Source organism: Muscardinus avellanarius (genome assembly GCF_963383645.1).
Source record: "Muscardinus avellanarius genome assembly, chromosome: 2".
Taxonomy (NCBI): Eukaryota; Metazoa; Chordata; class Mammalia; order Rodentia; family Gliridae; genus Muscardinus; species Muscardinus avellanarius.
The window spans coordinates 40579949-40724127 of record NC_137787.1 but is presented as its reverse complement, the minus strand read 5'-3'; the positions used below and the strand labels follow the sequence as shown (position 1 = coordinate 40724127).

Genomic DNA, 144179 nt, shown 5'->3' with positions numbered 1-144179 from the left:
CCTATTTTTATATTTTTATTTGGAAACAGGGTCTCAAACCAGCGCGGCTGACTTTGAACCTGCGCGATCCTCCTGTCTCAGCCTCCCAAGTGCGGGGATTACAAGCGTGTGCCACCACGCCTGGCTATTTTTTATTTTGAGACAGGGTCTCACTAAGTTGCAGAGAGCCTCACTAAGTAGCTGAGGTTGTCTGCGAACTGCAATCCTCCAGTCTCAGCCTCCTGAATGCTGGGATTACAAGCGTGTGCCACCACGCCCGGCTTTTCTTTCTTATTTCTTTTTATTTTCTTATTTTCTTTCTTATTTCTTATTTCTTTTTTATTTCTTTGGATGGAACCCAGGGGCATTCGACCTCTGAGCTACACCTCCATCCTTATTTTTTATTCTTTACTTTGAAACAGGGTCTCACTGAGTTGCAAAGGGACTAAGTAGGTGAGGCTGTCCATGAACCGCCATCCTCCTGTCTCAGCCTCCCAAATGTTGGGATTACAAACTTGTGCCACCACGCCCGGCTAACTTATTTTTCAGCTTGGAGAAGGCCAAGGTATAACTTTCTTTTGTTATCTTGAATCCGGTTCATCTGACACCAGTTCACAGCTCAACCATGACACCACAGTTCAACCCCAACAAGATCAAAGTCATGTACTTGAGGCACATCAGTGTTAAAGTCAGTGCCTTGTCTGTCCTGGCCCTCAGTTTGGCCACCTAGGTCTGTCTCCACAAAATGTTAGTGACATTGCCAAGGCAACCAATGACTGAGAGGGTGTGAGGACTACAGTGAAACTGACCATTGGGGACAGAGAGCTGGCACCTTTTGCCTCTTCCCTGATCATCAACACTCTCCAGGAATGCCGTAACGACACAAAAACACTAAACACAGTGAAACATCACTTTTGGTGAGATTGTAAGCATTGTACCGAACGTTGCCAAAGAACTCTGTGGAGCCATTAAAAAGATACTGAGGACTCTGTGGGATGCAACATGGATGGCTGCCACCCTCATGACATCATAGATGATATCAACAGTGGTACAGAGAATGACCACCTTAAGAAGGTCAAAGGAAAGTATTTAAATAAAGGATCATTTGCCACTCCCCCCAAAAAAAGATTTTAAAAAGCATGGTGACATGTTTTATTGGTTTAAAAGGTTTATGCCTTCTTACTAAAAAATGATGTAAAAATAAATAATTTTTATTCTTTCCCAACAGTTTTGCTTGATTATTTAGCAAAGTAGGTGAAAGATGAAAGCAAAATTAGTAAACATTTAAGAAAGTTTAAAGCTTACTTAAAAATATCTTTTTGAACGCCGGGCATGGTGGTGCACGCTTGTAATCCCAGCATTCGGGAGGCTGAGACTGGAGGATTGGGGTTTCGTGGACAGCCTCAGCTACTTAGTGAGGCCCTCTGCAACTTAGTGAGACCCTGTTTTAAAATAAAGAATAAAAAATAGGGCAGGGGGTGTAGCTCAGAGGTCAAATGCCTCTGGGTTCCATCCCCAGACCCTCCAAAAAAAAAAAAAAAAAAAAAGTCGCTGGGCGTGGAAGCGCACACTTGTAATCCCCGCACTTGGGAGGCTGAGACAGGAGGATTGCGCAGGTTCGAAGCCAGCTGCACTGGATTAAGAGACCCTGTTTCCAAATAAAAAAATAAAATAGGTCTGGAAGTGTAGCCCAGAGGTAAAAGGGCTTCCAGGAACCCCAGTACCACCAAAAAAAGAAAAAGTCTATTTGACAGAAGTGAAACATAACAGTACATAGATCGTGGTTGATAAATCAAGACAAAATGAGTGGAGGCGCGCATTTCATTTCTGTGTGGTTATCATTGCATGCATATAGTTGATTATTTTTCCGTCTGGCCTAACTGGATGACTCAGACTGCACGAGAGGTTTTAGGCAGTCACAGGGGTCACTTGAGTAAAGAATATGAATCTTGGGTGTTGCCTAAAAACTTTCTACTGGTAACCTCTGGCAATATCAAGAAAATACCAGTCTCAAACACACACACACACACACACACACACACACACACACACCCTAGAATGAGGGAAAATATGGCTTAAATACACAGTTTAAAATTTAGGGAAGACGGTGAAACCCTAGGGGCCTTAGTTGACCATACACGAATTATAAGCTAACGGTTAATCTAAATTGACTACTGGCCATCTCATAGAAAGCTGCTCCCCACAGGAAGGAGGCTCACTGACCTCTGTGTTAGGCACTCCATCATTGGGATATCCCTGCTTTACTATTCATCACTATCTGAATAATAATGTTAGGATATACTAGTATATTCACTTAATTACCTTGTTCAATGTTGGCCTCTCCCACCAGAATAAAAGTGCCATAAAGGCAGGGCTGTTCGTGTTTTGTTCCTTTCCTGTCTCTACCCAGAACATTGCCCAGCACACAGATGTTTGGTTAGTGTCTGTTGAAGAAGTGAAATGTGTTGAATTTAGGCACCAAATTAGAGACAGACAGGAACAGGCTAAAATATGCTCCTAAGAAAGTGCTCAGGAGGGTGAGGGGTCTGAAGGCCCTGGCAGATGGCCTCCATCTCTGTGCCAAATATGAAGTGAGGAACTGCCCACTCTCTGGGCATACTGGAAGAGCTGTCATGCAGAAGAGTCTGGCAGGTGGGACGACCCAGCAATGGCAGAGGAACATTCACCCAGAGGAACATTCACCCAGAATAGGACGCTCATTAAGCAAATACCTGTATGGTAGGAAAAAAAAAAAGGAGGTAGAAGAGATTTTTCTCCCCCTTAACGGGACAGCAGACTCCCAGTCACCTAAAAAACCTAATAATCAAAATAGCCCTTCATCCAACAACAAAAACAACAACAAGACTTTTGGGAAAGCCTACCCACCCACTCTTCCCATAAGAAAGGCAGAGACCCAGCCCCGCATGGTGGCTCACACATGCGATCCCAGTACTTGGGAGGCTAGGACAGAGGATTGTGGGTTCACAGCTAGCCCCAGCAACTTAGCGAGACCCTGTTTCAAAATAAAAAATGAAATGGCTGAGAGTGTAGCTTGAAGGCAGAACACCCCTGGGTTCAATTTCCAGTACCACAAAATTTTAAAAAAGGGTATGTGCCACCTCCCCTGGCAGCCCTTTCAACCACGCACGTGCGGGAGTGAGTAGCTCTCCAAGCTTCAGTCACTTGGAGTACACCTTCACAGTTTTGGCCATATCTGAATGCTGCTGGGACTTCCATATGCTTATTTTCCTTTTAAGCAAAATAAAGTTACTACAAGAAGAATTTATATCACTCATAGAGCCATAAACCAGAGCTGTTTGCCATAAATAGAAAGTTGTCATAGTTATTTGACACACTCTGAGTCACAGGTCAATTCTCTCTTAGTTGAGAAAGAAATTTAGCCATTAGAGAGGTGTTAAAGACACATTTAGCACAAACTGACTGGAAGGCTTAAAAGGAATTGAAAGGGTACACCCCTTCTATGAGACCCACCATTGTTTAACTCTGTGTCTGTGCACGTAGGCCAAGAGCTTCTCACATCCAATGCCAAGGTACTTGGTAGAGGCTTGGAGGCCCACTATGTTAGAAGTAGAAAGGACACAATAACAACAGTTAAGAGGGACAGATGGCATCAGAAGGAATAGGATAAATTAGAAAAATACATAGGGGAACTATAAAACTTTAAGTATGAGGCCACTTAAAGGACTTTATAAACACCATTAGCTGAGCTGGGCATGGTGGCGCACGCTTGTAATCCCTGTGCTTGGGAGGCTGAGACAGGAGGATCGAGCAGGTTCGAAGTCAAACTCAGCTACTTAGTGAGGCTCTCAGCAACTTAGTCTGGGAGTATAGCCCAGAAGTAGAAAAACCCCTGGGATCCACTCCCAGTAACACACACACACACACACACACACACACACACACACACACACACACAATCATTAGCCAAAATTACTGAACCTCCCTCCTATTCCAGAAGTTTTAGAGGCAGAGTTATGTAATACATTAAAACCAATTACCAAGATGATATCTTCAACAGAATAAAATTGATGCTTAAAGAGGTTCCTGTTCAGGTAGAGAATGTATTTCTGAGGAACACCTTGTCTCTGGGGATGACAGAGGAATTCTTTGTCAATGGAAGAAATCCAGCATTTCTCGTTTATTTAATCCCTACCCTCTTGCACTCTCAATAATGTAAAGGTAGCTGAGCGTGGTGGCACACACCTGTAATCCTAGTACTTGGGAGGTTGAGACAGGAGGAGCACAGGTTCAAGGTCAGCCTCAGCAATTTAGAGAGCTAGACTCTCAGTAACTTAGAGAGACCCTGTTTCAAAATAAAAAGGGCTGGTGGGGGGTAGCTTGGAGGCAGAATGCCCCTGGGTTCAATCCCTACTACTACTACTACTACTACTACTACTACTACTACTACTGCTACTACTACTAAAATGTAAGGGCAGTGTCTTGAGTTTCAATGCAAAAGAAATGTTAATTCAAGAAACACATAGACACATACTCACACATATATACATATGTACATACAAGGAAATTTCAGGATGAATTACACACTGAGAAATCCAGAAAAGATTTAAAGGAAGAAAAAAGTCTACGTCAAAACTAATAGCCAGGCGTGGTGGCGCATGCTTGTAATCCCAGCATTCGGGAGGCTGAGACCGGAGGATCGCGGTTCGCGGACAGCCTCAGCTACTTAGTGAGGCCCTCTGCAACTCAGTGAGACCCTGTTTCAAAATAAAGAACAAAATAGGGTTGGGGATGCAGCTTGGTGAACTCCTGAGTTCAATCCCAGTACCGTGACAAAAACCCTAAAAAACATATTTTTAACATAAGCTTATATAAAGATCATATTCCTTTTGGGTCCATTGCTTTTCATTAATAATTCAATAGTTTCAAAGGTACAAGTCCTTCTCTCTGGAGGTCTATGTCTTTTGATAAATATTTAACACCCAGTGGAGGGATGACATTACGGTAAATACTTTACAAATACTAATTAAGGCACCAACTGAATGGAAAGTCAAATGTAATATTAGCATATTCAATTAACAGAGGTCCAGGGTGCCGATGGAGAGGTGGTTGAGGGAATAGATTCTGTGACCAAACTGCTTGGATCCACACCCCAACTCTGCTTGACAAGCTACTTAATTCCTATGCTCCTCAGTTTCCTCATCTGCAAAATGAGAATAATAATAAAGTATACATATATAGCTGATAGGATGATCAAATAACTTAATATTTGTTCCTGGAAAGTATCTGACATGTAGTAAGTGATACACAACAATTGGTTGCTTTGTTCAGTAGGGCCCTCCTCCCCTGTGAAAAGAGATCCTCTCCTTCTCCTCCTCCCCTCCTCGTCCTCTCCTCCTCCTATTTCTCCTCCTTCTCCTCCTTCTTCTTCATGGTACTGAAGAAGAAGTATTGAAGGATTGAACCCAGGGCATCTACCTCTGAGCTACACCCCCATCCCCATTTTATTTTTATTTTGAAACGGGGTCTCTCAAACAGGTTAATGACAATCTCACTTACTTGCTGAGACTGTCCTTGAATCTGTGATCCTGTCATGTCAGCCTCTCATCCAGCTTCCCAAATTTTGGTTTTTTGGTACTGGGGATTGAACCCAAGGGCATTTTACCTTCAAGCTACACCCCCAGCCCTATTTTTTATTCTTTATTTTGAAACAGGGCCTCACTGAGTTGCAAACAGCTTCCCTAAGTAGCTGAGGCTGTCCGCGAACAGCGATTCTCCCATCTTAGCCTCTCAAATGCTGGGATTACAAGTGTGTGCGACCACACCCAGGTTTCCCAAATTTTTAAAGTGACAGTTTATTAAAATATTTTGAACACTGTCCACTCTAAGTAAGTCTTAATTGACTTTTGAATATAGCCCAGGCCTTGTTGGTTTGTGACTTGGGCTATGGGTCACCCCAGGGACTCACTGTCAGAGCCTGCTTGGGCCCAGGCCAGACACAGAAACTATCTTTGATGGTGGTAACCCTCCTGGCACACAGCGTGACCCAATTCCTCCTCATTAGTAGGGACAGGAGAACGATGGGGGTGGGGAGGCTGAGGCTCATGCTGTTCACAAGTTGCCCTCCTTACAGGGACAGTGTTACAAACAAAAGACTTTGGGACTCGCTGTAAACATGTCATCACCATTCAAGAAAGATAAACCCAGCAACAAATGTGGGAATTTTGTTGAGAACTTCCTTTCGTGTAATTTCCCCAGAATTTTAATGGTGCTTTACACTGAAATGAGACTGGGAGGCTGTTAGGAACTTGTGAGGTATTCCAGCCTGAGTCTGCTGGGAGACGTGAGGGAGGGAGAGCTGAGCACAGAGAGTGAGGAATGTTCAACAGAGTCACCAGCAGGAATGATGATGTCGCCATGATAGGCTCAGCCTTTGGGGCCAAGTCTCTGATTGAATGTCCTCATACTGGGGCAGTAAAATCAGCAGGCCTATTACATTTTAAACACAGGAAATTAAAGGGGAGCTGGTGGTTGTTTTGGCTTGCGTTTGAGCAGCACAGGCAGTCCTCGGTGCGGCAGCTGCAAGCCTTCTTGCTCTTCTTAGCTCCCTGCACCAGCAGTTCTTTCTCAATTGTTGGGGAGAAGGAACAAATGGTGTTTACAGCTGTAGTGGCTGTGGCTGGTTACTGTTAAGTGACTGCTGCGTAATTTGCAAGGCTTTATTATATCATACAGGGCTCTTGCAACTTGTTCAGCAATTGCTTTGAAAACCATACAAAGGCAAAGTGGATTTTTACTTTTAAAATATCCTGCTGGGCATGGTGGCGCACGCTTGTAATCCCTGCGCTTGGGAGGCTGAGACAGGAGGATCGCACGGGTTTGAAGCCAGCCTCAGCTACTTAGTGAGGCTCTCAGCAACTTAGTGAGACCCTGTTTCCAAATAAAACTTAAAATAGGTCTGGGAGTATAGCCTGGAGGTAGAAAGCCTCTGGGTTCCACCTCCAGTACCACCAAAAAAAAAAAAAAAAAAAAAAAAAATCCTGAAAGTTAAGCAATTGTCATTTATTTATTTACTTAGGCCTGGGGATTGAACGCAGAGGCACCTCCAGGCTACACCCTCAGCCCTATCTCTCTTTCGTTTTTTCTTTCTTCTATTTTTTTGTGTGGTACTGGAATAGAACCCAGGGGCATTGTACCTCCAAGCTATACCCCCAGTCCTATTTTTCAGTCTTTTTTCTTTTTTGTGGTACTGGGGGTGAAACTCTGGGACTTTTCTACCTCTGGTCTATACTTCCAGACCCATTTTATACTTTATTTGGAAACTGGGTCTCACTAAATTGCTAGGAGCCTCACTCAGTAGCTGAGGCTGCCTTAGAACCTGTGCGATCCTCTTGTCTCACCCTCCCAAGTAATGGGATTACAAGCATGCACCACCTGGCTCAGTCTTTTTTATTTCTTATTATTTTTATTTATTATTAAAATTTATTTATTTATTTATTTTTACTTTTTTTGGTGGTACTGGGGTTCCTGGAAGCCCTTCTACCTCCGGGCTACACTCCTAGACCTATTTTTTTTATATTGTTATTTGGAAACAGGTTCTCTTAAGCCAACGCGGCTGGCTTCGAACCTGCTTGATCCTCCTGTCTCCGCCTCCCAAGCGCAGGGATTACAAGTGTGCGCCACCACTCCTGGCTTATCCATTATTTTGAAACCGGGTCTCACTGAGTTGCAGAGGGCCTCACTAAGTAGCTGAGGCTGTCCGTGAACCGCGATCCTCAGGAGGTCTCAGCCTCCTGAATGCTGGGATTACAAGCCTGCGCCACCACGCCGGGCTCTCACTGTGCTTTAAATATATATTGTCTTGATTACTAATGAGGTCAAACAGTTTCATATGTCTATGGCATCTGAATTTCCTGTTTTGCCTGATGAAATTCTTTGTCCATTTTTATAGTGGGTTGTCTTTACCTTATTGACTTGTAGTTGTATTTTATATATCCTGAATATAAGTCTTTGAGTCCTACTCATTTATTCTTTTGTGTGTGTGTGTGTGTGTGTGTGTGTGTGTGTGTGTGTGTGTACTGGGGATTGAATCTACCCTTGAGCCACACCTTTAGCCCTTTGTATTTTTAATTAATTAATTAATTTTGCAGTACTAGGGATAGAACCCAGAGGCATTCTACCTCTGAGGTACACCCCAGCCCCATTTTTTATTCTTTTTTTTTTGCAGTGTACTAAAATTGTGTTCAAAGTTTATTTCAAGTCACAGAAAATACATAAACTAAGAAAGAAGAACCTGGCACGTCTTCCACCTGGCACCAATTTGAGTTATTTAAGAGTCAGGATGCAGAAGTCATCTTTTTTCAACATTTACATATTTTTTATTCTTATTTTGAAACAGGGTCTCACTGAGTTGCAAAGGACCTCCCTAAGTAGCCGAGGCTGTCCACGAACCTGGACCCTCCTGTCTCAGACTCCCGAATGCTGGGATTACCAGCATGCACCATCATGCTCAGCTTTTATTTTATTTTGAAACAGGGTCTTTCTAAGTTACTGAGGGTCTCACTTGGTTGCTGAGGCAGGCCTGGAAGCTGCGGTCCTGTGTGTGTGCGATGACCCGTGTGTGACACCTCACCCTGGTGAGGCGGCACTTCCTCCGGGATCCAGAGCTCCTTCAGCTTCATAACCCCCACACTGCCTTGGCCTGCCTCCCCGGGCGTGGTGTGCATGCTACCGCTGCCTGTGCACTGGCCCATCTCCCTCACGAGCATGCTCACTAAGGTGCCCTCCTGGAGGGCAGGGACCTCACATATCCTAGCTCTTAGCACATGAGGTGCTCAATGTTTACCCAAGAAATGAGTAAATGACCTCCCGGATATGGGGAGCACGGATAGGAAGAAAACAACCAGCTGTAATGTAGGGAGCTGAAAGAAATGTGTGCGTATTGTCTCCCAACATCAATATTTTTAAAAGCGGGTCAACTGCATGCTATTATTAGCTGTTCCTTCCTTTCCCAGGTCAGAATGGAATCTTTCTTTCCCACAATAGTCCGGACTGGTGAGGTTTGTTATTTTTCTCACACAAAATAGTTTACAATTTCAAACATAATGAAACTCCTTCTATATGGCTTTTTCACCTGGTAGAAAGGTGGATCAGGCACCATCACAGGGATTATATTGATGATTAAGTAGATTCAGTCTTTTTTTGTGTGTGGTAATGGGGATTGAGACCAGGGATGTTCTGCCTCTGACTACTCCACAGCCCTATATTTATCTATTTAAAATTTTTGTGTGTGTGTGGCAATGGGGATTTAAACATTTTACCTCTGAGCTAAACCCCCAGCCCGATTTTATTTCTTATTTGGAAATAGAGTCTCATTAGTTGCGGAGGGCCTAGCTAAGTTGTCAAGGCGGGCTTCGAACTTGTGATCCTCCTGTCTCAGCCTCCCAAATACTGGGATTACTAGCATGTGCCGCCATGCTCAGCTTATCTTTTATTTTGAAAAGATAAAATCTTTTATTGTACTCTGGTCTCAAATATATGATCCTCCTATTTCAGTCTCCTACGTACTGAGATTGCAGGAATGTGCCATGCCTGGCTACTAATTTTTTTTTAATATAGTACTTTACGCTTGATAATCCTTGACTCCTTGCTGGGTGTGGTGGTGCACGCTTGTCATCCCAGCATTTGGGAGGCTGAGACCAGAGGCTCACAGTTTGTGGACAGCCTCAGCTACTTGGTGAGGCCCTCTGCAACTCAGTGAGACCCTATTTTAAAATTAAAAACACTAAGAATAGGGCTGGGGTATAGCTCCGAGGTATAATAGCCCTGGGTTCCATCCCCAGTACCACAAAAAAAAAAAAAAAAAAAAAAAAATCCTTGACTCCTTGAGAGTTAAGATTGATACATAGAAAATTTAGCTGGGCTCTTATTTCTTCTTTTTAACCTTCATTTCTGAGCTTTTATTTAATTCCCTTGATGATTTTCTTTTTCTTCCTTCTTCCCTTCCTCCCTTTTTTCCTCCCTCCTGTTCTCTCTTTTTCTTTCTGTTTTTCTTGTGGTACTGGAAATTAAACCTAGAAACATTCTGCCTCTGATCTATATCCCTTTTTATTTATTTACTTATTTTTGTTTTGAAACAGTATCTCACTATGTTGGTGAGAGTGTCCCGGTGTTGTTGAGGCTGTCCTTGGAGCTGTGATCCTCCTGTCTCAGCCTCCCAAGTACTGGGATTACAGGTGTGCACAGGCATAACCATGCCTGGCTGACTCTTGCTGATTTTTTTTTTTTTTTTGGTGGTACTGGGGTTCCTGGAAGCCCTTCTACCTCTGGGCTACACTCCCAGACCTATTTTTATATTTTTATTTAGAAACAGGGTCTCCTAAACCAGCGCGCGCGGCTGGCTTCGAACCTGCGCGATCCTCCTGTCTCCGCCTCCCAAGCGCGGGGATTACAAGCGTGCGCCACCACGCCTGGCGTTCTTGCTGATTTTTAATGCATTCTCTACCATGCTTCATCTTCAGTCTTCTTGAAAATTCTCCAGCATTTAAAATATTGACTACTTCTTGCATTTCAAACCCCTCTCCTTCCTTAGGTTCTCTGGCACTATGCAGTCCTGCTTGTTTTCACTCTCTGTCTGTCATGTTTCCTGATCTCTTTATGCCTATGCCCAAGCACTCAGCTCAAGATACTTGTCCTCTGTCCACATTTCCTTTCTTAAAGACTTTATTTTGACTTCCCCTTGGAATTCCCAGCTCCAGCTGGGCATCTATAACACCTCTATCAGGATGCTCTACCCCCTCAGCGGTAGCATGCCTGCAAGAGACTTGCTCTCTGATTGGATGCTGTTTCCCTTTGGGAGGCCTTCCCCTTGCATTCCATCCTCAATACAGCCCCTCACCCCAATTGGGTCCTGTCATCATTAGCCTCGGCCACCACAAGTGTTCTGTTAACTTTTCTCCTTGTCTTCATGTCTCCCCACTGCAATTCCACATTAATCTTCAAAAGCACATTTCTGTACCTACCAATACTTGCTCAAAAATCCTTTACAGCTATGTGTTCTTCATAGAATTACATCTTAGCTTCTTAGCCAAGTCCGAACCTTCCACATTCCATTTATTTCCAACCTTATTTTCTGCTTCTTCCTACAAAGCCTTCTTTAGCTCACTGCTCTGTTCACGAGCACTTGAGTCTCAGTCTCTTATTCTTTTTCTGCTTATCTAAGCTTTACTTTTTCTTCAAGGGCCAGTTAAAGTTTTAACTCGAGTGCTAGAGAATCCCATTCAAATTCAATTTCTAATTTTCCTGACACTTCTAGAAGCATTAATTTCCATTGAATGTGTACTTTGTATTGTAATATTCATTCATTCATTCATTCATTCAACAAAATGTATCTCCAGACACTGTGCTAGACACAGGAAATATAAAGATGGGCAAGGTAAAGTTCTTGCCCTTGAGGAGTTCATGATCTTGTTTGGTTTGACCAAATAGATCATAAAATATTTGAGGGCAGAAATATATTCCTTTTTGTATTTCCAGTGCTAATCAGTATCTTCTATGGTATAATAATATGTATTAATTGCTGCTAATGATGATGATGACAGATAAAATATTCTTCTAAAAATAATACAACTAGAAAGTTTTTACTCAATGTACTTTATGCAATTTTACTAGGGATTCAAATAAGTAAGTTGCTACCTGTCGTTTCAGTGGGTATTAGCACTGTAGAAACGTTTTACTCATAAAAGCCACAAATGCTCTAAAAACCCTTATGGTTATTATTATTTGGATTGTTTTCTTGGATTGTACACAGAGTTAAATGAACCTTTTTGGATCATTTGCAAAGTTATATTAACTTTTCACTGAGAAATTATCTAATACATACTCATATTATACACTCTATCAACACATATCTATAGGTATATTGTAAGAAAGTTTTTGACAACTTCAAAGTTTTCACTGACAAGCAGGAGTCAAAAGATGTTCATCAATTGTTACATTATCATAATGTGATGAAAGAAACCATTACAATAATTTAGAAAGCATAACAAAAATGGTACTTAAATCTTACTAATGGAGTCAGGATACTTGGTATTAAGCTCCATAAAAATTCAGTTTACACAAACAGGACTTTAAGTTTCTTGAAAAGAGTTGTTTTCAGTCTCTTTTATAGTCTCTAAAATACCAAGCTTAGCAGTGTACACAGGAAATACAAACATTTGTCAAGTTATAGTGTTACAAAAGAATAATTTGTACAACTAATAATTTAGGATAAGAAAAAGGTAGTTGAGCCCTTGAAGTGGACATGCAAGTAACTAATAATTAATTATCATATATCAGTGGAGAAATGCAGGAGTTATTTTAATGATCTCAACAGGTTGGTCAAAAAGTTTCCCGCAGAGGATTTCAAGTCCCAGGCCACTCTCAGTAACAGTGTGACTCTGTTTCAAAATAAAAAATAGCCGAGCGTGGTGGCGCACGCTTGTAATCCCAGCATTCAGGAGGCTGAGACAGGAGGATCACAGGCTCACAGCCAGCCTCAGCTACTTACAGTTGAAGCCCTCTGCAACTCAGTGAGACCCTTTTCAAGATAAAGAATAAAAAAATAGGGCTGGTAGATGTAGAATGCCCCTGAGTTCCACCCCCAGTACCACAATAAATAAATAAATAAATAAATAAATAAATAAATAAATGGTTGGGAGATCTAGCACAGTGTCCATGAGTTCAATTCTCAGTGTTGAAGAAAAAAGAAGTTCCCTGCAGGATATGAGTTTAAAGGAGAAAAGACACTGAGTTTGCCCCCAACTTCAGAGACTTTTATCAAGTGCTTACTAATCCCCTTTCAATTTAGATCACCTTTTTTTTCTTTGATTCTTAAAACAACTCAATGATTTAAACACCATTGGAACCTACATTTTATTGATGAGGAAACTGATAGACAAAGCTTACAAACTTACAGTAAGTGAAAAAGCCTAGATTCAAGACCCAGTAACTACATGACTTGAGAGCCTCATATATGTAACCATTATGCTATTATTTTTCCTGTGGAGATGTAAATAATGATGGGAAGGAAAAAAAGAACAAATAAAAAGAAAGATTGAGGAAGGATGGAAGAAGGGATAGAGAGAAAGAGAGAGGGAGGGAGGGGAGGAGGAAGAGAGCGCAAGAGACAGACAGACACACACACACACACACACACACACACACACACACACACACCAAGAGGTGGAAAGAACAAGCAACACGAGAAGAGACTGACAGCAGAAGCTGTTTTGTTTCCTGGGTGGAGCTTTGAAGGTGAAGGTAGAGAGGAGAAAATGAGCTCATAGGTAATAAAGAAGAAAACTTTGAAGCATTCTACATTAAAATGAAAATTACATTTTTTTTCTCCTAGAGTATGTATACCACCATGAAAACTTTGTGTAACAGAATTTGCACCAGGCGTGGTGGCGCATGCTTGTAATCCCCGCTCTTGGGAAGCTGAGACAGTAGGATTGAGCAGGTTCGAAACCAGCCTCAGCTACTTAGTGAGGCTCTCAGCAACTTAGAGAGACCCTGTTTCCAAATAAAATATAAAATAGGTCTGGGAGTATAGCCTGGAGGTAGAAGGCCTCTGGGTTCCATCCCCAGTACCACCAAAAAAAAAAAAAAAGAAAAAAGAATTTGAAATGTTCTTATAAAATTGATTGGAGTGAGCTGGGCATGGTGGCGCACGCTTGTAATCCCCGCGCTTGGAAGGCGGAGACAGGAGGATCGCGCAGGTTCGTAGTCAGCCTTGCTGGCTTAAGAGACCCTGTTTCCAAATAAATAAAAAATATAAAATAGGTCTGGGAGTGTAGCCCGTAGTTGAAGGGCTTCTAGGAACCCCAGTACCACCAAAAAAAAAAAAAAAAAAAAAAAAAAGATTGGGGTGGAGGGAGGCAAAAGATGGAATTAAATGGAAAATAAATCAGTCATTTAAGATAATTATATTCTTCATAACACAGAGCACTGGAGATTTTAAAAGGGGTTCCTCCTGCCTCAATTGGCATTTTATTCTTGTTCCATGCCTCTGTTTGGAGGAAAGGAATGTAGAAACGGGCTCGCCATGAGCACACACAGCTGTCACCAGGCCATTTTGTTTCCTCAAAGGTTGCTCACTGCATGGTGGCCTCTGACAGGCAAGAGGTGCCACTATTCACTACTGGGACAGAACTGCCAGTGCCAAACACAACACTGGCATGTTTTAGCCCACCCCAGTTCACTACAGAATACCCTGGAGTGGCAGGCGGCACTCGGAGACTAGAAAAGAGAGGCAGAGAAACGGGTCTGGAAGGGGTTTGTGGAGCTGAGGGCCCTGGCTCCTGAAGCAAAGGCAGAGACCAACACGAACGAACAAACAAACAAACCCCACATATAAGCATACAGAAGGACCGGAGAGAAATGGGGTAGCAGGAGGCTGGGCGCCTACACAAATAGGAACCAGATGCCACTGTAAAGTCTATGTCTGCTATGTGCGTTGCCTCTCACACACCGTGCTCATACCTACACTTCACTGTGGAACACCTCATTACTCTCTCCACACACTCAGGGTGGAAGGGGAAATAACACTCCTTTCACAAATAAAAGGCTTCTGAGAATGGTGACATTCAAATGACTTCTGAATTAGCTATAGATCTTTTTGGCTCAAGGATGAATGCATTTATACAAATTTGAGATGTTGACATTGTTGGAAAGAAATGAATCAGAAAAACTTCAAGTTACTTAAAGCCCTGTGACCTGGGGTGGACTGTACAGCATGTTTTAAAGTACAAATCAAAATGGCTCTGGCCTAAATCTTATGAATAGACAAAGTTTCATAGTTAAGGAGAGAATGTGTTTTTGGCTTATGGGTTTATGGAAACTAGTCTGAATTGACAGGAAAAACCAATGGAGTGGACATAACACCGTACTGCAAATATATTCTCAAGTGAGGATTTTTGAAAAGGCACACAAAAATTTATACAATTTTTTGGTTACTTTCCTGATTATTACCATTATCTTAATTATTTTTAACTTTCATAATTAAAAAGAAAATTAAAAACTAACATTTTTTTTCTCTTGGTAGCCTTGGCTTTAGATAAAAAATAGTCATGTGGACCTGCTAAAAGTACATGTACAGATTTGTGTAAGTTCCGGAACAGGAGTTTGTTTGTTGGCCAGCTCAATTTTTGACAAAGAAAAATGGGTTGTTTTTGCTTCTTGCACAAAGATGCACTGTTTCCAGGCAGATAAAAAGAAAGAAAGAAAGAAAGAAAGAAAGAAAGAAAGAAAGAAAGAAGAAAGAAAGAAAAAGAAAAAGGAAAGGAAAAGGAAACAAACAGAATTTGTATAAATAAAAAATAAAATTAAGTCACTATTCAACACAATAGTTAGTACTTTCTGTTAACTGATAGAATATATGTCTTGTAAGAATTAAAAATATAACTTTATAATAAGAACTTAAAATCTATTATCTGTAAATCTTAGCAACTTGCTCTGAATTTCATTTTTAGTACCCCATAATTACATATGCAATTCTTTTTTAAAAGCTGTTTTGTCCATGCAGTGGTACAGTACTCAAAGTTTCCAAAAGAAGGCAGGCAAAGTATTTGTGAAGTGGAGCTGCTTAGGTCCCTTCCACGAAGCTGCCATCTGGGCTTGTTTATTTGTGTTTCCAACTTTCTGGAACAGAGAGTTTCTCTGTTAGGGGCAGAGCACTGAGCAAAGGAAGTGTCTTACAGAAGGCTCCCCTTTTTCTTATTTTTCACTGTATTTTTGAATTTTAGTTTGGTCAAAAATGTCAAATGAGTAGCACAGTTACAAAACTCAACATGGTTGGCAACCTCAGAATTATCTCAGCAAATAGTCTTTTACAATTTGATACAAGTAATAGTGCCTACCCGTTGTCTGGAGCCTTTCAAACCTTTTTCAAAACATAAGCTGTCATTAAGGCTGTAGCAACTTGGCCTGGAAATCAAACATTTTTTTTTCCATGAAAGATTCCACAAATAAATATTTGATTTAAAAAGAAAAGAAGTATTTCCAAGCAGTTTTCTTAAGTTTGTAAAGTACATATGAACTATGTTCCAAAAAAGAGAAGCAAAAAAAAAAAAAACCTCACAAAAATCGTTTCAAATATAATGAAGAAACAAAGCATCATTGTTAGATGGATTATACAATCTGATTATGAAAACAGTCTAAGAATTCACCAGTCAACATTTCAATTAAGTAGTAGTCTCTTATTTTTGAAACATTTAACAAATAAAATAGAAGCAAAAGTACCTTGTAAAGTAAAATCCAGCAAGACATATTCGTAGGCAAATTCCGTCTTTGTTTCCACTTGAGGTCTCTTCAGAGTAGAAAATATTTTTCCAGGGCTGCTATCATCAGGGTCTTCTAGCTTTCTAAGCCCGCACCCCATGGCAAAGTCTGCAAGGAATTAAATTGCAGGAAAGGGGAGGGAGAACAGCAAATTCTGTTGCTTAAGCTGCAAAAAGAGAGTTACAGACCTAACTGTTTTGATTTGAATTTCATCAAAATCATCGACACCCAAAATGAAAACGCTGGGGTCCAAATAAAAGAGCTGAAGACCTTTTCTATCCATTTTTCTGTAAAGTCACTGAGCCCATGATTAAGCTACAGCTCCGGGAGGCTGGGCTTGATCTACATGCAAGCTGCTACAACTTAGCAGAGAATTTCCATGCCACGTCAATTTACAGCCAGCCAGCCCCCTACCAGGGCTCTGTCGCTCAGGGCACCGACAATGCTTTGTCTATCCCAGTTGGCTGGATGATAAAAGAGGTGTCCAAAACGGAAATAAAAAGGCAAAAGTGCAACTTGGATGTAATTATCTACAAGTTAAAGGCATATTCAGGCAGTGACATACAATTCTTTTTCTGTTTTCTTTCTCCGCTATCTTGCACCCACCCTCCTTTCTCTCTGCTACTACCCAGAAAATGAGAGAGAGGGAGAGCGAGAGAGAGAGAGAGAGAGAGAGAGAGAGAGAGAGAGAGAGAGAGAGAGAGAGATTGATTCTTAACATGGTTGGAAAGAAAAATCATTTCCAGAAAGGAAGTGAGCTTTATGAAAAAACTGTTTCTGGAGACCAAAAGGAAAAAAGTAAAGAGAGAAAGAGAGCACTTCAGGGAGGACTTCTGAAGATTTCTTTCTCCACGGAGTTTCTTTTTGCTGGAAAAAAATCATATGCTGATTAAAACCACCAATCATAAAAGTTCACATTAAAATATTTTCATAAAAAGACTTTATTTAATTGCAAAGAGAAACAGTTATATGAGGAATTGGTTTTCCCAAGATTCTTAAGTAATTTTAAACACTGCTATTATAGTACTTATGATAATAATTATAATACAACACTTCTACAAGTTTCAAAGTATCCTTAATTAAAAAATGAAACTCTAACAACTTGCTTTATTCAGTTTTATAAATTCCATTTATTTGAGGTCAGGAAAAATGTATAATGGACAAGTTGTAATGAGACCCTATTCATTGCATTTAACCATGTACAGACCAGTTAGTATGGTACGCTCATCAAAACTATGAATACTGGAATCATATTGTCTGGGTTCAAATCCTGATTAAGACTACATATAGGATCTTGGGTAAGTTACTTGACCTCTTCAAGTTTCAATCTCCTTCCCTCTAAAATGGGGTTAATAACAGTATTTACTTCACAGGCTTGTTATGAAGGCTGAAGGAGATACTTTTTTTGGGGGGGGGATTCCTGGGAGCCCTTCTACCTCCGGGCTACACTCCCAGACCTATTTTTATTTATTTATTTGGAAACAGGGTCTCTTAAGCCAGCGAGGCTGGCTTCGAGCCTGCACAATCCTCCTTAACACCATGGCTAGAGAAGAGAACAAAGTACATTTATTAATGTGTGTACATTGGAAAACAGGTGGTAGTACTGGGAAGGAAGTGATTCTGCCATCACTCCCATTATTTACAAACTAAACCCTGATCATATTTGAGATTCCAGAGAATACCAGCGTTAAAAGATTTTTCAATTACTTTGAAGTGTGCTTAAAAACCCTCAAAAGGGGGGTAGGCGATTTACTTTGTAGACACTATCACCTTTTGCCTTTTCCTTCTGTCTTTATTTTTATTTTTTTTCTTTGTGGTACTGGGGATTGAACCCAGGAATGCTACTACTGAGCTACATCTTCAGCCTTTTTTATACTTTATTTTGAAATAGGTCTCACTATGTTGCTGAGGATTTCACTAAATTGCTAAGGTTGGCCTGGAATCTGCACTCCTTCTGTCTCAGCCTTCAGAGTCAGGGGTGTCACAGGCATGTACAATTATGCCTGGCAATATAAGTAATTATTAAACTTCTTGTTTTGGAGACATTAAAGACATCCAATCATTTGCCATAAAATTGTTATTTTAGGGTAAATGATTTAGCACACAATTTTTGTTATAGGATATGAATTTTTTTGGAGAGTACTGGGGATTGAACCCAGGGGCGTTCAACCTCCGAGCTATACCCCCAGCCCTATTTTTTATTCTTTATTTTGAAACAGGGTTCCACTAAGTTGCAGAGGGCCTCACTAAGTAGCTGAAGCTGGCGGCGAACCTGTGATTCTCCTGTTCAGCCTCCCAAGTACTAGAATTACAAGCATAACATGCGCCACCATGCCTGGATAATATGATATGAATTCTAACAAGAATTTGTACTGGGAAGTAAATGGAAGATTATTAAGTACCCATTATGTTTATAAAGTGTCTGCCACATTCTGAGCTAGTTACATAAAATGATGATAGTCTTCTTCTCTAAAGAAACTTACAGTTAAATGGGGGAAGACAGATTTAGGAACAGACAATTACAATAGTTTTGTAGCTGTTGAGATAGAAGTATACATAAGATGTCACTATGCCCAGGAAGAGGCCTTTACTCAGCTTAGAGGATGGTATCTGAACTGTTTTTAGGATGAGTCTATGTAAGAAAAATACAAAATGCAGAGCATGTGCCTGAGGGGGGGAAAACATGGACCAAGTCACAGAATCATAGAAATAGCATGGTGTGTCTAAGGACCATGAAGCAGCAGAGAAGTACTGGAACATAAAGTGTGAAAAAAGACCAAGCTGAAAGGAGGAGAGGGCTAAGCTGAAGTGGGCTTTTTGTGCCATATAAAGGGAATTTGGACTTTATTTTGTATGCAATAAAAGGGAGTCAAATTAAAAAAAAAATCAAATGAGTAGTTTGAAGAAGACAAGTAACATCAGTTTGCATTTTAGATATCTCCCTGGGGCTTCCTTGAGGAAGATGCTTTTAAATGGAGCTGAAATGAAGACAGACGTGTTAGGATGGTAATGCGGTTGTCCAGTGAATAGCGAATGACTCACCGAATGAATGGACATGGCACATTGTTAAAGAAATTTTTTTGTCATTAGTCAAAGAAACTATGGCTTCTTAAGTTCAGAACTGAGCAACTGCTTAGGCAGTTGTTTCTCCAAAATTCCAACAAAACAAAATTAAAAAAATGTTCATTTATCAGTAAAGCAGGCATCCTGTTATTTTAACAACTATAGTTGGTTCTCTGTATCTGCAGGTTCCACATCTGTAATCAACTAACTTTGGATAGAAAATATATAAATATATACAATCTGTACTGAACATAAACAGATTTTCTTCTTGTCATTATTCCCCTTGAAGTGCAATATAACAGCTATATACATAAAATTTACATATAACACCTAATATTAGGAATTACACATAATCTAGAGATGATTTAAAATATATACAGGATGAGCAGGGCATGGTGGTGCACGCTTGTAATCCCAGCATTCGGGAGGCTGAGACCGGAGGATTGTGGTTCGCGGACAGCCTCAGCTACTTAGTGAGAGGCCCTCTGCAACTCAGTGAGACCCGGTTTCAAAATAAAGAATAAAAAATAGGGCAGGGGCTGTAGTTCGGAGGTTGAATGCTCCTGGGTTCCATCCCCAGACCCGCAAAAAAAAAAATTATATATATATATATATAATTATATATATATATACACAGGATGAAGTACATAGGTTATGTGCATATATTATGCTATTTCATATAATGGGCATGCACATCCTTAGAGTTTGAAATTTGCCAAGGATCTTGAAAGCAATCCTCTGTGGATCCAAGGGGTGACTGTATAAGAGATTTCACTGCATTAATATAATTATTCACAAGTAACATTCTGGTTATTTTTAAGTTTTTTTGGTGAGGATTTTTGTAAAGATTATTACCCCCAGCCCAACACAGTTTCTGTTAGGGTTTTACTTTTATTTATTTTTGTGGTTGTTGAACCCAGAGGCATTCTATGTACGAGCTATACCCCCAGACAAATTTTATTTCTTATTTGGAAATAGGGTCTCGCTAGGTTGAGGAGAATCTCACTACTGCTTGAGGCTGTCTTTGAACTTGCGATCCTCCTGTTTCAGCCTCTCAAATACTGGGATTACAGGCCTGTGCCACCACTCCCAGCTTCAGTTAGGATTTTCCCTGCTGTGATCCAAAATACCTGATAACCACAACTTACTGGAAGGAAGACATATCTGATTGCAATTCTGGAGGTTTCAGTCCATGTTAGTCCTGATCATGTCTGCAGAGCTTCAGGTATGGTGGTGAGAAGCAGAGAGAGAGAGCAAGGGGAAGGGATGGGGGTTTGTATATTACTCAAGGCCACACCCCAGTGACCCACCTCCCTGGCCACATATTACCTGCCTATAATTGCACCCAATTACGCCCTATTATTCAATTATTTCATCTTTGAACTTTTTTTTTTTTGCATTTGCATTGCCAATACATGAACTTTTCTAGAGAACAAGAATATTCAAACCACAACACCCACTTTGGATTATTTCCTAAATACGTAGATTCTCCTTTGTAAACGGTCAAATAGCTTACATACAAGAATATCAGTTAGAAAGTAATAAGCAGAGCTAGGCATGGTGGCTCTGTCCTGTGCACACCCGTAATCCCAGTACTTAGGAGGCAGAGACAGAAAGATCTCAGGTTCAAAACCAACCTCAGCAATTTAGAGGGGCTCTGTTTCACAATAAAAAAATAAAAAGGGGTAGGTGTGTACTTCAGAGGTAGAATGCCCCTGGGATTCAATACCAGTTACAAAAAAGAAAAGAACAGGAAAAAATAGGAAAAACCAGAGAGTAAGCCAATAAGCAGAGAAAATGCATTCTAATGTCTAAAATTCACTTATATTACTTGAATAAACTTATGATTGGTCATAAAGCGATTTAGGGTATTAACATATATCTTAAGCTTTGGTTGGTGTTTACATGTCTTGCCCTATACTTCCTTAATACATACAACAATATATATATTGTGCTACTGGGCATGGAACCCAGGGGTTTTTCTACCTCTGGGCTATACTCCCAGTCCTGTCTCAGCCTCCCAAGCCCTGGGATTACAAGCGTGTGCCACCACACCCGGCCTATAGACATATATTTTTTTGGTACTGAGGATTGAACCTAAGGGTGCTCTATCACTGAGCTACACCCCCAGCCCTTTTTATTTTTAAACAGGGCTAAATTTTCCAGGCTGTCCTTAAATTTGAGATCCTCCTGTCTCAGCGCCTCCCCCCCCCCCAAGTACTGGGATTACAGGTATGTACCACCACACCAGATTTACTTGTATATTTTTCATCCAAAGATACTTTCATCCAAATATTTTTCTATCTCCATTTTGTCCTTAGTAATTTACATTTCCTCAACACTGTGTTCTTCCTTTTGGAATAAATACTCTGTTTTCTGGGTTTTAAGTTATTACTATTTATTTATTTTTGTGGTACTGGGGATTGACTCCAAGGCTTCATCTATGCTAGGCAAGCACTGTCACACCCAGCTACATTCCAACTTATACTTTAATTTTGTGTGTGTGGTACTGGGGCCCAGGGGCATTCTACCTCAGAGCTACACTCTCAGCCCTAATTTTTTTTTTTTTTTTGAAACAGTGTCTCACTGAGTTGCAAAGGGCGTTGCTAAGTAGCTGAGGTTGTCCGTGAACCTCGACCCTCTGATCTCAACCTCCCAAATGCTGTGATTACAAGCATGCGCCACCATGCCCGGCCTATACTTTAATTTTATTAAGAGAAATAGTCTTAGCTGAGTATGGTGGTATATTCCTGTAATCCCAGTACTTGAAAGGCTGAGACAGGAGGATCTCAGGTTTGAAAATGACCTTGCCAAGTTAGTGAGACCCTATTTCAAAAATAAAAAAAAAAAAAAAAGAAAAAAACCCCACTAGGTCTGGGGGTATAGCTCAGAGGTAGAACACTTCTGGTTTTCATCCCCCCACCATCAAAAACAAAAAACAACAACAAAAACCAAACCAAACAACAACAAAACAACAAAAGAGAGAGAGTGAGAAAGAGACAAGGTCTTACTTTTTCCCTGGCTGGCCTTAAACGCCTGTGCTCAAACCATCTCCTGCCTCAGTGTCTCAAGCAGCTGGACTTTGTTCCGAAGTAGCTGCTGGTTTTTTTTGTATGTTTCCCTTAGTTTTTAAAAATTAATAAAAATTAATGAACGTTACTTTAAAAAAAGTGTTTATATTTGTACCAAAACTGAGCAGAAAGTATAGTATACTTTCTTATAAAAGTAAGTATAAAAGAAAGTAATTCTCTTATAGCCCCTTTTTCCACATATCCACAGCTTCTCTCAATATCCACATCAGTACCACAGTGGTAAGTGTTTCAACTGATGAGCCAATGTTGACACATTGCTATCAACAATGTTCATAGTTGACATTAGGGTTCACTCTTGATTGTTCATTCTGTAGGTTTTGACATATGTATAATTACATATACCTACCATTACAGTATACACAAGTTTCACTGTCTAAAAATCCTCCTGGTCCACCTCTCTGTCCCATTCTTCTTGTTTAACTCTGATTCATCTGGCAGTTGCAGCACAAAGGGTAAAATATAAATCTAAGTCAATTCTCTTCCACTCTGAAATGCAACTGTCACAAATATAATTGTTTCCATAGAGAATCATTTTACCAGTCAAGTTTCCCTGGCTTGTAATTAGGTAGTTAGGTTAAACTTTTAGAATAAATATCCTCCAACACTGGTCACTTTTTCTGTATTGGATTATATTTGTATGCGGCCAGTGATAGATTTCAGAAGTAGTTTTCAGTTCCGTATTGTAAATGGAATTTCACCAAGTGCAGGCTAAATATGATGGATTATTAAATCTTATCTCTCTAGCTAGAAACAATAGAGTAGTCTTATCATTCTTGTCTATGTTCTAGTATGGTATCACTTAGTCCTTGATTAATAAATGAGGCTTATGAAAATGTTCTCCATAATTGGTAGCATAGTGTTGTGAGAGTTACTAGGCAAGGTTTTTGTTGTTGTTTTTCAGTACTGGGGATGGAACCAGGGGCATCCAACCTCTGAGCTATACCCTCAGCCCTATTTTTTTTTTTTGGTGGTACTTGGGATGGTACCCTTCTACCTCTGGGCTATACTCTCCCAGACCTATTTTATATTTTTATTTGGAAACAGGGTCTCTTAAGCCAGTGAGGGGCTTCGAACCTGCGCTATCCTCCTGTCTCAGCTGAGGCTGTCCGCTTATGGCTTTGTAATTTTTCAGTTCAACAATAACAACATTTTTCTTTTCATTTTCTTATTTGTTGCTGAGAAACCCAGAGCCTTGTACATGCTAAGCAGGTATTCTAACACCAAGCTTCATCCTCAGCCCAATAACTTTACCTTTTTTTTTTTTTTTTTTTTTTGGTGGTACTGAGGTTCCTGGAAGCCCTTCTACCTCCGGGCTACACTCCCAGACCTATTTTATATTTTTATTTAGAAACAGTGTTTCCTAAGCCAGCGCCCGCGGCTGGCTTTTAACCTGCGCGATCCTCCTGTCTCCGCCTCCCAAGCGCGGGGATTGCAAGCGTGCGCCACCACGCCTGGCTATAACTTTACCTTTTTAGAACAAAATTATTGATTGTTCTTAACTGTTTATTCTATTTTTTTTTTTTTTTTTGTGTGTGTGTGTATGTAATACTGGGGATGGAACCCAAGGGCATTCTACCTCTGAGCCATACCCTCAGCCCTATGTTATCTTTTATTTTGAGGCAGGGTCTCACTAAGTTGCAGAGGACCTCACTAAATAGCTGAGGCTGGCCATAGACCTGCGATCCTCCTGTCTCAGCCTCCCAAATGCTGGGATTACAAGTGTGCACCACCACACCCGGCTTTTATTCTTGTAGATCATTAGTTTCAAACTGGGTATGGCAGCACTCTCTGGTTCTAAAGCAGTGAGAGTGTTGGTGAAGAGGGGGCTTTGAGCAGGCAGGGCTCTGGGTTTCTCTCTACCCTTTCTCCAAACAGAACAACTTATTTTTTTTTTTATCAGTTTCAAACATTGGTAATGATGAAAAAAATTCTCAAAAAATGGCACCATTTACATTATAAGTAAGTTACATGTTTTCTAGGAATAAATCTATTGAAATATTAAGCCAGACTAGTATTTCCAAAATTATAAAACTTTACTAAACAGCAGTAAAGGAGCTTAGATGGAAAGATATTAATGGTTATTTTTGGAACATTTAATATTGTAAATATGTCAGTCTTTCCCAGCCATTGGGTCTGTCATTGAGCTATAGATTTAATGAAGTGCCTACCTAAATTCCATCAAGTCTTTTGTATGAAATTTGTCAAGTTGATTTTAATATTCTATGTAGAAGATAAAAGGGCCAAGAGTGAAATTTTTCCTGAAGGAAATTAAGGAAGAGAAATTATTTCTTTGTATATGAAGATTTAGCAAAAAGCTATAGTAATTAAAACTGTTTTTTAATAAGGCACAAATTAGCTAATGCAGCAGAACAGAGAACCTAGAAACAAACTTGTGTATGGAAATTTACCATATAACAAAGATGGCTTGGCAGATCCATGAAGAAAGAAATGGACCGGGGACAACTAGTTAGTCATATAGGAAAAATATTGGATCCCCTTCTATTTCTTTCTCCCTCCTCCTCCTCCTCCTCCTCCTCCTCCTCCTCCTCCTCCTCCTCCTCCTCTTCCTCCTCCTCCTTCTCTCTCTCCCTCCCTCCTTCCCTCCCTCCCTCCCCTTTTGGTGGTACTGGGGATGGAAACCTTCTACCTCTGGGCTACACTCCCAGACCTATTTTACATTTTATTTGGAAACAGGGTCTCTTAAACCAGCAAGGCTGGCTTCGAACCTGTGTGATCCTCCTGTCTCTGCCTTCCAAGCGTGAGGATTTCAAGCATGTGCCACCATGTCCAGCTCTTTTTTTTTTTTTTTTTTTTTTTGCTGGTCTGGAGATGGAACCCAGGGGCATTCAATCTCTGAGCTACACCTCCTGCCCTATTTTTTAAATTTATTTTGAAAGAGGGTCTCACTGAGTTGCAGAGGGCCTCACCAAGTAGCTGAGACTGTCCACGAACTGTGATCCTCTAGTCTCAGTCTCCTGAATACTGGGATTACAAGAGTGTGCTACCATGCTCAGCTCCTTTCTCTTATTATATACAAAAATGTCAATTCTAGGTCTGGGGGAGTAGCTCAGTGGTAGAGTGGTTATCTAGCATGGGCAAGGCTCTAGGTCAATTCCCAGGAAAAAAAGGACAATTCTACATAAAAATTTTAAATTGCAAAACAAAACACTTTATACTTTTAAATGAAAATATGTATATCTATTCTAAACTCAGAATACAAGTGTTTTTAAGAAAAAATGATAAGCATAAGTAGTAATAAATTCTATTATAGCCAGGTGTGGTGGCACATGCTTGTAATCCCAGTCGGGAGGCTGAGATAGGAGGATTGTGTTTCGAGGACAGCCTCAGCTACTTAGAGAGGCCGTTTGCAACTCAGTGTACCTTATTTCAAAATAAAGAATAAAATAAAATAGGCTGGGAGTGTAGCTTGGATGTATTATGCCCTTGGGTTTCATCCTTAGTACCGCAAAACAAAAAAAAAACAAAAAAAACCATTCTATTATATTAAAACTAAGAACTATTTATGAAGATTCTTTTTTTAAAAATTTTTTTGGTGGTACTGGGGTTCCTGGAAACCCTTCTGCCTCTGGGCTACACTCCCAGACCTATTTTTATACTTTTTAAAATTTGGAAACAGGGTCTCTTAAGCCAGCACGGTTGGCTTCGAGCCTGCACCATCTTCCTGTCTCCGCCTCCCAAGCGCGGGGATTACAAGAGTGCGCCGCCACGCCCGGCTTTATGAAGACTCTTTTTTTTTTTTTTTTTGGTGGTACAGGGGTTCCTGGAAGCCCTTCTACCTCCGGGCTACACTCCCAGACCTATTTTTACATTTTTATTTGGAAACAGGGTCTCCTAAGCCAGCGTGCGCGGCTGGCTTTGAACCTGCGCGATCCTCCTGTCTCTGCCCCCCAAGCGCGGGGATTACAAACGTGCGCCACCACGCCCGGCTATGAAGACTCTTTAAAGTAGAAAGATGAAGCTGGGTTTGGTGGTGCATGCTTGTAATTCTAGTAGTTGGGAGGCTGAGACAGGAGGATTGCAGGTTTGAGGACACCCTCAGCAAGTAGCAAGACTCTCATCAGCCTATGAGACCCTGGGCTCAGTTCCTGGTAGCATATAAATGAGTAAGTAAATAAAGTGGAAAGATGAGATATAAATTGGAAGTTGATATTTGCAAAATATCAGCCAATAAAGAAACTGTATTAAAAATATAAGAAGATGAATCAAGCATGGTGGTGCATGCTTGTAATTCTAGTACTTGGGAGGCTGAGACAGGAGGATTGCAGGTTCTTGGCTAGCCTCGGCTACTTAGTGAGCCCCTCTTCAACTTAGTGAGACTGTGTTTTAAAATAAAGAACAAAAGCTGGGTGTGGTGGCACACACTTGTAATCCCAGTGCTTGAAAGGCTGAAATAGGAGGATCACACAGGTTCGAAGCCAGCCTCACCTACTGAGTGAGGCTCTCAGCAACTTAGTGAGACCCTGTTTCCAAATAAAGTATAAAATAGGTCTGGGAGTATAGCCCGGAGGTAGAAAGCCCCTGGGTTCCACCCCCAGTTCCACCAAAAAATTAAAAAAAAAAAAAGGAAGAATAAAAAATAGGGCTGGGGGTGTAGCTCAGAGGTAGAATGCTCCTGGGTTCCACCCGAGCACTGGAAAAAAAAAAAAAAAACCCCAAACCAAGAAGAGCTGGGTGTGGTGGCACATGCCTATAACCCCAATACCTGGGAGGCTGAAACAGGAGAACTGCAGGGGGAAATAGAGCCAGTTCTGGGCACATGTATGTTTGTATCACTTTGAACCTCACTATGATGTATAATAAAAGAACTCTTGGAGACAGACAAGTCAATAGAAAAACAGACATAGTATATATAACTTTTTCTAGAACTTCTAGGCCATTTAAAAATAATATATTTGTACGAAATATAAGTAGGCATGTCAGAGCAAAGAAACATATATGGATTATTAATAGATAAGGAGATGCTCAACCTCCTATTTATTTATTTATTTATTTATGTATTTATTTATTTATTTTTCTTTTGGCGGTACTGGAAGTGGAACCCAGAGGCTTTCTACCTCCGGGCTATACTCCAAGACCTTTTTTTAATACTTTATTTGGAAACAGGGTCTCACTAAGTTGCTGAGAGCCTCACTAAGTAGCTGAGGCTGGCTTCGAACCTGTGCGATCCTCCTGTCTCAGCCTCCCAAGCGCTGGGATTACAAGCATGTGCCACCACACCTGGCTAACCTCCCTTATATTTAAAGAAGTTTAAATCAAGACCACAGTGAGACAACATTTTAAGACATGGTAGTAAAGCATACAAAAATATAAAATTTACCATTTTAGGCATTTTAGGGTTTACAATTCAGTGGCATTTAGAACATGCATAATGTTGTATAATGACACCACTATCTAGTTGTAGATAAAAGAAGAAACTCCAAGAAGAAACCCCATATCCACTGAGCATTCAGTCTCTCCATTCCGATTTTCTTCCACTCTATTGCAACCACTTCCCTTCGTCATTCAGTCTCTACACATTTGCCTCTTCTGGATATTTCATGTAACAGTCATATAATACAAGGACTTTTGTGTCTATTTATCTTATTTAACATATTTTTATTATTTTATGAATCCTTTATTGGTATGCTGTAATTTTTTTTTTTTTTTTTTTTTTTTTTGGTGGTACTGGGGGGTGGAACCCAGAGGCTTTCTACTTCCGGGCTATTCTCCCAGACCTTTTTTATATTTTATTTGGAAACAGGGTCTCGCTAAGTTGCTGAAAGCCTCACTAAGTAGCTGAGGCTGGCTTTGAACCCATGCGATCCTCCTGTCTCAGCCTCCCAAGCACGGGGATTACAAGCGTGCGCCACCACGCCCGGCTCGGTATGCTGTAATTGTACTTAACATATTTTTAAAAAGATTTGGCTAGGCATGGTGGTGCATACTTGTGATCCCAGTACTTGGGAGACTGAAACAGGAGGATCGAAGGTTGGTGGTCAGCCTCAGCTACTTACTGAGGCCCTCCGTAACTGAGTGAGATGCTTTCTAAGTAAAAAGAAAAAAATAGTGTTGGGGGTATGCTCAGAGATAGAATGGCCTTGGGTTTCATTACCAGTACCTCAAAAATAAAAAAAATAAAAAGATTTATACGTATGTTTACATGTATCAGTACTTAATTATGGTTGAATAATATTCCACTGTATGGATAACCATCTTTGTTAGCCCACTTATCAGATGATGAACATCTAAGCTGCTTCCACTTTTTGGCTATTGTGAACACTGGGGAAATAACATGTTATACACATTTGACTGGCGGGAGTGAGGAAGACTGGAAATATCAAGTATTGGAGAGATCTTTTCCAGGAAATGTTGCTGATGGGTATGAACATTTATTTTACCATGTTGGAAGACAACCTGTAAAATTGGATATTCACATCCTCTGTGAGACCATAATTTCAATCCCAGGCATGTATTTAAGAGAAACTTTAGCACATAGGTACCAGGAAACATAAACAAGAAAGCTAATAGCATACTCTTTTTCTTCTTTTCTTTTCTTTTTTTTACATGCAGTACTGGGGATTGAACTCAGGGACAGTCTACCATTGAGCTACACCCCAGACTTATTTTATTTTTTATTTTGAAACAAGGGTCTAAGTTGTGGAAGGCCTCCCTAAATTGCTGAGGCTGGCTATAAACCTGCAATCCTCCTGTCTCTGTCTACCACATACAGGTATTAAAAGCATGTGCCAACAAGTGGGTTTAGCAGTAATGTTTCTAAGAGCAAGAAACTTGAATCATTTGTATGTATCAATAGCCACTTCTTTTAAGGAATTCTGTTCTACATGGAAGGAAAGAAATGGAGCCATTGTGGGGGCTGAGAATTTATTTTTTAAGATGAGAGAAAAATATCAGTCATGCTTATAAGCTGAAGCATTGACTCAATGTTTCAATGGAAACACAATTTGAAAGAATTGCTGGAGAAGTTGACTTGTCAGTCAGGTTTGTCTTCTAGTTCTGGAGGGTGCTGTATATACAGTCTGGTTTTAAGGTTTACCATCCTTTTCCTGTGCCCTTCTAAAAGTGTTGGATCAAATAAAGCAGAGTAACTGAATACTCAATAGATACTGTTTTACCTTTTGTACCTCCTACAGAGAGTTCAACAATCTGCATTCCATATCCCCAGAAATCAGATACAAGTTACCATATGTCTCCATTCACACATTATACGCCAAATTGAATGAACCCTGGTTACATCCAACATGGATAAATTTTAGTAACAACATGTTGAGTAAAAAAGTGAAAGACTACATGTAGTTTTATCTTTTTTAGAATGTTTAAATATAAGCAAAATCAAATGATATGTTACTGAAATGTACTGTATGTGTGATAACTTGAATGCACAAATACAAAATTCAGGACAGTACTTTGAGAAAGATAAGAGCACAAGAAAACCAGCATATATATCCAAATCATACTAATTTTTTAGTTCAGTGGTTCTCAAATTTTAATGAGCATCAAATCACCTGGAAAGCTTCATTAAAACCTAGATAAAGCCAGGTGTGGTGGTGCACGCTTGTAATCCCCATGCTTGGGAGGCTGAGACAGGAGGATAGCACAGGTTTGAAGCCAGCCTCAGCTACTTAGTGAGGCTCTCAGCAACTTAGAGAGACCCTGTTTCCAAATAAAATATAAAATAGGTCTGGGAGTGTAGCCTGGAGGTAGAAAGCCTCTAGGTTCCACCCCCAGCACCCCCCCCCCACAAAACCAAACAAAAAACCTAGATAAGTGGGGCTTGGTGGTGCATGTCTGTAATCCCAGTACTTGGGAGGCTGAGACAGGAGGATCACAGGTTGGAGGACAGCCTCAGCCAGTGGTGAGATTCCCAGCAACCCAAGGAGACCCTGTTTCAAAAAAAAAAAATAAATAAAATAAAAATAAAATCAGGCTGAGGGTGTAGCTCAGAGGTAGAATGCCCCTGGGTTCAATCTCCAGCACTGCAAAAACAAAATAAAACAAACAAAAAACTCCTAGATAATAGGGCCTAAAAATATAACGTTCCAGGTGTTGCTGGGATGGCTATTTCGGAGAAATACTATTGAGAACCACTTCTAGTACTTAGGTTGGGTTTTGGTTTCACAGGTGTTCCATTCCATTTTAGCATTAAACATACACACACGTATATGTACACATATATTATTTAAACATATGTTATTTATTTATTTGTGGTGCAGAGGATGGAACCCAGGGGGTTTCTACCTCCGGGCTACACTACCAGACCTATTTTATATTTTATTTGGAAATAGGGTATCACTTATTTGCTGAGAGCCTCACTAAACAGAGGAGGCTGGCTTCGAACCTGCACAATCCTCCCGTCTCAGCCTCCCAAGCGCAGGAATTACAAGTCTCCCAAGCGCTGGGATTGCAAGCGTGCGCCACCACGCCCGGCAAATATATATTATTTAATCCTATTTAAACGGGGGGGGGGGGCTACTTACAGACCGAAGAAAAAGGTGGATTAGGAACTAGAATTTAACAATAATCCAATTCTGTGCTCTTCCCAAAAGCTAGAGATTTGTAAGCAAAAGCCAAATTGGTAAACACTTATAGAAGAACTTCTAGACCATTTTAAAGGAAAATTATTTACTACTTTTGAGAAATGTTTAAAAATTAATTCCTCCTTATGTGCACAGCACTAACACTGCATTCACCTCACTGGATCTCAGTAGCCTTTGGAAAGGACTTGGCAGATCGTAAATATACCTCTTGCTGATTCAGCAAATGCTGTGTTTAGACAAAAAAAATTTCTTACTTTTTCAGTTCTTTAGTGCCCCCTTCCAGATTCAGATTAAATTTATATGACATTTCAGCTATCAACTAGGGTATATGTAGAGGCCATACTCCGTGTCTAACAATGTTAGCCTAGAAAGAAAACCAGATCCATAAATGTAAAATCACTGAAAGCGAGACAATCAAGACGTTACAGCGGTAGACTGGCCTTGCACCACCTCCCCTAACCCGGCAGCGAACCGCGCCCTCCGCGGCTGCCCCGGAGCCCAGCGAGCGCGGTCTGCGAGCCGGCGGGAGGGAGGGAGGGACGTAGGGGGGTGGGCGGGGGGCGGGCGCCCGCGCACTCTATTGGCTCTCCGGCCGGAAGAGGCGGTGCGGCCCGTCTGCGCATGCGCCAACCACACGTGCTTCCGGGACGCCGCCTCCAGGGCTTCGGGCCGGCGCGCGCTATGCTGCGAGTAACTGTCGGGAGGCTGGTAGGACGCACCGGGGCTGGCAGGGTCTGGGTCTGTCTCCTGCAGGGCGCTGGCCACCGCCACTGCAGTTCCGGCTCTCTGAATCCCCGCAACGATGCTCGCGCCTGTTTCACCACACCCATTTTCTATGTGAACGCGGCACCGCACATCGGGCACCTGTACTCGGTGCTCCTAGCGGACGCCCTGTGCCGCTACCGTCGACTCCGAGTTCCGGGCACCGCCACCACGCGATTCTCCACCGGTACCGATGAGCATGGCCTGAAGATTCAGCAGGCTGCGGCCACTGCAGGCCTGGCCCCAATCGAGCTGTGCGATCGAGTCTCTGCTCAGTTCCAGCAGCTTTTCCAGGAGGCTGCTATCTCCTACACTGACTTCATCCGCACCACGGAGGCCCGGCACCGGCTGGCTGTGCAGCACTTCTGGGGGGTGCTGAACGCCCGGGGTCTGCTCTACAAAGGGCATTATGAAGGTTGGTATTGCGCCTCCGATGAGTGCTTCCTGCCTGAAGCCAAGGTCAGCCGGCAGCCGGGCCCTTCCGGAGAGTTGTGCCCTATATCTCTTGAGAGCGGGCATCCTGTCTCTTGGACCAAGGAAGAAAACTACATCTTCAGGCTTTCCCAGTTTCGGGAGCCACTCCAGCGATGGCTGCGAAGCAACCCTCAGGCTATCATCCCAGAGCCATTCTATCAAGTAGTCCTGCAGTGGCTGGAGGAGGAGCTGCCGGATCTATCCGTTTCTCGCAAGAGTAACCACTTGCATTGGGGCATTCCGGTTCCCGGGGACGATTCTCAGACCATTTATGTATGGCTGGACGCCTTGGTCAACTACCTCACCATAATTGGCTACCCAAATGATGAGTTCAAATCTTGGTGGCCGGCCACATCTCATGTCATAGGTAAGGACATTCTCAAATTTCATGCAATCTACTGGCCTGCTCTTCTTTTAGGGGCTGGATTGAGCCCACCAAGTCGCATCTATGTCCACTCCCACTGGACCGTGTGTGGCCAAAAGATGTCAAAGAGCCTGGGCAACGTGGTGGATCCCAGAACCTGCCTTGATCGATATACTGTGGATGGCTTTCGGTATTTTCTTCTTCGGCAGGGTGTTCCCAGCTGGGATTGTGACTACTACGATGAAAAGGTGGTCAAGTTGCTGGACTCTGAGTTGGCAGATGCCTTGGGGGGTCTTCTGAACCGATGCACTGCTAAGAGAATAAATCCTTCTGGCATCTACCCAGCCTTCTGCACTACCTGCTTCCCCAGGGAGCCAGGATTGGTGGGGCCCTTAGTTCGTGCTCAGGCAGAAGATTATGCTCTTGTGAGTGCCGTGACTACTTTGCCCAAGCAGGTATCAGGCTACTACGATAACTTTCAGATATATAAAGCCCTGGAGGCAGTGTCCAGCTGTGTCCGGCAAACTAATGGTTTTGTCCAAAGGCATGCACCATGGAAATTGAACTGGGAGAGCCCGGTTGATGGTCCCTGGTTGGGTACTGTGCTTCATGTGGCCCTGGAATGTTTGCGAGTCTTTGCAACTTTGCTTCAGCCGGTTACCCCGAACCTAGCTGACAAGCTGCTGTCCAGGCTGGGGGTCTCTGCCACAGAGAGGGGCCTAGAAGAGCTCTGCTTTTTGCCTCGATTCTATGGACATACATGTCCTTTTGAAGGGAGGAGGCTGGGACCTGAAACTGGACTTTTATTTCCAAGACTGGACCGGTCCAGGGTGAGGCTGGTTAAAGCTCACAGGACATAGATAAACTCAATTCTTAATGGCTTGTGGTAAAACAGCAAATGTGTTATTTTATTTTTTTAATTTTCAGGAACGTTATACTGTGTTTTCTAAAGTTGTATCAGATGAACACATAATCTATGTGCCTCTGAAAAGAGGTTGGAGCTTTTTGGGTGACTCTTGACTCTCGTTTTCTCTTACCCATTAACCACTGTATTTTGTGTACCAGTGTGTTTAAGATGACTCCAGGAGAAAGATGATATTATTCTTTCCCATTATACCTCTTCCCAAACCACAGTTATTTTATTTCCCAAACTACCTGGCTTCTGCTTCTCAGGCTAATTAGCATAGTGAATCCTTTTATTGAGAGTAGAGGTTGGAGGTCTCCAACCTCAGCTTTTATAGGTTAGCTCTTTCTTATACATATTGGATCTCCTGTCAAAAAGTAGATTCGTTTATTAAACCTTTAAAAACTAGTGTGCTAGATAGGATTTTTGCCCATGTTCATTCCCATTCTTTACATTCTTATAACTAGAAGCCCCTATATTTTTGTTAATAAAACTCCAATAGTTGTGTTTTGTAATATATTTCAACCAGTAGATGGCTCTGAGCTCAAACATTTGATTACATACGATTGAGGTTTCAGAATTTTTATGTTAGTTTTATGATTTCTAATTTTGCGTATCTTTAAATTTTATTGCTTTCCTTGATATTTTTAAAGCTTTTTTTTTGGGGGGGGGTTGTTGTTGTTGTTGGTACTGGGGAGAGTAAACCCAGACCTCTTGCATGGTAGGGAAGCACTCTACCATTGAGCCACATCCCCAGCCCTTGCTTTTCCTAAGGGACAACTATTTGCAACCACTGTTGTTTTAACAAAAAACAAAAATATCAGAATTCTAATAGTTAAGACTACTGAAAAATGACACTTATTAATTGGCTAATAAATATGACAGGTTGTTTATATGATAAACTATAAAGCTCTTGTACTTGGTATGTTAATTTTAAACTTAACAAATTACAGGTGTCTAAGCAGTCTGTAAATACTTCAAAAGGGTAATATTCTTTTTGTTTCTTACAGTCTTAATTTGCTATCATATACCTCATGATTTCTTTTGGTCAATCAGGATAATATAATGTAGAAATCATGTAATGTTATAAATGTTAACACATTTACTCTCAAGTAATTTTTGTTGATTGTTTTATTCTTATTAAAATTTATAAGTACCTTATTCAGATTTGTTTTGTTGAATTTGTTGAAGGTGATGGTGAAGGGAGGAAATGATCAATGCTCCAAGAATCTCAAACTGGATTTAGGGAATCTCTACAAGGCTCCATAAGAAAACATCATAGAGAAGATGTTAAGGTCTCAATTTATAAAGTAACTACAACATAGAGTAAGCCAGTGTCACATCTCATAGGTGACTGGACAGCTAGGCCAAAGTTTATAGAGAAAACTTGCCTTGGAATGTCCATTTTAGGTATGGTAGCAAGCAGAAAGAGTTTACTAAAAAAATACTCTGTATAAGTACCGCGTGCTAACCGATCGCGCCACTGGAGCACTTAAAAAATACTCTGCCAGTAGTCTTCCCAGATTTAGTCTAGGTGCCACCATTCAGCTCCAGTGTCTATTAATCATCAAGGAGAGGGACTCCTGGTTGCTTGGAAACATTGCTATGAAAAGAATGCTTGAAGACATTCTAAAGCTGGACCATTTCCAGAAATGTTTCTTTGGACTCCCTGTGTATTATTATTGTGGCCTTTTCATCTGATGCATTTCAATTACCTGTTGGAATTACTAACGCAGACTTCTGGGGGACAGAATGAAATGAAGTATCTCCTAGGGCTGGGAGATGGCATGTGTTTACATGAAGAAGGAAAACACTTGGAAAACCAGTGAGATGATAACCTCTGCCTTTGAAGTGCCCTCACCTGTTACTCCTGCCATGCACTGAGACACTATCTTCCATTTGAATGATCTTTCTTATGGACTAATACTGGTCAATACACTGAAGCTTGGCTTGCTGGAAGGTGTTTATGGAGTTCTGTTTGTGCAGACTGTCATTTCTACAGGCACTTAACTAGCTAGTAGGATATTTGTGATCACTATAGGCACAAGAAAATAGAACCAGAAAAGAGAGGGCATAATTATTAAAGAATCACTTTTTTTGTGTGTGGTACTGGGGATGGAACCCAGGGGCAGTCTATCTCCAAGCTATACCCCCAGCCTATTTTTCTTTATTTTGAAACAGGGTCTCACTGGTTGCAAAGGGCCTTCCTAAGTAGCTGAGGCTGTCCACAGACTGTGATCCTCCTGCCTCCTAATGCTGGGATTGCAAGCATGTGCCACCATGCCTGGCTTGGAATGTGTTAACTTTGATCTCACTTGTGATGATATGGAAGGGTAACCATTCAGATTCTCTGTAGGAGACTTATTAGGTAAAGGAAATATTCTTGGGTACTCAGTTGTATTTGATTTGATTCAGCAGTTTAAGAATTGCAAGTGGAAAGATGACATTTGAAACTGGAGGGCATGCCCTTCAAAAGGAGCTATTCCAACCACTTCTGGGAGAAGAACCCTCCATTACAGAATCATTAGTACCTTATTTGGCAATTTGTGGATCCCTTTACCATATGGCATTTTTTCCCAACTGTTACTCGTGTGGTTTTTGTTCATTTTGGTGTATTCCTGGAGGCAGAGTTACAGGAGGTGATAGAGCACTGACTAGATCATGTGTTCATGGACTGTCACATTAGGACAGTAGTAAGATATCTGCTCAGAGCCTGGGTGTGGTGGCATAATTGTGAAATCCCAGTACAGGCGGTGCAGGTTTAAGGACAGTTTCAGTAATTTAGCCAGACCCTGTTTCAATATAAAAAATAGAAGGGCTGGGGGTATAGCTCAGAGGTAGAATACACCTGTGCTCCATTCCCAGTACCACCAAGAAAAAGATATCGGCTCAATAGCCTATAATCTTTTCTATGTAAGAAATAGTGCTCAAAGCCAGGCATGGTGGCGCATGCTTGTAATCCCAGCATTTTGGAGGCTAAGACAAGAGGATCAAGGTTCTTGGACAGCCTCAGCTACTTAGGTCATAAAATAAAGAATAGAAAATAGGGCTAGGGGGTGTAGCTTGGAGGTAGAATGCCCCTGGGTTCCATCCCTAGTACTGAAAAAAAAAAAAAAAGTAGTGGTCAGTGTATATATTAAGTGGCACTACTGTATATGGGAGGTCTATTCCATAAGCAAGCTTATAGATTGTGTATGTTATGAGTTAAAAAAAATTGGCTGTAGGAGAAGCAATAAGTAGATTAAATGATATAATGCTTAAGCTATAAAGAAAAACACTATTATGTCATTTACAGGAAAATGGATGGAACTGGAGAACATTATGCTAAGTGAGATTAGTCACAAAAAATATGAAATCAGATGCTCTCCCTAATATGCAAAAGCTAGGGAGAATATGGATCATAGGAGGAACTCTAGACAAAGAGGTACTATAGATGAGCAAATAAGGTGACCTGAGGGGATGGGAGGGGGAAGATGGAAATTCTCTAATGTTCATGATGTACATTAACAAACATATCACTAAGCCAAACATGAGAAGGAGGGAGGGGGAGGGAATGGGACAGGAATTGGATCTGAGAAGTTCTGAAACTGCAGTGAAGCCAGTAGTTGCAGGTTGTAGTCCTCCAACAAGGATGAGTAATAATCATGAAGTAGCAGCAGTTGACAGTACCAAGGTTCCTCCTTAGGCATTATGTTAGGGCTGGTTTCCTGGTTCTCTGACTGTTCTACCAAGTATATTGGCAGTCTAGTCTTGCACTGGTATAACCTTGAGTTAAGGGAGAGGCTAGGCCTCCTGGCTAAGACTTGGTTCACAAAGTTGCTATATGATAATCTGTAATAGGCAATTTCTCATTATATGTAGTTCCATCAGATACAGAAAAATTGATTGATGAAGTCTGGGGTGCTGTAAACCTTTGTGGTTTCTTGTTTTTTGCTAGAGTGAATACCAGTAGACCTAGAAGAGTGTGAACCCATATGTCTATTTTGTGTGTGTGTGTGTGTGTGTGTGTGTGTGTGTGTGTGTATGTGTGTGTGTGCGCGCGCGCGCGCGTGCTACTGGATAATGAATCCAGGGGTATCCTACTTCAGAGCTATACCTCCAGCCCTATTTTATTTTATTTTATTTTATTTTTTTGTGGTACCGGAAATGGAACCCAGAGACATTGTACCTCCAAGCTACACACCCAGCCCTATGTTTTAGTCTTTTTAATATTTGAAACAGGGTCTCACTGAGTTATGAAGGGCCTTGCTAAGTAGCTGAGGTTGTCTGCGAACCGCAATCCTCTAGTCTTAGCCTCCTGAATGCTGGGATTACAAGCAAGCGGCACCATGCCCGGCCCTATTTTATTTTATTTTATTTTATTTTATTTTATTTTATTTTATTTCACTTAATTGCTAAAGCTGATCTAGAACCTGCAATCCTCCTGTCTCAGCCTCCCAAGCACTGGAATTACAAGCGTGTGCCACCACGTCTGGCTCCTATTTTATTTTTTAAACAGGGTCTTAGTAAGTTGCAGAGGACTTCAGTAAATTGCTGAGGCTAGCTTTGAACCTGTGATCCTCCTGTCAGCCTCCCAAGTACTGTGATTACAAGCATGCACCACTATGCCCAGCTCCCCCCCACCCCTTCTACTGAGGATTGAACCCAAGTACACTCTGCCACTGAGCTACATCCCCAGCCATTCTTACTTTTTGAGACAGGGTCTCGCAAAATTTCCCAGGTTGGCCCCAAACCTGTGATCCTCCTGTCTTAGCCTCCTGAATTGCTGTGAGTGGCACAGTGCCTGGCTTCATGTCTGTTTTGAAGCAAAGGTTAACTACAAAAGGTGAAAGAGTTTGGGGAGATTTAGGGTGTACCAAGAGCACATATTGTAGAAGAAAGCTTCTGAATCCCTTGCAAAATTCCTGTGTATTCATACGGCATAGCACAACTGGCCTGTCCCATTTTGTAGGAGCTTTGCATAGGTCTGGTTAAATCTTAATAAAAAGCCTCAGCTACTTAGTGAGGCCCTCTGTAACTTAGTGAGACCCTGTTTCAAAATATAAAGAATAAAAATAGGGAAGGGGCCATAGCTTGGAGGTTGAATGCCCCTGGGTTCCATCCCCAAACCTGCCCCCCCCAAAAAAAATCTTACTAAAAGATTTAAAATCTTACTAAAAGATTTAAAAGCTTACTCTGGGCATGGTGGCACACGCCTGTAATCCCAGCACTTGGGAGGCTGAGACATGAGGATCACACAGGTTTGAAGCTAGCTTCAGCTACTTAGGCTCTCAGCAACTTAGTGAGACTGTTTCCAAATAAAGTATAAAATAGGTCTGGGAGTATAGCCCAGAGGTAGAAAAGCCCCTGGGCTCCATCCGCAGTAACACACACACACACACACACACACACACACACACACACACACACACACAGATTTAAAATGTTATTAAAAGATTTAACCCATTTACACTGTTTAAAATTTGATTTACATATCAAATTTGGTTAGTATTACTAGATGGGCCAGAACACTAACAACCAAGTTAAAGTTAACTAGTGGTGATTTTAATCTTTCTTAAAGTGTGTTTTATTTCTAGAGATAGATGATAGAAGCCCAGTGCAAGCTGCCTTCCTGTATCAATAAGTAAGCAGAAAAGAACTAACCAATTTGGAGGTGAAACTGGCTTCTTTTAGTTTTTAGGCAGTTTTGGGTTACCAAGAATAGATCATCTGAATTTAGGAAACCCTCTAAAAGGGAATAGTTGAACATATTTAAATACTGCTTATGATTATATCTAATTAATCAGTTTCTACTTATATTTTCATGAGGGAAAAGAACTGGGAGGAACCAGACACCAAGAGATATTCTGATCCTGGCAGAAATAATATGCTTTCTACTATACTGCTTCTCGTGAGTATTAGGAGGTACAGCCGTACCTGGATTGTCTTCAGAGTAAGATGATAGTATAAAGTTTTATCCTTGGCTACAGATTGAATTGTTTGGGGCACAGTTACTCACCATGGATTTTAAAATCCACAGCTCCTCACTAACAAACATGATGGTATGAGATGTCAGGAGTAAGCCACATGCAAGAAGAAAATTATAGCTCCAAGGAGAGATGACCCCTCCCAATTCATTTTTGGATAAAACATCTGCAGGACTGAAAGAGTCACTGGGTAAGCTAGGGGGAAAGTTCTAGGAATAATGTGGAAATGGAAAATGCTGCCTTTCTTAGTATATTTATGGTATCAGGAAAATGGTACTAACTGCACTATGCTACTACTCTTAAGGCATGCCTTGTGCATATACCCCTTATTAGTTGAGAATCATTGGTTTATAGGATTTAATATGAAGATGAATCTTCAAAAACTAAAGTATAATTATTATAGGTTGGAATATTGTATTCTCAACACATTTAATAAAATGCCTGATTATACTTTTTTCCTGCCTAAAGTTGTTTCCCCCCCCCCCCCAGTACTTGGGATAGAACCCAAGGGCATTCTACCTCCAAGCTATACCCCAGCCCTATTTTTTTTTTATTATTTATTTTGAGACAGGGTCTCACTAAGTTGCCAAGGGCCTAAGTAGCTGAGGCTACCTGGGAATCTGCAATCCTCCTGTCTCAGCCTCCCCAGTACTGGGATTACAAACATACGCCACCGTGCCCGGCTTGCCTAAAGTATATACTTTTGAACACAACAGATAAAACAATTTGAGTAGTTTGGGTTCCTTTGAACTATTCTGGAAGCTTCTATTGGTTAAAATGCTATAGATTAATACAAAGTTAGTAATCATATTATACATTTTAGGTTAATTACTGGAACATTAAGATAGCATGTCTGGAGCTGGGCGTGATGGCACATGCATGTAATACCAGCGATTGGGATGCTGAGACCGGAGGATCGTGCTTCATAGACAGCCTCAGCTACTTAGTGAGGCTCTCTGCAACTTAGTGAGACCCTGTTTCAAAATGAATAAAAATAGGGCAGGGGTGTAGCTTGGAGGTTGAGTGGCCTGGGTTCCATTCCCAGACCTGCAAAAAAAAAAAAAAAGTCTTTTAAGCTAAATGAAAAGTTTAAAGAAAATTCAAAATAACAAAAGACTAGGAAGGGGGAAAAGGAAAGGAAAAGGAAAAAATATAAATATATGGTAAATTGCCCACAATAAAATAGCAGAAATAAATATAAATATAATTATAAAAACAAAACTTTATATGATAACCTCCTGTTAAAAGACATGTGTTAGGCCGCCTGCCCTGCCCAGGCTGGTGAGCAGAGGGGGCTGTGAGGGGCTGCGTGCGCCCCGCCGCGCAGAGCATCAGGGACCCGGGGCCAGCCCGGGGTGCTGGACTGTGGGCTCCAGAAAAGGCCAACGAGCCCAAGAAGGCCCGCATAAGTTTCCCTACATGGCGACCAGAGTCCTCAAAGGTCTTTCTCTGCCTTGGACGCACACCTGAAAGACATTCAAGTCTGGCAGAGTGAGCAAAAATGTGTAGTGAAGTTAACAAGCCCTCACGCAGCCTGCAGAATCTGGCTGGACAAAGTAGAACCTTGAGATGGTGAATAATTCAGGGAACCAATCCCCAACCTAAAAGATCCCGAAAAAAAGTAACCCAAACTTCCTTCAGATGATTCTGTATATTCCAAATAAAATAGAAAGGGGGGGGATAAAAAAAAAAGACGTGTTAGCCAGGTATGATGGTTCACACCTGTAATCCTAGTACTGGGGAGGTTGAGACAGGAGGACTGCACGTATGAAGCCAGACTCAGCAACTTAGGCCCTCTACAACTTAGTGAGATCCTGTTTCAAAGTAAAAAATGGAATAGGAGTGTTAGGTTGAAGCTCAGAGGTAGAATGCCTCTGGATTCAATCCCCAATACCACACATATATTCACACACACACACACACACACACACACACACACACACACACAATTGCTCAAGATTAAACTAATCAAGACTACTGGTATAGCAATATTATTAGGCAATATGTACTGAAGTGGAAGTCATTACTAAAGGGGACTTATAAAAGTAATAATACATCAAGTCATAACAGTTGTAAACGTGTATGATCTAACAACATAGTCCCCAAATGTCAAAAGCTAATATTCAAAATTGCATGAAAATTGAAACTGGCACTTATGGGTCCAGAGAAATCATGCAACGAGAAAGTAAAAAATAGTAACATAGTAGAAAAAAATATGGTAAAGTCACTTTTTTTTTTTTTGGTGGTACTAGGGGTGGAACCTAGAGGCTACCTACCTCTAGGCTATACTCCCAGACCTTTTTTATATCTTATTTGGATACAGGGTCTCACTAAATTACTGAGAACCTCACTAAGTAGCTGAGGCTGGCTTCGAACCTGTGCGATTCTCCTGTCTCAGCCTCCCAAGTGCAGGGATTACAAGCGTGTGCCACCACGCCCGGTGTAAAGTCACCTTTAACACTAACAAGTGTTATCAACGCTGCTAAGTGTAGAAAAAGAATTTTATAATAGGGAAGGTTTTGTGACTCTTAAATTTTGTTTTTTTCCATGTTTGCTTCTGTGAAAAATAATTTGAATTGTCAGCCAAATATATCTTGAACCCAGGGGCATTCTATCTCTGTATTATAACCCCGGGCCTTTTTATTTTTAAGTTTGAAACAGGGTCTCACTAGGTTGTTGAGTCTCACTGTTCCTGAGGCTGACTATGAACCTGCTATCCTGTCTCAGCTTCCCAAGCACTAGGATCATAAGCATACACTATAACACTCAACTGAGGAATTAGTTTCTTCATAGAGGGATTATAAAACAGATGAATACTAATAGAAACTTAGAAAAAACAACTTTTTTCTAAAATATGGTATATTTCATTTTTGCTTTCAATAGCTTATAATACTAAACCTGCATATGAGTACTGATACAAATTGTTAATTTTGTGTGTGTGTGTGTGTGGTACTGGAGGTTGAACCCAGGGGCATTCTACCTCTGAGATACACCCCTAGCCCCATTTTTAATTCTTTATTTTGAAACAGGGTCTCACTAAGTTGCAAAAGCCTCACTAAATAGCTGAGGCTGTCTTCAAACTTGCGATCCACCTGTTTCAGCCTCCCAAGTACTGGGATTACAAGCGTGCACCACCATGCCTGGCAAATTTGTTAAAATTTCAATAACTGAATATCATTTTTCCTTCTCCCTATGATTATTCTTTTAATTATTTTCAAAATAGTGCTTCAAATTCTAGAATCCAATATTTTTCTTCTAAGAAAAAGTATCTTGTCAAAAAAGCAATGAATTTTAATTTATTTTGAAACGACATTTTACTGATTAATACTTTATATATTTAACTCAAAATAGGAAAACAATATTCAAAAATTTAAACTATTATAGTAACAAAGCTAGAGAATTTTATTAGATTCCACAAACATTGGAAACTTTGTTTTATACAGATGGTTTTTAATTTTTAATACAAATGAACTTATTAATAAGACTTATGTATTTACTAACAATTTAAGTTTCATTATGAGAACATTACCATATTCTTATGACATCTAATAAGCCTGCCAAAACCAGATTGAATGCCCTTTAACTACAGTTACTACTAAGCAAATACTCCCTTATGCCATATATTGGATAATCCTTTGTAAATTATACCTATCACAGGTGGGACATGTCTTTACCTTCTAAAACTAGACTTTATTATGAATTGCATAAAGAATGAATAGTGCTCAATATTACATGTTTCATGAAATTTACTTATTGGAAATAAGTTACGCCTTGAGGAAGTGTGATGAAACCTATTTATATATAGATCCCTTAGCTATCATCAAGAATTTATTTATTTATTTGGTGGTACTGGTGTTCCTGAAAACCCTTCAGCCTTCGGGCTACACTCCCAGACCTATTTTTTAATATTTTTATTTGGAAACAGGGTCTCTTAAGCCAGAGAGGCTGACTTTGAACCTGCACAATCCTCCTATCTCCGACTCCCAAGTGTGGGGTGCGGGGATTACAAACGTGCACCACTACGCCCAGCTAAGAATTTATTTTAAAAAATATTAAAAGCCAGGTTATATTAAAAGCCAGGTTTTACATATAAAGTAAAGCCGGGCGTGGTGGTGCAAGCTTGTAATCCCTGCGCTTGGGAGACAGAGACAGGAGGATCGCAGGTTGGAAGCCAGGCGCGCTGGCTTGAGAGACCCTGTTTCCAAATAAAATTATAAAAATAGGTCTGGGAGTGTAGCCTGGAGGTAGAAGGGTTTCCAGGAACCCCAATGCCACAAAAAAAAAAAAAAGGCATTAAAATCCTTGCTAAGTAGAAGGCCAAGAAAACCTTGGAAATAAGGGAAATATTTTAAATATTCTTTATGACATTGTTTGACCTATTAAAAATATTTACTTAATCCTCAAAGTAGGAAGATTTTTTCTTAAGTGCTGTCCATAATCAGCTTGTAGAAGGTAATTAATTCAAACTAAATTTTAAATAAAATATTTTTAGGTGTAATGATGCCATAAAATTAGTTTCTTGGTCCAAGGAGAATATATAGCACTTCTTCCTTTTTCCACAATCTATGGAGGCTATGTAGAAGTGGAGCTATCAGCTCTGTGACATAAAAACCAATATAAATGGATAGCTAAGTGTAAAAGTGAGAAAATCAATGTGATCTCTGATAGAAAATCAGAAAAAATAGTGAAAACTTATTGCTAAACACAAAGTAATGATAAGGGGAGTAGGTAAGTTAAACCAAGTTACCAAAACCTATCATTGTTAAGTTTGTTGAGGTAGATGTCCAAATATTCAATATGTGAAGGTATGTAAATCTAAGCTCAAGAGTTTTATTATTTATTTATTTATTTATTTTTGCGGGTTTAGGGATGGAACCCAGGGGCATTTGACCTCCGAGCTACACTCTCTGCCCTATGTTTTTTATTCTTTATTTTGAGACAGGGTCTCACTAAGTTGCAGAGGGCCTCACTAAGTAACTGAGGCTGTCCACGAACCGCAATCCTCTGGTCTCAGCCTCCCAAATGCTGGGCTTACAAGCGTGTGCCACCACGCCCGGTGAGCTCGAGAGTTTTAAACAAGTTCCCTAAAGATTATACACATAGCTAGGGTGCAGGCATAAAAATCTCTTTGAAAGCAGCGAGTGTAAAATAATATTAAAGTTAGCTTTACTAGACAGTTACTTGGGTATTTACATAGAAAATTTTACATGTATTAGTTTGGGGAATCATTTTGCATAATAGTAGAGATAATAAGAATTAAAAAAATTATTTTAAATGTTGCTGAAAACATAAGTGGATATCATGTGGCTTTCTTTGCTTCGGTACATGTTAAAAATAAAGATTCTAGCCGGCTGTGGTGGTGCACGCTTGTAATCCCCGCGTTTAGGAGGCTGAGACAGGAGGATTGCACAGGTTTGAAGCCAGCCTCAGCTACTTAGTGAGGCTCTCAGCAACTTAGTGAGACCCTGTTTCCAAATAAAAGTAGAAAATAGGTCTGGGAGTATAGCCCAGAGTTAGAAGGTCTCTCTGGGTTCCACCCCCAGGAACACACACACACACACACACACACACACACACACACACACACACCACACACACGATCCTAGCTGGGCGTGGTGGCGCATGCTTGTAATCCCAGCATTTGATTTGGGAGGCTGAGACCCAGGATCACGGTTTGCAGACTACCTCAGCTACTTAGTGAGGCCCTCCGCAACTTAGGGAGACCCTGTTTCAAAATAAAGAATAAAAGCTGGGCGTGGTGGCGCACGCTTGTAATCCCCGCACTTGGGAAGCTGAGACAGGAGGATTGCGCAGGTTCGAAGCCAGCCTCAGCTACTTAGTGAGGCTCTCAGCAATTTAGTGAGACCCTGTTTCCAAATAAAATATAAAATGGGTCTGGAGTATAGTCCGAAAGTAGAAAGTCTCTGGGTTCCACCCCAAGTACCACCAAAAAAAAAAAAAAAAAAAAGAATAAAAAATAGGGCAGGGGGTGTAGCTCAGAGGTCGAATGCCCGAAAAAAAAAAAAAAATCCTAATATGATTAGCAAGAAACACATTGTGAGTATTAAATCATCTCAAATTACTAATAATTTAAAATTATTAGTTTTAGATTTCTCCAAAACACCAAAGGAAAAAACATATTTTGTCAATATTTTTATATCCAACATTTCCTTTATATACTATCATTGGTTGTTCCAAACTATGTAAGACTGAGGATGAGGTTTTAGTTTCCATTTCTTTGTTCATTTTTATATCATGACTGATAATTAAAAGCCAAAATAGTTATTAAAGTTGTGTTTTTGTTATCATGCATATTTTACATTATCTGTAAATTAAGAACAAACAATATATTTTCATGCCACCTCTGTTCTGTACTTCATAATTTAGAGAGAGAAATAAAGTAATAGGTAATCTTTATAGAATTAATGAAATAATGTGGAAGTAATAGTACATTTTGGTAAAGAGCACAATTGCCTAAAACACTTCAGTGTCAATTTTTGAAACAAAATATATTTGCTTTCAGACTCTTGGAGGTTACAAAGTTTTAGAACAAAAATGATATACATTGAATCAGCTTGAATAATAATAAGGAATTAAAATGTATGCAAAGTCCACTAGATAAGCTGAGTATTAGATTGTTTCATGATACTTTGAGTAGGGTTTTAGTAATAGAATACTGACTTTCAAAATAACTGTAGCAAAATAAAATATTTTTTAAATAGATGGAGTGTTCTTAGAGTGTTCCTGAATATTTTTTAATATAATTATACTATTATATTTCATTTCTTGACCCAGAAACATTAGGATGATATAAACACAAAACAAAACTATACATATTCATTATCCTTTTTGAGGCAGGATAAAATAATTACTTCAAGTTCATAACATTTTAAGAAAGTTTTTATATATAATTTTTATTCTTGTCCAACAGAAGTGCAAGCCAGTATTAGTTTTTGGAGTGGACATGAAATTAAAATAGTGAAATTCTAGTACTTTGCAATCAAATTTCATTAAACTTTACAATAAATTCTTATGTAGTCAATTTAAATATTGCTTATTTATATAACTTGTTTTTATTATTTTATTATTAATCCAATCTAATATAAAAGAAACAATGTTTTTATAGGAGCAAGTTGAGATATATAGCAAACAGGAAGCATTTAGAGAAAAGTTAGTAAGGCTATTTTTTAATTTATAAAAGTTCTATTTAGTGTGGGCTTCTTTTGATTTTTGAAATATTCTCTAATTCTGTAATAACTGGCAATCGTATCTTTTTTGTGTATGTGGTACATGGAACCAAAGGGCATTCTACCTCCGAGCTACACCCCCAGGGTATTTTTAATTTTTTTTTGGTGGTACTGGGGGTGGAACCCAGGGGCTTTCTACCTCCGGGCTATACTTCTAGACCTATTTTATATTTTATTTGGAAACAGGGTCTCACTAAGGTGCCGAGAGCCTCACTAAGTAGCTGAGGCTGCCTTTGAACCTGTGCGAGCCTCCTGTCTCAGCTTCCCAAGTGCTGCAATTACAAGTGTACGCCACCACGCCTGGCCCCAGGCCTCTTTTTTATTTTGAAACAGGGTCTCACTAAGTTGTGGAGGGCATCACTAAGTAGCTGAAGCTGGCTGCGAAACTGCCATCCTCCTGTCTCAGCCTCCCAAGTACTGGAATTATAAGTGTGTGTGACCACACCTGGCTATATCTTTGTATTTAAAATGTAAAATTTGGCGCTAGGCATAGTGGTGCACGCTTGTAATCTCCACGCTTGGGAGGCGGAGACAGGAGAATCATGCTGGTTCGAAGCCAGCCTTGGTGGCTTAAGAGACCCTGTTTCCAAAAAATATACAAAATAGGTCTGGGAGTATAGCCCGGAGGTAGAAGGGTTTCCAGTACCACCAAAAAAAAAAAAAAAAAAAAAAAAAGTTATTATTCAGTAAGGTTGTTTTTATTTATTTATTTATTTATTTATTTATTTATTTATTTGGGTCTGGAGATGGAACCCAGAGGCATTCCACCTCCAAGCTATATCCCCTACCCTATTTTTTATTCTTTATTTGAAACAGGGTCTCACTAAGTTGTGGAGGGCCTAAGTAGCTGATGCTGTCTGTGAACTGTGATCCTCCAGTCTCAGCCTTCCAAATGCTGGGATTATAAGCATGTACCACCACACCTGGCTAAGGTTAATGTTTTAAAATCCTAGAAACTTCACAAACTTAGAACTGAATGAAAGACAAAAAGGAATAATGACAATGTTATTGTTCTAAAGAAATATGTATCAAATTTGACATAATAAACACAGTGAATGCTTATACTTTCTAAGGTGCTATATTTTTATTTTTTACTTTTTGGTGGTACTGGGGTTCTTGGAAGCCCTTCTACCTCCGGGCTACACTCCCAGACCTATTTTTACATTTTTATTTGGAAACAGGGTCTCCTAAGCCAGCGCGCGCGGCTGGCTTCGAACCTGTGCGATCCTCCTGTCTCTGCCTCCCAAGCACGGGGATTACAAGCGTGCACCAACCACACCTGGCTGTTTTTTTCGAACTTTTTTTTTTTTTTGTGGTACTAGGGGTGGAACCCAGAGGCTTTCTACCTCTGGGCTACACTCCCAGACCTATTTTATATTTTATTTGGAAACAGGGTCTCACTAAGCAGCCAAAGCTGGCTTCGAACCTGTGCGATCCTTCTGTCTCAGCCTCCCAAGCGCAGGGATTACAAGCATGCGCCACCACCCCCAGCTTCTAAGGTGCTATAAGAACTCTTAAACCGGGCGTGGTGGTACACACTTGTAATCTCTGTGCTTAGGAGGCTGAGATAGGAGGATTGCACAGGTTTGAAGCCGGCCTCAGCTACTTAACTGAGGCTCTCAGCAACTCAGTGAGCCTCTGTTTCCAAATAAAGTATAAAACAGGTCCGGGAGTATAGCCCAGAGGTAGAAAGCCTCTGGGTTCCACCCCCAGTACTTAAAAAAAAAATGAACTCTTATACTTCATGTATGAATAACAAAAGAGGACCAGAAATAGATAGATGCTTTTAAGTATAGAATAGTGTCAATGCTGGTTGTAATTATTGGTATAAAATGGTGATGACATTTCTGGATGTTTTATGACATACAAATTATTTTTATATGTGTTAATGTCCCTAAAACTTTCTAACACAAACTTAGAGTTTAAAATGTTTTATCAAAGCTGGGCATGGTGGCGCATGCTTGTAATCCCCGCGCTTGGGAGGCTGAGACAGGAGGATTGTACAGGTTCGAAGCCTGCCTCAGCTACTGAGTGAAGCTCTCAGCAACTTAATGAGACCCTGTTTCCAAATAAAATATAAAATAGGGCTGGGAGTATAGTCCGGAGGTAGAAAGCCCCTGGGTTCCACCCCCAGTACCACACACACAAAAAAAGTTTTATCAATACCATTTAATATAGGCAAAATATAAACAAACCTAAACATAGTGAAACCAAAATAATGTGAAAGCAGCCAGGCATGGTGGCGCACGCTTGTAATCCCAGCATTTGGTAGGCTGAGACCGGAGGGTGGCGGTTTGTGGACAACCTCAGCTACTTAGTGAGGCCCTCTGCAACTCAGTGAGACCCTGTTTCAAAATAAAGAAAAAAAAATAGGACAGAGGGTATAGCTCGGAGATTGAATGCCCCTGGGTTCCATCCCCAGACCCGAAAAAAAAAAAAAAAAAAAAAAAAAAGTGAAAGCTACACATAGTATTCCTTAACAAGATAGTGTTTTATAAAATTTTAAAACAAATGGTCTATTGTTACATATTTCCTATATATGTCATGGATTTTGTCTACAAATATAAAACATCTGGGATAAAATAAAAAACTCCACCAAAAATGCTTTAAGTTGTATATGAGATTATCAAGTTGATAAAATAGCCATATAATGACCAAATTTGTCAAACTTTATAAAGATATTTATTTTCTTATAGAGTTTTTGTTCTATTTGTTACAGGAGATATATCTACATTATGTAACTGTGTAAAATAATAAAGGAAGCCATGATTTAACCTTGTATCTCCAATGTTCTAGATAGTAAGATTTCTTTCATTCCTCTTATAAAAGCAAAAATATTTAACCTTAAGCATATCCCACTCTCATTTGTTACTAGACCACATATGGGGATAGTTATTTACTATTGTTGGACTAAACATTTATCCAAGATTCTACTTAACAGAATCAGTAGAGGAAGGTGGAGTAAGAATTGAGTCCTCTGCTCTGAAATCTTTTTTTAGGATGAAAGTGTGGGCTTCGAGAATATCGAGGTTTCAAACCTACAGATGAAGGTTGAGAAAAGCTTCTTCTCACAGAATGTAACCTTGGTTCCTATTAAGAGATTTAAAAAAGTTAGGGTTTTAATGCATTTTAAATGGCTCTAATTTTATAATTTCTTAAGGGAAAGATTTTAAAAATAACTGGGCCTGGCTTCTGAAGAGAGAGTGTGTGCTTTAGGAAATTCCCACTGTTAAGTATACTTATAACCTGCTACTGGATGGGGAGGCACCTAGGGCTGTAACAGACTCACTAACGAGGGATCTGAGAATAGTCATATTCAATGCTGCTTCTAAATTACTAGGTTATACTTCGTTTCATCCCTAAAGGTCAGTAATTATTTCTTACAAAAAAGATTTGTTTACTTATGATGTATACAATTAGAATCAGATCTTATGGATGAAAAAGCAACTATCCAGAGAATAGCAGGGAATTATTAATATACTACTTGATGTTAACAGAGTAACATTTTATCCTATTGTTAAGTAAAACATCCAACAAATAGACTATTCCAACAAATGATTTTTATTTGATCCAATATAAGGATTGCTAGAGATATTGCTTTGCTCAAGACACTGAAAAAAGAAAATATCTGCTAAGGTATAATTTAAGGATTATGAAATACCTACACTTTAAAGTATCAAGGTATAGTCAAATACCTTGCCTAGAAATTTCAGTATTATTTCTGCCTGGAATGATTTCAGGTTGGAAATGTGATTCAAGAATAATGCAATTATCAACTGCCCAGCCTGCATCTGACACAAAAACTGAATGCAAGTATTTCAGTAGTTCAAAAAATCTAACTAGCAACTTACATGTAAAGCTAAGGGAAATGAAACAAAGTTCTAAGATAAAAAGAAAAATTAAAGAGTCATGTTAAGCTGGGCCTGGTGGTACACTCTTGTGATCCCAGTACATGGGAGGTTCATAGCCAGCCTCAGCTTAATGAGGCGCTCCTCAACTTACTGAGGCCCTATTTCAAAATAAAGAATAAAGAACAGGGCTAGGGTATAGCTCAGAGATGCTCCTAGGCTCCCCAGTGCCTCTCACACAAAAAAGAGTCATGTTTGATTATTTGTATTTGCAATTTCTATGATAAAGGGCACAAAGGCCACTCTATTGGCTACTGGACTTGAATGAGTCTACCAATAATTAAACAACTTGTCAATGGTTGAGATAAGTCATATCAGGGGCACGTCATAAAAACAATAGGTAATTTTTAAAATGGCATATCAGATATAAATGCTTCAAAGATTAAAAATATTTTAAATTATATAATTACACAGTTTATTAATAGCACATCAAGATCTCCCTTCCGACTTGAAAAGCAACAAATTATGAAATACTGTAATAATGTTAAAGATAATTTATCAAAATCAGTGTTGTGAGAAAATTCACTCCAAAAAAATCAGGCTATATTTAGCCTAGGCATGTTTAGTTTTTGAGGAAAGGCAGTTTCAGTAGACAATTATGGTAGTGGCCATTTATTTTAGGACTAATCAAATTTTATCAGTATAAAAACTGGCATGAGCCCATTATAGTAGCATACACCTGTAATCCCAGTACTTGGGAGGCTTAAACAGGAGGATGGCAGGTTTGAGTCCAGCCTCAGCAACTTAGTGAGACACTGTTTTGAAATAAAAAATAAAAAGAGCTGGGGGTGTAATTCAGAGTGTGGGGGGGAGTAGAATGCACCTGGATTTGATACCTAACACCAACCCCCCCACAAACAAACAAACAAACAAACAAAAACAAAAATTTGGCACGAGCCTAGTACCAATCATTAAGATGCTATACCAAATAGCAAATACAAGAGTTTATCCATAGGTTTCTGAAGTGGGAGATACTGCCCCCTGTTGAGAAAGGCCACTGGAACAAAATATAGATAAGTAAAAGAACACAAAATTTTCACTGTATCTTTCTGATTATTCCCTTGAAGGTAGGTTCTAGCAGGGTGCTGTTTTTTTTTTTTCTGATAAAGGGGTGGGAATGCCAAATGTTTGGGAACCAATGAATGCCTATGTTGTAACTATTAGTAAGAATAGAAATGAAGAAAGAAAAAAATCTCTAACATTTGTTTTTGCTGCTGGACTTTATGATTTCCAAAGCATGTGGAAATGGGTATGATCCCAAGATGACATAGGCTATAGATATTTTTGCTATTGGAGGGATTAAAATTTTTCTGAGGTGTGTGTGGTGGTGCATGCTTGTAATCCCAGCATTTGGGAGCCTGAGACAGGAGGGTCGAGGTTTGCAGACAGCCTCAGCTACTACTTAGTGAGGCCCTTTGCAACCCAGTGAGATCCTGTTTCAAAATAAGGAATAAAAAATAGGGCTTGGGGTGTAGCTTGGAGGTAGGATGACCCTTGAGTTCCAATCTCCAGTCTCTCTCTCTCTCTCTCTTTCTCTCTCTCTCTCTCTCTCTCTCTCTCTCTCTCTCTCTCTCTTTCACACACACACACACACACACACGAAATACTTTAGAAACCCTTTTGTCTAATTTTGTGTTCCTTCTTATAGTTCTCAAAATGCTAACTTGTACGGTAATTTTAAAGAAAAATAACGGCCATCTTCCCATGCACCACCAGACTCCAGAGAGGAGGGGGACTCAGAACCGGAGACACGCCGGCCCCAAGGCCTGGATGCGGCAGCAGCGCCATACAGCCAGCAGCAGCGGACTATTTACCGGACGGCTTCAGACCAGCGACCTGAACCAGCCACCAGGCTCCAGATAGGAGGGGCGGACAGTGAGCTGAGGTGCGCAGCTGCGGAACACCGGGAGTAATTCAGCGTTTTTTTTCGGTGCAAGGAGTGTCTAAAGCTCCCAGGAGCTGGGCTCAGCACGCTCTCCAGGGACTCAGAGGGGAGCTCAAAACCAGAAAAGAAATATGCCAGCCTCACAGCCGAGGGTGTGGCAGTGGCACCATATTGCCTTCGGCGGCAGCAGCAGGTTCATTAAGTCCGCTACAGTGCCCAACAACCGTTGGCATTGGCTACTGTTTATTGTCATTTTGTGAAGCAGAGAAACAAAATTTTGGTGTTTACAGTTCCTGACTTCTGACCCCTGCTACTCCACCATCACCCAACCCGCACCTCTCGAAAAAGTACTGTTTACCTGTTAATTCTTCTAAATCCATACTACTAAGACTGGACTATACACAATACCCACAATCAATGGGAAGACAACAGAAGAAAAGGCCTGAGAACATTGAAAATATGAGAACCAGGAATAGTGGAGAAACGACAGAAGTCACGAATACTGACCTACAAGAAATGCAAGAAGGGGAGTTCCGAATCTTGATTTACAATATGATAAAAGGATTTAAAACAAGTATAGAGATGAAAGATGAGTTGGAAACACTAAGAATTAGAAAGAGGTATGGAATGAAATGAGTCAATAAGTGAAATGAAGACAGCAATAGAAAGAAATTATGGAAGATTAGATGAAATGGAAAACAGAATATTAGAAGACAGTACATCCAAAACTGAAAACACGGTCAGCGATATACAGAAATCTTTACAGCAACAAACCTAAAAATCCAGCAAATATGGGATAATATGAAGCGTCCTAATTTACGGATAATAGGGACTGAAGAAGGGATAGAGGTACAGACCAAGGGCATCCGTAATCTCTTCAAAGAAATAATTTCAGAGAATTTTCTAAACATGGAAAGAGACTTGGCTCTTCATGTCCAGGAGGCATACAGAACACCATTGAGACAGGACCAAAGAAGGACCACCCCACGCCACATAATAGCCAAAATGCCCAACATAGAGGCCAAGGAAGGAATCTTAAAAGCAGTGAGAACAAAAGGACGGGTGACATATAGAGGCAAAATAATAAGAATCACCCCGGACTATACAACACAGGTCATGAATGCTAGGAGAGACTGGTACGACGTGATTCAGACCCTGGAAGAAAATAACTTCCAACCAAAACTATTCTATCCAGCAAAACTACTATTCAGAATCAATGGGGAAACCAAAGTATTTCAGGATAAACAGAATCTTAAAAAATTCATGAATTCAAAGCCAACACTAGAGAAAATTCTTAAAGAAATAAACCATAAAGAAGAAAAAAGAAGCAGACTTCAGAACCAGAGAAGAGAGGAAGTTCATAAGTGGGCCATTTAAGTAAAGAAGAAAGACCAAAACACCCAATAGTAGACAAAACACAAAATGGCAGAAAACAAAAATCATATTCCAATAATATCCCTTAATGGCAAGGGACTTAACTCACCAATCAAAAGACATAGTCTAATTTTTTATATTTGTTAGTTACAACTATGTTTAAAACATTGGACAACTGTTTTACATGTCATATATATGTGCAATTATGTTCAATTTCAGTGTATTGTAAGAGTTCCACATAGGTTTAGAATTAGGATTACAGTTAGCGTTAGGACTAATATAACATTTAGTTTAATTTCTTAAATACGTTAGTTACAGCTATGTTTAAAAGCTCGTAAAAGTGTTTTACATGTCATTTATATGTGCAATTGTGTTCAATTTCAGTGTATTGTAAGAGTTCCACATAGGTTTAGAATTAGGATTACAGTTAGCGTTAGGACTAATATAACATTTAGTTCAATTTCTTAAATGGGTTAGTTACAGATATGTTTAAAAGCTCGGAAAACTGTTTTACATATCATATATATGTGCAATTTATGTTCAATTTCAGTGTATTGTAAGAGTTCCACATAGGTTTAGAATTAGGATTACAGTTAGTGTTAGGACTAATATAACATTTAGTTCAATTTATTTTTATTTATTTATTTATTTATTTTATTTTATTTTATTAAAAAAAAATTTTTTTTTATTGGTGCACTGTATTCATACATCATAGTAGGATACATACTTTTGTAGACATACATGCACACTTTTCCCAGTCAGCCCCCATCCAATCCCCACCCCATTCTCTCCCTATCCCTCCCTCCCATGCTTGGCTTAGTAGTTGACATCTAGTATTATGGCAATTTATCTAAAATTAAAAATGATAATCTCACATAACAGTTTCATTTGTCTGATACCAAGCTTTTGATGACTTAAAGATAACATTTCAATATTTCTTTTTGCTTTCTTTATTACCAGAGAATATTTTTTTCTATTTTTTTTAGGTGAAACTATCATATATTTATATATTTATTTTTCAGAAAAAATCTATCCTAATATGGAATATGGACTCTAGGTACCCAAAACGATCTTGAAAAAGAACAAAGCTAGAAGATATATATTTTCTGATTTCAAACCATATAAAGCTACAATAATTGAAACAGTGTAGTACTATTCTAAAGGCAGATATATAAACCATTGGAGTTAAATAAAAGCCTAGAGCTAAATTCTTCCCTATATTGTCAAGTTATTTTTGACAAGGTTTCCACGAACATTTGGTGGTGGAAATAAAAATCTTTTAACTAAATATTGTTAAAAAATATTAATTACATGGAAAAGAATAAAATTGGACTCTTACCTAATCCCATATACAAATATTAACTCAAAATAGATAATAGACCTAAATATAAATCTTAAGACTATAAACTTTTAGGAGAAAATCTGGGTCATTAAACCTCACAACATTGAAATTGGCAGTGATTTCTTGGTTATGATTTCAATGGCACAGGCAACAGAGGAGTATGCAAACTCCCTAAAAAATAAAAATAAAAAAAATTGTATATCCAAAGAAAATGTAAACAGAGTTAAAAGTTACTAATAGAATGGGATAAAATATTTCCAAATGCTATATCTGAAGGTATATTAATATTCCAACTAGAAATCCTAAAAATTAACAACAATAAAGGCAAACAATACCCTTTAGAGATAGGTAAAAGACTAACATAAATAATGAATCTCCACAGATAACCAATCTTAGTTGTCTGTTGGATGGAAAATCTTGTTTCTCTAGTTCTGGAGTGTGTTACCTATTTCTTCTTTGTAGTTAATCTCTTTGAGTATTTTCTCTAGTGCTGGTTTTGAAGACATAAATTCCTTCAGTTTCTGTTTGTCATGGAAGCTTCTTATTTCTCCATCTAATTTGATAGAAAGTTTTTCTGGGTAGGAAATTTTTGGCTGGAAGTTGTTTTCTTTCAGAATTGGGAATATGTTACTCCAAGCCCTTCTGGCTCTCATGACTTGGTTTGGGAAGTCCGGAGTGATTCTAATTGGTTTGCCTCTGAATGTCACTTGGCCCTTTGCTTTTGTTGCCTTTAAGATTCTCTGCTTGGCTTCCACATTGGTCATTTTGACAATTATGTGGCGTGGGGATCCTCTTCTCTGATCCTGTCTAAAGGGAGTTCTATAAGTTTCCTGGACCTTTGTATCAACCTCTTGCTCTATGTTTGGAAAATTTTCTGCTATTACTTCCTTGAAGAGATTGTTGATCCCTTTGGTTTCACTTTCTTTTCCCTCCTCTATTCCAATAATTCTTAGGTTAGCTCTCTTAAAATGGGCCCATATTTCTTCAATATCAGATTCCTGCTGTCGGATATTTTTTTCTAGATTAGAAACTATGAGTTCATTTTTGGATTGCTCATCTTCTAAGAGCGAGATTCTGTTCTCCATGTGTTCTAATCGGTTGTTTGTGCTTTGAATTGAGGCCTTTACTTCATTAATTGCATCCTTTATCTCTTTTTGGCTCTCTCTGAGTTCTTTTCGAAGCACCTCTATTATTTCTACAGTTATTTTCCTGATTTGATCTTCTAGAAATCTCTGATTTTCTGTTTTATCGGGTTCTGATGTTGTGGGGTTGTGGGCATTCATTGCTCCAGTATTATTCCTCTTTCCCATGATTTCGGATGTTTGTGCCTTCTCTGGGTTCTTCCCTTGGGTCACTATGACTTCCCTTAAGGTGTTCTGGATCTCGAGTCAGTAGTATCTCAGACCCCACTACTCCTTTACTGGGTTTTATCACAGAGTCTCCGACCCAGAGAGTCGATAGAGGCTGCTTTAGACTGTGGGGGGTGCCAGGTTGCACGTTCTCCTATGGTGTGATATCTCGGCCACCGCCCCTTCCCCTCTGGGTCAAGTCCCAGGGATTTCTCCTCTGTGGCCTGCAATTTGACTCACTGTTCTTGAGTACGCAGATGTAGCTGTACTGGCTTCGCTGAATTCGCTGCTGCTGCCGCCGGTAGCAATATGGCGCTGCTGCTATGCCCTCGGCTGTGGGGCTGGTGTTTTTCTTCTTGATTTTGATTTCTACTCTGAATTCCTGCAGCGTGTGCTGAGCTCGGCCACTGGGAGCTGTAGATGTTCTCTGCGCGAGAAATCTCGCCTAGCTGTTCCGCAGTGGCTCACCTCGGCTTGCTGTGGCCGTCTGGTGAATTCGCCGCTGCCGCCGGCAATATGGCGCTGCTGCCGCGTCTGCCGTGTCCTTGGGCGCGAGGCCGGTGTATCTCCTCTGTGGCTCTGTTCTCAGTCCGCTTTCTCTCTGGAGCCTGGTGATTTTTTGTTTCACTGGTGATGGTGTTTTCTGGCTATGAAAGGCGCTGATTTTGTGGTAATGGAGATTTGTTGTTAGCGGAGCTCTTAAGCCCCGCTTTTCTCGGTCACCATCTTCCCGGAAGTCCAGTTCAATTTCTTAAATGGGTTAGTTACAGATATGTTTAAAAGCTCGGAAAACTGTTTTACATATCATATAAATCTGCAATTATGTTCAATTTCAGTGTAAGAGTTTCACATAGGTTTAGATTTAGGATTACAGTTAGTGTTAGGATTAATATTAACACTTAGTTTAATTTCTTAAATGCGTTAGTTACAGCTATGTTTAAAAGCTCAGAAAAGTGTTTTACATGTCATATATATGTGCAATTATGTTCAAGTTCAGTGTAGCGTAAGAGTTTCGCATAGGTTTAGAATTAAAATTACAGTTAGCGTTAGGACTAATATAACATTTAGTTTAATTTCTCATGTGTTAATTACAACTATGTTTAAAAGATTGGAAAACTGTTTTACATGTCATATATGTGCAATTATGTTCAATTTCAGTGTATTGTAAGAGCTTCACATACGATTAGAATTGAGATTACAGTTAGCGTTAGGACTAATATAACACTTAGTTTAATTTCTTAAATGCATTAGTTACAACTCGGACAGCTGTTTTACATGTCCTATATATGTGCAATTATGTTCAATTTCAGTGTATTGTAAGAGTTCCACATAGGTTTAGAATTAGGATTACAGTTAGTGGTAGGACTAATATAACATTTACTTTAACTTCTTAAATGCATTAGTTACAGCTATGTTTAAAAGCTTGGAAAAATGTTTTACATGTCATTTATATGTGCAATTGTGTTCAATTTCAGTGTATTGTAAGAGTTTCACATAGGTTTAGAATTAGGATTACAGTTAGCGTTAGGACTAATATAACATTTAGTTTCATTTCTTAAATGCGTTAGTTACAGCTATGTTTAAAAGCTCGGAAAAGTGTTTTACATGTCATATATATGTGCAATTATGTTAAAAAACAAATAAATATAAATATAATTTAGAAAAATAAATAAATAAAAATAAATAAAAATGGAAAAAAATAACAAGTCATCTAAAAAATTAATTTCTAGAGTGATATTTCTACCATTTGGTTGGGAAACTGGTTCATATATTTAGGTTACTTGATAAAAGCATAGTTAAACAGTTCCATGTTTATTATAATTAGTTTCCTTATTTTAGAATTGAAATATTTTCTGCTTCAGATGCCTAGCTACTTAGCCACTTAAAGATTAGAATAGACATTTACTTTTTTTTTTTTTTTTGGTGGTTCTGGGGTTCCTGGAAACCCTTCTACCTCCAGGCTATACTCCCAGACCTATTTTATACTTTTTCATTTGGAAATAGGGTCTCTTGAGCCAGCGTGGCTGGCTTTGAACCTGCACGATCCGATCCCCTGTCTCTGTCTCCCAAGCGCGGGGATTACAAGTGTGCGCCACCATGCCTGGCTTATTTACTATTTAAATGAAGGATGATATATTAGTTCTTGGATGGGACAAAAATTATTTTTGAAAAGTATTGTCTTTTAAGGATATTTCTTCTCATATTCTTATCATCCAGAAACTATATTTATCTCTTGACAGGTGACCATTTATTTAGTAATTAAAAGTTCTGAGTACTACCACTTAATAGTAATATCATCTCTGGCAGTCTTTTCTGCTGGTTATAAGCTTTATCTCATAAAAATATTCAATAGATAAAATGAGGTAATGCATGTGAACTGGTTGTAAACTGTAAGGTGCTGTATAAATATGAAATCTTACTCTTGTCATGAAAAGATAAAATAGACAAAAATGTTCTAGGCATGATTTTGCAGCAAATGAACAGCAAAGTGAATACAGTTTGTGTGTGTGTGTGTGTGTGTGTGTGTGTGTGGTACTGGGGATGGAACCCAGGGGCTTTTCTACCTCTGGGCTATACTCCCAGACTTATTTTATTTGGAAACAGGGTCTCACTAAGTTGCTGAGAGCCTCACTAAGTAGCTGAGGCTGGCTTTGAACCTGTGCGATCTTCCTGTCTCAGTCTCCCAAGCACTGGGATTACAAGCGTGCACCATGCCTGGCTACAGTTTTTATAATAAATATTATCATATATTTTAATTCTTTTTTTTTTTTTTGGTACTGGGGTTCCTGGAAACCCTTCTCCGGCTACACTCCCAGACCTAATTTTTTTTTAAAAATATTTTTATTTGGAAACAGGGTCTCTTAAGCCAGCGTGGCTGGCTTCAAACCCGAGCGATCCTCCTGTCTCGTCCTCCCAAGCACAAGGATTACAAGCTTGCGCTACCACGACTGAAAGATTTTAATTCTTAAGAATTAAACAAAGCTTTTTCATAGCACTATCTGCAATTATATAGCAAATTTAGTTAACATAGGTTGTTTCCAAGATTTTAAGACTTCTATCCAAACAAAATTCAGTCAATTTATATAGATACTATATTAATGGCTAGATTGGAAATCATAAAGCTTCAAGGGCTAAGTATTAAGAAATTCAGGCCAGCAGGAATTGGGTAAGGGCTAATTAAGTGATGTGTGCACGTAAGTCTCCACCATCTTTTATCCCATTAAGATGTATGACTACAATGCACCAATAATAAAAAAAAAAAGTTAGCTGGGCGTGGTGGCGCATGCTTGTAATCCCCCCATGCTTGGGAGGCGGAGACAGGAGGATCGCGCAGGTTCTAGGCCAGCGCTGGTTTAGGAGACCCTGTTTCCAAATAAAAATATAAAAAATAGGTCTGGGAGTGTAGCCCAGAGGTAGAAGGGCTTCCAGAACCCCAGTACCACAAAATAAAATAAAATAAAATAAAATAAAGATGGATATAAAAAAAATGTTCAGGTCTAGTCCTATGGCTTAATTCCTTATCATATTATACTTTTTTTTTCTTTTTTTAAATTTATTTTATTGGTGCACTGTATTCATACATCATAGTGGGATACAAACTTTTGTAGACATACATGCACACATCGCCCAGTCAGCCCCCACCCGATCCCCACCCCATTCCCTCCCAACCCCTCCTTCCCATGCTTGGCTTAGTGGTTGACATCTAGTATTATAGCAAATTATCTAAAATTAAAAATGATATTCTCACATAACAGTTTCATTTGTCTGATACCAAGCTTTTGATGACTTAAAGATAACATTTCAATATTTCTTTTTGCTTTCTTTCTTACCAGAGAATATTTTTTTCTATTTTTTTTTAGGTGAAACTATCATATATTTATATATTTATTTTTCAGAAAAAATCTATCCTAATACGGAATATGGACTCTAGGTACCCAAAACAATCTTGAAAAAGAACAAAGCTAGAAGATATATATTTTCTGATTTCAAACCATATAAAGCTACAATAATTGAAACAGTGTAGTACTATTCTAAAGGCAGATATATAAATCATTGGAGTTAAATAAAAGCCTAGAGCTAAATTCTTCCCTATATTGTCAAGTTATTTTTGACAAGGTTTCCACGAACATTTGGTGGTGGAAATAAAAATCTTTTAACCAAATATTGTTAAAAAATAATAATTACATGGAAAAGAATACAATTGGACCCTTACCTAATCCCATATACAAATATTAACTCAAAATAGATAATAGACCTAAATATAAATCTTAAGACTATAAACTTTTAGGAGAAAATCTGGGTCATTAAACCTCACAACATTGAAATTGGCAGTGATTTCTTGGTTATGATTTCAATGGCACAGGCAACAGAGGAGTATACAAACTCCCTAAAAAATAAAAAAAAAATTGTATATCCAAAGACAATGTAAACAGAGTTAACAGTTACTAATAGAATGGGATAAAATATTTCCAAATGCTATATCTGAAGGTATATTAATATTCCAACTAGAAATCCTAAAAATTAACAACAATAAAGGCAAACAATACCCTTTAGAGATAGGTAAAAGACTAACATAAATAATGAATCTCCACAGATAACCAATCTTAGTTGTCTGTTGGATGGAAAATCTTGTTTCTCTAGTTCTGGAGTGTGTTACCTATTTCTTCTTTGTAGTTAATCTCTTTGAGTATTTTCTCTAGTGCTGGTTTTGAAGACATAAATTCCTTCAGTTTCTGTTTGTCATGGAAGCTTCTTATTTCTCTACCTAATTTGATAGAAAGTTTTGCTGGGTAGGAAATTTTTGGCTGGAAGTTGTTTTCTTTCAGAGTTTGGAATATGTTACTCCAAGCCCTTCTGTCTCTCATAACTTGGTTTGGGAAGTCCGGAGTGATTCTAATTGGTTTGCCTCTGAATGTCACTTGGCCCTTTGCTTTTGTTGCCTTTAAGATTCTCTGCTTGGCTTCCACATTGGTCATTTTGACAATTATGTGGCGTGGGGATCCTCTTCTCCGATCCTGTCTAAAGGGAGTTCTATAAGTTTCCTGGACCTTTGTATCAACCTCTTGCTCTATGTTTGGAAAATTTTCTGCTATTACTTCCTTGAAGAGATTGTTGATCCCTTTGGTTTCACTTTCTTTTCCCTCCTCTATTCCAATAATTCTTAGGTTAGCTCTCTTAAAATGGGCCCATATTTCTTCAATATCAGATTCCTGCTGTCGGATATTTTTTTCTAGATTAGAAACTATGATTTCATTTTTGGATTGCTTATCTTCTAAGAGCGAGATTCTGTTCTCCATGTGTTCTAATCGGTTGTTTGTGCTTTGAATTGAGGCCTTTACTTCATTAATTGCATCCTTTATCTCTTTTTGGCTCTCTCTGAGTTCTTTTCGAAGCACCTCTATTATTTCTACAGTTATTTTCCTGATTTGATCTTCTAGAAATCTCTGATTTTCTGTTTTATCGGGTTCTGATGTTGTGGGGTTGTGGGCATTCATTGCTCCAGTATTATTCCTCTTTCCCATGATTTCGGATGTTTGTGCCTTCTCTGGGTTCTTCCCTTGGGTCACTATGACTTCCCTTAAGGTGTTCTGGATCTCGAGTCAGTAGTATCTCAGACCCCACTACTCCTTTACTGGGTTTTATCACAGAGTCTCCGACCCAGAGAGTCGATAGAGGCTGCTTTAGACTGTGGGGGGTGCCAGGTTGCACGTTCTCCTATGGTGTGATATCTCGGTCACCGCCCCTTCCCCTCTGGGTCAAGTCCCAGGGATTTCTCCTCTGTGGCCCGCAATTTGACTCACTGTTCTTGAGTACGCAGATGTAGCTGTACTGGCCTCGCTGAATTCGCTGCTGCTGCCGCCGGTAGCAATATGGCGCCGCTGCTACGCCCTCGGCTGTGGGGCTGGCGTTTTTCTTTTTGATTTTGATTTCTACTCTGAATCCCTGCAGCGTGTGCTGAGCTCGGCCACTGGGAGCTGTAGATGCTCTCTGCGCGGAGAAATCTCTCCTAGCTGTTCCGCAGTGGCTCACCTCGGCTTGCTGTGGCCGTCTGGTGAATTCACCGCTGCCGCAGGCAGTATGGCGCTTCTGCCGCGTCTTTCGCGTCCTCGGGCGCAAGGCCGGTGTATCTCCTCTGTGGCTCTGTTCTCAGTCCGCTTTCTCTCTGGAGCCTGGTGATTTTTTGTTTCACTGGTGATGGTGTTTTCTGGCTATGAAAGGCGCTGATTTTGTGGTAATGGAGATTTGTTGTTAGCGGAGCTCTTAAGCCCCGCTTTTCTCGGTCGCCATCTTCCCGGAAGTCCCATATTATACTTTTTGATTCTAGTTGAATGTTAAATTTATAGTCACTCCTTAGTATCCATGGGGGATTAGCTCTAGGACCCTAAAATCTATGGTTGTTCAAGTCCCTTATATAAAATGGTATGGTATTTGCATATAAATTATACCAATCCTCTTATAGGTCTTAAACCATCTCTATATTACTTATAATACTTAATACAATGTAAATGCAATATAAACAGTTGTTATACTATATTGTTTAAAAAATAATGTCAAGCTGGGTGTGGTGGTGCACGCTTGTAATCCCTGCGCTTGGAAGGCGGAGACAGGAGGATCACGCAGGTTTGAAGCCAGCGCGCTGGCTTGAGACCCTGTTTCCAAATAAAAATATATTAAAAAAAATAGGTCTGGGAGTGTAGCCTGGAGGTAGAAGGGCTTCCAGGAACCCCAGTACCACACAAAAAAATAAAGAAAGAAAGAATGTCAAGAAAAAAGCATCTGTATATATTCAATATGGACACAGTTTTTGGGGGTACTTTTTTTTTGTAATACTGGGGATTGAACCCAGGGGCATTCTGCCTCCAAACTATACCCCCAGCCTTATTTTTTATTCTTTATTTTTGAAACAGGGTCTCACTAAGTAGTTGAGGATGGCCACAAACCTGTGATCCTTCTGTCTCAGCCTCCCAAGTACTGGGATTAGAAGTGTGTGCCACCACATCCAGCTTGGGGGGTACTTCTGATCTGCTATTGACTGAATATGCAAATGTCAAATCTGTGGATACAGAGGTCTGAATATATTCTGTAATAAAGCAGTTTCATTACATTTCAATTTCCCCCAAACAACAGAGATGTGTATTATTATATTACTTTTGAAAAAGTTTTTGAATAGAATTATTTTGTAGATTTATGATTTATTTAGTAACATTTTTACCTCAAGTGCATCATAAGGAGTGAAAGTTAAAAAAAAAACTATTACTGTAAATGCCACAAGTCTCATCTAATGTGGAAAAATACTGAGATAATTCATAGATTATAATAGATCCAGCCTTCAAAAAATATAAATATGCTCCGCCAGGCTTGGTGGCGCGTGCTGGTAATCCCCGCACTTAGGAGGCGGAGACAGGAGGATCCCGTAGGTTCAGAGACCCTGTTTCCAAATAAAAAATATAAAATGGGTCTGGGAATGTAGCCCAGAGGTAGAAGGGGTCCATCCCCAGTACCACCCCCCCCCCACAAAAAATATATATATATATGCTCAATGCCACAGAAAATATCTGCATTTCCTTATTATTATCTAGGGTTGTACCTATGAAATCCTTTGAAGAATCAGGATAGCCTTTTAAAAATAAATAAAATATTCAAAAATATGGTATTAACTCACATATTCTTCCTAATTTCATTTGATCTTTTGGATTTAGTTCACAAAGGTAACTATCTGCCTAATTGTCACCTTTTAAGTTTTTCTCATAATGCTATAATATATAGCAAAATTACTTGAGGATTAAAAGCCTATAACACTCCATATTCTAGTAAAAGCTATTCTTATTCTCCTTTTCATACTTCCAAAATGCCTGCTCTGTTATTAGTAGTAGCCATTGTGAAAAACTTGGAGCTTTTAAGAGAACCAGGGGGTTTCGAAATGAAAGAAGGAAAGAAGCTGTGAAAACCAAGAATGGGAGCCAGGCTTGTTGGGAGCTGGCGTGGTGGTGCATACTTGTAATTCCAGACTTGATAGGCTGAGACAGGAGAATCCTTGGGTTGCGTGCGACCAGCCTCAGATACTTATTGAGGCCCTCTGCAACCTAGTGAGATCCTGTTTCAAAGTAAATAAAAAATAGGGCTGGGGGTGTAGCTCACAGGTAGAATGCCCTTGGGTTCTATCCCCAGTACCACAAAAAACCAAAACAAAGCAAAACAAAAAAGGACATCAACAAAAAACAAAAACCAAGAATGGCATTGTTAAGCATGAATTAACTACATTTAAATGAATTCTTTAAATGGAAATCCTTTCCCCCATACTGTTTGAATTTTTTCATGTTATGTTATATACTTTTTTTCTTTTTAATATATTTTATTGGTGCATTGTAGTCAAACATCTTAATGGAGTAAAAACTTGTTGAGATAGACATGCACACATCACCCAATTAGCCTTTATCCAATCCCCATCCCATTCCTTCCCCTTCCCTCATTCCCAAGCTTGATTTAGTGATTGATATGTCTGTTTAAGTACATCATGTACTTTAAAGAGTTTCCATCTTACCCCCTCCAATCCCCTCATACAGGTCACCTTAATTGCTCCTCTATAGGGCCCCTTCTTCAACTAGAGTTCCTCCTAATACCTATTTCTCCCTAGTTTTCACATATTAGGGAAAGCATCTGATTTCTTATTTTTTGTGAAATTTCCCTGTAGATGCCATAATGTTGTTCTCCTTTATGGCTGGTAAAAGTCCATTGTGTACATATTCCATTGTTTTGTAATACACTCATCTGTTGATGGACATCTTGGCTGGTTCCATAGTTTGGGAATGATGAATTGTGCTGCTATGAACACAGATACTCGTGCATTGGTTTGGTAGTTTGGTTTTCATTTTTTTGGGTAGATACCCATAGGTAGTATTGCTGGGTCATATGGTAAGTTCATTTTCATTCTTCTGAGGATCTTCCATACTGTTTTTCAAAGTAGTTGCATTGATCTGCAATCCCACCACATCCAATCAATTACAGTTTATCTCTTCTTTGGAAGCCCTATTTTTATTTTCCACACTATTTCCCATTTGCTGAAATCATGACAGCCAGAAGGTGAGTGACTTTGACGAGATGATTCACTCACACCCAGTTTTTTAATAGAGGTCACTTGGATCTGGAGATCTGCTGAGAGATGGGGTGAGGCAGCAGCAGCTTCAAGTGCTTCCAGACCTCATGATTGCAGGGACCTGCTGGCCCTTTGCTGTGCAGCAGGCTCCGATCCCTGCCTCGCAGGCCCTGGCACCAGCCTTGCTGCTCAGAAGGCCCTGATCCTGGCCTCTCTGGCCCTGGGACCAGCCTCGATGTGCAGCATGCTCTGGTCTCCATCATTGTGGGCAGGTCGTCTACAGCAGTTCCCATATACCTAGTAGCAATGAATTTTGTCTCCCCTCCAAAGGTGGAGGCCTATGGCTTCACCACAGAGAGCAGGTTCTGCTGCTCGAGTGCACCCCGACCCCCGGCACTGTGCAGAGGAGCTCAGTGGCCATAAGCGCCGTTGTCTCCTGGGATGTGTGGTATGCAGGCTGACCTGGCTATGTGGGGCTCTCTCTGAAGCGCTCGAACATTTTTCTTACATAATATGTTGTCCAGAGTTCCTGAGCATGTGGCTACTTTTGGGGAGATTTCTTAAAAAATTCAAGGTGGATTGGATTGGATCTGTCTGCCTCTCCCAAATACTGGCCACTGCCACTATCACCATCTTGGTTCTCTCCCAAACATTTTTCTTACATAGTATGTTGTCCAAAATTCCTGAGGATATGCGGCAGGAGCAGTCTACTTTTGGAAAGATTTCTTCAAAAATTCAAGGTGGAGTGGATTGGATCTGTCTCTCCTGAATACTGGCCATCACTACTGCTGCCATTTTGGTTTCTCCTCTTTAATATTTATTTATTTATTTATTTATTTATTTATTTATTTATTTATTTATTTTGGTGGTACTGGTGTTCCTGGAAGCCCTTCTACCTTCGGGCTACACTCCCAGACCTATTTTTTACATTTTTATTTGGAAACAGGGTCTCCTAAGTCAGCGCACGAGGCTGGCTTCGAACCCACGCGATCCTCCTGTCTCTGCCTCCCAACCGCGGGGATTACAAGCGTGCGCCACCACACCCGGCCTTCTTTAATATTTTTAATAAATGAAAACAGTATGTGTCTTTTGAACAAGTTGGGAGCCTGAGTACTTAGCAGCAATGGATTTTATCTCCCCACCAAGAGCAGAGGCCCATAGCTTCACCATGGAGAGCAGGGTCTGCTGTTCAGAATGAACCACAGTCCTCAGTGTGGTGTAAAGGAGTGTGGTGGCCAGGAGCACTGAGGCCCCCTAGATGGGGGCTTGGGCATCATGGCCTGGGCATGCTGGGCTCCCTCCAATGCGCCTCGAACATTTTTCTTACAGAGTATGTTGTTAAGAATTCCTGAGCATGTGCGGCAGGAGCAGTCTACTTTCTGATCTCTTCTGGGATGTTCTTCCAAAACTCACTTTTCTTGCAGTGAGGGTGCCATGCTGCCATCTTGCCTCTAACTACGCCATTTTCCATTCTCTCTCATATATTTTAGATAGGAAGTCATGACTGGAAATGTCTCTGTATGTTGTCCCAATCAGATATTAAACCCAAATCTGTTGTCCAGGGTTTCTCAGAGGAATACATGTTCTATTTGGCTGCTGGCAACCATTGCCGCTGCCATCTTGGTTGGAAGTCTCATATTATATCCTTCTGAAAAATCTACCTAACTGGATTAAATCTTTTGGGATAATAGGCTTTGTCTTTAATCCTTTCTTAGAGAATCTGAGGTGGGGAAAGATACTTTCTTCTCTTCTGCTTTTGAGAAATTCTCCACATTTAGAATTCTCTCTAGTATTATTGGATTATATATTTGGCTAACTGTAGGTATTTCTTTCATGGGAATATCCTTTGAATTTAAATCATTTAGAATGTACAAATAATAGATAAATAATAAGTATCCTTAAGTTCTGTTATTTCCGTCAAGAAGGTTAATTGAATTAGGTGGATAAAAATCAGAAGATTTTTATTTTTTAAGACTCAGGAGTTTTTTAGATTGTACCCAAAATAAAAATAGAGATTCCTCATAATGATAGTAGCTAGAATAGGGAAAAATCAGAATGACAGAAGGTCTTTCTTGTCAGCACACAGTTTTTTTTTTAAACTGGGAATTGAACCCAAGGGCTTCTACCTCTTAGCTATACCTCTACCCCCATTTTATTTTTATTTATTTTATTTCTGGGGTACTGGGGATGGAACCTAGTGGCGTTCCACCTTCGAGCTATAGCCCCGGCACTGTTTTTTAATTCTTTATTTTGAAACAAAGACTCACTAAGTACCAAAGGGCCTCAGTAAGTAGCTGAGGCTGTCCGAGAACCTCTCTCTCCATCCTCTTGTCTCAGCCTCTCAAGTAATGGGATTACAAGTGTGCTTCACCATGCCTGGCTTCCCTTTACTTTATTTTAGTTTTGAAACAGGACCTGGCTAAGTTGCCAAGGCTGGCTTTGAACTTGCAATCCTCCTGTCTCAGACTCCCAAGTACAGATTTAAAAAAATTTTAATTGATTTAAACAAGGATATGGTACTTGGAGAATAGCTAGAAAGAAGATACTCAGGTGGGTGGATAGGGAATTCTACCAAGACTGAGTCAACTAGTAGACTGGGCATACTGGTGTACTCCTATAATCCCAGTACTTGGGAGGCTGAGACAGGAGGATCACAGGTTCTAAGACAGCCTCGGCAAGTAGTGAGACTCTTATCAACCTAGTGAGACCCTGTTTCCAAAAAAGAAATAAAATTGGTCTGGTGGTGTAGCTCAGAGGTAGAATGCCTTTGGGTTCAATTGTCAGTACCACAAAATAATTATCAAGTTTTGGCTTCCATAAATAATATTATCAGATGAGGAAAACAAATCAATAGATGGAAACCATGATTCTCCTGTCTCACCTTCCTGAATGCTGGGATTACAAGCGTGCACCACCATGCCTGGATTATTGATACTATTTTAAGCAGCACATTTAAAATAGCATTTGAAGCCGGGTGGTGGCGCATGCTTGTAATCCCCGCTTGGGAGGCGGAGACTGGAGGATCGCGCTGGTTCGGAGCCAGCCTCGCTGGCTTAAGTGACCCTGTTTCCAAATAAAAAAATAAAATAAAATAGGTCTGGGAGTGTAGCCTGGAGGTAGAAGGGCTTCCAGGAACCCCAGTACCACACACACACACACACACACACACACACACACACACACACACACACACACACAAATAGCATTTGATTTCTGAAAGAAACCAGCATAATACAGAAAACAGAATTTTATGTAATATACAGAAGCAAAGAGAAACAAATAGCAGGTTCAACAAATAGCAGCCACTGTAGCTACTAATCAACATGGAAGGATGGAAGCTAATATATATTTTTAGGAATGTATGCATAGGGATGAAAACACTGAGTAAAGTTAAGGAAACAGCACCAATATGAGTATTATTTATATCAATCTTTTGAGTACAATTTTTCCCTTTCTCCTTTTAAAGCTATAGAGATTTCAGAATAAAGTGTTTTCAAAGTATAGGCCTAAGGGCCAGCAATTTATTATAACAACTGAGCATATTGAAGTGTGGTATTAAAGTTGAATTAAATGCTCTTCTAATGTCCTTACCAGTGTTTGATTCTAAATTTTAAAACTAAGCACAATTTCTTAAAAGATACAAAGAATTTTTTTTGTATGTGGTACTGGGGGTGGAATCCAGGGGCATTCTACCTCCAACCTACACCCCCAGCCCTATTTTTTATTCTTTATTTTGAAACAGGGTTTCACTGAGTTGCAAAGGGCTTAAGTAGCCGAGGCTGTTTCCCAAACTGCAAACTGTGATCCTTCTTTCTCAACCTCCCAAATGCTAGGATTACAAACATACGTCACCATGACTGGCGATACAAATAATTTTTGTGTGAAATCTCATTCATCATTTTATAGTTTAAGTATAAGTCCAGGAAATATGCTCTTATAAATGGGGGTTACTGTGTAAAATCTTTAAAAATATTGTACTGCCAGTGTTGTTGGAAATTATAAAACAATATGTGATAAATTTAATCATACCTCTTTCCAAGCCATCCCTTTAAAATTAGCTGAGAGAAGTTAAAAATCTGAATTTGAGCTGGGCGTGGTGGTGCATGCTTGTAATCCCTGCACTTGGGAGGCTGAGACAGGAGGATCGCACAGGTTTGAAGCCAGCCTCAGCTACTTAGTGAGACTCTCAGCAACTTAGAGAGACCCTGTTTCCAAATACAATATAAAATAGGTCTGGGAGTATAGCCGGGTGGTAGAAAAGCCCCTGGGTTCTACCCCAGTAACACACACACACACACACACACACACACACACACACACACAAAATCTGAATTTTCCAAGGTCCTTTTATATCTCAAGTGTATTAGAGATTTTTTTGAGAAAACAAGTTGCAAAGTCATTACTTTGTGATTTTATAATGTGTAGTAATAATTTTATTTTCCATTTCACTTTAAAACTGATTAATTACAGCTGGGTGTGGTAGTGCATGCTTATAATTCCAGCATTTGGGAGGCTGAGACAGGAGGATCATGGTTCATGGCCAGCCTCAGCTACATAGGCCCTTTGAAACTCAGTGAGACCCTGTTTCAAAATAAAGAATAAAAAATAGGGCTGGGAGCCGGGCGTGGTGGTGCATGCTTGTAATCCCAGCATTTGGGAGGCTGAGACTGGAGGATCGTGGTTCGCGGACAGCCTCAGCTACTTAGGCTCTCTGCAACTTAGTGAGACCCTGTTTCAAAATAATAAAAAAAATAGGGCAGGGGATGTAGCTCGGAGGTCAAATGCCCTGGGTTCAATCCCCAGTTCTGCAAAACAAAAACAAAAACAAAAAACAAACAACAAAAAAAACAAACCAAAAACCAAAACCAAAAAAAAAAAAAAAACAAAACCCAAAACAAACAAAAAAACCCTGCATAATTTCAAATATTTTCTTCAGATTGGTCTTTCAAATGAATACTAAATAAAAGCTTACTTTTCGAAATAATTTATAATATACTGCAAAACCAAAAATAAAATAGGCTTCATTTAGTATGTATAAATTTCATTTAGTACATGTAAAATAGGCTTCATCTCATCCTTTCAATCCATCTGTTTTTGGAAGTTGTGTGTTTGAGTTATCAAACTAGGCTATACAGAAGGATGGATATTATTATCCATAAATTTAGATTGTCATTAAGTCCCAGTGTTTTTATTAATGTCTCAAGATAAAGCTAAATTCTAAAAAGTATACATATATATATATATACTATATATATGTGGATAGAAAAGAAAAACACTTGGTTATCAATTATCAAAATTGCTTGCCCAATAATACATTATTTTTATTAACAATCCAGTATTTAATACCATCTTTAACATTTTGAAAATCAAAACATTAACTTTTTTGTTCTTGAGGATAATGCTATTAAAAGAAGATTTCTAATACCAGTGTTTAATAATTTTTTAACTTACAGAACAAAAAATTTTGAAATTTCATTGTGGGTTTATTAGTCTATTTACATTTCTGAAACTGAAGATAATTAATGTACATGAGATCCTTGTATGTTACTATACATTCATAAGGTCCTACAGTTCTCATGAAACCATTTCACTGTTAAATATCTTATGGTTTCAAAAGAAAACACTCTGACTCACTGGGAAAAACTTTGGAGTCTATGTCTTGTTATTTTTGTTGTTGCTGCTAAGCATAGAATATATTTGGGGTTGTAAAAAGAGAGGAAAGAGAGACATTTATTAGGGTAATGCCAATTTTTAGGCTTTTCTCTTTTAAAGTTAGAAAGTAAGTGAAATAACTGCAAATGAAAATTTCTGTATCACTGTACTACAGAAATTTTAGTATTCAGAAATACTTATTATTTGTTCTATATCTTTTGAAAAATGAGCCTCCATTTCCAATTTTATAATGTGAATTGGCTTTAGAATCAGAATCTAAAGTTTTCCTTTGGTGTAAGAAATAATTTTGCATTTTATAAAAACAATTGTTCATTTAAGAAGTAATCACATATATAATTAAATATATTGGTAAAAATATGAAGGTTAGAAGATTAAAGCATTCTAAGAACACTGATACCAATGTAGTAAAACTAATGTTACTCAGTGTCATGGGATCATGTCAGAATTTAGCCCTTCTTTTATTAAAATTCCATGAGGTGGATATATATTATATAAAATTTGGTACCAAATGGATAATGTTATAAAAGAGTTACAGTATTATGCCAAACATTAGAGGAAAACAATATAAATTAATCACATGAAAAGGCAAGAACACTGATGATGTTGATGGCATTTCTAATATTTAGATGTCATAATAAAAATATAAATACTATTTAAATTCTGAAAACCATAGCAGAAGCAAAGTTAAATAAGGAGTAGCAGTAACAAATAAATAAAAAATTAGACAAAAACATATCAAATGACAAAATAACAAAGTAGTTAAACTAAGTAATTAAGGCTAAATAATATACTATGTTTTAAAAAATATAAAAATATTAAAATTATATTAGAAATTATTCTTATTCTAAATATTAAATAACAAATATGCAACATAATATTTTAAGGGCAGAAGTAAAGAAATAACACAAGTAGAGAAAATGAAAGACACCTCACCATTCCCAATGTGCTTATTATTTATGGAATGGATAAAACATGTGTGGAAAATGTCACTACAGTTATATTAACACATAAAAAACAACATGTCACATCTACCTAAATAATTTTGTAAAACAGCTGAAAAATCAAACTATCAAATTTAGACATCTTATAGTGGAATAAGTAAGTATTGTGAGGTATTAACTAACCCTAAATTTCACAATGGGCAGCTTCTAGCCGGTTCCTTGAAGCTGGATCTTGGTCACACAAGGATCATTGGACAAGAAATCACTTGAGCTGGACTAGAGCTGCCCAATTGTCTTAATAATGAATGCTCCACACTGTCTGTTAAGTAAAGAGAAAATATACATGAGAAGGACTAAACAGAAAAATAAGGAATAATTCAGAGTAGGTGAATATAAAACATTAATCAACATTTACTAAATACTTGCAAAATATGTGGCATTAATTAAATAAGAATGAGCAGGGAGAGACAGGAGGATCCTGCAGGTTTGGGCTGGCTTAAGAGACATTGTTTCCAAATAAAATATAAAATAGGTCTAGGAGTGTAGCCCGGAGGTAGAAGGGTTCCATCCCCAGTAACACACACACACACACACACACACACACACACACACACACACACACACACACACAGAATGGTATGAAGGGTTCCATCCCCAGTAAACACCCCCCCCACACACACACAATGGTATGAAGCGAGAAGCTAGCTATTAGGAGGGTCCAAAACACAGGAAAGGTTTGCCCTCTGCTTTATGAGAGCTTACAATCTCTATTAGAGAATCTCTATTCTAGTATCACAATATAAATATTTAGTACATAAAGTGAGAACTGGGCATGGTGGCTTATGCTTGTAATCTTAGTACTTGGGAGACTGAGAAAGGAGGATCGCAGGTTTGAAGCCAACTTCAGCAACTAAGTGAGACCCTGTTTCCAAATTAAAAATAAAACAGGTATGGGGGTGTAGCCTTGAGGTAGAAGGCTCCTAGGTTCCATCCCCAGTTTTTCAAAAGAAAAGAAAAAAAAAAGGAAGAAGAGGAACAGATCAGCACAGGTTACAAGTGAGTTATAACATTTCTTCTATTAAGTGAGTTTTATTTACTTATTAATTAATTAGTTAATTAATTATTTTATTTATTATGCGGTACTGGAGATGGAACCCAGGGGCATTCTATTTCCAAGCTACAACCCCCAGCCCAATTTTTTATTCTTTATTTTGAAACAGGGTTTCAATGAGTTACAAAGGGCCTCACTCAGTAGTAGCTGAGGCTGTCTGCCAATGGTGATCCTCCCATCTCAGATTCCCAAATGCTGAGATTACATGTGTGCGCCATCATGCCCGGGTTATTTGGGGAGTTTTAAAAACTTTTTTTTAAAAAAGGGTAGTAGTTTGAGCTGGGTGGGGTTTGTAATCCCCGCGCTTGGGAGGCGGAGACAGGAGGATCGTGCAAGTTCCAAGCCAGCCTTGCTGGCTTAAGAGACCCTGTTTCCAAATAAAAAAATAAAAATTAGGTCTGGGAGTATAGCCCAGAGTTAGAAGGGTTTCCAGAAACCCCAGTACCACACACACAAAAAAGTACCCTTCAAGTTGGCAACAGCAGGACAGGCATGGAAGTACTTTTGCAGTGTAATCCAGAGTAATTCCACATGTCTGTGCCATCCTGGAATTTTGTTGCTATTGCTGTTAAGATTAGTCGGGTGCTCACTTGGACACATACCCTAGCAAGTCTTCAGATGACTGCAGCCTCAAGCTGACAACCAACTGCAAGTATAGGTGAGACCTCAAATGAGATGTACCCAACTGAGCTCAGAATTACTAAGAGATGATAATAAATTGTTTTATGTTATTCAAAGAAAAAACACAGTTGGGTCAAAGAAACACACTAGTTTTCTGCAACCACTCTGGGCCTTGGTAGGCTCTTTGTTTAGAGGACCAAGCTTTCCTACAACGTATGTTTAATTTTGGATGGGCTCCAAATTTTCACTAATTGTTGCAATATCTCTAAGATGGTGGGGTCCAATAAAACTTTCTATGTTGATCAAAATGTTCTGTGTCTATACAAATACAGTAGCCAATTAGTCACATGTAATGATTTAGGATTCTATTTTTTTTTTTTTGGCACTGGGGATGAAACCCAGGGACATTCTACCTCTGAGCTACATGCCCAGCCCTATTTTTTATTCTTTATTTTTGAAATAGGGTCTCACTGAGTTGTAAATGGCCTAAGTAGCTGAGGCTGTCCACAAACCTGGTCCTCGGCCTTCTAAATGCTGGGATTATAAGTGTGTGGCACCATGCTTGGCTATTTAGCACTCTAAATGTGACTAGTTACAATTGAGAAACTAAATTTTAATTTTTATTTAATTGATTTAAAATTGAAATTAAATAACCTCATGTGGCTAGTAATTAACATACTGGAGACAGCACAGCTTTAATAGTTCAGCTTGTATGGTTATTAAAACCAGAAACTACAGACTGGCCTGGCATTCCCAGCCTGTTCAAAACTGTCTAATACCACTAATATTATTCGGTGCTGCTGTATTTATATTAACATTACTCACTGATGTCTAGAATATAGCATTTAATATTATTCAGTGCTTTTTAGAATAGTGGCAAAAATATTTGGTGATAAATAAATATTTCTTGAATAAATGAAATGTACTGTGATAATGTACAGCAATTCACACTTAGTAAAGTACTTATGGTTTATTTGCTATACTCAATATACTCTAGTTCTCTCAGGAAAAACAGGTAAGTGAAGTCAAATTGTTTTATGAATTTATTGGTTGTTGGTTAAAGTCTCAATGTGCCTAGAGAGAACAGGGGAGAATGCTAGGTTCAGTGTGTGTGTGTGTGTGTGTGTGTGTGTGTGTGTGTGTGTGTATGTATGTGTAATTTAGGTTAACAAATATTGGAAAACTAGAGAGTGTGTAATACTTAATGATACGGGATTTGGTAGAGATGTGGGTAAGAGTTAATGAGAGTGATAACAAAAATACCAATTTTAGATTTAAAAAACTAAGACTATTCTAGATTTTATGTATTACTAGAAGCATGAAAAATGAAGATGGAGAAGTATGAAATAATTTCATTAGGCAACAACAAAGATTTGAAAAGGAATTTGGCAGTGTAAAGATAAATGGATCTGTTATTAGAAAGGCACACAAAACAGTAAAATAGATCATGTAATATCAAGAGGTCAGAAAAATCACTGGTAAACCAGGTGTGGTGGTATATGCATATAATCCTAGAACTTGGGAGGCTGACTGGAAGATTGCAGGTTTAAGGACAGCCTAGGCAACTTAGCAAGGCTCTCAGCAACTTAGTGAGACCCTGTTTCAAAATAAAACAAAACAAAACAAAACACCAGGATTGGGGTGTAGCTTAGAGGCAAAATGCCCCTGTATTCAATCCTAGTACAAATAAATAAATATATAAATAAATAAATATTAAAGAAGTGTGGAATACAAAATCCTACAGCTTGTTCTTATCATGTGTCCTCTAAGTGGGGGAAGATAGCGTCCAAAAAATATTTAGAGCTGGGTGTGGTGGTGCACGCTTGTAATCCCATCATTTGGGAGACTGAGACAGGAGTATCACGGTTGGAGGACAGCCTCAGCTACTTAGTGAGGCCCTTTGCAAATCAGTTAAACCCTGCTTCAAAATAAAGAATAAAAAATAGTGCTGGGGGTGTAGCTTGGAGGTAGAATGCCCCTGGGTTCAAATCTCAGTAACAAAAAGAAAGAAGAAAGAAAGAAAGAAAGAAAGAAAGAAAGAAAGAAAGAAAGAAAGAAAGAAAGAAAGAAAGAGAAAGAAAGAAGATCTCTGGGAGGTAGACAGGTTATGAGTAAAGCCCCTGTAAATGGGATTAGTGCCCTTGAAAGAACAGAAGGGAGGCAGCTTATTTCTACTATCTCTCTTCTTTGGTTTGGAGGGTACAATGAAAAGAGAAACATTTGCAAACTGATCAATTCTCATCAGATATAGGATCTGACAACTGAATTTTGGATTTCCCAGCCTCCAGATCTGTGAGAAATAAATGCTTGTTGCTTAATCCACGTAGTCTACAGTATAGTTGTTATTGCAGCATGAACTAAAACAACTTCATATTGAGGAAGAGATTATTAGACTTAAATATATTGGTTTCCTCTTGATTAAAATAAAGTCAAAATAAGAAATTACAGAATAGGAACTTTGAAAGAAAATAAGGAGTGAACAATGCTAATGCTTCTGAGATTAGAAAGAACAGAACTAACTAGATTTCTGTTTAGATATGTCAGATATTTTTTTGTATGTTACTATGCTTACTAAATCTAAACTTAATTTATGTTTTAATGTCCATAAGTTGAATGTTTTAAGACTTTTCAAAGGCACTATAAAAGTTTTCCTGTAATGTAAAAAATTTAAACTTATTTTAACTCATACATAAAATATAAAAAATATACATTTTTTTTGGTACTGAGAGTGGAACCCAGGGGCATTCTACCTCCAAGCTACACCCCCTGCCCTATTTTTTTGAAACAGGGTCTCACTAAGTTGTGGAGGGCTTCTCTAAGTAGCTGAGTCTGTCCATGAACATCCAACCTCTGGTCTCAGCTTCCTGAATGCTGGGATTACAAGCGTGCGCCACCATGCCCAGCTCAAAATTATACATTCTAATGGGGTTCCATGTTATGTTTCAGTACAAGTGTACACTGTGTAATGCTGAAATAAAGTTAAGAATATTTATCTCATTTATTATTTCTTTATGGTTAAAACTTTCAAAATCCTTTATCTTTATGCACAATACATTATTGTTATTTATAATCACCATAGTGTGCAATAGCACATCCAAACTTCTTACTCCTATTTAACTGTAACTCAGTATGTATTGATCAACATTTCCTCATCCCTCCCCCACCTATACTCTTCCTAGACTCCCTCATTCTACTCTCAACTTCTGTGACATCAGCTTTTTCAGATTCCACATATGAGGAAGGCCATGTGGTGGTACTTTTCTTTTTGTGCCTGGCTTAATTCACTTAAAATAATTTCCAGTTCTATCCATGGCACAAATAACAGGATTTCATTTTTTTTTTTTTTTTTTGGTGGTACTGGGGTTCCTGGAAGCCCTTCTCCCTTCGGGCTACACTCCCAGACCTATTTTATATTTTTATATTAAAAAATCCCAAGCGTGGGGATTACAAGCGTGCGCCAAAACACCCGGCTTGGATTTCATTCTTTTAAAAGAAAATTGAGCCAGGTGTGGTGGTGCACACTTGTAATCCCAGTACGTGGGAGGTGGAGACAGGAGTATCACACGTTAGAAGACAGCCTCCTCAAGTAGTGAGATTCTCATCAACCTAGTGAGACCATTTCCAAATAAGAAATAAAACTGAGCTGGGGGTGTAGCTTGAAGGTAGAATGCGTCTGGGTCAATCTCTAGTACCACAAAAACCAAAAGCAAAATAAAATGTTTTTAATACTTCCAAGGAATTGTTCTTTTAGCATTGAGACCATTGTTTTTTTTTTTTTTTTATAGAAAGCTACCTTTGTTAAAATATTTAGTTGTAGCGCCGGCGTGGTGGCACTTGCTTGTAATCCCCGCGCTTGGGAGGTAGAGACAGGAGGACCGCACAGGTTCGAAGCCAGCTGGCTTTAAGAGACCCTGTTTCCAAATATAAAAATATAAAATAGGTCTGGGAGTGTAGCCCTAAGGTAGAAGGGCTTCCAGGAACCCCAGTACCACCAAAAAAAAAATATATATATATATATGTATATATATATATTTAGTTGTAGCCGGCTGTGGTGGCGGTGGCAGCAAGTTTGTAATCCAGTGCTTGGGAGGCGGAGACAGGAGGATCCTGTGGAGACAGGAGGATCCTGCTGGTTGGAAGGCAGCCTTGCTGGCTTAAGAGACCCTGTTTCCAAATAAAAATATAAAAAAATAGGCCTGGAGGTAGAAGGGCTTCCAGGAACCCCAGTACCACACACACAAAAAAATTTAGTTGTAGAAATCTGTGCTTATTTAATGTGAAAAACTGTATTGGCCATATCTGATATTGTTATTGGTATTATTCCTCATTGATTTATTGCCTATGTTGCTTTCTGAGTTTGAATAACTTCCATCTGTATGGAACACTCAAGTGTTCTCTCATAATTAGGACTATGTAGCAAAAGACATTCTTGTAAACATTTGTTACCAGTAAAACAGCATTATTTTAATATAGAGGCTCTTAACTGTTTTGTGTATGTATACTATGGACTCCTTTGGCAGTCTACTGTAGTCTATCAGAATCATCCTCACAATAATAATTTTAAATGCATAAAATAAACATTAAGATTATAAGGGAAACCAATTATACTATAATACACTTCTGTCTGTAGATTCTTGCTGTGTGTGTACATGCGTGTATGTGTATCAGATTAAAACTCAATGCAGAATGTTAGTATTTCTTTCCCTTGAACTCAAAGACTAAATATAAGTAGAACAGTGATTATTATATAATATCAAGAATAAGTATATCATAGCTGGGTGTGGTAACACACACTTGTAATCTCAGTACTTGGGAGGCTAAGACAGGAGGATCTGGGTTTATGGCCAGCCTCAGCTACTTAGTGAGGCCCTCTGCAACTTAGTGAGACCCTGTTTCAAAATAAAGAATAAAAAACAGGGCTGGAAGTGTAGCTCAGAGGTAGAATGCCCCTGGGTTCCCCTCTTCAGCGCCATTGTGGGGGGGAGTATGTCACAATATACTTATATTTAGTTTTTGATTCAAGGAAAAGAGATACTAAAATTCTGCATGAGTTTTAATCTGATCTAAAGATATACACACAGACACACAACACACCAAGAGTCTATGGATAGAAATGTATATTTTTTCCCTTATAATATTATTTATTTTATGCAAAATGTTCAAAGTCATTAGCAATCAGAGAGATGAAAGTCAAAACTACTCTGATATTTCACCTAACCCCAATTAGAATAGCAACCATAAGAAACACAAATAATAATAAATGTTGGCAAAAATGTGGAGACGTAAGAACTCTGATACATTATTGGTGGGACTGCAAATTAGTGCAACTACTTTGGAAAAGTATGGAGGGTTCTCAGAAGAGTGGAAATGAACCTACCATATTACCCAGCTATACTTCTAAGGTACTTAAAAAAACTGAAACCAGACTACCATAGTAATGCATGTATATCTGTGTTTATAGCAGTATAATTCGTAACTGCCAAACTAAGGAACCAGCATAGGTGTCCATTTATAGATGAAATAGATTATAAAATTATGAGATATACACACACTGGAATTCTACTCAGCCATACATAAAGAAGAACAAAATTATGTCATTTAGAGGGAAATGGATGGAACTGGAGAATATTATGCTAAGTGAGATTAGTCAGTCACAAAAAGTGAAAGGCTGAATATTTTCCTTCTTATATGGAAGCTAGGGAGAAACCAGGATGCAGGAGGGACTCCAGACAAAGGAAGAGAAACCTTAGTGGAGTGAGGGAGTGGGACCTAACTGAGAGAGGCAGGAGAAGGATGGAAGACTCAAAGAAGAAAATGCTTCAAAGGACATGATGTACATACATATGCAAATTTCTCAATGCCAATCACATTGTCATGCACAGGAGGTGAAGAGGGGAGGGTGTAGGGTAAGAATTGGGGAAGGGCTCATTGAGTGCTGTGTACATGTATGCCTCTGTTACTCTGAACTTCATGATATATGATTATAATGCACCAATAAAAAAAGAGTAAGTCACTTTTTGATTCAAGACAGAATATGGACCCCATCTTTTTTTTAACTCTATCATTATTAGCATTTCAAATATAAAAAGTTATGACATGTACTGTATTTTTCAAATATAAAAAGCCATCTTATTTTTTTTTTTGTAGTACTGGGGGGCTTTTCTACCTCTGGGCTATACTCCCAGACCTATTTTATACTTTATTTGGAAACAAGGTCTCATTAAGTTGCTGAGAGCCTCACTCATTAGCTGAGGCTGGCTTTGAACCTGTGTGATCCTCCTGTCTCAGCCTTCCAAGCAATGGGCTTACAAGTGTGCGCCACCATGCCCAGCTATCTTATTTTTTAATTTATTTTTGGCAGTACTGGGGAATGAACCTAGGACTTTTTCCTCTGAGCTACTCCAATTCCTATTTTATATTCTTTATTTTTAAAATACTTATTTTTGCAGTACTTGGGATTGAATCTAACGGCATTCTACCTTTGAGCTATACCCCCAGCTTTATTTATTTATTTATTTATTTATTTGTACTGGGGGTGAAACCCAGGGGCTTTCTGCCTCTGGGCTATACTCCCAGACGTATTTTATATTTTATTTGGAAACAGGGTCTCACTAAGTTGCTGAGAGCCTCACTAAGTAGCTAATGCTAGCTTCGAACCTGTGCGATCCTCCTGTCTCAGCCTCCCAAGTGCAGGGATTACAAGTATACGCCACCATGCCCAGCTTTCTATTTTTTTATTTTGAAGTAGGGTCTCACTAAGTAGTGGAGGGCCTAAGTAGCTGAGGCTGGCCTTGAACCTGCGATCCTCCTATCTCAGCCTCCCAAAAACCATTTTAAATTTAATTTAAATATCTTAGGAAAAACAAGGGTAACATGAGTCAGGTCTATTTTTTTTTGCAGGTCTGGGGATGGAACCCAGAGGCATTCAACCTCCGAGCCACACCCCCTGCCCAATTTTTTATTCAATATTTTGAAACAGGGTCTCACTGAGTTGTGGAGGGCCTTACTAAGTAGCTGAGGCTATCCGCAAGCCATGATCCTCAGCCTCCTAAATGCTGGGATTACAAGTGTGCACCACCACGCTCAGCTTAAATATTTTCTTAAAAGTGGCAACAAGCTGGGCGTGGTGGCATGAGCTTGTAATCCCAGTACTTGGGAGGCTGCGACAGGAGGATTTGGGTTTGTGGCCAGCCTCAGCTATTTAAGTGAGGCCCTCCACAACTTAAGTGAGACCCTGTTTCAAAATAAAAGAATAAAAAATAGGGGTAGGGGAGTAGCTTGAAGGTAGAATGCCCCTGGTTTGCATCCCCAGTAACACACACACACACACACACACACACACACACACACACACACACACCAAATAGTAGCAACTAGTAGGGTGCTGTGGGGCACAACACCCACCTGTAATCCCAGTACTTGGGAGGCTGAGACAGGATTGCAGGTTGAAGGCTAGAATATAAGTTACCACGTTGATTCAAAATTTAAAAAGAAAAGGTTGGAGATATAGCTCAGTGGTAGAACATCCTTGGACTCAATTCTTAGTTGGCCCTACAATCAAATAAATTATCTTAATTAAAAATCCCAGTACTTGGGAGGCTGAGACAGGAGGAGTGCACAGGTTTGAAGCCAGCTTCAGCTACTTAGTGAGGCTCTCAGCAACTTAATAAGACCCTGTTTTCAAATAAAATATAAAATAGGTCTGGGAATGTAGCCTGGAGGTAGAAGGACCCTGGTTTCTATCCCTAGTACACACACAAAAAATGCCCTGATTCTAGAGAATCTGATTGAGCTGGGATATATGGAAAGTTACCAAATTACAATGGTTTACTTTTTTTTTTTTTTTTACTTTTTTTAGGACATGATGTTTTAATATAGGTGTACATTGTATACTGGCAGAATCAAGCTAATTAGCATATGTATTACTTCACATATTTATTTTTTATTTTTAAGATATTGCAAAGCCGGGCATGGTGGCACACATTTGTAATCCCAGCATTTGGGAGGCTGAGACAGGAGGATCGCAGTTCATGGTCAGCCTTAGCTACTTAGTGAGGCCTTTTGCAACTCAGTGATACCCTGTTTCAAAATAAAGAATAAAAAAATAGGGCTGGGGGTGTAACTTGGAGGTAGAATGCTCCCGAGTTCCATCCCCACCACTGAAAAAAAAAAAAAAAAAAGATGGTGCAAAAATGGTATTTCTCAGTAGGAACCATATATCTATACTTAAATTTTTTTTTTGTGTGTGTGGTACTGGGGGTTGAACCCAGAGGAATTCTACTTCTGAGCCTGATTTTATTTATTTGGAAATAGGGTCTCACTAGGTTGATGTGAGTCTTTTCTTGATGTTGTCTGAGAACCTGCAATCCTCCAGTCTCAGCCTCCCAAGAGCAGGGATTACAGGCATGTGCCACCATGCCCAGTTTATTTTCTTTTTTTGTGGTACCAGAAATTGAACTCAGGGACATTCTACATCTAAGCTACACTCCCAGCCCTATTTTTTTTTTTATTTTTTTAAATTCTTTTAATTTGAAACAGGGTCTCACTAAATTGTGGAGAGTGTACGTAGCTGAGACTGGCCCCCAAACTGTGATCTTTCTGTCTCAGCCTCTCAGGTACTGGGATTAAAGTGTGAGTTACCATGTATGACTCCAATCTTGAATTTTGATCTTTCTAAGAATAGGGATATGAATTATGACATTCTCAGTGCTGGGCAGCCATCAGCATCAAGCCACAGGACCTAGTAAGCCATAATCACAATGGTACAACTTTGTCTACAGTGTACATGCTTATTAGCCACAAAGTTTGGTAGGTTATATACATTAAAGGAATTCTTAGCTTAGAATTTTTATTGGTACACAATATATATAATAGTGAAATTCACTGTGACATATTCTTTGCTTCCCGACCCCTCTTTTCTCTACTTGTCTTCCTTCTATTTTCTTTTTTTTTTTGGTGGTACTGGGGTTTCTGGAAGCCCTTCTACCTCCGGGCTACGCTCCCAGACCTATTTTATATTTTTGAAACAGGGTCTCTTACGCCAGCGCGGCTGGCTTCGAACCTGCGCGATCCTCCTGTCTCCGCCTCCCAAGCGCGGGGATTACAAGCGTGCGCCACCACGCCCGGCGTCTTCCTTCTATTTTCATAAGATCCCCATTTTTCTTTCTAGTTTCAACATATTGAGAGAACATAAGAACCTTGAAATTTTAAGTCATGATGCACTTCATTTCTGTCCATTTTCCTGCAAATGACATAATTTCACTCTTCTTTATGGCTGAATAAACCTCAATTATGCATGTACCACATTTATCCATTCATCTGTTGACAGATACATAGAATGGCTCCATAACTGGGCTATTGTGAATTGTACTGCTTTAAAAGTGGATATGGACCTGGAGAAACCGGACCCAGTAAGACGCTGGGTTCTGGGCGGGGGTCGCGGGCTGGGCACGCCAGATGGGGCCCGGGTCGCGGGACTAACTGCGCGTAGCACGCCAGACCCCTGGAGAAACCAGACCCAGTAAGACGCTGGGTTCTGGGCTGGGGTCGCGGGCTGGGCACGCCAGATGGGGCCCGGGTCGCGGGACTCTGGGCCCCAGGCAGAACTGCGAGTAGCACGCCAGATCCCTGGAGAAACCAGGCCCAGTAAGACGCTGGGTTCTGGGCAGGGGTCGCGTGCGGCGCACAAAAGCCGGGGCCTGGGTCGCGGGACCCTGGGCCCCGGGCCGAACTGCGCGTAGCACGCCAGACCCCTGGAGAAACCAGGCCCAGTAAGACGCTGGGTTCTGGGCGGGGGTCGCGGGCGGGGCACGCCTAATGGGGCCCGGGTCGCGGGACTCTGGGCCCCTGCCGAACTGCGTGTAGCACGCCAGACCCCTGGAGAAACCGGACCCAGTAAGACGCTGGGTTCTGGGCGGGGGTCGCGGGCTGGGCACGCCAGATGGGGCCCGGGTCGCGGGACTCTGGGCCCCTGCCGAACTGCGCGTAGCACGCCAGACCCCTGGAGAAACCAGACCCAGTAAGACGCTGGGTTCTGGGCGGGGGTCGCGGGCTGGGCACGCCAGATGGGGCCCGGGTCGCGGGACTCTGGGCCCCAGACCGAACTGCGCATAGCACGCCAGACCCCTGGAGAAACCAGGCCAAGTAAGACGCTGGGTTCTGGGCTGGGGTCGCGGGCTGGGCACGCCAGATGGGGCCCGGGTCGCGGGACTCTGGGCCCCAGGCAGAACTGCGAGTAGCACGCCAGATCCCTGGAGAAACCAGGCCCAGTAAGACGCTGGGTTCTGGGCAGGGGTCGCGCGCGGCGCACAAAAGCCGGGGCCTGGGTCGCGGGACCCTGGGCCCCAGGCCGAACTGCGCGTAGCACGCCAGACCCCTGGAGAAACCAGACCCAGTAAGACGCTGGGTTCTGGGCAGGGGTCGCGGGCTGGGCACGCCAGATGGGGCCCGGGTCGCGGGACTCTGGGCCCCAGGCCGAACTGCAAGTAGCACGCCAGACCCCTGGAGAAACAAGGCCCAGTAAGACGCTGGGTTCTGGGCGGGGGTCGAGTACAGGGCACGCCAGCCGGGGCCTGGATCGCGGGACTCTGGGTCCCGGCCGAACTGCGAGTAGCACGCCAGACCCCTGGAGAAACCGGGCCCAGAACAGAAAAAGATAAAGAAAAATATCGGAGAGGTGGTAAGAAAGCCGTTATGGATGCCAGGACACTGGAGATGCAGACAAAACTTATCTAAATGCACTGGAACTTATGGAAAAATTCGCCGTGAAAGAGGACTGCTATTTCTCTATATTGTTAAGAATCTCAGACATCACATATAAGGAGAGAGTTTAGCGGAGACCAAGGAGAAATGCGGTGTTGAAAGAGTTCTTCGCGATGGTGGTAGAGACTTGTATTCAGGAGAAGCAGAAACCGGATCTTACCAACTTTATTTTTTTGGAGAAATTACACCAAATGTCGAATGCTACCATCACGCATGCTTAGGAACACTGGACAACATTCAGAGTGGAAAAAGAGCCTGGGAAGGATTTGAAACGGTGGAGGCAGTGGCAATGCCAGTGGCCAATATTCGGGGGAGGCAGAGATCTGATACATTACAACTGGAACCTTTGAAATACTAACCACAGAGACAGTGATCGGAACCTGCTGAGGGGTTAGGCGGGCGCCGGGGCCAGTGGCCGACATCGGAGCTTGCTGTGAGGCAGGGCCACTACTGAGGCCTCCGTGGCCGGGATTGGAACCTGCAGAGGGGTTAGACCGATGCTGGGGCCAGCGAGGCCGGCATTGGAGCCTGCCATGATGCAAGGATTGTGCTAGGGCCTCCGAGGTCGGGTCCGGAACTAGCTGAGGGGTTAGGCCGGTGCTGGGGTCAGCGAGGCCGGCATCGGAGACTGCCGTGAGGCAAGGCCAGTGTTGGGGCCCCCGAGGATGGGACCGGAGCCTGCTAAGGGGTTAGGCCGGTGCTGGGGCCAGCGAGGCTGGCATCAGAGCCTGCCATGAGGCAAGGCCGGTACTTGGGCCTCCGAGGCCAGGATAAGAGCCTGCCGAGGGGTTAGGCCGGTGCTGGGGCCTCCGAGGCCAGGATAAGAGCCTGCTGAGGGGTTAGGCCGGTGCTGGGGCCAGCGAGGCCGGCATCGGAGCCTGCCTTGAGGCAAGGCCGGTACTGGGGCCTCCGAGGCCAGGACAAGAGCCTGCCGAGGGGTTAGGCCGGTGCTGGGGCCAGCGAGGCCGGCATCGGAGCCTGCCTTGAGGCATGACCAGTGCTGGGGCCTCCGAGGCCGGGATCGGAGCCTGCCGAGGGGTTAGGCCGCTGCTGGGGCCAGCGAGGCCGGCATCGGAGCCTGCCTTGAGGCAAGGCCGGTACTGGGGCCTCTGAGGCCGGGATCGGAGCCTGCCGAGGGATTAGGCCGCTGCTGGGACCAGTGAGGCCGGCATCGGAGCCTGCCGTGAGGCAAGGCCGGTACTGGGGCCTCCGAGGCCAGGATAAGAGCCTGCTGAGGGGTTAGGCCGGTGCTGGGGCCAGCGAGGCCGGCATCGGAGCCTGCCTTGAGGCAAGGCCGGTACTGGGGCCTCGAGGCCAGGATAAGAGCCTGCCGAGGGGTTAGGCCGGTGCTGGGGCCAGCGAGGCCGGCATCGGAGCCTGCTGTGAGGCAAGGCCAGTACTGGGGCCTCCGAGGCCAGGATAAGAGCTTGCCGAGGGGTTAGGCCGGTGCTGGGGCCAGCGAGGCCGGCATCGGAGCCTGCCTTGAGGCAAGGCCGGTACTGGGGCCTCGAGGCCAGGATAAGAGCCTGCCGAGGGGTTAGGCCGGTGCTGGGGCCAGCGAGGCCGGCATCGGAGCCTGCCGTGAGGCAAGGCCGGTACTGGGGCCTCCGAGGCCAGGAGAAGAGCTTGCCGAGGGGTTAGGCCGGTGCTGGGGCCAGCGAGGCTGGCATCGGAGCCTGCCTTGAGGCATGACCAGTGCTGGGGCCTCCGAGGTCGGGATCGGAGCCTGCTGAGGGCTTAGGCCGGTGCTGGGGCCAGCGAGGCCGGCATCGGAGCCTGCCGTGAGGCAAGGCCGGTACTGGGGCCTCCGAGGCCAGGACAAGAGCCTGCCGAGGGGTTAGGCCGGTGCTGGGGCCAGCGAGGCCGGCATCGGAGCCTGCCGTGAGGCAAGGCCGGTACTGGGGCCTCCGAGGCCAGGATAAGAGCTTGCCGAGGGGTTAGGCCGGTGCTGGAGCCAACGAGGCCGGCAGCGGAGCCTCCCGTGAGGCATGACCAGTGCTGGGGCCTCCGAGGCCGGGATCGGAGCATGCTGAGGGGTTAGGCCGGTGCTGGGGCCAGCGAGGCCGGCATCGGAGCCTGCCGTGAGGCAAGGCCAGTACTGGGGCCTCCGAGGCCAGGATAAGAGCCTGCCAAGGGGTTAGGCCGGTGCTGGGGCCAGCGAGGCCGGCATCGGAGCCTGCCTTGAGGCAAGGCCGGTACTGGGGCCTCGAGGCCAGGATAAGAGCCTGCCGAGGGGTTAGGCCGGTGCTGGGGCCAGCGAGGCCGGCATCGGAGCCTGCCGTGAGGCAAGGCCGGTACTGGGGCCTCCGAGGCCAGGATAAGAGCTTGCCGAGGGCTTAGGCCGGTGCTGGGGCCAGCGAGGCCGGCATCGGAGCCTGCCTTGAGGCATGACCAGTGCTGGGGCCTCCGAGGTCGGGATCGGAGCCTGCTGAGGGGTTAGGCCGGTGCTGGGACCAGCGAGGCCGGCATCGGAGCCTGCCGTGAGGCAAGGCCGGTACTGGGGCCTCCGAGGCCAGGATAAGAGCCTGCCAAGGGGCTAGGCCGGTGCTGGGGCCAGCGAGGCCGGCATCGGAGCCTGCCTTGAGGCATGACCAGTGCTGGGGCCTCCGTGGCCGGGATCGGAGCCTGCCGAGGGGTTAGGCCGCTGCTGGGGCCAGCGAGGCCGGCATCGGAGCCTGCCGTGAGGCAAGGCCAGTACTGGGGCCTCCGAGGCCAGGACAAGAGCCTGCCGAGGGGTTAGGCCGGTGCTGGGGCCAGCGAGGCCGGCATCGGAGCCTGCCTCGAGGCATGACCAGTGCTGGGGCCTCCGAGGCTGGGATCGGAGCCTGCCGAGGGGTTAGGCCGCTGCTGGGGCCAGCGAGGCCGGCATCGGAGCCTGCCGTGAGGCAAGGCTGGTACTGGGGCCTCCGAGGCCAGGATAAGAGCCTGCCGAGGGGTTAGGCCAGTGCTGGGGCCAGTGAGGCCGGCATCGGAGCCTGCCTTGAGGCAAGGCCGGTACTGGGGCCTCTAGGCCAGGATAAGAGCCTGCCGAGGGGTTAGGCCGGTGCTGGGGCCAGTGAGGCCGGCATCGGAGCCTGCCGTGAGGCAAGGCCAGTACTGGGGCCTCCGAGGCCAGGATAAGAGCTTGCCGAGGGGTTAGGCCGGTGCTGGGGCCAGCGAGGCCGGTATCGGAGCCTGCCGTAAGGCAAGGCCAGTACTGGGGCCTCCGAGGCCAGGATAAGAGCCTGCCAAGGGGTTAGGCCGGTGCTGGGGCCAGCGAGGCCGGCATCGGAGCCTGCCTTGAGGCATGACCAGTGCTGGGGCCTCCGAGGCCGGGATCGGAGCCTGCCGAGGGGTTAGGCCGGTGCTGGGGCCAGCGAGGCCGGCATCGGAGCCTGCCGTGAGGCAAGGCCAGTACTGGGGCCTCCGAGGCCAGGACAAGAGCCTGCCGAGGGGTTAGGCCGGTGCTGGGGCCAGCGAGGCCGGCATCGGAGCCTGCCGTGAGGCAAGGCCGGTACTGGGGCCTCCGAGGCCAGGATAAGAGCTTGCCGAGGGGTTAGGCCGGTGCTGGAGCCAACGAGGCCGGCAGCGGAGCCTCCCGTGAGGCATGACCAGTGCTGGGGCCTCCGAGGCCGGGATCGGAGCATGCCGAGGGGTTAGGCCGGTGCTAGGGCCAGCGAGGCCGGCATCGGAGCCTGCCGTGAGGCAAGGCCAGTACTGGGGCCTCCGAGGCCAGGATAAGAGCCTGCCAAGGGGTTAGGCCGGTGCTGGGGCCAGCGAGGCCGGCATCGGAGCCTGCCGTGAGGCAAGGCCGGTACTGGGGCCTCCGAGGCCAGGACAAGAGCCTGCCGAGGGTTTAGGCCGGTGCTGGGGCCAGCGAGGCCGGCATCGGAGCCTGCCTTGAGGCAAGGCCGGTACTGGGGCCTCTGAGGCCGGGATCGGAGCCTGCCGAGGGGTTAGGCCGCTGCTGGGGCCAGTGAGGCCGGCATCGGAGCCTGCCGTGAGGCAAGGCCGGTACTGGTGCCTCCGAGGCCAGGATAAGAGCCTGCTGAGGGGTTAGGCCGGTGCTGGGGCCAGCGAGGCCGGCATCGGAGCCTGCCGTGAGGCAAGGCCGGTACTGGGGCCTCCGAGGCCAGGACAAGAGCCTGCCGAGGGTTTAGGCCGGTGCTGGGGCCAGCGAGGCCGGCATCGGAGCCTGCCTTGAGGCAAGGCCGGTACTGGGGCCTCTGAGGCCGGGATCGGAGCCTGCCGAGGGGTTAGGCCGCTGCTGGGGCCAGTGAGGCCGGCATCGGAGCCTGCCATGAGGCAAGGCCGGTACTGGTGCCTCCGAGGCCAGGATAAGAGCCTGCTGAGGGGTTAGGCCGGTGCTGGGGCCAGCGAGGCCGGCATCGGAGCCTGCCTTGAGGCAAGGCCGGTACTGGGGCCTCCGAGGCCAGGATAAGAGCTTGCCGAGAGGTTAGGCCGGTGCTGGGGCCAACGAGGCCGGCAGCGGAGCCTGCCGTGAGGCATTACCAGTCCTGGGGCCTCCGAGGCCGGGATCGGAGCATGCCAAGGGGTTAGGCCGGTGCTGGGGCCAGCGAGGCCGGCATCGGAGCCTGCCGTGAGGCAAGGCCGGTACTGGGGCCTCCGAGGCCAGGATAAGAGCCTGCCGTGAGGCAAGGCCGGTACTGGGGCCTCCGAGGCCAGGATAAGAGCCTGCCGAGGGGTTAGGCCGGTGCTGGGGCCAGTGAGGCCGGCATCGGAGCCTGCCATGAGGCAAGGCCGGTACTGGGGCCTCTGAGGCCAGGATAAGAGCCTGTCAAGGGGTTAGGCCGGTGCTGGGGCCAGTGAGGCCGGCATCGGAGCCTGCCTTGAGACATTACCAGTGCTGGGGCCTCCGAGACCGGGATTGGAATCCTGCCAAGGGGTTAGACCGGTGCAGGGGCCAATGGTCAGCATCGGAGCCTGGCGTTAGGCAAGTTCACTCCTGCGGCCTCCAAGGTCGGGACCAAAGCCAGCTTAGAGGTTTGACCGGTTCAGGGGCCAGCGAGACCAGAACTGGGTCCTCCCATGAGGCAAGGCCGCTGCGTGAGCCAGCGAGGTCTGGATCAGTCCACTGAGTAGCCAGGCCACTACTGGGACCATCAAGAGTGGGATTGGTACTTGCAACGCAGCATGCACAGAGAAATATCGCAGAAAATATAAATCAGACGCTTCTCTTAATCAGCAATAACTAGGAGGAAAAGGGCAACAGGAAGAGGTTGAGCTATAGAAAGGGCCCTATAGTGAAGCAACTAATGTGATCAATCAGAGGGTATGTAATACTGGAGGACGGAGCCTCTTTAAAATGCAGGAGGTACATAAACAAATGTATCAAAGTAAATCACCAAAGAAGTGTGGGATGGAGGGAGGGGGAGGGAATGGGACGGGGGCTGGAGGAGGGCTAATTGGATGATGTGTGCTTGTATATCCTCTCAAGTCTTGTACTCCAATGTGATTGATATATGACTACAATGCACCAATTTAAAAAATAAATTAATTAAAAAAAAAAAAAAAAAAAAGAAAAAAAAAAAAAAGTGGATATGGATGAAATCACTATTATATGCTGACTTTCTCTTGGATAAAATGCTGAGGAGTGGTATATCTGTGTCATGTGGTGGTTCAATTACCAATCTTTTAAGGAACTTCCATATAAGTGGTCTCCATAGTGGTTGTACTAGTTTATATTCCTACCAATAGTGTATAAGTGATCCTTTTTTTCCCCTGGATCCTTATCAGCACTTATTAATATTTCTTTTCTTGGCAATTATTTTTCTATCTGGAATGGGATGAAATCTGAGTATAGTTTTGATTTGCATTTCTCTGGATGCTAAAGACGTTGAATATTTTTCATATATTTGTTGGCCAATTGTACTTCTTTTGAGAAATGTATGTTGTATTTATGTTATTTGATTCTAAAAACTTAAAAATTTCTCCTAAGCCAGGTGTGGTGGCACACACTTTTAATTCCAGCATTTGGGAGGCTGAGACCAGAGGATCATGATTTGCAGACAGCCTCAGCTACTAAGTGAGGCCCTCTGCAACTCAGTGAGACCCTGTTTCAAAATAAAGAATAAAAAAAATAGGACTGGAGGTGTAGCTTGGAGGTAGAATCCTCCTGGGTTCCATCCTCAGTACCACAAAAACAAAACAAAAATACTAATTTCTTTCATGACCCAGTCATTTAAAAGTATATTCGCCGGGCGTGGTGGCACACGCTTGTAATCCCCGCTCTTGGAAGGCAGAGACAGGAGGATCACACTGGTCCGGAGCCAGCCTTGCTGGCTTAAGAGACCCTGTTTAAAAAAAAAAAAAAAAAGTCTGGGAGTGTAGCCCAGAGGTAGAAGGGCTTTCAGGAACCTCAGTACCAAAAAAAAAAAAAGTATATTGCTCAATCTTTATGTGTTTATATAGTTTTTCTTGGTATTGATTTCTAATTTCATTCTATTACAATCTGATAAGATGCAAAGAATTGTCAACTTTTTTGTATTTGTTAGGACTTGCTTTGTGGCCTAAAATATTATCTATTTTGGAGAAAGTTCCATGACCAGTTGAAAGAAGAAAAGGAGGGGGAAGTAAAGATGAGAAAAAAGAAAAGTTGCAGAGCCAGGTGTGGTAGCTCATGCTTGTAATCCCAGCATTTGGGAGGCTGAGACAGGAGAATCACGGTTTGTGGATAGCCTCAGCTACTTAGTGAGGCCATTTGCAACTCAGTGAGACCCTGTTTCAAAATAAAGAGTAAAATATAGGGCTGTGTGTATACCCTTGGGTTCTATTCCCAGTACTGCAAATAAAAAAAATTATCGAGAAATAACCCAATTAATTGAAATAATACATAAAATTAGTTGGAACCATGAACAAACAATGAGGGAAGACACAACAAAACCATTTTTTTGTGGTATTGGGGATTGAAACTAGGGGTATTCCACCTCCAAGCTATACCCCAACTCTTTTTTTTTATTCTTTATTTTTGAAAGAAGGTCTCACTAAGTTGTGGAGGGCCTCACTATATTAACTAGAATGAAACTGTATGTGGGGTGAAGCTGTAAATATTTAATTATTTCCTAAGCTGTGGGCAGAGATGTTATTTCTGTGAAATGGCTTCTTGCCACAGTTCTCTGCCAGCAAATTAAGAATAATGAAGCACTTCTTGATCACCAGGTGGCTTTGCAGCTCCTGTCCCAGGTTAACTTTGTTGTTGCTGTTTTCAAAATGAGCTTGTCAGCTTTCTCTCTCTCTCTCTCTCTCTCTCTCTCTCTCTCTCTCTCTCTCTCTCTCTCTCTCCCTTTATTACACTGATCTCAGACCTGCCTTGATGGTTCAAGTGCTGGTTCTTTTTAAAAAAAATTTTATTGGTGTATTGTAGTTGTACATCTAATGGAGAACAAGATGGTAGAGGCATAAATGCACACCTCACTCAATTAGCCCTTACCCAATTCTCACCCTAGTCCCTCTTCCTTCTTCCTTCTCATGTTAGGCTTAGTGATTGACTTTGATATGTTTATGAATATACATCTTGTACATTAAGGAATTTCCCTCTTCCTCTCTCCCATCCCCCTCAACTAGGTCGCATTATTTGCTCATCTATAGTTTCTCCTTTTTATCTAGAGTTCTTCCTATGAAGCATTTTCTCCCTAGCTTCCACATATTAGGAAGAGCATCTGATTCCTTATTTTTTTGTGACTAATCTCACTTAGCATAATGTTCTCCAGTTACATCCATTTCCCTGTGACAATTTTGTTCTTTTTTATGGCTGAGTAAAATTCTGTTGTGTCCATAACCCATTTTTTTTTTTTCGGGTCTGGGGATGGAACCCAGGGGCATTCAACCTCCGAGCTACATCCCCTGCCCTATTTTTTATTCTTTATTGTAAGACAGGGCCTCATTAAGTAGCTGAGGCGGTCATGAATTGTGATCCTCCAGTCTTAGCCTCATGAATGCTGCGATGACAAGCGTGTGCCACTACACCCGGCTCATATCCCATATTTTTTTAATCCATTCATCTGTCAATCCTGTAGTTTGGCTGATTCCATAGTTTGGTGAATTGTGCTGCTATAAACATAAGATATGCATGCATTAGTTTGGTAGTTTGGATAGATAGCTAGAAGTATTGCTGGATTATATGGTAGGTTCATTCCCATTCTTGCAAGGGTACTCCATACTGTTTTCCAAAGTGGTTGCACTAATTTGCAATCCCAACAATATATTAGAGTTCCCACTTCTCCACATCCTTGTTAGCATTTGTTGTGTTTTGAATGACTGTCATTCTAGTTGGAGTTAGGTGAAATCTCAGTGTAATTTTGATTTGCATCTCTCTAATTCCTAATGATGTCGAGCTATTTTCATACATTTATTGGCCATTTGAATTTCATTTTCTGTGAAGTGTCTATTCAGTTCACTTGCCTATTTTTTTATTGGGTTGTTTTCTTAGTGCTGAGTTTCCTGAGTTCTCTGTATATTCTAGATATTAGTCCTCTATTGGAAGAGTAGATGGCAAAAATTTTCTACCATTCTGTCAGCTCTCTGTTGAGGTTCTTGATAATTTCCTTTGCTGTACAGAAGCTCTTCAGATTAATGCAGTCCCACATATTGATCTGCCTTTAGTTTCTTGTGCCTTTGGGGTCTTGTTCAAAAAGGTTTTACTTATGCCTATATGTTGCGGTGTTGGACCTATGCCCTCTTCAAGGAGCTTTAAGGTCTCTGGTCTAATTTCCAAGTCTTTGATCCATCTTGAATTGACTCTTGTGCAGGGTGGAAAAAATAGGGTTTCTTTCAATTTTTCTGCATTTGGCTAACCAGTTTTGTCAACACCATTTGTTAAACAGGATTTTTTTCCCCCAGTATATGTTTTTGGACCCTTTGTCAAAAATCAATTGGCTATAACTATGTGCATTTGTTTGAGTCTTCTATTCTGCTCCATTGGTCCATGTTAACTTTTTTGTGCCAGTACCATGCTGTTTTTATTACTATGGCTTTGTAGTATAAAGTTCGATATTGTGATTCTTCCTGCATGATTTTTGTTGCTGAGAACTACTTTGGCTATTCTGGATTTTTTGTTGTTCCAAATGAATTTAAGGACTGATTTTTCTATGTCAGTGAGGTATGACCTTGGTAATTTAATGGGTATTACATTGAATCTGTAGAAGAATGGCCATTTTGGAAGAAAGGCCATTTTGATGACATTCTGCCTATCCATGAATATGGAAGATCTTTCCATCTTCTGAGGTCGTCTTTGATTTCTTTTATTCAACCTTTTATAATTTTCTTTGCAGAGGTCTTTTACCTCCTTGGCTAAGTTTATCCTGAAGTATTTCACTTTTTTGTGGGATATCCTTAGTGGATGTGTTTTCTGAAATTTTCAGTGGATTTATTGTTGGTATATAGAAAAGCTTCTGTTTTTTAAAGATTTATTTTATATCCAGACACTTTGCTGAATTTGTTGATCAGTTCTATAAGCTTTTTGGTTGAGTTTGTTGGGTCTTCTTAGTATCATGTCATCTGCAAATAGTGATAGTTTTCATTCTTCTTTTCCTATTTGTACTCTTTTGATTTCCTTTTCTTGCCCTTATTGCTCTGGCTAGAGCCTCAAGTACTATACTAAAGAGAAGTGTGATAACGGACATCCTTGTCTTGTGCCTGTTTTTAGGGGGAATTCTTTAAGTTTTTCCCCACTTAATACGATGTTGAGGTATGTTCCTTTTATTTCGATTCTCTGCAGTGCTTTTAGCATAAAAGGGCATTAGATTTTTGTCAAATGCCTTTTCAGCATCTATTGAAATGATCATGTGATTTTTGTCTTTGGTTCTGTTTATGGATGAATTACATAAATTGATTTTCATATGTTGAATGTTCAACTAGCTTTACATTCCTGGGATGAATCCTACTTGGTAATGGTGTATGATTTTCTTTTTTTTTGCAGGTGTGGGGATAAAACCCAGGGGCATTCAATCTCTGAGCTACACCCCCTGCCCTATTTTTTTTTATTTTGAAATAGGGTCTAAGTTGTGAAGGGCCTAAGTAGCTGAGGCTGGCCACAAACCCAGATCCTCCAATTTCAGCCACCTGAATGCTGGGATTGCAAGTGTGCGCCACCATGCCCGGCTGTGTATGATTTTCTTGATGTGGTTTTGAATATGTGTTGCTAGTATTTTGTTTAGCAGTTTTGCATTCAAGTTCATCAATGATATAGGCCTGTAGTTTTCCTTTCTTGAGATGCATTTATTTGGTTTTGTTATTAATGTGATATTGGCTTCATAAAATGTATTGGGAAAAGTCCCATTTCTTTCGATTTCACAAAATAGATTGAAGAGTACGGGGATTAACTCTTCTATAAAGGTTTTATAAAATTCACTTAAGAAACATCTGGTCCTGGGCTTTTCTTTGATGGTAGGTTCTTTATTGCTATTTCAATCTCTTGCATTACTATTGGTTGGTTTGAATTTTCTATGCCTTCTTGACTCAGTTTAGGAAGATTGTATTGATCTAGAAAGTTGTCAATCTCTTTGAAGTTTTCCACTTTGTTGTAGTATAGTTTTTCAAAGTAGTATCTGATAATCCTCTGGATTTATACACTGTTGGTGGTAATATCTCTTTTTTCATCTCTTATTTTCATAATTTAATTCTTTTTGGTTAAGTTGGTTAGTGCTTTATCTATCTTAATTTTTTTGAGAAACCAGCTTTTGTTTCTGTTGATTTTCTGTATTTTAAAAATTCTCTACTTTGTTGATTTCTGCTCTGATTTTAATAATTTCCTGTCTTCTACTGGCTTTGGGGTTATACTGTTCCTGTTTTTCAAAGGCTTTGAGATGTGTCATTAGGTTACTTATTTGGTGATTTCCTGTTCTTCTTATGTGGGTACTCAGTGCTATGAATTTTCCTTAATACTGCCTTCAAAGTGTCCCAGTGGTTTTGATATGTTGCATCTCTATTTTTGTTTCTAGAAATTTCTTGATTTCACCCCTTATTTCTTCTATGACCTATTCTCCATTCAGCAGTGTGGTGTTCTGTCTTCACATGTTTATGTGGTTTCTCTGGGTCTTCTTATAGTTGATTTCTAGTTTCATTCCATTATGGTCTGAAAAGACACACAGACATATGTCACACTTTTTGAATTTGCTAGTGCTTTTTGTGGCCCAGGATGTGATCTACTTTGGAGAAGGTTCTGTGAGCAGTTGAGAAAATGTGAACTCTGCTGTAGTTGGATGGAATATTCTATGTGTCTAATATATCCATTTGGTTAATGGTGTTCTTAAGGTTTGAGGCATCTTTACTGACCTTTTGTTTAGAAGATTGGACTAATGGTGTGAGAGATGTGTTGAAGTCTTTCAGTATTACTGTATTTGGATTTATGTGTGACTTAATGTCGCAAAGAGTTTGTTTTATGAAAGTAGCTACACCTATGTGTGGGGCATTAATGTTGACTATCGTTATTTCCTCTTGCTGTATTGTTCCTTTTACCAGTAAAAAAATGACCTGTTTTGTCTCTTGACAAAAGCTTGAAGTCTAACTTGCCTGATATCATGGTTACTACTCCTTGTCTTCCAGTTCCATGGGCATGGATTACCTTGCTCCAGTCCTTTACCTTAAGTTTGTTACTATCTTACTTGTAAGGTGTGTTTCTTGCAGGCACAGATAGATGGATTCTGGTTTTTAATTCATTTTGCCATCTTATGTCTTTTTAGAGGAGTTGAGGCCATTTATGTTCAGTGTAATTATTGAGAGGTGATTTTTAATTCTTCATATTTTGGGTTTTAACTTTTGTTTGAGGTAGTGTTGGTTCTTCTTTGCTTAGTGTTTTGCTTAATGGAAATTCTTGTTTCTCTGGCTCTGGCATGTATAACTTATTTCTTCTTTGCAGTTAATCTCTTTATTTTCTCTAGTGCTGGATTGGAAGACATAAATTCTTTCAGCTTCTGTTTGTTGTGGAATAGAAGGTGAAACCAAAGAGAATTCCCTCTTCTATGCCAATTATTCTTAGGTTTGCTCTTTTAAGATGGGCCCATATCTCTTCAGTGTCCAAATCATCCTGTTGAATTGTTTTTTCTAAAGAATATACTGTTTTCATTTTTGGAGTGACCATCTTCTAAGAGTGAGATTCTATTCTTCATGTGGTCTTTTTTTATAGTTTGTATTGATACCTTCGCTTCAATGCTTGCATCCTTTATTTCTTTCAGACTCTAAATGCTTTTCAGAAATCCTGTATAATTTCTAATGTTGAATTTCTGATTTGACCTTCTGGCGATCTCTGCAATTCTGTGTTGTCCAGTTCTGTTATTGTGGGAGCTCATTGCTTCCTTGTTATTCCTCCTCATGATTTCAGAAGTTTATATCTATTGCTTTTGATAGATTTCTCTCAGTCTCTAGGTGTCAGTTGGCATATCCAAGGCCAAGTTGTGTTGTCTTCAACATTGCAGGTTGAGTGAACAGGTGAAATGAAGTCATAAATGCAATAGGGTAAAGCCACAGATAGGATCAAATAGTGTGAGTATGAGTTTGGTAAGGTAGTATATAGTAGAGATTAGAGATAGTGACAAAGAAAAGGAGAAAAAAAGGATGAAGGGAAGAGAGTAGGTATGTATAAGGGAAGAGTCTTGGGAAAGGGGTGGGGAAGAAAGCAGGCATACACAGACAGACAGACACACACACCAACCTCCCCAAACAAAATGTAATGCAACCCCACAAATATATAAATATTCAGCAGATTTGGCCTCTGCAGTCTGTGTGCAGATGCCGAGTGCCACTTGCACCTTTCCTGCTGCATGCCTGGTTTGGTGGGTCTCTCCCCGTCTATGCAGATGACCAGTATCAATGGGGCTGGATCTAGTGTTAAGTGTATGTCTCCCTCCATGCTTTCCATGGATGTGGAGTCTGAGTCTTTTCCTGCCTGCGTAGGTGGTGGGTTCCTCTGGGACCAAATCCAGTGTATAGGTAAGAGTCTGTCTCCACTGCTAGGGCTGGGTTGGTCAGACTTCTTCCCATTCACCAAGATTGGGTAGTCTGTGGTGATATTGGAGATCCTATTAGTTAGATCTAGTGTTAAGCATAGGTCTCCCTTCACACTTTCCACTGATGTAAAGCCTGAGTCTTTCTGCATCTCTGCTATGTCCAATAACAGACCCCACCTCTACCTTCGCCAAGTTGAACTGCAAAGTCTCAGACCCTGCAAGTTTATCGCGTCTGGATGAGTACTTATAGCTGCGCTGGGCATTCCCCGCAGAAACAGAGGGTTCACATACGGTGTTGTTGAGCACTGCTTTGGATCTCTGCAGGGCCTGGTTGCCACTGCTGCAAGTTGTAGTTAGTGTTTGTGCAGGAGGAACTGACAGCTTATAGTTCTGATGAGCCGCAGCTGTTTACTTCACGTTGTTGGTTGTTTTCCTGTGAGTCTCTGGTAGTTGGCTGCAGTGAGGCAATATAGTCCTGCTGTGACACCTGCGGCTGCAGCCATTGGAGGTAGGCGAGGTCCTTTTTCTGCTGATAGGCCTTCTAGACTTTTTTTTCCTGTTGTCTTTCACTTATTGTGTTATTTTTATTATCATAGTGCTCTCTTTCGTCAGAATGCTTTTTTTATGGCAATGGAGACTGAGTGTCAGAAGGACTGATATGTGCTGCTTCCCTTGGTCACCATCTTCTCAAGTGCTGGTTCTAGAATAACACATTAATCCTGTTTTTTCTTCCAATAACCAGAATTTCTGAGTCCCTTCTCCAAGCCTCTCACCTTCCAGTACTGTCAATCAGAGCATTCCCTCTCTCAACTACTTCTTTAAATCAGCTATTTTCTGTTTTGGGTCCAAACCACAGAGGAGTTGAGATCTGTGCCTACCACATCTCTGCCACTTGGATCTCTTAAATGCATTTTGACTTATATTTTCAATTTATAATTGTTTTGATGGGATGCAATCCCATCATATGCTGAGGAACACCTTTCTATACAATTCATCCTTGCCTTGAATGTAGTGCCTTATGCAAGTATTTTATCACAGAACCCATAGTGTTCCTTTTTTTTAAAAAAAACTTATCCTTGAATAAAGATTTATCCAAAATAATCCCAATAGATTGTTTTCATAAGACCTTGGTTCTCCTTACTGTCTTAAATATTAAGAAGAAAATTTAATAAATATAGAATCTCTAAAATTTCTTGTTTATATACATTTTTTGTGGTACATGGGATGAAACTCAGGGGCATTCTACCTCCAAGCTACACCCCAGCTCTATTTTTAACTCTTGATTTTGAAAGAGGGTCTCATTGAGTTGCAAAGGGCTTCACTAAATAGCTGAGGCTGTCTGCAAATCTTGATCCTCCTTGTCTCAGCCTCCCAAAAGCTGGGATTACAAGTGTGCGCCATCATGCCTGGGTCTTTTTTATATACATTTATTGGTGCACTGTAGTCTCACATCATAATGTATTTTATATTGATAGTGACATACAAGTACATAGCACATAGTGAGCTTTCCCCTGGCTTCCTTCCCAGTCCTTTTCCATACTTGGTATTGAGTGTGGCACTGGTATTCTCACACATCTACATAATGACAATGTAAGTGTTTCATGATTAAGAAGATCATGGTAGTGAAATATTTTTGCAAAGTAGAGATAGCTGTTAATTTTTAGGTGATGCAGTTCCAGATTTCTGATTTAGAAGCAGTGGTGATAGTTCAGATCCCTTTCAAAGAGTATGATACTTCTGAATCATACTATTTCCAAAGAACAAGGTTTATACAGACTACTGGTTATGTTTTTATGTTTTCCTTAAGTTAGTGCCTTAGTTAGAAAAACTGCTCCATAGCCTGGCAAGTGGATCAGTACCATCCTTCATATCCATGTTTTCCTGGGAGTTAAATAAAATATACATTTAACTTTAATGTGAACTCAAGTGATAATTTCCCTTTTTTTTTTTGGCAGGTCTGGGGATGGAACCCAGGGGCATTCTACCTCTGAGCTACACCCCCAGGTGATTTTTATTCTATATTTTGAAACAAGGTCTCACTGAGTTGCAAAAGGTCTCACTAAGTAGCTGAGGCTGTCCTTAAACTGCGATCCTTCGGTCTCAGCCTCCCAAAGGCTGGGATTATAATCGTGGACCACCATTCCTGGCTATTTCCTCAGTTTTAAGTATCTCAATTCTCATAAGAACCATTTTATTAGAAACATATTCATGTAAGAATAAAAACACATTAACAAACATTTTACAATTTTCCACTCATACTCTTCATACCTTGACATTTGATAGCTACCTTAGAAACATAATAGCCCATAAATGCCCATACACATTTTCTTTTAGTGTTTTCCCCATAGTCTAGGTTAGTGGAATAATTTTGACATTTTGTAGTTTTGCTATATTGTCTTTAAAACTGAATTTTGTATATGATATGACTGTTGAATTAGGGAATAACTCTGCTAATACTATAGTAGCCTATATATTAGGCTTATAGTTAGAAGTTTCTAGCAAACAGTTCTATAAAGAAATTAGACTTGGGCTTTGAGCTCTACATAAGATCTATATTTTATTGATTTACTTTTTTTATTGACTTATTGTTTTGTTGCTTCAAGATAGATATGACATCCAAAATTTCCATTTTGGGATATGCCTAAAGTAACATTCACAAAATTATAATCATTAAAGTTTTTAAAGTTTTTTTTTTTTTTGGTGGTAATGGGGATGGAACCCAGGGGCCTTCTACCTCCGGGCTACACTCCCAGACCTATTTTTATATATTTTATTTGGAAACAGGGTCTCTTAAGCCAGCTGAGGCTGGCTTTGAACCTGCATGATCCTCCTGTCTCAGCCTCCCAAGCGTGGAGATTACAAGTGTGCACCACCATACCTGGCTAAAGTTTTTTCAGTATCTTTAAAAATTTAAATTATTCTTAATGGAAACATTAAAAATAAAAATTATACATGTTAATGGGGGTATCATGTGATTTTTTTGTGATATTGGGGATAAAACCCAGGGGCATCCTACCTCTGATTTATACCCTCAGTCCTGTTTTTTATTCTTTATTTTGAAACAGGGTCTCACTGAGTTGCAAAAAGTCTCCCTAAATAGCTGAGGCTGTCCTTGACCCGTGATCTTCCTGTCTCAGCCTTCCAAATGCTGGGATTACAAGTGTGGGACACAACCATGCCTGGCTATCATGTGATGTTTTGACATTTATATACATTGTATAATGCTTAAGTCAGGTTAATGATATCTATATCCTTAAAAACTTACTATTTCTTTAGGGTGAAAACATTCAAAATACCTTCTTCTAGCTTTTTTGAAATATATGGTATATATTATTGTTATCTATAGTCACCCTACTGTGTAACAGCACCAGAACTTTTTACTGCTATCTAACTATACCGTGTTACTCATTGATCAACCTTTCATTAGAGTTTCAGAATATATAGAATTTAAGAAATTATTAAAATAATAGGGTCACATTTTTTTCCTTTTTTTTTTGTGGGTCTGGGGATGGAACCCAGGGGCATTCAACCTCCGAGCTATACCCCCTGCCCTATTTTTTATTCTTTATTTTGAAACCAGGTCTCATTGAGTTGCAGAGAGCCTCACTAAGTAGCTGAGGCTGTCACATTTTTACGAGGAATATTTATATCTTTATATTTTATTTTATATATTTTTGTAGTACTAAGGATAGAACCCAAGGGCATCCTATCTCCGAGCTATAGCCTTTGCCCTATTTTTTATTTTTAACCAGAGTCTCACTAAGTTGTGAAGGACCTTACTAAGTAGCTGAGTGTGGCTGTGAAGCTGCGATACTGTCTCAGCCTCCCAAGTACTGGGATTACAAGTGTGTGCCACCATAGCCGGCTACCTTTCTATTTTATTTATTTATTTATTTATTTATTTATTTATTTATTTATTTATTTATTTATTCTTTGTGGTACTGGGGGTAGAACCCAGAGGCTTTCTACCTCCAGGCTATACTCCCAGACCTTTTTTATGTTTTATTTGGAAACAGGGTCTCACTAAGTTGCTGAAAGCTTCACTAAGTAGCTGAGGCTGGCTTTGAACCCATGCGACCCTCCTGTCTCAGCCTCCCAAGCATGGGGATTACAAGTGTGCACCACCACGCCCAGCTGCTTTTCTATTTTAAATGTCATCAAGGATTTTGTTACCAGGGAAAATCTTCATGGAGAGAAAAAAGGCTAATATTTCAAATGTCACTTATTTATTTATTTTTAGTACTAGTGATTAAACCCAGGAAAATTCTACCTCTGAGCTACACTTATAGCCCTATTGTATTTTTTATTTTGAAACAGGCTCTCCCTAAGTTGCTGACACTGGCTTTGAACCTTATATCTTCCATTCTTAGCCTCTTTAATGGATTACTGGCACGCACTACCATGCCTAGCTTCATTTATTGGTATATGTATATGTGTATGTATATGTGTATGTGTGTGTGTATAGCTTGTGCGCGCATGCGCGCGCGCGCACACACACACACACACACACACACACACACACACCATGAATTGAACCCAGGTGTTTTGAAACAGGGTCTCACTAGGTTGATGAGAGTCTTCCTACTTGTTGAGGTTATCATCTAACTTGCAATACTCTTGTCTCAGCCTTCCATGTACTAGGATTACAGGAGTGCACTACCACTACACACCAGGCTGTCATTCATTGATATTTTAAAATCAGTCAGGCAGGCACCCTCACACAAACTTGTAATCCCAGCACCTGGGAGGCTGAGACGGGAGAATCACAGCTTAGCGGCCAGCTTCAGCTACTTTAATGAGGTCTTCAACAACTTAGTAAGACACTGTTTCAAAAAATAAAGAAAAAATAAGGTGAGGGGTGTAGCTTGGAGGCAGAATGCCCCAGGTTCCACCCATGGTACTGCAAAAAAAAAAAAAAAAATCAGTCTATTATGTTTCAAAAGAAAATGATTTCTTAATGATATAACATTTTTATATTAAGATTTCCATGTTATATTACAAATGCACTATAAAAAGTGGATAATTTTATCACACAGTCAAATTTTTATAGTAAAGGATTTATATAAGTTTGTATAGTTATAGAAGTAGTTTGGGAGTTTCTGTCTCTGAGTTTTCTGTGAGAGCCACTAAATCACTTAAAGAAAACTACTGAGCATAAAATGCAGAGAACATGCCACCTTTTATTAAAAATAAAAGTAAGAAGTAAAAAACTTTAGTGTAATAGCCCTGTGTTCTAATTTTGGCTTTAAAAATTTACTAAACTTTCTTTTTCTCCATTTCCAACAAAATCGGAATTAGTAATTTTTATATGACCGAATTGTAGAGTTTCTCTGTACAACTTCTGCTGTTATCTGCTTATAGAACTAAGAAAATTTAGAGAAGTGTATATTCTTAAGCTAGAATATTTTAGGAATGTTTAACATTAATTCTGCAAATTTCTTCTATCCTAGTACTACTCCATCCTCTGAATTATTTGAACAAAACAACTTCAATTATTTGTGATACCTCTTTTCTTTCTGTAATTAAATATGAGAAACTACCTAATAAGGCGCAGAAGTATCAGTTATTTTTTTAGGAAGTGTATTTGGAGAAAATGTTAACATTAGAGGAAGTCTGTTTTAGAAGATTTTTCTAACAATACTAACAATAAAGTCTATAAATAAGGTTTATAACACTCCAGATTTTGACATAAGGCCAAAATTGTGTTTTTTTGGGGGGGTTACTGGTACTGGGGGTGGAACCCAGAGGCTTTCTACCTCCAGGCTATACACTCAGCCCTATTTTATATTTGGAAACAGGGTCTCACTAAGTTTCTGAGAGCCTCACTAAGTAGCTGAGGCTGGCTTCAAACCTGAGCGATCCTCCAGTCTCAGCCTCCCAAGCACAGGGATTACAAGCATATGCCACCATGGCTGGCTCAAAACTGTGGTTTTATTTCATGTTCACAGTAGTGTAGGGATGCAGTAGTCATGGCAGTGAGTGGTGGTGGGGGGAGGGGATGCAAGAGAGGGAGAAGGCTCTTTAATTTAGATGGTCTTGGTATTGAGTTCAACATGTACAATGGATTAGAAGCATAATTAAGTATAACATAACTAATCTCATTATTTTAATGCAGAATATGAGCCCTTTCCTTATTAAACTACAATGAATACAAAACTTATATTAATATCTCAACAGTCAATCAAGTTGTAGTTTTTTTATTGAAGAAAGTCTATTTCTCTAACAAGATGATGCAATACTCTCACTAGGAAACTCAGAATAGAAAAAAGTCCCTGCTAAACAGTAGATGGCTAAAATACATTGAACACACACACATGCACATACGCACACCCACACACACATATCCACACACATTTCTAACTAGAATATCATTATTTAGCCTGAATCTGACTTTAGGAGCATGAACACATCCCAAAAAGAAAGATCATTGTTTTCATTTCCCCATATATGTTATGTATCAATGACATAGATAATCAAAATCTGGGTATATAAGATATTTAGAAAAGAAAAATTCATAGGGACAGAAAGTAGAATAAAGGTTACTAGGGACTGGGGGATGGAAGAAAAACACAAGAGGCTTTACTGTTTAATGAGTACAGAGTAATGAAAAAGTTTGGAAATAGTGGAGAGGAGCTGCAGAGCACTGTCAATGTAATTAATGCCACTAAATTGTATACTTCAAAACGGTTAAACTGGTAAATCTCAAGTTATTTCTCTTTTACCACAGTAAATAAAAAAAGTTTGTTTGTGTATGGTTGATAATTTAAAAAAAATAATATTAAAGTTAATTTAGAATTGTATTTATTCCACATAAGTTCATCAATTCTGTGCTTCTGATCATAAATATTAAGAAATATCCAAAGGTTTTCCTTTCCAGAAGAAAAATTTGAAGAACTTGAAATATAACTAAAGAAAATGAGAAAAAAAATCAAAACAAACTTCTTACTTTAATTGGTTCAGGCTGCATCACAGGTGTAGGCATAGCAATGGCACTTGGAGCATAAACCTGGTGATATGTTGCTTGAACTCCATGATCAGAATAAGGCTAATACAGAAGTTGGGGGTATGGGGGAAAGAGAAATGTATTACTTTAATTAAAATATTTATTCAACATTTATGACATACCAAGAATTATACTACATAATGGATAAAACAGATAAAACCACATTCCTTATGTTTAATTATAGTCTAATCAAGAAATAGTCAAAATTACATATGTCCTGTAAGACATGTACACAATGCATGGGAGAAAAGAAAAGAATTGCTTGATTTTGCTTAAGAAAGTTGAAGAGAGTGCTTGCGGAAAGTTTTCTAATGAAATTGATGCTTGACTTTGAAGAATTAGGGAAAGAATGAGAGAGTACTATGATCACAGACACAGATGCAAATGAGAACACACCTCATTTGGAAGATCTGCTCAGGTTGTTTGGTAGGCTGGAAGAAAAATTATTATACATCAAAGAACAGCTGAAAGATGAGGCAGTAGAGCATCAGGAAAGGAACATGAAAAAGCAGATTTATGGCTTGTTTAACTGATAGTGGTACCATTCACTGGAACACAAGAAAAACCTGATGTCTATGTTACTGCATGTGAGGGGGTTGCAGAGGAGTTAGGTCTGTTACATAAAATTTATGGTATCTGTAGGAATTCTAGTAGAGGTGTACTGTTGATCTAAAGATTCCTGAATAGTTTACGTTCAGTACTTCTACTTCACTACTCATTAACTCCACACCATTACTTAGAGAGTGCTGATCTAAAGCAGCACTGTCCAATAGAAATATAATGTATATTTAAGATTTTCCAATAGCCATGTTAGAAAAGTAAATGGTAGATAAATTAATTTTAGTAATATATTTTATTTAAGCCAAAGATCAAAATATTATATAGTATAATAAATACTAAACTACTAATATTTTCACATTTTTCACACTATGTCTTCAAAGCCTGGCATATATTTTATATTATCAGGATATCTCAGTTTCTTCTTGCTACTTTTTCTTGTGTGTGTGGTTCTGGGGATTGAATCAGGGACACTCCATGCCATAGCACTATTTTATTTTTTATTTTCTGTGGTACTGGGAATGGAACCTAAGGGCCTTCTACCTCTGGGCTATATACCAAGCCTATTTTATATTTTATTTGGAAGCTAAATTGCTGAGAGTCTCACTAAGTTGCCAAGGCTAGCTTTGAACCTGTGATCCCCCATATCAGCCTCCCAAGTACTGGGATTACAAACGTGCACCACCATACCTGAGAGCCCTGTTTTAACAGAGTATGATTAAGTTGTTAAGTTGCTGAAGCTGGATTTGAACCTGATATTCTCCTGTCTCAGCCTCCCAGGTATTCAGATTATAGGTGTGAGACACTATGACCAGCTTCTTGGTACATTTTTTTTTTTTTTTTTTTGGTGGTATTGGGGTGGAACCCAGAGGCTTTCTACCTCCAGGCTATACTCCCAGCCCTATTTTATACTTTATTTGGAAACAGGGTCTCACTAAGTTGCTGAGAGCCTCACTAAGTAGCTGAGCCTGGCTTCGAACCTGTGTGATCCTCCTGTCTCAGCCTCCCAAGCGCGGGGATTACAAGCGTGCGCCACCATGCCCGGCTGCTTGGTACATTTTAAGTGCTCAATTGTCACATATAGTTGGTGGTTATGATACTGGATAGTGTAGTCTAACTTTAAGAGAGAGGTTATGGTTAAGACATGGATATGGATGCTGATATTAGAGTAAGTATATAGAGTGAAAGAATGGAGAACCCAATATGAAATCATAGAGAACAAAAGATCAGCTTTAGCTTACAGGGGAAAAGAAAAGGAGGTGAAAGAATGCCAGAAGAGAGCAGTAACATGGACAGTATGGGTAGGAAGAGTTTCAAGGAGTATGTACAATGTCTCTGAGAGGTCAAGTAAGATAAAATAGGAGGTATTTGTTATTTACAAAGTCACGGAGGATCTTTTTCAAAGGCAGCTTTAGCAGAAAGGTAATGATGCAGACTTTAGGTATAGAGTGAATGAGTAGTGAAGTAGTAGAAGTACTGAATGTAAACCATTTTCTTCAATAATCTTTGCCTTGAAAAAAAAAGAAAATTGGCTTTGAAAGGTAGAAGATAATTAGGGCATTGGTAAGAGAATATGTCAGAATAATTTCCTCTTACACGGTACTAGGCACTATTATGAAGAACTTCATATAATAGATCTCTAATCTTTACATTAGTTTTATAAAATAGGTTTTCTTGATGTCCTTATTTTACAAAGAAATAATAAGGCAAGACTATGAAGGTTAAGTAATTCCAGAGAATTACATAGTAAGTGGTGAAGCTGCGAACTAATGAAGAGAAAAAGACTTAAAACTACAAAGAAAGAAAGGATAACAGATGAAATGAGATGCCCAAGAAGGAGGGAACTGAAGGTATTTAGACCTAGAGGCAGAAATAATTTGGACAAGACTAATTATCATTAAATAAATGTAAGAAGCTAAGGATGAGTGAAGATTCAGGTGAGTCTGTATGGTGGGGGCTGAGAGTTGGTTTCCACATATTGGTTTCTACTCATTCTGTGAAAGAGAAAGCAAAGTTAGATTCTAAGAGTAAAGGGAGGGACAGTCTGTAGTACTGAAGGCTTGACAGAAGTTAAAATAACCATTGAAATAAGTGAGTGAAGATGCTAACATATCCTTTTTGTTTTACTTTTAGGAAACCTAACTATTACATTCACAAGAAAAGCCCTATAGTTCTTAATTTTAGTGAGAAAGACACATAAGTCACACCACTCTATTCATGAAAATTTTAAGTCAGATTGTGCCTTTACCAGAAACAATATTAAAATAAAAGCATAAAATATCATTCTGTATGGAAATACTAAAGAAAGCATAATTTCAAGATAAAAATGAGCAACATTTTCAGAAAAAAAATCTTATCCCTTATCCCAGTAAATAGTGAATATACTGATGATAAGCTTGTTATCAGGAATTTTTTTTTTTTTTTTTTTTTTTTTTTTTTTTTTTTTTTTTTTTTCATTTTTTTTTAATTTATTTTTTAAATTGGTGCATTGTAGTCATATATCAATCACATTGGAGTACAAGAATTGAGAGGATATACAAGCACACATCATCCAATTAGCCCTCTTCCAGCCCCCATCCCATTCCCTCCCCCTCCCTCCATCCCACACTTCTTTGGTGATTTACTTTGATACATTTGTTTATGTACCTCCTGCATTTTAAAGAGGCTCCGTCCTCCAGTATTACATACCCTCTGATTGGTCACTTTAGTTGCTTCACTATAGGGCCCTTTCTATAGCTCAACCTCTTCCTGTTGCCCTTTTCCTCCTAGTTATTGCTGATTAAGAGAAGCATCTGATTTATATTTTCTGCGATGTTTCTCTGTGCATGCTGCGTTGCAAGTACCAATCCCACTCTTGATGGTCCCAGTAGTGGCCTGGCTACTCAGTGGACTGATCCAGACCTCGCTGGCTCACGCAGCGGCCTTGCCTCATGGGAGGACCCAGTTCTGGTCTCGCTGGCCCCTGAACCGGTCAAACCCCTAAGCTGGCTTTGGTCCCGACCTTGGAGGCCACAGGAGTGAACTTGCCTCACGCCAGGCTCCGAAGCTGGCCATTGGCCCCTGCACCGGTCTAACCCCTTGGCAGGATTCCAATCCTGGCCTCGGAGGCCCCAACACTGGTAATGCCTCACGGCAGGCTCCGATGCCGGCCTCACTGGCCCCAGCACCGGCCTAACCCCTTGACAGGCTCTTATCCTGCCTCAGAGGCCCCAGTACCGGCCTTGCCTCACGGCAGGCTCTGATGCCGGCCTCGCTGGCCCCAGCACCGGCCTAACCCCTCGGCACGCTCCGATCCCGGCCTCGGAGGCCCCAGCACTGGTCATGCCTCACGGCAGGCTCCGCTGCCGGCCTCGTTGGCCCCAGCACTGGCCTAACCCCTCGGCAGGCTCTTATCCTGGCCTCGAGGCCCCAGTACCGGCCTTGCCTCACGGCAGGCTCCGATGCCGGCCTCACTGGCCCCAGCAGCGGCCTAACCCCTCGGCAGGCTCTGATCCCGGCCTCAGAGGCCCCAGTACCGGCCTTGCCTCACGGCAGGCTCCGATGCCGGCCTCGCTGGCCCCAGCACCGGCCTAACCCCTCGGCAGGCTCTTGTCCTGGCCTCGGAGGCCCCAGTACCGGCCTTGCCTCACGGCAGGCTCCGATGCCGGCCTCGCTGGCCCCAGCAGCGGCCTAACCCCTCGGCAGGCTCCGATCCCGGCCTCGGAGGCCCCAGCACTGGTCATGCCTCAAGGCAGGCTCCGATGCCGGCCTCGCTGGCCCCAGCACCGGCCTAACCCCTTGGCAGGCGCTTATCCTGGCCTCGGAGGCCCCAGTACCGGCCTTGCCTCACGGTAGGCTCCGATGCCGGCCTCGCTGGCCCCAGCACCGGCCTAACCCCTCGGCATGCTCCGATCCCGGCCTCGGAGGCCCCAGAACTGGGCATGCCTCACGGCAGGCTCCGCTGCCGGCCTCGTTGGCCCCAGCACCGGCCTAACCCCTCAGCAAGCTCTTATCCTGGCCTCGGAGGCCCCAGTACCGGCCTTGCCTCACGGCAGGCTCCGATGCCGGCCTCACTGGCCCCAGCACCGGCCTAACCCCTCGGCAGGCTCTTATCCTGGCCTAGAGGCCCCAGTACCGGCCTTGCCTCAAGGCAGGCTCCGATGCCGGCCTCACTGGCCCCAGCACTGGCCTAACCCCTCGGCAGGCTCTTATCCTGGCCTCGGAGGCCCCAGTACCGGCCTTGCCTCACGGCGGGCTCCGATGCCGGTCTCGCTGGCCCCAGCACCGGCCTAACCCCTCGGCAGGCTCCGATCCCGACCTCGGAGGCCCCAGCCCTGGTCATGCCTCAAGGCAGGCTCCGATGCCGGCCTCGCTGGCCCCAGCACCGGCCTAGCCCCTTGGCAGGCTCTTATCCTGGCCTCGGAGGCCCCAGTACCGGCCTTGCCTCAAGGCAGGCTCCGATGCCGGCCTCGCTGGCCCCAGCACCGGCCTAACCCCTCGGCATGCTCCGATCCCGGCCTCGGAGGCCCCAGCACTGGTCATGCCTCACGGCAGGCTCCGCTGCCGGCCTCGCTGGCCCCAGCAGCGGCCTAACCCCTCGGCATGCTCCGATCCTGGCCTCGGAGGCCCCAGCACTGGTCATGCCTCAAGGCAGGCTCCGATGCCGGCCTCGCTGGCCCCAGCACCGGCCTAACCCCTCAGCAGGCTCTTATCCTGGCCTCGGAGGCCCCAGCACCGGCCTTGCCTCACGGCAGGCTCCGATGCCGGCCTCACTGGCCCCAGCAGCGGCCTAACCCCTCGGCAGGCTCCGATCCCAGCCTCGGAGGCCCCAGTACCGGCCTTGCCTCAAGGCAGGCTCCGATGCCGGCCTCGCTGGCCCCAGCACCGGCCTAGCCCCTTGGCAGGCTCTTATCCTGGCCTCGGAGGCCCCAGTACCGGCCTTGCCTCAAGGCAGGCTCCGATGCCGGCCTCGCTGGCCCCAGCACCGGCCTAACCCCTCGGCATGCTCCGATCCCGGCCTCGGAGGCCCCAGCACTGGTCATGCCTCACGGCAGGCTCCGCTGCCGGCCTCGTTGGCCCCAGCACCGGCCTAACCCCTCGGCAAGCTCTTATCCTGGCCTCGGAGGCCCCAGTACCGGCCTTGCCTCACAGCAGGCTCCGATGCCGGCCTCGCTGGCCCCAGCACCGGCCTAACCCCTCAGCAGGCTCTTATCCTGGCCTCGGAGGCCCCAGCACCGGCCTTGCCTCACGGCAGGCTCCGATGCCGGCCTCACTGGCCCCAGCAGCGGCCTAACCCCTCGGCAGGCTCCGATCCCAGCCTCGGAGGCCCCAGTACCGGCCTTGCCTCAAGGCAGGCTCCGATGCCGGCCTCGCTGGCCCCAGCACCGGCCTAGCCCCTTGGCAGGCTCTTATCCTGGCCTCGGAGGCCCCAGTACCGGCCTTGCCTCAAGGCAGGCTCCGATGCCGGCCTCGCTGGCCCCAGCACCGGCCTAACCCCTCGGCATGCTCCGATCCCGGCCTCGGAGGCCCCAGCACTGGTCATGCCTCACGGCAGGCTCCGCTGCCGGCCTCGTTGGCCCCAGCACCGGCCTAACCCCTCGGCAAGCTCTTATCCTGGCCTCGGAGGCCCCAGTACCGGCCTTGCCTCACAGCAGGCTCCGATGCCGGCCTCGCTGGCCCCAGCACCGGCCTAACCCCTCAGCAGGCTCTTATCCTGGCCTCGGAGGCCCCAGTACCGGCCTTGCCTCACGGCAGGCTCCGATGCCGGCCTCACTGGCCCCAGCAGCGGCCTAACCCCTCGGCAGGCTCCGATCCCGGCCTCAGAGGCCCCAGTACCGGCCTTGCCTCAAGGCAGGCTCCGATGCCGGCCTCGCTGGCCCCAGCACCGGCCTAACCCCTCGGCAGGCTCTTGTCCTGGCCTCGGAGGCCCCAGTACCGGCCTTGCCTCAAGGCAGGCTCCGATGCCGGCCTCGCTGGCCCCAGCAGCGGCCTAACCCCTCGGCATGCTCCGATCCTGGCCTCGGAGGCCCCAGCACTGGTCATGCCTCAAGGCAGGCTCCGATGCCGGCCTCGCTGGCCCCAGCACCGGCCTAACCCCTCAGCAGGCTCTTATCCTGGCCTCGGAGGCCCCAGCACTGGCCTAACCCCTCGGCAGGCTCTTATCCTGGCCTCGGAGGCCCCAGTACCGGCTTTGCTTCACGGCAGGCTCCGATGCCGGCCTCACTGACCCCAGCACCGGCCTAACCCCTCAGCAAGTTCCGGACCCGACCTCGGAGGCCCTAGCACAAGCCTTGCATCATGGCAGGCTCCAATGCCGGCCTCGCTGGCCCCAGCATCAGTCTAACCCCTCTGCAGGTTCCAATCCCGGCCACGGAGGCCTCAGTAGTGGCCTTGCCTCACAGCAAGCTCCGATGTCGGCCACTGGCCCCGGCGCCCGCCTAACCCCTCAGCAGGTTCCGATCACTGTCTCTGTGGTTAGTATTTCAAAGGATCCAGTTGTAATGTATCAGATCTCTGCCTCCCCCGAATATTGGCCACTGGCATTGCCACTGCCTCCACCGTTTCAAATCCTTCCCAGGCTCTTTTTCCACTCTGAATGTTGTCCAGTGTTCCTAAGCATGCGTGATGGTAGCATTCGACATTTGGTTAATTTCTCCAAAAAAATAAAGTTGGTAAGATCCGGTTTCTGCTTCTCCTGAATACAAGTCTCTACCACCATCGCGAAGAACTCTTTCAACACCGCATTTCTCCTTGGTCTCCGCTAAACTCTCTCCTTATATGTGATGTCTGAGATTCTTAACAATATAGAGAAATAGCAGTCCTCTTTCACGGCGAATTTTTCCATAAGTTCCAGTGCATTTAGATAAGTTTCGTCTGCATCTCCAGTGTCCTGGCATCCATAACGGCTTTCTTACCACCTCTCCGATATTTTTCTTTATCTTTTTCTTTTCTGGGCCCGGTTTCTCCAGGGGTCTGGCGTGCTACTCGCAGTTCGGCTGGGACCCAGAGTCCCGCGATCCAGGCCCCAGCTGGCGTGCCCTGTGCTCGACCCCGCCCAGAACCCAGCATCTTACTGGGCCTTGTTTCTCCAGGGGTCTGGCATGCTACTCGCAGTTCGGCCTGGGGCCCAGAGTCCCACGACCTGGGCCCCATCTGGCGTGCCCCGCCCGCGACCCCTGCCCAGAACCCAGCGTCTTACTGGGCCTGGTTTCTCCAGGGGTCTGGCGTGCTACGCGCAGTTCGGCTGGGGCCCAGAGTCCCGCGACCCGGGCCCCATTAGGTGTGCCCCGCCCGCGACCCCCGCCCAGAACCCAGCGTCTTACTGGGCCTGGTTTCTCCAGGGGTCTGGCGTGCTACGCGCAGTTCGGCCCGGGGCCCAGGGTCCCGCGACCCAGGCCCCAGCTTTTGTGCGCCGCGCGCGACCCCTGCCCAGAACCCAGCGTCTTACTGGGCCTGGTTTCTCCAGGGATCTGGCGTGCTACTCGCAGTTCTGCCTGGGGCCCAGAGTCCCGCGACCCGGGCCCCATCTGGCGTGCCCAGCCCGCGACCCCCGCCCAGAACCCAGCGTCTTACTGGGTCTGGTTTCTCCAGGGGTCTGGCGTGCTATGCGCAGTTCGGCAGGGGCCCAGAGTCCCGCGACCCGGGCCCCATCTGGGGTGCCCAGCCCGCGACCCCCGCCCAGAACCCAGCGTCTTACTGGGTCTGGTTTCTCCAGGGGTCTGGCGTGCTACGCGCAGTTCGGCTGGGGCCCAGAGTACCGCGACCCGGGCCCCATTAGGTGTGCCCCGCCCGCGACCCCCGCCCAGAACCCAGCGTCTTACTGGGCCTGGTTTCTCCAGGGGTCTGGCGTGCTACGCGCAGTTCGGCCCGGGGCCCAGGGGACCCTGTATTTTAACAGTCTAAGGACGCCACCATACCTGTTTATCAGGAATTAAGAATATGGCTTAATGCCAAAAATAGATACTGGCTAAATATCTAATGAAAAAGCATTCTTAACTTTTTATTTCCTGTCCTTGCAAACCAGAAAACAACAAAACCCAACAAAAGAAAAATTTTTACCTGGGACTAGTGGCACATGCCTGTAATCCCAGTACTTGGGAATCTGAAACAGGAGCATCATAGGTTCGAGGATAGCATCAGCTATCTAGAAAAGCTCTCAGAAACCGAGACTCTGTTTCAAAATACAAAATAAACTAGGCGTGGTGGCGCACGCTTGTAATTCCAGCGCTTGGGAGGCTGACACAGGAGGATCACACAGGTTCAAAACCAGCCTCAGCTACTTAGTGAGGCTCTCAGCAACTTAGTGAGACTCTGTTTCCAAATAAAATATAAAATAGGTCTGGGGGTATAGCCTGGAGGTAGAAAAGCCCCTGGGGTCCACACCCAGTACCAACAAAAACAAAAACAAAACAAAAACAAAATAAAACAGGTCTGGTATGGGGGTATAGCTCAGAGGTAGAATGCCCCTGGGTTCAATCCCTAGTACTACACACACACACAAAAAAAAAAAAAAGGATAAAATTTTAAAATGCTATCATCAATTAAATATGAGAATGTCAGCAGAGGGGGGAAGTGTGAGGAAGAAAAACAGGCCAAGGGCTAGTGTATGCATATATGAATGTATCACTATGAATCTCATGATGTACAATTAGAGTTCACCATTAAAAATTGGAAGAAAAAAGAAAATATCCATGATCCCCAAACTACAAACAATATAGAATATGTGCCAAATGCTATACAATTGGACCAATATGAAGGGGGACCGATATGTCTGAGAAGACAGCTGAGGTATATTGCCAGAGGTGAAGCAGGGTGAGGTGAAAAAAGAAGTCACAGTTACTATATCTCAACACAGAAAACCTGTGATAAAATGGACTTAACTAGAAACCAAAATGATCTCCAGTGAGGGTGTGGAAAAGAGTACTCTTATACACTGTTGGTAGGAATGTTCATTAGAACAGTTATTTAGAAAAGTGTTTCTTTAAAAATATTACCATATGATCCAGCAATCCCAATTACAATCCAAAGGAAATGGAATCAGTATGATGAAAAGACAGCTGATTCCCATGTTCAATGCAGCATTATTCAGAATAGTCAAAACTAACTTTGGTGTTCATCAGGGAATGGATAAAGAAAACATGGTATTATATACATAATAGAACAGTCACTAGTCTATTAAAGCCTTATAAAATAAAAATATCTTGTCATTTGTGACATCATGGATATACCTAGAAAACATTTTGCTATGAAATAAGACAGGTATTGAAAGATAAATACTGCATGATTATATGTAGACTCTGAAAAAATAAAACTCACAGAAGCAGAAAGTAAAATGGAGGTTAACAAGGGCTAGGGTATGAGGATAGGGAGATGTTGGTCAAATGCTACAGAGTTTCAGTTAGGATGAATATATTCTGGAGATCTACATGGTGACTACAGATTTGAAAACTGAGCTATCACTATAAACAAACAAAAAAGGACAACCATCTAAGTGCTGGTTTATCTTGACTGAGGTGATCATTTTATAATGCATACATAAGTCAAAACAATAAGCTGTATATCCTAAATATCTACAGTACAATTTTTATTCATTAGTTATACCTTAGTAAAGCTAAAAAAGCCAACAACAACCATATACATACACACAAAAATGGAGGATAAGAAAAGTAATCGAGAAATCCTAGTAAAAGTATTGATATTAATCATTATGATACAACTGTGGAAACTGTTCCAGAACAAAATAATAATGTTATAAACCTTAGCAATATAAAAATAATAAAAGAATGCACTCAAACTGAGAGGTGAGTCCTAATTTCTAATCTTTCACAACATTGACTTAAAACATACTGTAGCCGGGCATGGTGGCGCATGCTTGTAATCTCCGTGCTTGGGAGGCTGCAACAGGAGAATTGCACAGATTCAAAGCCAGCCTCAGCTATTTAGTGAGGCTCTCAGCAACTTAGTGATACCCTATTTCCAAATAAAATATAAAAAATAGGTCTGGGAGTATAGCCCAGAGGTAGAAAGCCCCTGAGTTCCACCCCCAGTACCACAAAAAACCCCCAAAACAAAAAAAAAAAAACACCCAAAAAACTACACATAGTTCCTACCACACAGATAGTGAAGCTATTAGTTTTATTTTGCATTTTTTTCCTTTTTTTTTTTTTTTTAAACAGGGCTGAGGATAGAACCTAGGGCTTTGCATGTGCTAGGCGAAGCACTCTGCCACTGAGCTAAATCCCAAACTTCTGGTGAAGTTATAAGTGATGGATTGGGTTAAAATTTAAAGACACGGAAGCCAGGCATGGTGGTACACACCTGTAATTTCAGTACTTTGGAGGCTAAGAGAGGAGGATAGCAGGTTCAAGGCCATCCTCAGCGACTTAGTGAGACCCTGCTTCAAAATAAAAAAAATGAAAAAGGCTAGAGATGTAGCTTGGAGGTAAAATGCCCCTGGATTCAATCCAAGTACAAAAAAAAAAATTAAAGATATCGGTGATGATACCTATAATTTGTAGTTATAAAATAAATTCAATTTATAATTTTGAAGGAAGTTTTTCTTTCTCAGATGTTTTTCTTCACTGGATTAATGGTGTGTGTGTGTGTGTGTGTGTGTGTGTGTGTGTGTGTGTGTGTGTGTGTGTGTTTTACTGGAGATCAAACCCAGGAGCATTCTACCCCCATGTTATAACCCAGCCCTTTTTATTTTTTATTTTGAACACGTATGGTCTTGCTATATTGCAGAGACTGGTCTTGAACTTGTAATCCTCCTTTCTCAGTCTTCCAAGTACTGGGATTACAGGGGTACACCCCACAGCGGACTGTTTATGTTTTTAATTGATAGGATGCTAGACACAATATAGATTGAAAATGTAAAACATTTGTTATCTTACTACTTTCAAGGAGATTAAGTCAGGGATTAGGTTAGCGGAGTAGACAGCTGGTTTGAAGAATGATTTGGAGACAAGTAGGTGAATAAATCTAAGACATGGAATTGCTAATAATAAAAAAGCCAAGAGATATGTATAAATAAAGAAAGCATAGGATGAGCAGTCTTAATAATAAGGGTCTTGAACAAATTAAAAATAAAATAAAACAAATATTAAGATGAGGTATTTATAGATCAATTACTTTAACACTGATATGGGTTTGGAGATGCAGATCAGTGGTAGAGTGCTTGCTTAGTATGCGCAGGGACCTCTGTTTGATTTCCAGCACTGCTGCTTTCCAGCACTGCTGCAACAACAACAATAACAACAACAACAGTAATATATACCTCTGGAACTGAAGCTTCCATGAGAGACAGTGGAGGAGGAACACATCCACTATCTTGTGCAATTTCCACTGGCTGATAAACAACTTCAGAAGGTTGTAGGTATAAGAATGGAGTAGAAGAGGTAGGAGACTAAAACAAAAAAACGTATTTCAGATTCAAATATGATTATTTTGTTAAACCAAGTGAATTACCCAACAGATAAAATACTTGATCAGCCGGGCGTGGTGGCGCACGCTTGTAATCCCCGCGCTTGGGAGGCAGAGACAGGAGGATCGCGCAGGTTCGAAGCCAGCCGCGCGCGCTGGCTTAGGAGACCCTGTTTCCAAATAAAAAAATGTAAAAATAGGTCTGGGAGTGTAGCCCAGAGGTAGAAGGGCTTCCAGGAACCCCAGTACCACCAAAAAAAAATACTTGATCATATTTTTCTAAAATTCTTTTCCTGTGATAGTACAGAACTATCTTAGCGATAGACTAGGAATTCTGGGTTGTTATAAAGTCCAGTTGTATGAATGGCATTAAAGAATGTTATCACTGGTATTAGTTCTTAATGTGTCTCAGAACCTCATATATAAATTTAGATAATAACTTTGGATTTATTAATGTCATCTTAAAGGTTATAATTATATCACGTATGATATTTAAAATGGAATAAATGTCTAATCTCAGCTTTGTAACTTCTCATAGAAATGGGAAAATGTCACAGAAACAGCACTTTTGGTTGTATACAGAATACCAAAATTCAGTATTAAAAAATTTGGTATTTTCAAAAATTTGGAAAACAAACTACAGGTTGAACATCTCTAAGTTTCAGTTTTGGAGAATTCTTGAAACATTTCTGGTTCCAAGTATTTTGAATATGAAATATCCAAATTTATATACATTTAGGGGTATAAATCAAATTGAAGCAAAATCTGAAGTGATGCTAGAAGAGTGCTAAATTTTCCAATAATAACATTAGTTCAATTTTGCATTCTTTAAATACTTTTTCTATTGTTTTTTTATAAGGTTGAGGATCAAACCCAGGGCTTTGTGTGTACTACACAAGTGCTCTGCCACTGAGCTAAATCCCCAACTCCCCAAAATAACATTAGTAAAAAAGGTATTTTTCATGTTTATATAGAATACAATTATTTATAAAATGCTTTCACTTATATGATCTCATCAGATCTTCACAAAAGTCAAATAAGGAAACTTACAAAGGTAAGTTTTACAGATGAGGAAATAAGGAAATAGTGATTAAATGAACTGCTAAAGTGATTACAGTTAATAAATAGAAAAGTCTCAAATGTAGTTCTCCTGACTTTAGTATTCATGTAATACTCACAGTGAAAGATAGATTTTAAATTAGAGACTTAAAGTTAATATATACCTGAGGAACACCCCACTGCCACTGTCCTGGTAGACACTGTGCTGGGGCCTAAAACGAAAAAAAAAAAAAAATAAAATCATACACCTGATTTATGAAAAGATTAAAACTGGATTTCACCATGTAAAATAATGAGTTTGGACCCCTGGAATCTACCATCTAAACCAAATTACTATAAATTCAGTGTTGACCACATCAACTGCTAAGGGTTGATACCGATACCACTAAATTATACTAATGGCCAAGATAATGTGAACTCTTTGTTCTGTATCATATTCAAAAAAGTAGGATAAAAAATAATATCTTAAGAAAATATTTAAAAACTTGAAATACAATGATATTTGAATCTGTTAGTAAATAAGTAAAATAACTCTAATTACAAAGTAAAAAATGAGGTAAATACTAATTAAACCATCTATAACTCACTTTGATGATCAGAAACTGATTAAACTATCAATCTTAGAATTTGTTAGGAGAGGAAAAAAAAGAGGCTGGGCACAGTTGTGCATGTCTGTAGTCCTAGTACTTGGGAGGTTGAGACAGGACTTAGGTTTGAATACAGCTTCAGCAAGTAGTAAGACTTTCATCAACCTAGTAAAGAAGCCAGGTGTGGTGGTACATGCTTGTAATCCCAGTACTTGGGAGGGTAAAACAGGAGGACTGCAAGTTTGTGACCAGCCTCAGCTACTTAGTGAACCCCTCTGCAAATTACTGAGACTCGGTTTCAAAATAAAGAATAAAAAATTGAGCTGGGGATTTATCTTGGAGGTAGAATGCCTCTGGGTTTAAACCTCCAGTACAGCAAAAAAGAAAAAAAAAAAAAGTAGGAATGGAGTATTAGTTCAGCAGTAGAATGTCCTTGGGTTCAATCTCCAGTACCACACACACGCAAATAAATAAATAAAAAAAAATGAAGATTCATATCAGAGTAGCAATTTCAAGGGCAAAAATAATAATGTATATGTAACTAGAAAGACATGTGTGAAGTGAAATAATTTCTTTTTTATTCTTCCTTTTTTGGGGGGGGTTAATTGGATATTGAACCTAGGGGCATTCTATCTCCAAGCTTCACCCTCAGCCCTTTAAAAAAAATATTTTGAAAGAGGGTATCACTAAGTTGCTGCTGGACTCTTTACGTATCTGAGACTAGTCTCAAACCTGTGATCCTCAATCCTTCTGACTCAGACCCTCCAGTACTGGGATTACAGGCACACACCACAACCACCCAGCTTAAAATATTTCTTATGTTAAAAATTATTATGATTTATAAATTGGTACCAAAATATTTTTTCTGAAATATATGTAGGTGACATAACCTTTACTTTTATAATTTGTGTCATGCCGAAAGCCAGAATAAAAGTATAAAATTAAATTGTATTAGAAAATTTCTGAGATACATCTGGTATGTCAAATGAGTTACAGCTGTATATAATCAATCAGTGACGTAGAAGAAGAACTGGACTTAATAAAGCACAAGCCAAGAGCAAACCTTATTGGTTCTCATCCCTGACATTTAGGAAGCTCTATGTTGAGTAGTTCTTTCTTGTTGCTGAATAAAACTTAGGACAGATAATTTTTTTTTGAGGTTTGGCAGATTCCAAATGCTCACTGTCTATTTAGGATACTTTAAGTTACTTTCATTTCTAATAAATGAAACATTTTAGTTTATATTTAGTACAGTAATAGAATTTAAAAATTAGCTGGGCGTGGTGGCACACACTTGCAATCCCAGCATTGGGTAAGCTGAGGCCAGAGGGACACAGTTCACGAACAGCTTCAGCTACTTAGCAGAGGCTCTTCTCAACTCAGTGAGACTCTGTTTCAAAAATACAAAGACTAGCCAGGCGTGGTGGCGCACGCTTGTAATCCCCGCGTTTGGGAGGCTGAGACAGGAGGATCGCGCAGGTTTGAAGCCAGCCTCAGCTGGCTTAAGAGACCCTATTTCTAAATAAAATATAAAATAGACCTGGGAGTGTAGCACAGAGGTAGAAGTCCCCTGGATTCCATCCTCAGTACCACCAAATAAATAAATAAACAAACAAACAAACAAATAAAATAAAAGACTAAAAACTAGGGTTGGGGGTGTAGCTTGGAGGTATAATGTTCCTGGGTTCCATCCCCAGTACTGAAAAAAAAATTAATATCCACAATACCAAGCCTAAATAGTAAAAAGGATTCTAGTAATGTTAACATTAGAAATTTTATTTGTAATTTGTAAGAAAGTGTTAAAAGTCTATTTTAAAAGTACAAAAAAATTAGAACTAAAAAGCTCTTCCACTACTCCAGAGGTATAAAAGAATGTGATTATGTGTGTTAAGTGTTATAGACCAGAGGTTGATAAATGTTTGTTGTAAAGGGCTAGAGAAAAAAATATTTTAAGATATGCAGACCATAAGACCTATTATAATTAGTTAAACTTCCACTTTGGGAGAAAAGCAGCCACAGATAATACATAAACAAACAGGCTATGTTCCAACAGTACTTTATGTCCAGGCTGTTGGCTGGATTTGGTCTGGAAGCCATTGTTTGATGACCCAGCTATAAACCAAAATGTTCTGGCATTATAGATCACTTGTTTCCAGTCTCCCACTATAATTAACGAAGAGTGCTACTTAAACTAGAAAACCCTGCCATAATAGGTAAGAAACCATCATATATTATATTATACCAAATGTAATAAAAAGAAACTGATATAATGTTAGCAATAACAAAATATCTGCTTTTAGTCCAATACCTGTATCTGACTTTGGAAATTATTGCTAAAGACTTTTTAAAGTAAATTTTAGCCAGCAGAATAAAACTGACCTAATTACTTTTCCTAAAAGAAAACATTGTCCATCTTCTTATATACCATTGTTTAGTTCCCCCATAAAAAAGAAAAAAAATGCTATCCTCACTTAACTATCTCTCTTTTGTGTGTGTGTGTATGTGTGTGTGTGTGTGTGTGTGTGTGTGTGTGCGTGCGTGTGCGCGCGCATGCACGTGCCTGTGCGCGTGTGTGTGTGTGGTACTGGGGATGGAACCCAGGGGCTTTTCTACCTCTGGGCTACAGCCCTGACTTATTTTATATTTCATTTGGAAACAGGATCTCACAAAGTTACTGAGAGCTTCACTAAGTGGCTTAGGCTGGCTTTGAACCTGGGCTATCCTCCTGTCTCAGCCTCCCAAGCACTGGGATTACAAGCATGTACCACTATGCCTGGCTCAACTATCTCTTTTTTATTTGTATGAGAAAGAAAGTTATCTTAAAAAAAACTGAAAGAATCAAAGAGGATTTTTAATTGTAATGCTTTATCTACCTGGTAGTGATATGTAGGTTGCTGATAAACTGGCTGTGCTACCATCACAGGAGAACTAGATATGGAACGTGACTATAATAAGAAAGAAAAATAGAAAAATTGTTTTAGGCAAAATTCTTTCAAATTGCTCATAATAAAATTTATCTCAAATTGTTACCTAAATCTAGTCATTTTTTCAGTTACTAAAATAAGCTAAAGATATGGGTATAAGGTTTTGATAAAATATTTTTAAGGCAAATATGTAATATGCCTAATCTATTTAAACTTCCACATTTCAGATATCAACTTGAAAATGAGTGAACATATTTATATTTATAATATTTCTAAAAATTTTAGAGTATATTTAAGCAAAACCTTAGAAGAACACTACCACAGAAAAACTCACATAATACATATAAGACTATATATATATATATATATATATATATATATATATCCCTGATTGAAGAAAAAGCTTAAATGTCCATGAGTATAAGAATATGGAAAATCATAATATACTCACAGAATGGGGTATTATATAATATTTAAATAAGTGAGTGAAAGCCAGGCATGGTGGCACATGCTTGTAATCTCAGTACTTGAGAGAATGAGACAGGAGGATCTCAGGTTAAAAAAAAGAATAAATAAAAATATAAAAAATAAGTGAATGAATAAATAAGGATTAACATAGTATAATCCAAAAAAGACTTGTTTTTGGTTGAAATATTTAATGAACAAAATAATTGATTTTTTTTTTATTGGTACTGGGGGTAGAACCCAGGGGCTTTCTACTTCCAGGCTATACTACCAGACCTATTTTATACTTTATTTGGAAACAGGGTCTAACTAAGTTGCTAAAAGCCTCACTAAGTAGCTGAGGCTGGCTTTGAACCTACGCGATCCTCCTGTCTCAGCCTCCCAAGTGCTGGGATTACAAACATGCACCACCACGCCCAGCTTCAAAACTGATATTTAAAAACATTTGATAAGAATAGATAGAAACCCTTATAAAATGAAATTACTTACAGGCCAAGGTGGTGGGACAGAAGTTACCTCTGGAGTATGAAAATAAGCAACACCATTATGATAAGTATAAGGATATCCAGTTGAGGTTGTTAGATACATTGTTCCAGCAGCTGGCATTATACTAGAACCTAAGCAAAGATTAAATAATAGTAATTGAAACGTTCAATTTAACTTTTAAACATATCATTTCTGAATTTATTTATTTATTTTTTTGGTGGTACTGGGGGTGGAACCCAGAGGCTTTCTACCTTCAGGCTATACTCCCAGACCTTTTTATTTTTTATTTTTATTTTTATTTTTGGTGGTACTGGGGGTGGAACTCAGAGGCTTTCTATCTCCGGGCTATACTCCCAGACCTATTTTATATTTTATTTGGAAACAGGGTCTCACTAAGTTGCTGAGAGCCTCACTAAATAGCTGAGGCTGGCTTTGAACCTGTGTGATCCTCCTGTCTCAGCCTCCCAAGCGCGGGGATTATAAGTGCGCTGCGCCACCACGCCCGGCTCATTTCTGAATTTATATTTGGTGAGGATTGGGCCTAGGGGCATTCTACCTACCTCCAAGCTACAATGCAAGCTTTTTTTTTTTTGAGTCTTGTGCTGGGTGTGGTGGCGCATGCTTATAATCCCAGCATTCAGGAGGCTGAGACAGGAGGATTGGGGTCCGCAGCCAGCCTCAGCTACTCAGTGAGGTCCTTTGCAACTCACTGAGACCCTGTTTCAAAGTAAAGAATAAAAAATAGGGCAAACAGGGGTCTTGCTAAATTGCTGAGGCAGGCCTTGAAACTGCAATCTTCATGTCTCAGCCTCCCAAGTACTGGGATTACAGGTGCACACAAGGTTTGAAAAAATACTTATGTCAACACACCTACATATCTATAGTAAGATGTCACTATTATTTTTAAAAGTTCTATATATATAAGTATCTTAGAAGAATGTATTTTCAAATTCATTGCCTCAGAATTTTTATTAGCTTAAGGTGATTAAAAAAAGAGACAAGATGAATAATATTAAAAATCCACTAATTCAGATTCTAATACCAGTATAATGAAACACAGAGTTAAACAATTTACAGTATTATTAGCTAAGTCATTATTTTTACAAATTTAACATATACTTTATAGTTACTTGAATACTATAGACATTGTAGTAAAGTTTCTAAGATCTTAGCTAGACCTATTTTTAAAAGTTCCAAGATGACAAAGGCAGTGAAGTTGGAGAAGATTCTACATTGGGAAGATGTTTTGGTTCCACCCTATTAGTTCTTTAGGTTTACTATTAACAAACATTCATTCATGTTATGACTCTTTTAACTTGTTTCTTTTTGTTATAACTGCTGTTATTGCAAATAAGACCAAAGTTTCCATGTGCGAGTCTGGGGTCCCCATCTCTTTTTTCAGGTCAGGGTGCACCAAGAAAATAAAAATAAAATGTACACACACACACACACACACACACACACACACACACACACACACTTTTGTCATGCAGGAGACAGTTAAAAGTTATATAAGCCAAATTAAATGAGATTATTGTTCAGTAAGGTTAAATTACTAGAACTGACAGTGCTCCTTCCACTAACCAGTGCTTCTCAAAATTTAATATACGTTATAATCATCTAGATAGTTTATTAAGATATAAATTCGAGGAACCCATTTCCAGAGATTTTGATTTAGATCCTGTCCAAAACAACTTTTAAATAATATTGGCCTAACACTTTATTTTTTGGTAGTGGAGATTGAATGCAGAGGCGTGTGTGTGTGTGTGTGTGTGTGTGTGTGTGTGTGTGCTACTGGAGCTGAAACCTAGGAGCATTCTACCTCCGAGTGACAACCCCAGCCCTACTTTTATTCTTTATTTTGAAACAAGGTCTCATTGAGTTGCAAAGGGACTCACTAAGTAGTAGTTGAGGCTGTCTGCAAACCGTGATCCTCCTGTTTCAGCCTCCCAAATGCTAGGATTACAAGCATGTGCTACCACGCCAGGCTAGGGGCATTCTACCTCTAAGCTATACCCCAGCCCAATTTTATTTTTGTTTATTTACTTATTTATTTATTGCAGTACTGGGGATAGAACCCAGGGACATTTGACCTCTGAGCTACATCCCCAGTCCTATTTTTTATTCTTTATTTTGAAACAGGGTCTCACTAAATTGCACATGGACTAAGTAGCTGAGGCTGTTCTTGAACCTGGATCCTCCTGTTTCAGTCTGCCAAATGCTGGGATTACAAGCATGTGCTACCATGCCCGGCTTCATTTTTGTTTTCAAATAGGGTTTTAACAGGTTGCTGAGAGTCTCACTACTTGCTGATGCTGTCCTCAAACCTGCAATCCTCCTAACTCAACCTCTGAAGTACTGGGATTATAGGCCTGCTCCACCATGCCTAGCTTGGTTTAACACTTTAAGTAGCATTACTATTTTTCAGTTTTTATATGTTTACTGCATACAAAACTAGTATTGTTAGTATTTGTTTTATTTTTTGCTATTGGGGTTTGAACCCAGGGCATTCTACCTCCAAATTATATCCCTGGACCTTTTTTGAAACAGGGTCTTGCTAAATTGCTGACAGTCTTGCTAAATTGTTAAGTCTAGCCATGGACCTGTAATCCTCCTGTCTCAGCCTCCCAAGTACTTGGATTACAGCCAGCCTGCCAGCCTTCCTTCCTTCCTTCTTGTGGTACTGGGGATAGAATCCAGGGGCTTTCCACCTCCAGGTTACACTCCCAGAACTATTTTATATTTTGCTTGGAAACAGGGTCTCACTAAGGTGCTGGGAGCCTAAGTAGCTGAGGCTGGCTTCGAGCCTGTGTGATCCTCCTGTCTCAGCCTCCTAAGTAAGTACTGGGATTATAAGTGTGCACCACCACACTCAGCAGATGTGTACTTCTGAAAGTTAACTCGGGATGCCTTGTAAACATGATTTGGAAGCAAGATTGGATTCAGAGACCAGTTAGGAGGATTTTCAAGTAATCAAGGCAAGCAAAAAGCAGATAGCTGTGACTAGGGTGTTGGTAATGGAGATAGAAAGAAGTGAAAGATTTGAGAAAAATTAAGAGAAGTATCTTTTGCATTTTGTAAATCTTTTATTTTGTGGTGATACCTACTTTTCTTTGCAGAAAAGTAAAAATAGCTTTGGAGTCAGAGCCCTGGATTTGAACATTAATGCTACCACCAATCACTTGGTTAATTTAACCCCACACTTTACAAATATAAATATTTAATGTTATGCCAGGAGATAACACAAAGACTGAACATGGTGATATTCCCATAGAAGTAGTTTTATTGAAACAATTGTTTTTGAAAAAAAATTTGAATGTTCAAAGAAAGAATCTAATGGAACAGAATGCAAATTATGAATAAAGTTTTTACATAAACCATGAGACTTAAATAAAACTTGCAATTCCAATATGCTGCATTGCATTAAGAACCACACCTGGCCAAGATTAACCTTCCTCTATCTTAAGAATACTTCAGTAGATATGTTTTTAAATAGTGACTTTCCCTAAGACTAAATTATCTATTTCTAGAAATAGAGCTAAAGGGTCATTGTTAAGATTTAATGAAATAAATAAAACCCCCAAACACTGAACATTATACTAAATAATTGTGAAAACAGTACACACACACACACACACACACACACACACACACACTAACACACATCTATTTTTTTGGTATTAGGGATTGAACCCAGAGGCATTCTACCTCTGAGCTTCGCCCACAGTCAAACTTTTTTATTCTTTGTATTATTTGTGGTACTGGGGATTGAGCCCAGGGGCAGTCTACCTCCAAGTTATATACCCTGCCCTATTTTTTTTCTTTATTTTGAAACAGAGTCTTACTAAGTTGCAGAGGGCCTAAGTAGCTGAGGCTGGCTGCGAACCCGGATCCTCGTCTCAGCCTCCCAAGTACTGGGATTACAAGTGTGCACCACCACACCCAACTCTTTTTATTCTTTATTTTGAAACAGGGTCTCACTAAATTGCAGAGGGCCTCATTAAATAGCTGAGGCTGGACGTGAAGCTGATTCTCCTGTCTCAGCCTCCCAAGTACTGGGATGACAAGCATGTGCCACCATGCAGAGCTAAGTTTTCATATATTTATATATGAAAGCATTTAAACATAGTTCTGATTTATTTTCTTTTGCAGCAACTGGGGATCTTAATATAAAGAGTACCTAGTGGTGGTGGTGATGAGCTAAATAATTGTTACTATATATTACAGCTACTTTTGCAACTAACAATAGTCTGAAAACATTTGGCATTCTGCTATGTTTAGTGTACTCTACTTTGTAATAACCTCAATTAAAAACACTAAGAGAAACCAAATAAAGACAGTTCAAGGAAGGAGAACTACAGGCCTATATCTTTGATGAATTTGGATGCAAAAATGCTAAACAAAATACCAGCAACACACATTCAAAAACACATAAAGAAAATCATATATCATGACCAGGTAGAGTTCATCCCAGGGATGCAAGGCTGGTTCAACATACAAAAATCAACCCATGTAATTCATCATATAAACAGAACCAAAGACAACAATCACATGATAATTCAATAGATGCTGAAAAAGCATTTGATAAAATCCAACATCCATTTATGCTAAAAGCACCACATTGTTGGTGGAACTGCAAATTAGTGCAACCACTTTGGAAAACAGTATGGAGAATCCTCAGAAGAATGGGAACAAATTTACCATTCTATCCAGCAATACCACTTCTGGGTATCTACCCAAAAGAAAGGAAACCAAACTACCAAACTAATGCATGTGTATCCATGTTCATAGCTGCATAATTCACCATAGCCAAACTATGGAACCAGCCAAGATGTCCATCAAAAGACGAATGGAAAGCCGGGCGTGGTGGTGCATGCTTGTAAGAGGCGGAGACAGAAGGATTACGCAGGTTCGAAGCCAGCTGTGCTGGCTTAAGAGACCCTGTTTCCAAATACAAAGTATAAAATAGGTCTGGGAGTGTATCCCAGAGGTAGAAGGGCTTCCAGGAAACCCAGTACCACCAAAAAAAAAAAAAAAAAAAAAAAAAAAAAATTACAAAACTTTGGGATATGTACACAATGGAATTTTACTCAGCTATAAAAAAAACCCACAATTGCAGCATTTGTAGGGAAATGGATGGATCTTGAGGACATTATGCTAAGCGAGATTAGTCAGTGGCAAAAAGTAAGGAATCGGATGCTTTCCCTAATATGTGAAAGCTAAGGTGAAAGGGGTCATAGGAGGAACTCCAGGTGAAAAAGGAGATCCTATAGAGGAGCAAATAAGGCAACCAAACTGTGGGGATGGGAGGTGGGGAGAGGGAAACTCTTTAAAGTGCACGATGTACTTATTCATATCATAGTCAACCACTAAGCCAAACATGAAAGGGAGGGGTGGGGAGGGAGTGTGGTGGAGACTGGGTGGGGGCTGGCTGGGTGATGTGTGCATTATGTCTACACAAGTTTTTTGTTTCATTACGATGTATAAATACAATGCACCAATAAATAATTTAAACAAAAAAATAAAGCTGTTGTATAGATTGCGGGTAAAAAAATACTAAGAGAAATAATATGGTGAAATTAAAATGAATCTTTTTTTTGTATTCAGGATTGAACCTAGGGCATTCTACCTCTGAGCCATACCCTTAGGCCTATTTTTTTATTCTTTATTTTGAAACAGAGTCTCACTAACTTGTGGAGGGCTTCACTAAGTAGCTGAGGCTGGCCATGAACCTGTGCTCCTCCTGTCTCAGTCTCTCATGTACTGGGATTACAAGCATGTACCACCATGCTCAGCTAAAATTAATCTGTTTACTAAATAAAAACAGCACAATTCAAATGAGTACAATCCATTAATTTGTTGACACAGGTATAATAACTACCTAGTGTATTAATCATCCCAGCAGACACTAGGAAGGGGCTAAAAAAATAAAAGTTAGGTACTAATTTTATGTGAGGTTTCTCCGTAATTTTTAAATCTCTATAATATTTTAATAAATGTTATAGGTAATTGCTGGGCATGGTGGCGCATGCTTGTAATCCCCACGCTTGGGAGGCGGAGACAGGAGGATCGCGCAGGTTTGAAGCCAGCCATGCTGGTTTAAGAGACCCTGTTTCCAAATATAACATGGGTCTGGGAGTGTAGCTCTGAGATAGAAGGGTTTCCAGGAACCCCAATACCACAAAAAATAATTTAAAAAATGTTATAGGTAAGAAATTAACTATAAAGATGATTAGTAAATCAGAAGAGTAAAAAAAAGTCAAAAGCATAGAAATTTGAGGAAGGTATACATTTAACTTAGCCAATTCCTTGCTTTAGAGATTGTTCACTCTAGTAATTATGACACTTATGGTTGGGTACAGTACATATCATGCAGCCAGTTTCCGATATTCTATATTTTCATTGATGGATTACTTTTCTAATTAGAAGATTTTCTAAGTAATAAATTTAAATAACAAATCACTGCTAATTACTTTTGTTATTTTTAAATATTTTCATCATAAAAGATTTTTTCTTTAAAGATGTACCTATGTGAAATATATTTAAGCAACATTATTTATACAATGACATTAATTTCTGTACCCTCCAAAAACTAAGATATATTAATTCATTAACTCTCAAGTTCTCAATTCTGTTAAGATTTAAAAAAATTGATACAGGTGCATTAAAACAGGTTGAAAATAACCTAGAGCTTATATGTTAGTATAATAAATATTATAATTCTTATATTATTGTTATATTGTAATTATATATTTTATTCAAGTTTTTATAGGCATTCTAAATTTGTAATTATGGGACTAAGTAGGTTAACCTGGGGTAATTTGACCACCAATACTGCTAAAATAACCTTTTTACAAAAAGAAACATGATATTTTAATAAAGTTCTATAAGAAGTCTAATATTTAAGAAAAGGAGCATGTAAAAATATTGAAAAATACATTAGTTCTCAATACATACGTGGGATCCCTACTTGCTGTTTTCTTATTGCTGGACCAATGTTCAATTTCTTATCTTTATAGTTAAGTTTTTCAGCCTACAATAAAATAAAAATAAATTATTTTAGCTGGGCATGGTGGCGCACGCTTCTAATCCCCGCGCTTGGGAGGAGGAGGCAGGAGGATCGTGCAGGTTCGAAGTCAGTTGCACTGCCTTAAGAGACCCTGTTTCCAAATTAAAAAAAGTATGATATAGGTCTGGGAGTGTAGGCCCTAGGTAGAAGGGTTTCCAGGAACCTCAGTACCACCAAAAAAAAAAAAAAATATATATATATGTATATATATATTTTTTATTATTTTGGTGCTGTTACTTAAAAGAATCAATGAAAAAAACTGGTGATAATTTTAAACGTTCAGACTGCAACATATTTGAAAGCAGCAAGGCACAGTGGAGAGGGAAGTTTCTGGATTCAAATGATATGGGTTTGAATCTTGGTTCCAATGCTTTGATTCCAACTTATTTGTAATACAGTAAATCTTCACTACTCATCGATTCTGTATTTGTTAATTTGCCTATTTACTCAAATTTATTTGTAATCCCTAAATCAATACTATGGTGATTTCAAGGTTATTAGTGTATATGTGCAGAATGTTGAATAATTTGAGTAGCCTGATACACAAGTTTACAGATGAGGTCAATAAAGGAAATGCTTGCCGGGTGTGGTGGCGCGCGCTTGTAATCCTTGTGCTTGGGAGGCAGAGACAGGAGGATCGAACCCAGCCGTGCTGGCTTAAGAGACCCTGTTTCCAAAATAACAAAATATAAAATAGGTCTGGGAGTGTAGCCCGAGGTAGATGGGCTTCTAGAGTACCACCACCAAAAAAAAAAAAAAAAAAAAAAAAGGATCTGTCTTCTTGTCTCAGCTTTCATACTATAAACAAGTACATATTCCATACTCTATTTAGTATTATATTTTCACAAAACTATAAAAATACAATACTTTTGTTAGAGATTTTGTTATTTAAAATGCCCCTTAAGTATAGTAATGAAGTGCTGGCTAGTGTTCCTAAGCACACACAAAAAAACTGTCACGTCTTAAGAAAATACATATTATATGTGCTTAATTTAGGCATGAATTATAGTGCTGTTGTCCATTAATACAAATTTTTTTTTTTTGCAGTACTGGGGATTGAACCCTGGGGCATTCTACCCCTGAGCTACACCCACTCCCCCCCGCTGTTTTTTTGTGGTACTGGGATTGAACTCAGGAGCATTCTACCTCTGAGCTATATACCTCCAGCCCTATTTTCTTCTTTATTTTGAAACAGGGTCTAAGTTGCAGAGGGCCTCACTAAGTAGCTGAGGCTGGCCATGAATGTGCAAGGACCCACTTTTCTCAGCTTCCCAAGTACTGGGAGTAAGCATATGCCACCATGTCTGGCTCCATTAATTCAATTTTAATGAATTGGCAATCTACTAAATATGGTGTCTGCCGGGCATGGTGGTACACTCTTGTAATCTCCACACTTGGGAGGCGGAGACAGGAGGATCGCGCAGGTTCGAAGCCAGCCACACTGGCTTAAGAGACCCTGTTTCAAAAATATAAAATAGGTCTGGGAGTGTAGCCCGGAGGTAGAAGGGTTTCCAGGAACCCCAGTACCACCACCACCACAAAAAAAAAAAAAAAAAAAAAAAAAAAAAAAAAATATATATATATATATATATATATATATATATATATATATATATATATATATGGTGTCTTTCAATAGAAATATACACAAAACAAGGTATGTACTGATTGACAACAATATTCTGACCAGAGGTTCTTGGGAATCTTATGTTGTGTTTCTTCTAGCAACGACAGCAGTTCAGTATTTGCTAATTCAGTGTTCATGGTGACTTTATAGAACATAATAACTACTCATAGCAAAAATCATAGCAAAAATCAACTATACATGATTTTGATAATATACAATTAAAACTTTTTTCTAAAATAAATAAATGTTACTTTTTTCTTAGATTAAATTAATTACATTGAATTGAAGGCTACAGACTTTTTCTATGAATGTTCTTAGTTTATATAAAATAAAGTTTTTATTTTTTTTTTTTTTTTGTGGTACTGGGGGTGGAACCCAGAGGCTTTCTACCTCCAGGCTATACTCCCAGACCTTTTTTATATTTTATTTGGAAACAGGGTCTCACTAAGTTGCTGAGAGCCTCACTAAGTAGCTGAGGCTGGCTTTGAACCCGTGCGATCCTCCTATCTCAGCCTCCCAAGCGTGGGGATTACAAGTGTGCGCCACCACGCCCGGCTAAAAATAAGGTTTTTAATAGGAGGGAAGTAATCCAAGATAATCTTACTCTAGGAATTTGTGTTTGTAGTGTTTCATAGGAATTAAAAATCCTATTAACATTTCACAAAAGACACATCTTCAAATTAATAGTTTATACAAATAAGGTGAAAAATTATAACCTAATAATCACAGCAATGATTTGGAGTTTATTTTTTCTTTTTGGAGTCCAATGGCAATCTTACAATGCATAAATACATATGCATATATATGTATATGTATATATACACACAATATATGTGCATATGCATTGTGCAATGCACACATATACATGTATATGCATTATAATACATATATATTTAGCACTGACTACTGTACTTTCATTCTACTATTGAACACTTTAAAGAATTTAAAAAATTCTAAAAATGAAGTTAAACACACCAAATGATCTTACCTCTTGTAAAATTTTTTGTGCATCTTCTTGTGTTTCAAAAGTGACGAAACCATACCTAAATAAATGCATTATCACCAATTAAATGTTTTCTTAAAGCATTCCATTAATTATACTGAATTTATTATTTTGCAGTGCTGGGACTGAACACAGGACCTCATGCATGCTAGGTAAGTGCTCTACCACTAAGTTACATCCTCAGCCATATATTAAAAATTTTAAAAATTTAGTTTTTTGAAGATTTATGTTCTGTCTGAAAATTGGAATGCAATGAATTTTAGCCCAGAGCAACAATATAATAGCAGAATTTTAAGCTGAATGTGCTACTTGGAAGGAAGAGACAGAAGGATCACAAGATCCAGGCCAGCCTAGGTAATTTAGCAAGAACCTGTTTCAAAATAAAAAATAAAAAGGGCTTAGGTGTAGTTCAGAGGTAGAATAACCCTGGTTTCAATCCCTAGCACCACAAAACAACAACAAGCAAACAAACAAACAACTCCCCCTCCCCCAGAAATTTGGCTTAAATAGAGAAAACAAAGTAGAAAAAAAAACCTTTAAAAAATTTAAAATTTGAACACAAAATTTCTTGTATCGGTAAAGCTATACAAATGTACTAATTAATTATTATTAGCACATATAAAGCAGTAACACAATTATTAGTACATTTCCCAAACAATATCAAATATATATACAATTTAAATTTTATATTGTTTTTTTATGTTTGCTACCTTCAAGTACAATTCATATAATATTCAAGATACAATTACATGATGTATGCCATGTCCAAAAAGCCAAACTAGGTAGAGAAAAAAGAAAGAAATAAATAAAAAGTATATCTACCAAAGCATAATTTCTATTTAGATAACAAAGTTCTTTTGAGTAATACTAAATATCCTATTATTTTAACTCACAATTATCATATATGATGTTTATTTTTAACAAATAAATTTCTCTTTCTTTGTTTGACCAAACATTAAGTAAGAGTTAGGGAATTATTATTATATTAAACTTTTTGGTAGAACACATACACCATCCAGTGGAAAATGCATAAAATACAGCTTATACTTCCATGTGTGTTTTTCAGTGATATAAAGTGTGCATTACCAAAAAATACAAATTTTGCTAACCAAAAAAAAGTATAATCTCAATTCATCTTAATATTGTTTGACACTCTGAGGAAGTCTTTCATCTGTTTATAAATAACCTTTTTGTAGGATCCCATCTCTTCTAGAGTACACATGTGTCATACTTATATGTCATATCTCACTATTTCTATCCACTTCCTTGGTTCCTTCTGTCTGTAAATATGTATGTCTTGTCTTTTTTTCAATAATGTAAACATGATCTTTCAATAATCTCCACTGCCTTATCTATTTTCTTGTAATTGTAGTGAAACTCCTTATGTGAATCACTGTACTACCTTTTCCTCTCTGAAGTTTGGCTTTTGTTTACATAGCAATCCACTGAAACAGTTGTACACATTTTCAGGCACATTCTATTGCTTTTTTCTCAATTTTCATTGTCCTTGATATAACAGTTAAAAATCATTCTCATATAAGTTATATTCATCATATCAGTGTCCTAATGAGTTCTCTGAGGCATAATCTACAGATATTCTTTGGGGTTGGCTGTTTTTAAATAAAGCTCTCTACAGTCTAAAGCAAGAACAAAATTTTAAAAAATCTAATCTTTAGCTACTATAAATTTGCTTTCAACATTAAGGCCCTGCTGCCTAACACTGAATGGCCCCTAGTCCAAGCAAGAATAGGTTGTCAACAAAGAATTCTATGGTGTTCTTCTCTACCCTCCCATTACGCGTGTACACACATACACCCATACAATAGGAGATCAAAAGGTAGAAAAAAAAAGGGTATGAAATTCTGTTAAAAATCGAGCCAAAGTAAATTATCTTATAAAAACCTAGTAATCCAATACAAATACAATTATTAATTTATTATCTCTATATATACATATATAGTATATATAGATATAGATATTTCTGTAGTAATACTAACCCTTTGGAGACACCAGCTCTGTCATTTACAATCTTCACTTCTTTTACAGATCCATACTGGGAAAAAAATTTCCTTAAATCATTTTCATTTGTCTAATGGCATAAAAGAAAATATTAAAACATTTTTTAATAAAAATGAAACAATTCATATGTTATGTAGACAGAAAAGTTATAAACAATAATATGAAGTATACCTCTCTCATTAAAAGTCCAAGAAACCATTAGGTTACTAAAATCAATAACAAATATTGTATTTTTTTTGGGGGGGTTCTGGGGATGGAACCCAGGGGCATTCTACCTCTAAGCTACACCCCTAGCCGTATTATTTATTCTTTATTTTGAAACAGGGTCTCATTGAGTTGCAAAGGGCCTCACTAATCAGTTGAGGCTGTCCATGAACCACGATCCTCCTGTCTCAGCCTCCCAAATGCTGGGATTTCAAGCATGCGCCGCCATGCCTCACTCAAGTATTGTGTTTTTAGGCAGTAGCAATGTTGTTAAATGACTATATACAAATAAAAAAATAAGCTTGCCTGGCGTGATGGCGCATGCTTGTAATCCCCGCGCTTGGGAAGTGGAGACAGAAGGATCGCGCGTGTAGCCTGGAGGTAGAAGGGCTTCCAAAAACCCCAGTACCACCAAAAAAAAAAAAAAAAAAAAAAAAAAAAAAAGCTGAATTATTCTACAACTACAAAGCAGGGTTACTACTTAAAGGAATCAATAAGAGACATTATGATGATATTTGGAATAAAAATTAGAATCATAATAAAGTGTATAACAAGATATATACAAAGTTGTTTTTGACTTTATCTAGTGTTTTTGAAATAGTATAACAGATTTTTGAACAATTTCTTCTAGAGTATTAATACTATATTCATTTTCTTGTTCAGTTGTAACTGTATGCCTCCAAAAGTATGTTTAAGCATCCCCAGGGGTGAAAAATGTTTTTATACATGTGGGAAAAAGACATGCTTTAGAGCAGAGCTATGCCTTTTAAGTTCAACTGCTACCTCATCACTATACACTATTAGTTTTTAGTTGGCAATATAAGGCCTGCTAAATAGGATAATGACAAATACTGTATTAATCTAAGAGTGAGCTTTATTTCAAGAAACACAAAATGGGATATTAGAATAAGAACTGCTACTAGAGATTTAAAAAATTAATTCACACTATGCTCTTACAGAAGAATCACTGGCTCAAATTTGCACCTCCATTTCTTCATTAAAGAGTAAGAAGACAGAAAGACAAGATAATTAAACATTAAGGGATAGTCTATAGGCTTCTAAAAATAAGAGGTTACAAAAGTCTGAGATTACTTGATACATGGTAAACTATTTCCCTGCTGGCATTTTATTTATGGTTTTGTAAAAGATATAAGCATTAGGGAAGAAACTCTAAAGCTACCTTAAAGCTATGGCTGCACTGTAACAATGGAATCCAAAGTTTATATCATATCTGGTGGGTTTCAGTGACTTAGAATATTTTGGCTAGGCAAATGTTTTATTTATTGATAACTTATTTAAGAAATATACTGAGCTATTATAAATGAATTCTGAACAAGAATACCCATATTGAATATTTCTGGTCAGCCATTATTATTCTCCATAAAAAACTTATAAAATAATTTTAATTAAACAACCACATATGTAAGACTCATTATTTTGGCAAATACACTATATATAACATAGGAAAGAAGTAATTCCACCTAAATTGTGAGATTATACAAAATAATGAGTTACAAATATCAAATATCTAACAGCACCAGAAATTTTGGATTTAAAAAGACATTTCTCCTGCAGGAGAGTGGGTGTGGTGATGCATGCCTATAATCTGTTTTTGGGAGGTTTATACAGGAAGGTCACAGGTTCGAGGCCAGGCACAGCAACTCAACAAGACCCTCAGCAATTTAGAGAAGCTCTATTTCAAAATAAAATAGGGCTGGGGGTGTACCTTGAAGGTAGACTGACCCTGGGTTCAACTTTCAGTACCTACCCCGTTGAAAAAAGATATCTTTCCCTATAATTTCTAATATATAAGGCACAAACTTAAAAATCATTCTATATATCCATTTGGAAGTAAGGGTCTTCAACTTAAAATATCCTTGCATGCCTTTCTGTGTTTACTATCTCTGATATGAGGCTGCTAAAAATTATTTTATAACTTTATTTCTCTGAAAGAATGAAATGGCTAATTATCTGACTTAGGTATATTATTGTTAAAATGATTTATTCTGAGAATCGAAGCCTTTTATGGTGATCAAATCTAAATTCTATCATAGAAAGTTATCTACAATAGATTGAAGTCTAGGAGGTTGCTAGTCTAGGAGGAACCTGAGATTAAGGTTGGGACAAGAAACAGGGTTTTAAAGAACCAAGTTAAAATTTTTTTTTTGTGTGTGTGGTACTGGGGGTGGAACCCAGGGGTTTTTCTACCTCCAGGCTATACTCCCCGATCTATTTTTTATTTTATTTGAAAACAGGGTCTCACTAAGTTGTTGAGAGCCTCACTAAGTAGCCGAGGCTGGTTTTGAACTTGTGTGATCCTCCTGTATAAGCTTCCCAAGTATTGGGATTACAAAAAGGTTCCACCACATCCAGCCTAAGTTTTTTTTTTTTTTTTTTTAAATGGAGCACTTTTTTGGAAAATTATAATCATTCTTTACTTGGGCAATGTAATGATTTGGATTTAGCGTCCCACAAAATGTCACATAGAGTGGCAGCCATGTTGGAGGCCAGGCTGAGTTGCTAAGGAGGGGCCCCTGGGGATGTGGTCTTGGGAATTTAGTTCCTCCTTTCCCTGCTTCTTTTGCCTCTGCCTTCATGATGTGAAAGCAGAGCTATGCTCTCACCCTTTCTCTCTTGTTTCCTGCGGCCATGCTCTGAAGACCTGGCTGACATTGACCAAACCTCTAAAATCTCCAAACACTATGAGCAAATAAATATTCCTTCTTCTAAGTTGTATAGTTAGTTATTTGGGGTTATTGCAATGAGAATAGTGTCTGAGACAGGCAATTAGAGTATTATGTGAGGTGATACGAACAATACGGGGTATATGTCAGAAAAGTAGGATTCTAGTTCTATTTTGCCACCAAGTAGCTAGAAGCCTATAGCCAAGTAATGAGCCTAAATTTCCTTGTATGTGAAAATGGACATTTATACATGTTAATCTACACAATTTATTTTATTTTTTTGTGGTACTGCAGATTGAACCCAGAGGCATGCTACCTCCTAGCCCTATTTTAAAAAAATTTATTTTGAAACAGGATCTTACTAGGTTGATGAAGCATCTCATTACTTGCTGAGCCTTCACTGAACCTGTGATCCTTCTGTCTCAGGCTCCCAAGAACTGGGATTACAGGTGTATACCACCATGCCTGGTTTAACCTATACAATTATTAGGTATGCAGTATGTTTTTTATTGTTTTACAAGGAAACTATTTCTGAGAAATAAAATAACTTGTAATAAAAAAACACACAATCTTGTATTAAATAGGTACCTTAAAGTCAATTCCTCCTACAAAGATTCGATTAGGGATTACAGTTCCATATCTTGGGGCACTTGTTGGGTTATTCAAAGGCACAGGTGACACAGGATTAGGGGATGGAGATAATGAATCTGTTTGCGTCTGATTTGATGTTTGCTGTAAAATAAAATTATTTTTAAAGTTTTAACAATGAGTTTAAGTTTCAATGCAGACTGTAAATGTATATTTTCAAAAGATGAGTCTTTAGGCAAAATGTAGTATTTTAGGCTGATATTTATCCTAATACTGTGAAGATGATAGAGCTAATAGCTTTTTGGGGCAACAGATAATAAAGAAAATGATATACTATAGAAAAGACCTTAACTATTAAATATATTATTTAATATATATACAATACTAATTACTAATATTACTAGTTACTATACAAATAGTAATTATTATTATATAAATTTCTTAATTATTAAAGAATAGTAAACTCTTAAAAAAGTTAGAGAAAGAGAAAAAAAGGCCCAGACAACTAGTTAGCTTGACACTCACAGCTGGGTTACTGCGTGCTCTTGTTAAAAGAACACCAACATCAAACAAGGTCACTTTGTGACTGAGATGGATTAAGATAAAAACAAGACCACTTCATAATCATATCTAAACAATGAAAATACCAAAAGAATTTCCCAATCACAAGAAAAACCAAACATCTATCCTAGCTGATACAACTGCTCCTTCTTTTTCAATCACAGTTTTAGCTTTGATCCACAATACTGCTCAGATAAGAATATAAAAAATCATAGAAATAGTCTCACTTCCTGACAACATGCATTATAAGGTAAAGTCCTTCTACCTGAAACTCTATCTAAAAACTGCTTACTGAGAGGTTCTATGGGATACTTTCTTTTTTCTTCAAATGAGCTAATAGATTCTTGGCAGTCTTTGGCTAAAGGGCATTAGCAAGTTAATAAACTGACATGAGCTCATCATTTTCAGTCTGAAAGTCAAAATTTCAAATGCACTCGTGTAGTTAATAGTAAATTGATTTTGTAAAAAATAAAAAACTATGAAGAAATAAGCTCAGTACATGCACAGATGTACACAATTCTAAGTCAGAGTGCTTAATCTAAATTTGTGCTTAATCTAAATTTAATAAATATATATTAATGTATAAGCCTTTGCACAATGGCATAGACTTGTAAGGTACAGCTGAAAAAATAAGACCAGCATAGAATTTGTAAGAGAAACCTACTCAAAAGCTTGCTAATTGCTGGGCGTGGTGGCGCACGTTTGTAATCCCAGCATTCAGGAGGCTGAGACCAGAGGATCAGAGTTCACAGACAGCCTCAGCTACTTAGTGAGGCCCTCTGCAACACAGTGAGACCTGGTTTCAAAATAAAGAATAAAAAATAGGGCAGGGGGTTTAGCTCAGAGGTCAAACGCCCCTGGGTTCCATCCCCAGACCTGCAGACTTCGGAGAAAGTATAACATATTAAGTGCTTCAAAAATACCGAAGTTCATAATTTCAATTTTCGGGGGTTTTTTTTTTTTTTTGGTGGTACAGGAGGTGGAACCCAGAGGCTTTCTACCTCTGGGCTATACTCCCAGACCTATTTTATATTTTATTTGAAAACAGGGTCTCACTAAGTTGCTGAGAACCTAAGTTGCTGAGGCTGGCTTCGAACCTGTACGATACTCCTGTCTCAGCCTCCCAAGCCCAGGGATTACAAGCATGTGCCACCATGCCTGGCATAATTTCAGTTTTCTGAGAGACAAATAGAAAAGAATAAATTCCCAACTTAGACCTTATGGACTCTCTTTTCCATCCAGTTGTGTGGAGGGAAAATGTATACTTCCTAATAAGAAGTTATAAACATTTTCTTTAAACAACAAAGAAGTCATCATGTTTGATAATTACTATGCTGTAATGTCGAATGAACGAAACTGGAATCACAATCTTAGATTCTTTTCTGGGCACTTGAAGGTTATCTGTAACAATCAGTTTATGCAGTAGGATAAAAGTACTTCAAATAATTCTAGGATGCTTTTAATTTTATTGTCAATTGTGTATTTATATTGCCAGAGATAATCTAACAGCTCCTGTATCTCAACTCATTGTTTACACTGTAGAATTTACTTGCTAAATTAAAAAAAAAAATCAGTTTTCACAAAATTATCTCTTTAAAAACAAGAAGCTGGGCATGGTGGTGGATGCCTGTAATCCCAGTACATGGGAGGCTGATACAAGAGGTTTGCAGGTTTGAAGACAGCCTCAGCAATGTAGCAATACTCTAATTAAACTACTAAGATGCTGTTTTAAAACAAAGATAAAAAAGGGTTGGAGATATAGCGCTGAGGTATAATGCCCCTGTGTTAAATCGCTAGCACTTACCCTAACAAAACCCAAACAAGAGTTCAATGGATAAAACAATTTGTTCTCAAGTTTTTTAAAAAAAGGCAAACTCCTTTAAGTGAAAGAGGGACAGAATGAGTGCTTTTTTTTTTTTTTTTTGTGGTACTGGAGGTGGAACCCAGGGGCTTTCTTCCCTCGGGTTACACTCCCAGACCTATTTTATATTTTATTTGGAAACAGGGTCTCACCGAGCTGCTGAGAGCCTAAGTAGCTAAGGCTGGCTTTGAACCTGCATGATCCTTCTGTGTCAGCCTCCCAAGTACTGGGATTACAAGCATGTGCCTCCAGGCCCGGCTGAATGAATGCCTTATTCTATTTTCAAGAAACTTATGAATGCTCAAAGAAAACCCACAACTTTCTATCCTCAGTTCAGTTCATTCTTCTGTCTCTAATGTTCCTGCTTTATTGCAGTACTGCCCATTTTCTAACATATCATATAATTATTGATTTTATTAACTGTTTCTTGTCACTAGTATGTAATATTGATGAGGAAAGGGGGTTTGCCGGTTCTGTATTTCACTGCAGCATCTAAAGTAGTGGCGTTACACATCAGTTGCTCAATGAGTAACTGTTGACTGAGCAGAAGAATGAATCATTTAAGGAGAGACCTGCTCACGATATGCCAGCCATTTGACTGATGAATACAGTACGAATAATATATCCTTGCAAAATAAGTATTTTTATGGTACTGGGAATTGAACCCAGAGGCATTCTACCTTGCAGCTACACCTCCAGTCCAATTTTATTTGGATAAAGGGTCCCGCTAGCTCGATGAGGCTCGCTACTTTCTGAGGCTGCCCTTGAACCTGCGAACCCCCAGCACTGGGATTACAAGTGTGCGCCACCAGGCCCGGCTTTCTCCAAAGTATTTTAATGCCAGCAGTATGGAGGCTCGGGTAGCAACAGCTAAGTTCTTGGGGGGTGGGGCAGAGATGCACTGAAAAAAAGAGTCAAATTCCGTGGGCAACGATTTTCCAAGAGCATGGAGGCGACCTAGGGCTGCTCCGGGTCCCGCCTGGGGAGCGCCAGCTCTAACTCCTCACGCAGCGCGGCCTCCTCCCGGCCTCGGCCTCCCAGGCCCCGCGTCGCCGCCGGCGGGAGGGCGCTAACCGTCGCAGTGGCGGCCTCGGCGCTCCTTCCCCTCCGCGGCCAGCAGCTGGAGGCGCTGGGGGAGCCGGCCGCCGCGACCCCGTCCTCGGGCTCCCTCGGGTCATCGTGGACGTGGCCACCGCCCCGAGGATCCACCCCCTCCCCACCAAAGTGCGGGAGGGAAAAGAAGGCCAGCCAGCGAGAAATTTTGCCGGGCACACCCGCCAGCCGCGGTGGCGGGAACCCTCAACGGCACCGCCGCGCCGGCCTCGAGCGCTGCCGGCCGCGGGGCCACGCGGCGCGCGCCGATTGGCTGCGGCGGGCGCGGGGCGGGGCGTGCGGCACGCTACCTCGGCCTGCGCGGAGGCGAGGCCCCGCCGCCCGGCGCCCGCCGCTGGGGTCCCGCTTCCTTCCTCCGGCCTCCAGGCCTCGGGGGCCCCGCGGGCCGCCGGGGAGCGCTGGCGTCGACGGAGAACCGCCCGCCCGGGAGAGCGTCGTCAAAGACGCGGTTTGGGCGGGAAAGCGTTTCTCCGCCTCGACGGCCTCCCGCCGTCCCCGGGCGCGGGACCGCGCTGCCCCGCTCTCCCCACGGCCCGGCGGGCGGGCGGGCGGGCGACGGGGCGGGCGCCGCGGCCACGCTTGGCCCCAGCCCGGGGCGTGCGGGCGGGCGTTTGGGCTCCGAGGCCTTCTCCCCGCCGCCGGGGCACAAGTGCCGGTCGCCGCACTCACCGTCCCGGACTCGCCCTCCATCTTCCTCTCCGCTCTTGGAAGACGGGCGAAGGCGCAGGAACCTGAAGCCCGAGCGCGCCTTCGCACCGCGGCCGCCACGCCGCTCCCGGAGGCTCCCCCTGGCGGCGGCCTGGGGGCGCAGCGGCGCAGGCTCGGACCCGGGCCCGGCTTGCAGCCGCGGCGGGCGGGCGCGGCAAGCCCGGCAGGGGGCGCGGGCGGGCGGGTTTGGGCCGAGGCTGCCCTGGGCGGCGGAGGCTGGGCCGCGGCGCGAGCGGCCGCGGGAAGCCGGTGCGCGCACGCCTGTGCCCGCCGTCGGGCGGCGTCGGAGAGTTGGGGTGCCCTCCAGGCTTCACCAAGGCGAGGGAGCGGGCTGGGGAGACTTCCAAGCCGCCGCGGGGCGAGGGCGGCCGCGTCCAGATGCTGCACCTGCCGTCGCTGTCAGTCATCCCTGTGCACGGTCCGCGGGCCACATGACGGTGCGGACGGCTGCTTTGCAGAGCGTATTTAAGATTTTTAAATTTTTAATTTTTTTTTATTGGCGCATTGTAGTCATGCATCGCAGAGGGATAAAAGACTTGTGGAGACGTACATGCACACATCACCCAATTAGCCCTTACCCAATCCCCATCCCGTTCCCTCCCCATCCCTCGTTCCCATTCTTGGCTTAGTGATTGAGTTTGATACGTTTAAGTACATCATGTGCTTTAGAGAGTTTCCCTCATCCCCCTCTCATCCCCTCAGTTAGGTCTCCTTATTTGTTCCTCTATAGGATCTCCTTCATCTAGAGTTCCTCCTATGACCCATTTCTCCTTAGCTTTCGCACATAATGTATTTCTAAAAGGTATCCCAGCTGATCTGCAGCTCCAAGCGGCAAACTTGGTTATGTAATAATGCTTCTCGTTATTATAGCTACCACTCATCAAGGAATCACTTTCAGGTACAATACATTTTACGATCATTTCATTCCCACGGCAACTCTGCAGAGAGTCCTGTTCATAGAACGGGTCAGAGGTTTGGAGGGTAAGTATAACTTGGTCCAGATAGGAGATTTAATCCAGGGTTTTTCTAACTGCAGTATTTAATGCTAAAGGTTTTCACATATCTTTCAAAGAATCAGCAGAAACAACTATTAAAAGTTGTTGGTGCCAGACGTGGTGGCAGACCCTTGTAATCCCAGTATTTGGAAGGCTGAGACAGGAGAATCGCAGGTTTGGAGCTAGACTCATCTACATAGGCCCTCTGCAACTTAGACCCTGTTTCAAAATAAAGAATAAAAAATAAGGCTGGGGGTGTAGCTCAGAGGCAGAATGCCAGTGGGTTCAATCTCAGCACCACACACACACGCACACACACACAAGTTTTATCAGTGATAACTGGTACACTCTAAAGTTTGAGTTATTTGACTTTCGAGATGGGTTAGAAATAAGTAGTGACCAAAGTGATTTTAATTTGTTCAAAGGTTATTTATTTATTTATTTATTTTTGTAGTACTGGGGGTGGAACCCAGGGTTTTTTTTTTTTTTTTTATACCTCTGGGCTATACTCCAGGACCTGTTTTATATTTTATTTGGAAACAGGGTCTCACTAAGTTGCTGAGAGCCTCACTAGATAGCTGAAGCTGGGTTCAAACCTGTGCAATCCTCCTGTCTCAGCCTCCCAAGCACTGGGATTACAAGCATGTGCCACCATGCCTGGCCCAAAGATTTTTTTTTTATGTTATGTACAAAAAATAAAATAGTCAACAGTTATTGTTCATCTGAACTAAAGCAGCCTAAAGTTGTTACACATTTTTGTATGCAATTTAAACTCATTTTCTCTGGTTTTAGTTTCTGTGGAAACAATAAGTAGAAACAATATTAAAGATTAAACTTGTATTCTAGAGCATAATGACTTTAATATTCAATACTACTGAAAAATTATCTTCTTTGGACTTTTTTTCCGGTAGTGATGGATTTGAATAGATATTACTATATTTTCTTTTGCCTAAGGCCTTTTCTGACTAAAAGTACTTATATTTTCAAGATTTCATCCTCTGAAATAATTTATTCACCATAGTAGGTTTTTAGTATTACATAAATTAAAATTCAGAAAACAGCGAACATATTCCAAGGCCTGTGTTGGGTGTTAGGGGCATATAGTATATGTACAATATGGTAATTATCTTATTTTGCCTGCTTCAACCCCCCTCTTTGGTGGTACTGGGGATTGAACCTAGGGGTATTCTACCTCAGAGCTATACTCCCAGCCTATTTTTATTTTGAAGCAGGGTCCCACTAGTTTAATGAGAGTCTCACTATTTGCTGAGGCTGTCCTTAAACTTGCAGTCCTGCGCCGGGTGTGGTGGCGCACGCTTGTAATCCCTGCTCTTGGGAGGCTGAGACTGGAGGATCGCACAGGTTCGAAGCCAGCCTCAGCTACTTAGTGAGGCTCTCAGCAACTTAGTGAGACCCTGTTTCCAAATAAAATATAAAAAATAGGTCTGGGAGTATAGCCCGGAGGTAGAAAGCCTCTGGGTTCCACCCCAGTACCACAATAAAATAAAATAAAATAAACCTGCAATCCTCCTCTCAGCTACTGGGATCACAAGGATGAACCAC

The 144179-nt window shown here is 40.9% G+C and overlaps 3 protein-coding genes across 3 annotated transcripts in view; 1 reads left to right on the top strand and 2 right to left on the bottom strand.

The window, feature by feature from the left end:
* Positions 1 to 16378, bottom strand: part of RFTN2 (raftlin family member 2) — a gene marked incomplete at its 3' end in the record, with an annotated part of 67352 nt that extends 50974 nt beyond the window's left edge. Inside the window, exon 1 of the mRNA XM_080689097.1 lies at positions 16237 to 16378. Coding sequence (XP_080545223.1) covers positions 16237 to 16375 — 139 coding nt within the window. The 5' untranslated portion in view covers positions 16376 to 16378. The remainder of the gene's footprint in view (positions 1 to 16236) is intronic.
* A 203-nt stretch (positions 16379 to 16581) lies between these two features.
* Positions 16582 to 33445, top strand: MARS2 (methionyl-tRNA synthetase 2, mitochondrial; the record flags this gene model as incomplete). The annotated part of the gene is given in 3 exon segments (XM_080689355.1): positions 16582 to 16797; positions 31531 to 31590; positions 31592 to 33445. Coding segments are annotated over 3 exon segments (2130 nt in total).
* A 16187-nt stretch (positions 33446 to 49632) lies between these two features.
* Positions 49633 to 141603, bottom strand: BOLL (boule homolog, RNA binding protein; the record flags this gene model as incomplete). Its single annotated transcript, XM_080689009.1, is given in 12 exon segments — positions 49633 to 49698; positions 49700 to 49792; positions 104649 to 104747; positions 116518 to 116646; positions 117887 to 117934; positions 121183 to 121254; positions 122188 to 122315; positions 129142 to 129217; positions 131869 to 131923; positions 133881 to 133972; positions 137379 to 137522; positions 141583 to 141603. Coding segments are annotated over 12 exon segments (1023 nt in total).
* Positions 141604 to 144179: the final 2576 nt, after the last annotated feature.